Source organism: Limanda limanda, chromosome 12, assembly GCF_963576545.1.
Source record: "Limanda limanda chromosome 12, fLimLim1.1, whole genome shotgun sequence".
In the NCBI taxonomy this organism is placed as follows: domain Eukaryota; kingdom Metazoa; phylum Chordata; class Actinopteri; order Pleuronectiformes; family Pleuronectidae; genus Limanda; species Limanda limanda.
The window spans coordinates 11990946-12102038 of NC_083647.1; the positions used below are offsets into that span (position 1 = coordinate 11990946).

General features: G+C 43.4%; 7 protein-coding genes across 9 annotated transcripts; 5 read left to right on the forward strand and 2 right to left on the reverse strand.

Moving 5' to 3' along the window:
• Positions 1 to 2339: 2339 nt before the first annotated feature.
• Positions 2340 to 31956, reverse strand: fsip1 (fibrous sheath interacting protein 1). The gene is made up of 10 exons (XM_061082997.1): positions 31861 to 31956; positions 31727 to 31784; positions 31057 to 31217; positions 30897 to 30978; positions 30534 to 30629; positions 29838 to 29962; positions 29513 to 29632; positions 26485 to 26646; positions 12026 to 12178; positions 2340 to 2444 (listed from the first exon to the last, which is right to left on the reverse strand). The coding sequence occupies exons 1-10, from the start codon at positions 31954 to 31956 to the stop codon at positions 2340 to 2342; spliced, it is 1158 nt and encodes a 385-aa protein (XP_060938980.1).
• Positions 31957 to 33405: 1449 nt separating this feature from the next.
• Positions 33406 to 41248, forward strand: LOC133015339 (sushi domain-containing protein 4-like). Its single transcript, XM_061082518.1, has 11 exons — positions 33406 to 33586; positions 34203 to 34344; positions 35843 to 36034; positions 36228 to 36419; positions 36775 to 36966; positions 37395 to 37589; positions 37782 to 37973; positions 38259 to 38453; positions 38539 to 38668; positions 38795 to 39198; positions 39962 to 41248. Exons 2-11 carry the CDS (start codon positions 34227 to 34229, stop codon positions 39985 to 39987), a joined length of 1836 nt encoding a protein of 611 aa, XP_060938501.1. The 5' UTR covers positions 33406 to 33586; positions 34203 to 34226; the 3' UTR covers positions 39988 to 41248.
• A 622-nt stretch (positions 41249 to 41870) lies between these two features.
• On the reverse strand, positions 41871 to 43752 carry LOC133015733 (hepatic sodium/bile acid cotransporter-like). The gene is made up of 5 exons (XM_061083001.1): positions 43364 to 43752; positions 42976 to 43180; positions 42545 to 42723; positions 42092 to 42291; positions 41871 to 41923 (listed from the first exon to the last, which is right to left on the reverse strand). The coding sequence occupies exons 1-5, from the start codon at positions 43750 to 43752 to the stop codon at positions 41871 to 41873; spliced, it is 1026 nt and encodes a 341-aa protein (XP_060938984.1).
• A 3116-nt stretch (positions 43753 to 46868) lies between these two features.
• Positions 46869 to 52211, forward strand: LOC133015858 (protein max-like). 2 transcript variants are annotated; one of them, XM_061083142.1, is made up of 4 exons: positions 46869 to 46924; positions 49613 to 49720; positions 50261 to 50399; positions 50952 to 52211. In XM_061083142.1, the coding sequence occupies exons 1-4, from the start codon at positions 46889 to 46891 to the stop codon at positions 51134 to 51136; spliced, it is 468 nt and encodes a 155-aa protein (XP_060939125.1). In that variant the 5' UTR covers positions 46869 to 46888; the 3' UTR covers positions 51137 to 52211. The 2 variants fall into 2 exon arrangements, with proteins under 2 accessions (XP_060939125.1, XP_060939126.1); XM_061083143.1 differs by having other exon boundaries at positions 50276 to 50399.
• A 1436-nt stretch (positions 52212 to 53647) lies between these two features.
• On the forward strand, positions 53648 to 58132 carry LOC133015857 (ras-related protein Rab-15-like). The gene is made up of 7 exons (XM_061083141.1): positions 53648 to 53771; positions 56387 to 56447; positions 56937 to 56997; positions 57086 to 57163; positions 57331 to 57420; positions 57748 to 57813; positions 57921 to 58132. The coding sequence occupies exons 1-7, from the start codon at positions 53648 to 53650 to the stop codon at positions 58074 to 58076; spliced, it is 636 nt and encodes a 211-aa protein (XP_060939124.1). The 3' UTR covers positions 58077 to 58132.
• Positions 58133 to 59448: 1316 nt separating this feature from the next.
• On the forward strand, positions 59449 to 60625 carry gpx2 (glutathione peroxidase 2). The gene is made up of 2 exons (XM_061082862.1): positions 59449 to 59679; positions 60272 to 60625. The coding sequence occupies exons 1-2, from the start codon at positions 59458 to 59460 to the stop codon at positions 60623 to 60625; spliced, it is 576 nt and encodes a 191-aa protein (XP_060938845.1). The 5' UTR covers positions 59449 to 59457.
• Positions 60626 to 62878: 2253 nt separating this feature from the next.
• On the forward strand, positions 62879 to 103195 carry LOC133015732 (signal-induced proliferation-associated 1-like protein 1). 2 transcript variants are annotated; one of them, XM_061082999.1, is made up of 21 exons: positions 62879 to 62984; positions 85074 to 86775; positions 86886 to 87016; positions 88036 to 88224; positions 88405 to 88579; positions 89323 to 89426; positions 89711 to 89868; positions 93961 to 94540; positions 95657 to 95931; positions 96539 to 96799; positions 96906 to 97049; positions 97144 to 97298; positions 97387 to 97469; positions 97727 to 98145; positions 98990 to 99205; positions 99806 to 99968; positions 100590 to 100791; positions 101059 to 101208; positions 101368 to 101485; positions 101724 to 101802; positions 102773 to 103195. In XM_061082999.1, exons 2-21 carry the CDS (start codon positions 85293 to 85295, stop codon positions 102914 to 102916), a joined length of 5229 nt encoding a protein of 1742 aa, XP_060938982.1. In that variant the 5' UTR covers positions 62879 to 62984; positions 85074 to 85292; the 3' UTR covers positions 102917 to 103195. The 2 variants fall into 2 exon arrangements, with proteins under 2 accessions (XP_060938982.1, XP_060938983.1); XM_061083000.1 differs by lacking the exons at positions 101724 to 101802; positions 102773 to 103195 and having other exon boundaries at positions 101373 to 101479.
• Positions 103196 to 111093: the final 7898 nt, after the last annotated feature.

A 111093-nucleotide genomic window follows, 5' to 3' on the forward strand; every position in this document is an offset into this window, starting at 1 on the left:
GCAATAAGAATTTCCGACTGCTAATTTAGATCTTCCCCAGGGCCAGAAAAGGCTGTAATCTAAGGCACCAGTGAGGCTCGTGACAGAAAACCCAAACAGTCTCAGTATGCCGCCAGTCTCTTTACATTATAAGTGACCTCATTCTTACCATTCTGAGCTCACTGTGTTTCCATTACCCATAATGAGCAGAATATCTGTCCTCCTGAAAATATATCACATCAATGACATTGATGGTGTTTGTAAAATGGGGACTAACGTGTGAATGAAGGCGTTACAAACATACGGAATTTGTATAAAACTCAAGTCTGACCGGGTGTGGTCATTCTGAAAAGTGACTGCTCCGTCAGACGTGTGCAGGGGCGTCTGTTTAGATTCCTGGACAGATGGCGATAGCAGGCCTCTCATCTGGGTTTGACCTTGGAGGGCTCACCTGGCTGACGTGTTTTCAATCCGGAGGAATGTGAACTAATTCCTGTCTGTTAGATGGGGTCAGAATGTGTGGCTGAGGTGAAGAGTGAGACGAATGGGCCCGTAGGTGTCCGGAGTGCCAGGAGAGAGGAGAGGCGTGACATCTGGACTGAGGTCAGCCAGGTGCAGACCGGCGCCTCGCGCCGCGCAAACAGGAACAAATAGGGACTGTCTGAGTAGCTTCAGCTTCAGCAAATCTCCAAAACAAACCAAAGGGGAGGATTTAGATATAGATATAGATATAGATATAGATATAGAAATCGTTTGTCAGCGGAAGATCCTACTAATGTGACCCACTGTGAAGCAGATCACCTATAGAGGTAGGAATGGCAGGAATGGCAGGAACTGAAGTGGATGTGAGTATCACTCATGTGGAGCTATATTTCATGCCTAGACTTTACCCCACAGACACTGTTTTAGGCAAATGTTTATGTTTGCAGAAGAACTTTGTGTGGCGAGCGTACACAGTTGTTAGGTTTAATGACAGTAATTTGCTGTTCTCATCTATGATACTTTTACAAAGTATACACCCCAATCAGGTGAAACTATTTAATGTATTGTAATAATAGCATTTCATCATGATGTCATGCTGATTTCATTACAACCATATGATGATGAATGTTTTAATAACTAAGTTTCTCTCTCATATCTTATTCGTTGCAAAGGTTAAATCCTTACTACGCTATATGATGTAATTTTCTGACTTCATAGGGATGTCATGGTGATATCATTCCTACAATGTTATCCAAAATTATTTTATATCTATATTTATCTTTGGGTCGTGTCAATAGCTCAATAGGATGCAGATATTTGATAAAATGTACTTTTGAACTACATGGGACTTCTTTGTGATTTGTTCATTACGTCATTTATCACATGACACATGATGGGGAATACATTTGTGAGCAACATAAGCTTCGGTGCATATATGCAGAGATACCTCCAAATATGCTTTTTTGAACAAATGCCATTTGTCTTCTTCTTGGGTTTCCCTAATAATCGTTTTTGAGATCATATTTTTGTTGACCTTGAACTTTGACCATTTCAATATTTCACCCACCCAGGTACTGTAGCCACCAACCTGTTGACAATCTATCCATATGTTGTTGAGTTACTTTGTCCACACACACATAGGCCAATATGTCAACATGCATGGTAACACCAGAAGGCAATGCAGCTGTATATGTTAGGATCTGGCCGCATGACTCTCCATCCTTGTGTTTTTCTTTACTCACTCCCTTCATCTCCTGAGTTTGTTTTTCAGGGCGTGGCTAGGTCACCCTCCTCCTACCTGAGTTTCCCCTCCTCATCATCAAGTACAGCTGATATCAATCTGGCTCACTAACCCACCCAATTCCTGTTACATAAACCCCCCCCCCGTGTGTCAGATCCTGTTTTCCCACAAGGTAATCAAGCTCTTGACTCTGGGTTTTCTATCCTTGCTGTTAATATTTTGGGGATTTTTTCATTTAGATTTCTGCTCACTTCATCTCTCCTGTGCTCCCACTACCAGTCCTTCTGTTCGTCTGCTGTGTATTTTTTGAAGACTCAACAGAACCTCCTGCTCTTTTGTTCACCTGATATCTTGGTTCCTGTAAGGTATTAATTGTAACGTTGAAAATGCCAATCACCTAAATTGTCAATTAACCAAAAGTTGGAACCACATTGTAAATCATGTTTGTTCTTTGTCATTTTATATAAATGGCTACAAGACATGTTAGTTATATCTCCATAAATCTTAAAGCTGTTACATGTGTCACTTGACGTCCCAGCCAGAATGTCATATTTTAGACGGACTCTCTGATAACAAGGCTTCAGATCATACAGTCTCTGCTTCAGATTGAAGCGGTCAGTGTGTCTTCTGAAGGGTCTCATGTCGTGTCAGTCGTCTCCAGCTGTGGGCTCCAACGCTCAGTCAGCTCACATTCCTCCAGCAGTCTGAGTAACTCCTCCTCCGTGAGGTTTGCAGACTCGTTCTGCAAAAATACACAGACAATACGTAAGTTTTTAGAAGTACAAGTCAAGAATGTGTTTGCGTGAAAACACAGAAACCCACCATTTTATTACAACCCCTCCACACAGATCTCTGGTAGGAGTATCATTGTCACATTATTACAGAAGTCAAGATGCCATGGTTAGACTCTGGGCTGCCTCACTTTGTGTGTTTGCCTCTGTTCTCCGATGCTTGTGTGGCTGATTGTCCCCAGTTTGCACTTCTCGCTGTCTGCCTGTGTGCTCCACCAGATCCTTCAGTTCCCGTGTGGTACAAACATCATGGCCAAGTTCTAGTCTGTTATTCCTCAAGGGATTTTTGCATACATTTTATATTCGCCACCTCAAGCTCCATCATTGTCATCTGTCTCTTGATGCATCTTTGCCTCACCACCTATCCTGGTCTCCTGCTCGCAGTTAGATCATCACCTCATTGGCTTCCCTGCTCAGCCTCCAGACCCCATTACCCCACCTGCTACCACAATCTAGAGATTCCTATCCTGCTCCTCAAACTACGACACAAACCTCAAACCAAAGATGACCTAACCAAAAGAAACAGTTTTTTAAAAACTGCTTGTACTTTGCGTTTTGGATCATAATCAAGTCACGATATATATATTTGCGTTCATCTTAACTGCTCATATCTTCTTCCATAACATCCTCCAAACAAGCTCCCATTACAAAAGATTCTTTACTGGGCTTAAAACTCTGTTTTCACAAATCCACATGTCACTTTAATGCATGACCTGCGATAACAGTGGCAGGACATAATAATAAGGTGCACTGCTGAGATTGTCCCCTTTGCCTAGTTGGAAGCTGTCTGGGAAAAAAACACTTCCAATTGGATATTACCACTGTTTTTTTATTCTAGCATTCTGGGACTGCATGTGAGTTCAAGGCGGAGAGACAGCCTTGCTAAAGTAGGTTACGAGGAGAGGGGTGGGTTTTCAGAATTTAACTAAACGTCAACATGTTTTCATGGAAGTGCTTTTTCTATTTAGCAACAGCAAGTAGTCTTCGATTTCAAATAATTTGACAAAACTTTTGATTCCTAATAAGAGACGTGACTAATTTACCGATGCATGAAAGCTCATAGACAGTTGCCATCTCTTGGTGTGAGGATCCTGAACTGTGTTTAGACAGCTGCAACTAAACAGTCAAGTTGTTCCAATGATATCAACTTATTACCTTTCATGACATAAGCAATAACCCAGAAATGTATCAAGCAAAGCAGGGCTTTAAAACCTCTGGAGTAGAAAGGTAATCCTTGTCTTTCTCTCAGCATGTGCGCTGGTGTTTCTAGCTGTCCCAGTCGAACAGAATGTCCCTGGCCTTCAAATAAGGAACTCCTGTCATCCAATCATTCTGACCGTGATCCAGATAAAAGCAGGATTCATTGGTTGTTTTTCCACAAATTGCAGCAACAAAACAATCTTTAAACACATCATTATCACCTTATGAAAAATTATGTCGCCAAAGTGTTATTAAGCTGTTTTCTTTTGTACATTCACAATTCACACGGCAACATAAGGATTCATTTGGAATCATGCTGGTTGACACCTAATTCATCAACGCTAACTCTTGAGGGAAATATTTGGCTATTTAGCAGCTAAATGTTTACGAGATTTTAGCTACTATCTCTGCCAGATGTTTGGTTCTGGGGTTTTTTAAGAACATTTTGTACAGAAATTCGTTTAGCAGGCAGTGGTTTACGGAAAAAAAAAAACAGTTCACAGCTTAGCTTTTATCTTTTTTTTTGCTTTAATGCTATTGCAAAAATCCGAACAAGAAATAACGTCGCTTTCAGACATGACTTCCAGGTAAAAACTGGAGAATTGGCTACGGAGTTTACCCCGCCTTTCAAACATGCACAATGCAGTGGGAGGTTTTCTGCACAGATGTTTTTGTATTTTTTCAATCCCACAAATTATTAAATTAGATTGTTTTCCTTGTTTCCATATTAAAGCGGCCACATGACAATAATCAATAACTTCAACGTATTGATACTAGCACAGTGTGACTTATATCAGACCCGTGGCCGTGCTGTTGTTTTCACCTTTTTCTTACATCCCGCTGAGTTGCTCAAAACAACATGACATTCCTGTGTCTCATCCACCCCGCTAGTTGAAGCTAATACTCTTCATCGATCATCTGTATTCCTCCTCTGATCCGACCACCCTCTGAAAACTCTCCAGCCTCTCGCCAGGTCCCAGTTGCTGATAGACATCCCTACCAGTCAATTCTGTCCATGATCAAAGTCCTCCAAAGTGTAATGACACCCTTTCGGCCATGGCGGGTTGGCCCGTGTAACCCTTTATGATCCCTGCAATTACCTAGACGCTGCATGTCATCTTATACCACAGGCCACAGGCACCATGGACACATTCCAGCAGCAATGCCCCCTGCAACACTCTGTATTTTTGTACCTTGACATTCATGTATAGAGAAATGGCCTTTTGCCTGTGCACTTGACCTTTAACTGTAAATTGCGGAAGGGGGGGGGGGGCGACAGATCCTTGGTAGGTTTCTTTGTGTATGTACATAACTCTATGCCTAATGACATCTTGACAGGCATACACTTAGCTTCCCTTCCATGGTTACCCCTCACAGACAAAAATGAGCCATTACTGCAACGTGAGACGTATGGCACAACAAATAAAATCACTGGTGGTCAATTACCGGCATGTCACTGTTTGAGAGCTCATGAATGGGGCAATATAAAAAGTGCCACACCGGCTGAAGTATTAATAGCCAGAGCTGCCTTTAACCAGTACCAGCCGTCTCGGAGATGGCAACTAAAGGTTAAGACTTTCCTTAAGACAGGAGAGAAAAACGAGATGAAGGAAAGAAAGAGTGCTATTTACTGTGCTGACAAAATGCAGTAACCTGTGGCAGTTGTGGTTGACCTCAGGTACCCTTAATAGGAGGGTGCCTTGCGGATGACTGATATGTTTTTCTGTCTGAATGTCTGTCTAGAGTTAATCTAAAGCATTAAAGCTACATCAGTTCATCTCAGTCCATCCAATGAAGCAGCAGCAGTAGACCTACGTTCAGTAAACATCAGAGGAAATTGCAGCTGCCCAGGGAAAAAAACATGAGGAATTTGATTGAGTTTCCCTCATGAGAGAAAAACAACAATGTAGAGCCTGGTTAGAAGTAGGGTTGGGTACCGAGAACCGGTTCCAATATGGAACCGGTTCCAATACAACCGGTACCTACCCGGACCGAAATGCAACGGAGATTTCGGTGCCTCATTTCGGTGCCTGAGCCAATGGAAGACTGAGGTCTCCGCTCGTCCCGCCTCCTCATACTTCCGCTCCTTCCTTCACGGAAAGCGGCGGCTCCCGCCGGGCCCCCGCATGTCGGCCGCGGCTGCCGGTGGACAGACTCTTGTCCCCGCACTGCCCGCGCCCCGCGTGCGTCAGGGCTTCCGTGCAGGTGGTGGGGGGGAGGATCTCCTCGCGAGCCCTCTCCCCGGTGCTGGCCCCCCCCGCCGGGGGCATTTCCTCCGTGGCGGTGGGCCGCGACCGGCTCCGGGTCGGCTTGGAAAGGCTCGGGGCGGGAGGAGCGAAGACCACGCTGAGAAATGTTTCATAAAAGCGACCGCATTTTGGGGGGACGAAGGCGGGCCGAAGCCCCCCTGCGACAGCCCCAGCCGCGGAGACACGGGGGTCTCCGAGTGAAAAGCGACCCTCAGTCTTCATTTGGCTCAGGCACCGAAGTCAGAGTCACGAGTCAGAGTGTGTGTGTTTTGTATTTATTTTTATTTATTTAAGTAAAGTGTAAACTTTTGTTAACAGTTCGTATGTTATTCATAGTTTTAAGTTAAAAGGGTTTTGTATTTATTTATATTTATAATCTACTTTAAACAGTTAATATATTTGGCAATAAAAAAAGCATTTCTTAGTCAAGCATCGTTTTGTGCACTTTTTTGAAAAAAGTATCGGTTCAGGCACCGTTTAGGCAGATTTTAGAGTCATTCCCAGCTTCACGGAAAAACAATAGTCATCTATAAAATATCACCCCGTGCATTTTATACTGAACATTGGCTAAATCACAGCAAAGAAATAATAGAGGAAAAAGGACATCGTGATAGGATGGCATGGTGGTGAATACTGTCGCCTCACAACAAGAAGGTTCTTGGTTCGGTTGCATATTCTTGCAGTGTCTGCATGTGGTTTCTCCGGGGACTTCTGAAACAGTCCTAAGACATGCAGATTGGGGCTTAGGTTAATTGGGAGACTCTAAATTGAACGTAGGTTTTTATGAGTGTGAATGGTTGTTTATCTCTGTATACCAGCCATGTAATACATCATTACTAAAATCATTTATCATGGCCTTTACAAGTCTTCCTTGTGCATTTGAATAGCATGAAAATGACAATGAGTTTAATGTGTTGTTTGCCCCCAAGACACAGGCGTCCAGTTCCTCTCCTAACAATCAGTGGAAGGGTGGAGGAACCCACTGACCTTCAGTGAAACATAAAAGTTCTCAGTTCCTGTGTTGTATCAGTTTCTAGCAGATAGTTGAATCTGACAAAGCCAGAGCTGTTCAGCCCCAGAGCTATCTGCCCTGCAGTGGACCACCGCCTCTGTACAGCTCACTGTTGGCTCCTGTAAGCGCACAGTGCAGGGCTGCTCGAGTTTCAAGGTCACTGACTTCAGTCACATACCTTTGCTTTATCGGCCACAGACCCGGGGGCCTTTACTCCACTAATATAGGGAGGAATTCTCTTCATTACACCATATACGCTTTAGATGCTGATACAAATTTGTGATGTGAGCCAGCAGTTGTGACATCATTGTAAATGTATCTTGGTTAGAGGAAATACAAGTTTGTCACATGTGAGATAGTGTGGATACTATACAGTATAATGTAGTTAAGGTTTATTCTGCAGAACTTCATCGACGGCAGTATGTTGAAGCAATCGTTGGCTGAATCCGTACATACATGTGACCTACACTGTATTTTACTCACGTTGTTGTGACTGAGCCTTTAAATGAGAAAATAACCTCTTCCATGCTCAGGTGATTTACAGATTAAGCTCCGGCTGCTTCAGTGATGTCATGAACACACAGTGGACATTTAATGTTGATTTCTCTAAAAAGTTGTTCATGTGAGATTTCAGCTGTTTTCAAACTAGATTTTCACATTTTGACTTCCGCCAACAGGGTCATGTTTTCGCAGACATACTGTTATAATAATAACTGCAGCTGTTTAATGCATATTTCCTTCACAAAAGACTTCCGCAAGTGCGAAGAGAGTGGTATTAAATTGATAGCTCACAGAAAAATGAAAATTCATCTTGATTCAATCAAACATAAAATGCCTCCATACTGCACGTGTGGTGTCATCCAAGTGTCCTGAAGCCCCAACATTCTTACTCTACTCAAACCGGCATCATTTACACCAGATTTTAGGCCTAAAATGCCAGTACCAGAAATAGTGATGCTAGCGGACGTAGCAATGCTAACGTGGACCGCGCCCTTGTCCTTAGGAGAGAGTGTGTGTGGGTTTCAGGTTTGTCTGTGAGAATATGGAAGGGCCTCTGAGAAGATTATCAGAGGACTTTAAGGCTAAAAACACGGTGTAAATTAGGCTTTTTTGAGTCAATTATGAATGTCCGGGCTTGTGTACACTGGGATGACTACACACAAGCAGTATGGAGGCATGTTGTGTTTTTTTTTTTATTGGATTTGGCTGCAACACTTGTTACCCCTGAGAGAAATCAGATGATGGAGTGTGAATTTTCATTTTTAGGTGAACTATCCCTTTAGCTTAAGAATTCCTTTCTCTTCATGAATCCTCTTTTCTGGTGAAACCTGATTTTATTCTGAGAGAAACTTTTGATCTGCCAGAACAACTGGGGGCTCAACACGTTGTCCTGAAAAGTTTATCTGATCGGTCACGGAAGTGTGGGCCCTTTGCATTACAAGGGCTGTAGGTGTGTGTTTCGACTTTATACACAATCTGTGTCATTTCTATACACTATGTGTAGACATTATTACATGAGGTTATAACAATCTTTAACACAAGTTCTGAAAAACTAATTCACATTTCAGTCTCAATGGAAATAAAGAGTTAAATATTGAGTGTATAAAGATGTGAACTCCTGAGATCTGAGACCAGAGCATCACGCAAAATAACATATTTGTACTAAGTTACACAATAGGTGAGTTGTGAGCAAAACACAGAGTGCTGTTGGTCTTCCTGTATCATAAAAAAACACAAGTGCCAAAAGTGTCTTTATTAGAGGGAGATATGAGAGAGAAAGTATGATTGATGATGTTGGCCATATTAAACAGATTTATGGAACCATCCTGCTTTACGGTAAATGTTGCGATTGTCCTTCCTTTCACAGTTGATGTAGGAAAGTAGCCCATTAAATTTGAAGCTAAAGTCTAGATCAGCTATTGAGTAACTCAGATTTAACTTTGTTATTTTTTTAAATGAATAACAAAGCAGCAAGAGTCAAACAAAAAACACCTTTTTTGATAGAGGAAAGGACGTAGACTTTAGTGCACAGACAAACAGCTGAAGAAGAAATCTAAAGGTGAAAGGGGAGATTCTTTGGAAAAGCAGTGAACTGCATTGGAAGGGGTCTTGCTTGGAGGGAGAAGCAGAGATGACGCACACAATCACTGGTCTCAGATCTGAATCCAGCTCCACACGGCGTTTGTTTGAATAAATCACCAGGTAACTCTCCGGACAAACACTTGATTTCTTAACATCACACCCTGGAATCAATCAGGCTGAAGTAGTGAAGGAATCTGTAGCCACAGCTACAACACATGAGACATTTTCCACCTCTGCAGTAAGTGGTGCGCTGCAGCAGCTGGCCAGACTAAACACAGAGCAGCACGGTTCCCACTCGCAGGGAAAACATTTAATATCCAATCCATCTTGGGGGTTTGCAGATATATGGTACAGTAAAACATTTTTATTGCAAACATATTGCTAAAGCAAATTCACAGACCGTCAACCTCTTACATTGGCTTCCCTCTCTGGAATTCAAGATTCAAACTTCTTGTTCCTGTCATCACCGACTGTAAGGGGACAAAGATAAAACTACTCCTTGAAAAGTTTTGACGGACAGAGAAACAAACTGCGTCATCTGGGCTAATGCATCCCAGCTTTTATACGTTTAATTTTGGACTGAATATTCACAATAATCACCTCCTATGAGGCAGTATTAGTGGTTTACTGTTCGGGAACTGGAGCCTTGCTCGTGAAAAGAGAAAAATCTGGTTCTAAATTGAGAGAATAATTAAAAATGTTACCAATACTCGTACATAAGGGAAATGTTTGGCACTTTGGGGAATATGCTTATTTATATTCATGTGGAGTTAGTTGAGACCATTGTATAAGTATCTCTCGTTTCCCACTTTATAATGTTATTGCTCTCCTCGTTATACTCTTTTAAGAAGTGATGAACAAATGTTTTAAAGGAGACATATACATGCTTGTGTTCATAATTTTAATTTGGGTTATTACCCCTTTTTTTTACATGCTCTTATGTTCAAAAAATGCAACCCTTTCCTCAGACTGTCCATTGCTGCAGTTCTTCTTTTCAGCCTCTGCCTGTAACACTTGGTTTTTGCTCCTGTCTCTTTAAAGCCCCCCCCCCCCCTCCCCCCGTCCAGATGAAGGCCAATGTGCTCTGACTTGCCCAGTTGGTAGACTTTATGATTGGTCAACTGCTTGCCGCGCATGTAGGACATTGTCAGCGTCCTCTCTTGCTTTACCTGGCTTTGTTAGGGGGCGTGCCAGACTAGACGCTACTTTGCAAATGTGCACCATGACATGATAAGTATGTATGTTTTAATCATACCAGTATTAGCAGCTTTGAGGAATAAGTGCTTGATCCCAAAGGACATTCTTTCCCTATGACTTTGACTTTATTGCTCAAAGCAATGCAACAAAAAAACAAACTGCCCTCCTCTTAGTTATTTTGCTGTTAAATCCACCAGAGAACTATGCACAACCCCTGTGTGGTTGGTACACACTTCAGGTGCAAAAGGACTGTGAGGAGAAGCTTGAGTTACGGATGTTGTACAAATCAACTTTATGAGCAACTGTAGCTGTGTGAAAGTGTTTAAGAATGCCCTCCCACACAAATTCCGCACAAATAAATCTCCTCCAACCACAAAAAAAGCTTGGTAGAACTATGAACGTACACATCGAGGATGCTGTTTACATTGCAGGCACACACTGTGTGACACAGAGCTAAATGCAAAGTGTGTTCAGCACCAGTTGTTAAGAGACTGGCAGTTTTGATGTTATGTAATTATAATGAAAGAACAGTTTCCTATAAGCTTGACTTAATAAGCAAAGAAATTCCCTTTGTTTCTGCTCATTAAGACCGAGAATAGGTTTGAGGTTTCTTGGCATGGTGCCTTGTTTGATGTAAGGGTGTGGCGCGCACTACACACGGTAGTGGAGTTTATTACCTCACTGTGCATCTTTTATGTTAAAATTAGGCATATACCTCACACTGTGGTTCATCAGTGTTAGGAAAGATGTGTTGGATTATACATTTAAATGTGTCCTCCATCCACAACAGAACTTAGACGAACCAAACAGGTACTTTGTTGCGAATGAGCGAAAGAAGCTCACCCAACTGAACAATGACTAAGTCAAACCAATGAATTTATCACGTGTTTTCCCTTCCTCGGAAACAAAATTCAAAGGAATAAATGTCAGAGACAGCAGAAATCAGGCCTATTCACCTTTGTTTGGTGGAACATTCTTGTGTTGCGCCTTTAGCTACTGGGTTTTGGGAGAGAGAGCTACCGTTCTGTGGTTGTAACTCTACAGCGGCTCTTAAAACCAGACACAGCTCAATGGTTTCCAGGAAACGCTATGGAGCGCGGACATCGGATCTCTGAGAAGAATGCTTGAAAGCAATGAAAACACCATGGAGGACACAAAGCCATCAGTGTAGTACACGTCCATCCTCGCCCTCAGAACAAGGCTGCAATCAAATAACGGCAGAGCGATAAAGTTTAAGAACTTTATCGCTCTGTTCAAAAAAAGCCTATGACAACTCATTTTAAACTGTATATAGAGTGTGTTAGTGATACAAAGAGAAAGTAGGAAAATGAAGAAGAGGAAAAATTACGGGCCTGCAGAGACACGATTATTTCATGTGATTTCATCGTCCCCCTGTGAGAGTGACGTATGAACTGTGAGCTTGGAATAATCACAGAACCTTCGAGGAGTGTTGTAATACAGACTGTGTGAGGACTCGAGTGAATTTAACCATGTGTCTTGTTGTGTGTGTGTTTGTGTGTGTGTGTGTGTGGGGGGGGGGTCCAGGTATTACTCTATTTACATTGTCACATTCTCGAAACTTGTCTTCAACAGGGACAAAAAGCGAATCCCCAAAACGGAAATCATTCAGCTTTAATTTAATTTAAGTTATGATTAAGATGATTTATAGCAAGTCCCCAGGAAATGAGTGCAAGTCAATGTAATGTGCTCTGAAGACCGGGAGAAATTTCTGTGTATGTGTGTGTATGTGTGTGTGCGTGTGTGTGAATGAACGTAGCTGTTTTGAACTTACAGTCATCTCTGGGCTCTGGCCCAGGATCTCCAGCTGCTGTTGGATCTCTTGGAGCTGCCTCTCCAGCCCTCTCCTCTCCTTTCTATCCTGCAGGACCTTCTCTCCTGGCTGCGGGTCCCAATCGCACTTCCAGCCAACCTCTGAACCGCGGCCCTGATACACAACAGACAAGACTGTTTCTCAAAGGGAGCAAACAACACATTTCGCGTGTAGGTGCTCTATTACAGCTTATGACAGTCACTCTGAAACATTTAGAAAACAGATTAAAACCATATCTTTTAACAGCTCCAAGTTTCCTGAGTTATAGTTCGCTGATCTCTGTTAAAACTTTCATCATCGAGTTTTGGCCTAAAGACGTAGCGGTACACATACAATACGCAACCGTTCTATCCTGCTTTTTACAGACCACACAGTAAAATCAGGTACTTATTTAGGACTTGTGCAAGTTTAACACAAGGCTGAGCCAGAGCTGCAGTCTACATGGGTCCGTCATAAATCACACAATTATGGCATCCACATGCAGTGGGTTGACACAGTAAACCACAAGCTGCATCCAAAGCAAACTCTGAAATTGGGTCAGGAGGAAATAGGAGCGTCATGTCTGGACAACCATCAACGGGCAGCTGATAAGTGAGAGGATTGTCATTCTGACCAAACGTTGGATCTTTCCCTCCGACTAGGTCACACAGATGGAACGATCCAAAGTTACAAATGACATAAATATGTCAGCTACATTTATATTAAAACATGTCACACAGCTGTCACATGGTTTGCCAACACTGAGATGCAACATCACAATGAAGGAATAGCATTGGCGAATGCAGCCTGATGATCAGTAGCTATATTTGCTAAAGTATAATTGTGGTAAATCTCTAAGTTAAACTTGTATAATCCATTCACACACCACACACTGTATGTATATTTAGTATGGATGGAAACATCGTGGTAAAATGAACAATATCTTAGCAACAGACAAGTAAAGGACCTGTGTAAAAATACACTGCCACTCTGTAAAACCGGCGGCTATGTCCAAAAAAATTGTTGGGACTGAAAGGATGTTGCCAACCACAGGACTGTTTTGGAGTATCAATCCAGTGCCATGTGGTTGAAATCTCCATCTCTGTTGGTTAGTCTGGATGCCAGGCAGGCGTATGTATGATCCAATAATGTCCAAATTGATGGATATTTCATGAAATGTCGACAACTCAATGGAGACTCAAATACAGCGTAATGGTTGGTTGCAGGAGACAGAAAGAACCATTAGAAATTATGAACTTAACTTAAACACCAAGAAGCTGAATCTGCTTTGACACATTTCGGTTAAGGAAGTATTAAGTAGGAGGAGAGCTCATTTAAGTCGAGCCAGCATGTAGAGAAGATGAGTGAATGCTTCTCTTAATGAGCAAAACAGACATAGGTGATGTCACGTAACGCATGTCCACAGTTTTTTGGCCACTGGATGATACCTGTGTGAAGCTAATATTGAAAGCTTTGCAAAACAGAACCCCCTGAGGCATGTGTGTGGTCTCACCTTCCACTGGCCTCTGTTTCTCTATAGGGAAATAATGACAGCTTCTATTTGAAGCCTTCTTTTAAGTGGTCGTTACTAGAGCCCTTCTGTTAAAACTCACTCATCCAGACTACAAAACACAAGGGGATCAGACTCCTGTCATGCACCAGAGTGAGAAACGCAGAATACCAACCAGGAAAAATAAAAATTAAAGTCTAGCTTTACCACCATCCTCACACCACTAAATGCATGTTTCCAAAAAAGCCAAAATCTTTGGGAGAAACAGTTTATTTAATTTGGAAACAAACGGCTGCCCTACTTTCAAAGAACTATAGGCTCTCAAACTTTGAAGCTGTCTGCAAAGTTTAGCAGCGATAAAGCGATCAAGGATAACAGTTTGAATGAAGTTGGCATGTGTGTCACGTGTTTCTTTATGAGACTAAATCCCTCGGGTATTGGCACACTACAAATCCTGAGAAGTGTAAGTTCACAATCGCTCACAATTACTGCTTAGCCATTACTAATCTCTAATGGCAAGATTAAAGACTTGTCTTTTGTCTTTGCTTTGTCCTCGCTATCTCTACATTGGTCCTGGATCACCTTAGCACCAGTGACCAAATCTAGCTAATCTGAGAAGTTTATGTAGTTAGCTGCAAAAAGCTACAACAGAGCAGGTCACACGTCAGTCTCACACAAAATCCCACTTTTGCTCCTCTCACTGAAACTAATAACAAAAAGCTTAATAATACTAATGCATATATACTAACAATTGCCAATCACCACTAAACACAAAGGACAGTTGAGGTTGATGGGAGTATCGTTAGCTTTGCAGGAATTTGGAAACAAACACAAATATTGAATCCAATGCTCCTGTATGACAGGTCTCATCATAAATGAAAAATTGGGAACATTCTTTTTTTGTGTGTGTGTGTGTGTGTTTTCTTGTGGACATTTAACACTTTTATAATTTAAACATGTACAAACTATCCACAATTTGTTTTTGGTTTTCTGTCACAAAAGTGACCCCACACTTGCTATTCAACCTGCAGTTCTTCACATTGCTAGTAGCATATATTTTGATGTTTAATCCTATTTAGAGTGATACTTAACCCAAATTTGGTCATCTTAAAAAGTCGACGAATGTACCACAAAAGCACCACGAATGTCTACCCTACACAAAAATTCATGCCAACCCATTTCAGACTTGTTGAGATATTTCGGTCTAGAGTTAAGTTGTGGATCGCACAACCCAGAGAAAATGTTCTCACCCACTAGAGAACTTCCATATTTGTAGAGACAAAGCTGAAAAAAACAATTCCTAATGTGTAACACATCAGTGTGACAAGATGTTCATAGAGTAGTTCAAACTGGTTTAATGCTGCTAGAAGGAGTAGGCTATGTAATAGCGTTGTTGACGATTCAAAACCACTGTGTGAGATCATACGTTTTTTTAAACTGGCAGGGTTAATTTTCAATTTCATAGGAGACTCACAAGCCAATAACTTCTCATATGCAGTGTTTTGTTCTTTGTTTCTTAATAATCGATGCAGCAGTTATAAGAACTCAGTGCAACAAGTTCAGATTAATTTCCGAGACATTGGCATGGCTATCCAGAGGATCAGTCTGTGCTCTTGTGCTCATCATATTGTAGTAATGATTCACATCTTGGAGACGACTGAGGGAATAAAGTTTTTTGACTTCAGTAGAATCCAGCGATTGTTCTAGTACATTATGGTATTTGTGGTTCTCCTGGAATGTGTGATAGCTTTAACTCATTAAAGCTGAGAGAGAGAGCAGAGGAGAGAGACCAATGTTCTGCTTATCTGAACCTCAGCAAAACACTTGTTATCGGCTCTCCACGTTAAAGCCACTTGACATACTGCTGAGGGTGTCCAATAATCACGTCACCTGTTTGGGTCACGGGACTCCTGGGAGGCCACAAAGATCTGGACTCTGTTTTCTTCGAATATGAAAAACACGTAAAACATAATTAACTTTTAAGAGAGAATCCTCTCAGCCAGTACATTAGTGCCTCGGGATTTGACGATACTCTCCCGTCACATGCAGATATGAGTAAAAGCATTGAAAATAGTAAACACAGGATTCCACTGACTCCCAAGTGCAGATTGAAATCAACACGAGTGTTATTAAAACAGAGAAGAGTTCTCTGTGTGACATGATGGCCCCAGACAAGCTGTCCTTGGTTTACCGCATGTTTCAGATTTTACTTTCCCACAGTACAGAAAAAGAATGACTTGCCAATTGCCACAAGCGATACGATCGTTGGTATATTATTTGTACGACCTATAAATAATTTTAATCAAACATGCCATTGACATTCATTAAGTGCATATTGATATCCTTTGATCTTTTTCATGATTTCAAATAGAGGCGAAACATTCCATTGGGAGGTTGTCACAGCGTTTGAGTGTGAAACAGCTGCAGCAGTTGATGGATGATCCGTTGTTGTCCAGAGTGACAAAATAGGGAAAAATAGTTGAGATTATAGTACGCCAAACATTTCACTTCAACTTAATTAAAAACAAATGTTGGATGCTTAACACTCAACACTGACTTTGCTGTAGCTTACGTTCCCGTTAAAAGAACATATAATATATCCCATCAGTCACATTAAAGTTGTTAGACAGAGGAGGGAGCCACTGAGATTGGAAGGCTGGAGTGTCTTCCCTGCTCGAATGTGGGTTGCATCTGTGGTGCACTTCGCCGAGTACAACAGCTGGAACATCTCATGCAGACACATTCTCAGATATATCTCATAAACAGAAAAAAAACGAATATTTAGGTCACCATCGTGTATCGGTGTCTTGTGTGTCCTATTACAAACATGTGTGAACCAGTCCAAGGCTTAGTTCATGTTCCTTCTCACATCAGGTGTTGAGCAGGGCTGCTCAAAATCAGACCAAGTATCACTGACGTGGCTTTATGACCTTATTTGCACAGTCAAGACAAGAAAAACTGTTTTCTGAGGCAGCAAATTCAAAGTGTCAAACATTATGAAAAGAGTTAATAAGTTAAACAAAGAGGAAAAAGTAATGGCTCGATGAGTTTTCTCTAAAAGCACTTCTGTGATGTGAACGCCAGACAACGTTTCAAACAGCAATATGCTTTTGTATGCAGTAGCCACAAAATGGCTCACTGGCCTTGACTCTGGAGGGCTCTGATGTATTCAAAATATCATAAGAGACGGGCTATGCAAATAATGAACCATTGTGTTTTTGTCATACAATGAGTTACTAGTTTATTAGGTAGTATAATGCCTGATTCAACTCTACAATATACTGCTGTAAAGGGTTGTGAATTGTTGTCATAAACTGCACTTTTAACGTATATTGTAATACAGTTGAAATTGGGTCTAATTTCAGCCTAAAACAAAGTTGACACAAATCAATGAAAATCTGTTGGAGCCTTCTGGGTAAGGAGCTCTGTAGCCTCAGACTGGTCAGACTGCCCATGATGACCAAAGTCCACCATCAAAAGCACCTACAATGGTCACATGACCCTCTGAACTGGTCTATGGAGTGATGGGTCATGTATACTTTTACATAATGTGGACAGCCGGGTCTGAGTGTGTCGTTTAGTTTGGGATCAGGATCAGGACTATGGGAAGCAAAGTCATCAGAGGCAGGGTGATGCTTTGGACGACGTTCTGCAGGAAACCTTCAGTCCTTAGTGTAGCTTCTTCAACTCTGCGTAGTGGATAACAATGAAGACAGACTCCCAAGGAGATGTCTTTCCGAATGATTTATGATGATGTATGCACAGCAACAGTTGTACAGATAACTGGTACCTTCACCAAATTTTCGTTTTCACACTGACTCCCAGTGTATATCTTCCCGAGAGAGTCCAGAGCAAAGAGGAAGTACCACCACAGAATCGCAAGTAATAGCGCTTTCAGAATAAAACGCTTGCTCTAACTCAAGCACTACTCCTCTCCATCCCACCTTCCGAGAAGACACACACACTCAACCCAATAACCAACCTCCCTTTATGCGCAATTATAAAAGAACAGGGTGATGGGAACTCAACGAAAAGAAACAAACAAAAACCTGAAGTGGCGATCCGCCTCTGTCACAATAAATGTGTCAATATAGCGCAACAACAATATACCCCTACCACATTAGCATTCATATAGTTGATATGGGTATCAGTAGCATTTCCAATTTCATAGATCATGGAAGTAAAGATTTCAGAAAAACTCTTTTGCAGCTTGGATTTCTAACCCACCAGATTCTGTAACGACAAAACTACGAAGTAAGTCGAAACATGCTGAACCTTCAGTCTGGATTTAGAGGGAAGAGATTTAGTGGACAGGCAGGCAGTTAATGTTGGGACTGATTGGTGTGTATTCCCCTGTGTTTACAGGCATGTATTGTCAAATGGCTACACATTGCAAAGGGGACAGTGTTGTTTTTGATCAAAGACAGCCACCCATACTGACTCACCCAGACATGGCTGACATCGTGTTGCTCAGAACAGCACACTCCTCTCCTTACTTTTTTCCCTCCCTCTGTTTCTCTGCGAATCTGAGCTATAGTAGAAACTCTGGCTGTGCCACGTGGACCCAGGCTACCTGCCAAGGCCTGTCCGCATGCCTTGCCACGAGCACTCCCTGTGAGATCTCGAGAGTAAACTGCTCGGAAGCTATGGCTGAGCGTTTCTATGCAACCCCCTTCTCCTCCTCCTCCTCTTATTTCTCTGTATCTCAGATTGACATTCTGCCCGGCTGTGACCCAAGTTATCTGCCAAGTTATGAGGCAAGCGTGCTGCGTTGTGCACCGACCTGCTTGTTGATACTTGGGTAAACAAGGTATATTCAAATAAATGTTTTTAATTCTGCACCACTTGCCTGGCAAAACATTGAAGTTTTATAACTCAATTTTCCCCTCCCATTTTTTTAAGTATACACCTCAGAGCTATCTGTGACTACTGCTGCATGAGAGATGATTTGTGGATCACTGTGTAGTGATGTCAGTCCTAGATACAATATTTGTTTGTGTCCACTGTGTCCTTTTCCCCTTCAGAAGTGAAGGTTTTACATCTGTATTTTGGATCCCGTGTTGATGACATACTGAATGTGATTGCTTAACATTCTTGAAGTATTACAATATTCACTTGTGGGTCATCTGGATCATCTTCTACTTACTTTTGTTTCACATGTGAGGGTGGTCTGGAGCGATCACAGTTGAACAAATGAAAAAATCTTGGTGCATCCCACAAATGAAAAAAACCTGGTGAATGTGATACTGGGTTTGAATATCTGCAGCATATTTGAGAATAATCAGAAGAGCGTTTCAAGGTCAAAGTCTGTTTGATCGGTTTTAAGTTTTCACTGCTCCTGTTGTTAGTGACAGACTCGTATAGGATCATTGTTTAGTTTCATTCCCTTTGCTAGTAAATGCTCATTTAAGGTTTGCCAAATAATGACACAGACAAAAGAAATTTGAACAAAGAGCTTAAGAAGCAGACCATGTTAAATGTTCATCGAAAGCATCTGGAGGGGGAAATGGTCCAAGCATCTTTTTGCACTTTTTGTCTCCCAGTGACGAAAGCTGTGTATTGTCAAGTCTTATATCTACATTTCAGCTGTTAACGGCCTTGAAGAGTTTCATGGCACTTTTTCAATGTCAGAGAAAATGTAGGAAGGTGTGAACTGTCTGTGTAATGTTTAAAATAATAGTTAGCACCTAACAGCTGTGTCTGAAATCAAAATGTGTATTTATACACAGTAGGATGAGTTCTGCCCTATGTTATAATATAAAGAATAAAAGCCTGTGATGATATTCTAAAATGTTTTAATGCTATTTAAAGGGCCATGGAGACGGGAGATTAGCGAATATTTTAAGGTTGGTTTACTGTTAACAGATGACTAAATTATCCACTGTGGAGTGTAATAATGAGTGGAACACTTAGATCTTAACCAAGACAAAGAAAAAACCTTGAAACTCTTTACACAACTGCTGCTGTGGATAACGCCAGTGGGTGAGGCATTTATAAGAAGACAATAAACTGGGTCTCATGGGAATTACAGGGTGGAGAAGGGTGTGGGTGTGGTGTCTCTTCGCTCCAGCCAAGTTAATCTTGTGAAAAAGCCCAAGCGTGCCACATGGCAACCCTGACATCTCACTTCTCACCATTCAGCTGTCCGGCCATCAGAAGAACATAAAAACCACTGAGGCTGCAAAGATGATATTAACAATTCCCATAGCACTTTAAAGTAAAATCAGAACATTTTAATTTAATTAGCTTACCCATGCTAATACAGTTCAAAAAGCCACCCAGTCAATTGCAAGCTGCACCAGTGTTATAGCCATTAGATAGTAGAACCCTACCGATATGAATCTTGAGAGGCAGATGCCGTTATTATAAAAATTCCAATACCTTTATATCTGCTGATATTTGATATTTTTTTTAATGTGGCGATCATTCCTAAGACGTCTTTATCAAACCCTTGGGGTAAAGAAATGTAATTGAAAGTGGTCTGTATTCATTTATTTATACTTTACACTTTTCTAGTCTTGATGACCTCTCAATGCACTTTGCATTCCCACACACATTCATACAGTAAAGCTATTTCCAGCACCTTTTATATCAAACATCCCTCCCACACTGAAAAGACAGCCGTCAATTTGGGTTTCATTGTTTTGCCCAAGGACACCTCGGCACGCAAAATGGATGGAGGAGCTGATGATCAAACTGCCGAACTTTTTGTTACTGGACAACCCTCTATATTCCTCCTGAGCCTAAGCTGCCCAACTCTGGCTTGATATTTTACAGTTTAGTCAGAAACATTATTGTGAATAGCCATAAATAGAAAACACAAATATGTCCAAATATATATTTTTGCATGATTATATAAAATTACAATTTTAAAATAAAATTACGTGATATAACACTGATATGCTTATGTCAGGAAAAAGGTCATCCCAGCCAATTTATATCGGACAGCCAAGATATCCATTGGGTTCAACTGAATATGCTAGACTTTAGCCACTGTTATATATAAAATATAGCCGCATTCCCTTATGTTGGGAATGAGCATATTGTCAATATTTCAGTAGGGATATGGAAATCCAATAACAAAGAGGACACTTTTTGTCTTAGCAGAGAGGACATAGTTTCTTTTATTTTCCTGATGTCATCTTTACAGAAAAGAGACACATTGTTCTACCAAAAAATACACTACGTTCGTCTTCTTTGTTTACTTTCTAGTTTAGTTTTTGTTTTGAGGACAGGGCGCATAGAGTAAACATGTAATAAACAGTATACCACGTCTATATATGTATACTACACGTATATCTGAATCACATGTCTGCACAGTATGAATATGTCATGTATTCTAATAGAGGCAGTGATTAAAATAAAGAACAAACCTACATTTAAGATGAATATAACATGACCAAAGCGTTTCCACACATGTTTAATTACATGACCGGACTAAATAAGATAAATTTGCTAACTGCCGGCTGACCGCTTCGTGGTGGTCAAAAGGGCGTTCTCTGCCCAAAGCTCTGCTCGCTGACTTAATGTTTGCTCTTGTTAAAATCATGGGTGCTCATCAGCAACCGCACAGTGTGACTAAGTGACCTCATCGTCTTACATCAAAATATAGCCGATCCAATGCACAACACAAACACAGCTGGAGTTACTATGCAAACGCACAAACACAAAGAGCTGACACGCTCGTCGTTAACGGAGGCAACTGATGCAATCAAACGCAGCAGGACAATTTCTTAAAACCATAATATCATCCATTAATGTTCATTGTAACCACTCTTTCAAAAAGAAGCCACATTTGAATGAATGGCATATGTAATCCTGATCTGTGACACACACACACACACCCATGTCACCAAACGCCAACACTAGCTAATTCTCATGACAGAGTCCCCTCCTCTGGCTCCGAACTGTGGGTGGTGCAGGCATTACCACACAGTGTTACAGTAGGAGGGGTGCACTGTACATTGATGCCGTATGTGCCAACAGATGTTTTTAATGACAGGCAGCCTGTTTCAGCTGAAGACTGAGAGAAGAGGAGATGAGTAAAGAATACTCGGGCAGCGCTGCTGTATCATAAGCACAATATTAAAGTCGTCCAAGTGCAGCAGTGTTCAAAGTTGTGTTTTGATCCCATTCAGTCCAGATGATTAAAGTAGGGTTTATCTGATCTTTTTCCTATCATCACTTCAAAGCCAGCGAGGCATATTTTCATCATGAATTCTACTGTGACTCCCAGTTTGGCCATGTGATGAGTTATACTGTGCATCCACAACCTAGAAATTCGATAGTTCGATAATATGATGATAGTTCATTATCAGACTCTGTAACTCTGTGACTTTGTAACTGTGTAACATGTAAATGGGAATTTGAATATACAATTATATTAGCAATAGGGTAATCATCATAATCTTAATAGTGTGTTAAGGTCAAATTAATGTGCACATGTATTAACAGTCATGGCAGTAAAGCATGCACATGTCACTGCATCACCTTGAAGAAAGAGAACAACCTCAATGACGAATCACCTCTTTTAAAGACACTTTCCATCGCACAAAAACACCAAGCACACTTTTGTACGAAAACGTCTTCCTATAAGTTGCCGATTTGCTTCGTATACAGTAGCTAAAGCATTCTCCATGTATTAATGTCTCCAAATGAAAGGGGAGGCCTCGTTCTTTTTCTGGAGCTGGCACTCCTTTACCTCCACCAACTCTGTAATTAGCTCCTGATGCAGGCTGACTCTCCTCTGTGGCAGTGTACCAGCTGACTGCATCCACCCTCGCAGGCTCAAATGATGAACTCTAATACCACTAAGGTGACTGCACAGGAATGCACAGGCTGCTTCTCGGCACGGAATATCAATCACAACTTATTGAGGATGCTGGATGCCGCCAAGTTCTGAAGTCACAGATTCAAGCCCCGACTGATCCTTTATGAGCGAGTGCTCACTGGGGAGAGGTGAATAACTCCCTCTTCTGTGTAAAACGTGACAGATGATCGATCCGACACAGCCAGGAGCAAAAGACAATGGTACACGTGGAAATCAGCAGGCCATGATTTAATATCGCAGGAAAAAACAGATTCAGTGGTGTTGAAACAGAAACAAGATGAGCTCTTTTATGATATTAGACATTAGAGACTGTGCTGGAATGAGGCAGGCAAACTAGCAGGATCCTGAACTGCTGCCCAAATGGTTTGAGTTAGGATCTACGACAAGTGTGAGCTACTACCGAGATGAAACGTAACCGCAAGACAAAAGCATATTTACTTTTACGACCACCTTTAGGATTTATGGTCACTTATGTGGATTGAGTGACTGGCCGTGAAAGAGATTTATTGTGTGCCTCATAAATGCATACCACAACAGTGCAGCAGGATTTAAGTAGGTCAATCAACTGCTTTTCAATACCTAGAAGTGCGATGTTGCAAAACATTTCCATTTATTGTGCAACATACGACATTACATCATTAGCAGCAGTATAGTATATTAGCAGCAGTACAGCTCCGAATGTGAATAATCTGCAACCAGTTACTTGCGAGATAAAGTTTTGTGTCATTGTTAAATTCATATTTTACATCATTTGAACAGGCATGCCAGCGTTTGCGATTCGAGCGCTAATGAGAAGCAGATGACTGATGGGGGATTTTACTTTCTCTAAAAGTGTTTTTTTAAACCAGACAAGATGATTAAAGGGTGGGAAGGGAGGGAAAGTTGGTTGCACATGTCCAGCTGTCCGGCAATATCGTAATCTGTACGACTGGCCACAGTAGAGAGTCCTGCAACAAGGGAGTGTTGTCTTATTTAAACAATGACAGTGTGTGTACTCGTTCAACTTCAGCACCACCTCAGCCATTACAACAAGTTTGAACATTTTAGATGTGGGAATTTAAAGAATTACAGAGTCATGTCTTCATCTAAACGCTCCCCAGAGTTCCCCAATTGATCATGTGCACATCTGGCTGGGCTCAGTCAAGTCTCAGTGGAAACGATTGTAGAGAAAACTGGGCTTTTGAGATGTAGTTTGTCTTTGTCAGGCCAAGAGGTCGAGCATATTCACTCAGGTCAACACACTGATTTCTGCTAAGGCTGCAACTAGGGTTGCAAAATTCTGGGAATATTCAAAGTTGGAAACTTTCCATGGGAATTAACGGGAATATACGGGAATTAACGGGAATATACAGGAATTAATGGGAATAAACAGGAATTAACGGGAATAAACTGGAAATGTTGTGGGTAATTTATACTAACTGTATTTACATTGTCATATACAGACATAAATATAAACACTTTGTTTTGTCATAGGCTGATTTGAGCCCTGAGGAAACTTTGGGCACTTGACTATATGCTTCTGCATCGTTGTGTCATTCTTAACATAGGTCTTTGCACAGTATTTGCAAATGTACACAGTCTCTCCTTCTACATTAGATGGGGTGAAATGCCTCCACACATGAGATAGTGCACGTGGCATTGTTCTGTAGAATAAGATGAGAAAAAAGTTTGTAAAAAAATACTAATACAATGCCAGAGATATAAATAGTTAGCCAAACAATTGGAATCGTCTGTAAACATATTTTGCAATTGATGGATAAATGAATGGAAATAGGCTAGATGAACAGATGAACAATCCTCAATCAGCATGCTAATATATTTTCCCCAGTAATAACATGGAAACTTACCTGACTAGTCCTTAACTCTACAGCAGGCTTCAATAGCCCTGCTGTAGTGTGAAGGATGCTGGGAGTTATCTGTGCATGTGATGGAAGAATGCACAGTGGAGGGTTGAAACTCAACATGCATCGTGTGCTGCATTCGATACATCTTTAAAATAGAGTTTTGAATGATGTTTTTATTGCTCAGCGTTTAATTTGCGTAGTTTTTTTTTTTTTTTCCAAAATTCCCGAGCTAAACTTCCCATGGAAACTTTCCGCCCCTTTGCAACCCTAGCTGAAACTAATGATTATTTACTGTATCAGTTACTCTGCCAATAATCTACATGAGTAAATAGTCAATCAGTTAAATAGTGAAGGATGCATTACAGTTTCCCAGAACCTAACTCGGGGTTAATCAGGCCGCTTCTTTTATCCAACCATGTGCCCAAAACCCAAAGATATTCAGAGTATTATCACAAGAGAAGAAGACAGCAAATGTGTTTGAGGAGATCAATTATTTTGTTTCATTATTGTTTTTTAATGATGATTTGTTGATGTCTTAAATTATCAATTTTTAAAAGAGTTACCAATTGTGTGCTGCAAAACATTGTGCACATATCTTCAGGCAAATACTGTTATCTGATACATATGAGTTAAATGGAAAGCTGATTACTGATAATCGGGTAATTGATTTCTGCAAATTAGTCGTGGGCAGACATTAAGCGAGGGGTGAGGTACATCCTGGACAGGTCATCAGTGTATCACAGGGCTGACAAATAACCATTCACTCTCACATTCACATCTACAGGCAATTTAAAGTCTCAATTTAAAGTCTCAAATAGTTGTGGGAGGAAGTGAAAGTTCCCAGAGAAAAGCCACACAGACATGAGGAGACCATGCAAATCCCACAGTGGTTTGGGACCTTCTTGCTGTAAGGTGACAGTGCTCATCATTGCACCACCTTCCGCCATCCACTGACAATTCTAATCATCTAAACAGACACCAAAGGGGCACAGCATACATGACTTCCATAGCTCAAGTTCAAATGTTAAGCTTTTATGTTTCAATGTGGTCTCTATATACCAGCCGATGACTGACTTGGTAAGTTTATAGTGGGAAATATTTATGCCAGTAACATAATTATTCTGGACATTGTGCCATAGGTCCTTTTGCTTCTCCTGCACCGGCATTAATGTACTGCAGTTTTTCCTGATAGTATTGATAGTAGAAAATGTCACCCTGGGTTCACAACACAGAGTTTTCAAGTTTTTATTACTACAGGAACATTATTTTCCGCTGACAGACTACGTAAATGATGAGCATGCCATCTGGCATTAAAGCACAGTCAGATAAGGTCCTGAGCTCACGTCTAGGATCAGAAAGCCCAAGACCAAGGCCTGGAAAATTCTTGAGTTATAAATATCTGTGAAGTTGGTTCTCCACTGTCTGATGTGGCAGATACGTACAGATCACTCATACAATGTGCACTCAGGTTAGCATTATAGATGCTGGTTGTATGCTTCCACCAACCAGGGCAGTTTCAGTCTACATTCATCCTTTACAGACTCATATGAGGTCAGCTCGGCCTTTGACCACTGAAATGTAACAAGTTCATCTTTGAGTCCAAGTTACTGGTCAAAATTGAAGAAATCCCCTGAAGGCCGACCTGCGATATCATGTTGAAGTGGCCAAACAATTTTCTGTAAAGCCACCATGAACTTCACCTTTGACCAGCTACATTTAAATAGTTAATCCATGAGATAAGTGAACATTTGTGCCAAATTTGAAAGGATTCTATCAAGGTCCAAATGCTGACAGTAGCATAAAAAAGGTGCATACATGAACCAACCCAGAACTAACCCAACATACAATAAAATATTATGAAGAAATAAATGCATCAAAAGTTACCACTTCTCATATGGAAATAACATAATCTGTTTAATAATGAAACAACAGTCTAGGAAATATTTTACACTAAGTTTAATAGTGGGAAATAATGCACAAGAGGCTTTATAATATGACCTTCCTATGGAGACGTGGTTAAGTGGATGGAAAAATGAGGCAACCCTCGGTTCCAAATTACAGCGGCGAACGCAAGACTATTTTTTCACCACTTACGAATCAGGGTGTAACTCTCCCAGGGTCAGTAACAATAGATTTTACAAGATGTTGCCATCGATGCCCTGCTGAGCTGACATTGTATAAGACTTATAACCTCGTCTCAGAGCAGCCACGGATGGTGTCTGATGGCACTCTAAGGAAACACTGGAATCACACATACCTGGGCCACGCTGATGTTTGTGTAGGAACTTTGCACCGAGACAAATTCTTCAACGGGGAGGAAAAGGCGGATTTTCGAGTCAATGTCACTCAGCTGCTCCAGGTCAGAGGGCACTGGGGTGTAACCTTGTCCTGTCGGGACTGACATCGCCCACACGTCCGCCTGGAAGAGAAGCATCACTGAATTAAATCATAGCCCACTGAGAATGAGCCTGCTTTATTTCGTGGTAACCTAAATATGGGAATGATGAACATTATAATTTTTTGCTTAAGCAGTAATCTTATAACATGACCTTCGAATTCCCTTCTGTTAGGCGAACAGGGTGCCACACAACAACAACTACATAGTCCAATGCCAGCACTTTGTCCATTGCCCCTTCCTCACTGTAACTCTGTCCCAGTGAGTTTCATTCATATCCTATGTGAACCACTGGGTGGGTGGTGAGCTTATCCAGGCTCAGTGGTGAGATACGATCTCGTAGCAATGCTATGGTGAAAAGCAAAAGCGCAACTCCACAAAGAACGCAGCTGTAACCTTTGATCGCTGTCAGGGGGGAGTAGAAGAAACTTGGCGTAAGACAACAGCAAACATTCGGCTCTATTAATTAGGTGGAGCAGCAAACAAAGCCAAAAGGTAAAAAACGTCTCCCACAAATACTTATGAGAAAGATTTGTTCCTTGGACTTTGCTGAATACCTCATTCTGTCACTTTAGAAAGTCTACTCCACTACTCAGACTCTATCCCATTGATATGATACAAAATCAACTATTCTTATTCAAGAGAGTATCCTGACTTATAGTATTATCTGCTGATCTCTACCACCTGACCAGGGGGACTGACCAAGCAGGTAAGGTCCGCGGGGATACTTCCCATCCGTGGAGTTCCAGCTGATCGGAGGGAGATCGGAGGTACGGACAACGCGAGATTAGAACCAACCGAACCAAATGCACATTTTTTCCCTTGGCAATAACACAATTAAACAAGATGAGAGCCATGTTGAGTTATGTTGAGTTATGTCATTAATTGTCTACTTAAACTGTGATGGCAGCTGCTACAGATAATCTGGATTCTTTGTTTATCTGATTTGTTTTCAATGTTGTTGGAGAACATTAAAGTAAAAATTTGAATGTATAAACAAAACACTAACAACGTGACAACAAAAACATTGTTTGTTTTCTCAGTGAATGAGTCTATATAAACAAGGAACACAACCGTGTTAAAGGTTTTATTTTAGTCGTAAAAGAAAGAAATCGATTCCATCTGTAAAAGATGGAAATTTATTTGCTCTGTTGCCGAAAGTAAGAAGCAAACTGTCTGTAGCTTTACAATACACAGAGTGGTATCACTCTTTACAGCACCTCTGGACAACAGGGCAAATACACATATTTATTACCCGTGTAATAAATATCACTACTGTTTTCTTTTCCTTAAACCCTTTTGTCTTTCAGCTTATTGGACAGCCCATAGTGAAGAGATGGGGAAGGTAGCAAGAGGAGAGAGAGAGATGATGTATGTCATGCACACAGGACCCAGATGGACTCAAAGTCAGGACGTTGCAACATAATTTTGCTAAATCTGGATTCGCTTAATGATCAGTCAGTTCATTTTCAAAAGAACGATCCTGTGGTTGTTCCAGAATCCCCCGTAATGAGAACAAATGTTCTTCCTTATATATAATTTCAACATAGGTAAGAGACAAATGCTGGAGTTCCACCACTGCAGCCCCAAAATGTTCCACTGACTGCTGCTGATTTACTGCGTCAAGTTACCAGAACCACACAAACCTGCAGAGCTTGTGCGGAGGAAAAGTCGGTAAGATAAAAAAAACACATGTGTGAGGTAAACAGTGAGTTGTGGCTGATGTGTCCTGAGGGATTCTGCCGCGAAATGGGCGACGTCCTCAGAACTGAAGACGCATGATGGCCAAAGTCCCGGTGACATAAATAATGTGCTTGCTCCATTCATAATAGCACGCCTCGCAATAACAGGAAGTCTTCCTCCAGCCAATAAAACGAACGAAAAACCCAAGCATCTGCGCTCCGCTCCGTTTGGTATCGGCCACCACATTTACTCCAGTGTTGTTCGAAAATGTCAAGGCAAACATCATAAAAAGAGCAGCGACACATAAAAGAAAATCCCTGGCGAGCCGTCGCACGGATGCAGAGCTGTCAGGGTCAAGCTAAATGGAACCGTATGTGAAAGGTTAGTATGTTTCCTCTCACTTCCCAACTGGCCTCTCGGCTGCCAAAGGTCTATTAAAGCTAATTAAAAGTGAGAATAAAAACATTTGAAGTTAGCGTGGCGTGGGTGGGTTAACAGAGAAGCGGTCTGCTGCTCCAGGTGGCACAGGGTCTCGGATGAAGACCCATCAAGGGGGGAAAAAGAGGCCTCGTTCTCCTCTCCTCAGCACACGCTCACCACGAGAGCAGCTGCAGCTTAAAGTAGAGCTGTACGAGAGATCCCGGCTTCTGAATTTCACAGAAACACCGCAAAGAATTTGTTGGAAAAACATGATTGTAAAGACGAATCCTTAAAATGGGGCATTCCTTATGAGCTGCATATTGCTCCTTCACATCTGGTTCATAATCTGAAATGCACTGAGGAGTCGTGATCGTCTGCCCAGAGGCTGTCTCGGCTGCCAAGCAGTCATCAAAACATTGATCTCTGACCATTGTTACTCTACGTGTGCTGCTCTCTGGGCCAATGCGTGGCTGAGCTATTTGAAAATCTTCAATAACATCGATCAAAGGGGCCAAATGTTAGATAATGTCACACATGCCGACAAACAAGGTCAGAAAATAAACCATTTTTGAAGGCAGAGGCTGTGATTAAACAACAATATTTCAATTAAATACTTCTTTCAAATGTAGTAAATAAAAGTTCAAAATGTCTGTAGCAGGAGCAGGGGATGGGGTCATCACTGCTGCTCCCCGTAAGACCTCCAGACACGAGGGGAAGTATTAAGGAACTTGAAAAACAGACTCATCCGACAGCACATGTTGTCTGTTAGGGCTCCATGTCAGCCTACCTCGCTGCCTGCGCCTCTGGCAACGTCCTCTTCCTCTTCGTCTATTTGTTGGAGGAGCTCGGCCAGACGCTGTTTCTCAGCCTGGGTCAAAGGCATTTGGTCCCCATCACCAACTGCAAGCTATTGCATTGCATACATTTGAGAAGAAGAACAAAAAGACAATGAGAATAATTGTTTGAATTATTTGAGTTTCTATTCTTTTCAGTGGTGCTCTGAGAGGCGTCAAATGTGTCTTTTCTCTTGAACTACACAGGCAAATCGACTCACTCTAAGTCATGTGATATGCCCCAGCACTGCATTTGGCCAAGCATGAACTTTGACATACCTCAATGTTTCTCTTGACAAAGTCTGTCTGTTTTTTCTTGCCTCTGGAAGCTCCACAGGGGCTGTCTTCACATTGCTCTTCCCCAGTCTCTGATGAGTCCGTGAAGTTCTCTGGCTTCTTATAACCTGTCAGATAAAGGACACGACACCAGGTAAATATTGAGCTTTAGTAATAAACATCAGCTTAATCTGAGGATACAAAGAAAATCACAGACTTTCTGCAGGAGTCACTTTTCCGCCGTGAACTCTTAGTCTGTCATTAAATCTAAGAGATTAAGGAGTTAGCAGCTGCCCAAATAATCTTGAAACGGGTTGAAATATAAGTTATATATAGAACTAAGATGTCCCAATGATAAAACAAAAAGCCGCCTGAACAGAGAAACACGATTAATGCCTCTCAGGTTTCAAACCAAACCACTAGAGTTTGATGAGGAAACAGTTCAAAGTGTCATATTAGGGGTAAATTGTCACGCATTCACTTCAGGAAATTTTCTTTGTAATATATAAGTTGTAGCACCGCTGTCTGCAGCAGCCTGTAAAGGGGAAATAAACAACAGCCTAAGTTCTCTGAGCTCATGGCGCCATCAAGTGCAAAATCTAAGCAGTGCAACAGAGAAACATATTGGTATTGCCTGAAGGAGACATAGAAAAATATGTGTGCTGCATTTTTTATCATGTTTAACTTTCAATAACTCACTTGGCTCCAAACGTTGTCTGTCACGGTCACTGTCAAGAACCTGGGTTTCAAAGACAGGCACATAGTTGTCCTCCTTTTGTTCTTCTTCCTCTTTCCCTTTAACACAAAAAAACATATTTTAGATGTGTCACAGTGACTGCATCAGGGCCGGGTCTAGGCAGGGGCAAGAGGGGGCCTGGCCCCCTCAAATAAATGTTGTGCCCCCTCAAACTAAATCCCAATTTATAATAATAATAATATAATAAAGCACAATGCCCCCTCAAGATTTGTGGCTGCCCCCTCATACATGCCTGTCTAGACCCGGCCCTGGACTGCATGCACACCACATTTGAACAGTGTTGCTGGTGTGTGGTTTACGCTTACCAATGTCTTCTTCCAGGGCTAAAAACAGCTTTGTGTTCAAAGCTTCATGAGCACATTCAGAGTGACTTTTGGGTTTATTCTGCTGTAGAAAAATACACAAGTGAGAGTGATGACACTGAACTTTTTTGTCCAAACAGCACTGCACACAGATTGTATCTACCTGGAGATCTTGCCAGAGTTTGGCTTGATGCTCTTTTCTCTGACGCTTGACTTCTTTTTCTTTGCAGATCTTTAAAGACAGCATGTCATCAAGATGTCTCATTTCCTCCATGGCTCTCAGTACTTCTGGATCTCCATCTGTGATATCAGAGTGACACTGACCTAAAAGAAACACAAAAGCTCTATGACAATGTGGGGACACTTCACTATTACCTCTGGGGATGTTGTTTTTGTCTATCTGTTTGTTAGCAGGATTATGCAAAACTATTGGAACAATAACCACGCAACTTGGTGACAAGATGCAAGTTACATGGTAATCGTAACTTCCACCCCCTCATGAAGTGGATTTCTTTTTCACTGTCTTTAAAAGGTGTTTTTTTTTATCAGTGCTGTTAATTTCTTACAGAATAATTCATAGATCTTGATTAAAACAAAAAATCTGACGTTTCAGGAGCTGATTTTAATCAGTATGTGCAATTTGGTGCAGATCCAAATAAGAATCTAGTGAATTAAATGTGATTTCAGAAGGGGACTGTTGGGCCTTGGGGGAGGTAGAGTACCTTTCCAGTTTGAAAACTAGACCATCCTTAAACTGATAACCACTCTACTACACATTCATTATACATGGTAAATGGTAAATGGTCTGCATTAATATAACGCATTACACCTACCTGGGTCTGGACCACAGGCTGAGGAGCTGGTTGCAGTCTCCTCAGAGCTCATCTGCATCTACAGGAAATCGTTTTCTAAAGTTAGTGGAGGTTATTCGATTTGGTTTTGTTCTGTACCGTGTGAACTTATATACCTGAACATCAGGACCTCTTCTGGACGCACGGCTGCTCGTTGGTTCACTCGAAGCAGGTGGGGAAATGTCCTCTGAACTTCCTCTGATCGTGTCCATCGTGACAACTTGGTAATTGTAATTGTGAAGTAGCTGTTTGCTAAATATGATCAATTTGACATCACAAACTTTCAGCTGTTTTCCGGCTTTATTAACTATGAACGTAAACCGGATGTTGTAGCTATATCTGTTGCTATAGTTACCGAGGGAAACCGAGGCATGCTCAGCTGTAGGCTCGTTGATGCACTTCCGCTGTCAGCAGAACCTGCCACTGATATGTGAAGGCAGCAGCCTTTGAGGCCACACTGTCTAAAGGCAGCTTCCTTTGATGCCACACTGGTTGGGGGCAGTTGACACCATATCTATGGTTGTCACTGCCACCACACTGTCTGAGAGCAACTAGCTGTCTGGGATTTATTCAATGAGATATACTGGTTTATGAAAGTTAATTAGATAGTTTGTTAGCAAAGACTATACTTTGCTTGAGTAAACTGTGATAAACCAAAGGAAAAATGTACTTTGTTATCCTCAACTTCAATATAGCAATGATGCACAGAGATGCCACTGCTCCTGGAGCAGTTTCTTGTACCAAAGTAGATGGAAATAGCTAAATAAATGTATTCTGTGTTTTTGTGTTACAACACAGTAAAGAGAGACTCAAAAATGTTTACTTTCCAATTGCAAACAAACCATATTCAGTTTAATATACTATAATAAGTACACTTTTGCCCAAATGTTTTCCTTATGATGGGATCCCATAGGCATTCTCCAAGGACTCTTAGTTAAATACACTAACATCCATAAGAATATAAAAAATAGTCTGATTGTTACACAACTACTGACCTACTAGCTATAATTTAGCGATATTGATACGTGCTGGCTTATCCTGTTAAAATAAAGTGAAATGTACTAATATTGAAGCAAGCTGTTATTTATACTTTCCTGGCTAACCAGTAATTTCAATTAAATCTCCACCGAGGTTACCAAGTACAACTTGAAAAAAAACGTGTTTCACATGTGTCAAAGATAGCAAAGGTTTTGTAGTAAGAACTGGGTTAAAGTGACTTTGATATGAAAGAATCTTAGTTCACGAGGCACACACATGAATTGGCTAATGATACATTGATAACAGCCTCTTGCCCTCATCATTTCAGACAGAGGAGTAAAGTCAGGGCAAATTTGAATCTTTTTATGTATCTCATTGAAAAGAAAGCAGGGTTCCAGTTTCAGTCATTGAGCCTCATGTTCCTTCGACATCACTGCCAAGTCCTACGAGATTCGTGTGTAGATTGTTGTACAACAGCTCAACTCTCCATCAACATCTAAAAATGATGCCTGGATAAAGGTCATTACACAGGAAGACACACCATCCCCTTTCCCTCAAACAGGGTGGCAGCAGTGGCACCTGACCGCTGCCTTTACATGCCAGTGGCAGCAGAAGGAGTGCCTGCCTCTACGAGCTGCCGCTGCCACGCTCTGGGCTTGCCGTCTCTCCGTTGCTGCAGCTAGCGGGTACCAAGTTAGCCAGCTACCTAGCGGTTAGCTGTAGTGGTGCCGCCCTGCTCGATACATCCTGTTGTTCGTTGTTCCCACGGTGATTTAAATGTCTCCGGTGAAGTTAACACGCTGTTAGTTTGAGGCTGCGGCGTCAGACAGCGAGGGTGGAGGTTCTAGAGGCCCTGTTTTTGTGGTAAGTTACGTTAACTGGCAATTTGAATGCCTAGCTAGCGCTGGCGAGCTAAGAGGGCTAATATTGATTGTCAGGTTGCTACGCCTAACGCTGAGTATGATCTGTGTTTTGCTTTGTTCAGTATTAATAATATATAGATGGTATCGCAGGTTGGTAGCTAGTTGTCGTCCATCGTCCTTGTACCGTGTCTGTAAATGTTTTACTGTGTGTCTTGGCCTTTAGCAAACCTAGCCATCGTAGCTAATGATGAAGAAGTGAGAATGGGCGTGTAGCCGCAAAGACGAAACCACTCAGAACCAATGTTTGCTATGTGTTAAAGGTCTGATGTCTCATCAGTTCAAGTGAATGCTTAGCTGACATTGATACAGATTATTAACGAGAGGAGCTTCTGATCAGCGCTAGCTTGACAGATGCTCATAGCATCCTTCCTTCTGTTTTCCTCTGGGTTCCGTCTTTGTACCTCTGTCCTACACTCACGCCCATTTCGCTGGCAGCTGCCCAGGCTCTGCAGAGAACCTGCACCAGGCAGGTGTCCACACATGCTGCAGGCTGGGGGGGGACTGTCCTCTTCCTGTGTATTACCGTGTGTATTGACCTGCCTTTCTGACCCTACCAGGTTGAGTTGACTCTGCAGTGGAAGATGTGCAATGGAATGATAGAGTCAATATCAAAAGCCTCTCGGGCCCACACCTCAGCCACTAAACAGTCCTTTGTGTTGCTGCTGGGACTGACTGTAGTGTCCACTGCACACGGGACAGGTAAGACGCATGATTTATGGCTTCACTCGCACACAGTTCAACACTTTGTGGGTTATGTTTGTAATATATTAATCCATACCTTCATTACCAGGATAATATCGAGTCTCCTTTGTCATGACACAGCCTAAGTGGGTCGGTGAGTCTTGACTGTGAAAGTGTTGAGCATGTTCTACAGGATGGCAGGGACTTATTTTAGTGTCTGACACTGGTTTCAATGCCAGTAAGAGACAGTTTATCCCAGCATATTTATTCTCAGAAATAGGTCAGCCCAGAAACTATGGGACATGATCGTGTTGTCTAAATACTAGATGTTTAGTGTAGTCCACTAAAGATCTATATGAGTTACCTGATGTATATATACACAAGCAAGAACTTATCTGTTGTGTTTAGCCTGTTCGACGATGACATATGTGTGCCTGTGTTTGTGTGTGTATGTGTGTGTGTGCATTTATGTGTGTGTGCATGTGTGCATTTATGACCTTGTGATGACCATTTGTACATAGGCCTTATGTCGTGAGGAGATTTTGCCCATTTTTATGTTAAAGGATTAAGAGGTTAGGTTTAGAATTAATTAAGGGTTAGGCATTCCGTTGTGATGCTTAAGGAAATCCATAATGTCATTGAATGTGCCCTGCTCTCTAAGATAGACATACGATAGTGTGTGTTTGTGTGCTGGCAAGGAGCGGCTGAGTGTTTTAGTGTTCTGCACACAGCTCCTCATATAGACGTGAAACAGCAAATACATTGGAAATCAATATTTGGCAGCCAACATTGTGATTGTGATTGGCCACCACAAACAAATAAATGTGTTGGCAGATTGTTTTGACAAGTGAAAAAAAATTAAGTTCATAATGAGATTGTAGCTGGCTGGAAGACATTAATTGAGTTGTCAGACCCTCATTGTGTTCTCAATATGTCTTGAGTGCATTCACACATAGGTGAGCTGTCCATTTGTAATTAAGTCAACCAAGAGGCACGTTATGTTTCTGTCAGGTATTAAATAGATTTGTATCAACCTGAACCAATAGCCCCACAAACAACAAGTCTACGCTTGCAGTACACAGTACTAGAAAAAGACCATCTGATCCACCGTATTGGTATCGAGACTGAAATATACATAATAGGTGTTAATGTATGTTTACAGAGTGCTCTCTAAAAGATTAAACTAATTGTTGTAATCCATTCACTTTTTCTCTTTCACAACCTGTACAAAGATTTCCTACTTACACACAATATTGTGATATCAATATATAGGATTGCTTTGACATGTTCATCCTGTCCAGATGAAAAACTGCGGAGAAGTTACGTTGTTCCCATCACCCAACCTTTGTGTTGTATATGCATAAAATCTCAAACCTGTTTTCGTGGTTACCAAAGGTCATTCAGTATCCGTGTTACTGGTGGCTTCTGAGTAACATGTCTCAAACCAGGCTCAAAATATTTGTCGCTAAAAAGTGAGTTTCACAGAATTCCGTCTTCTCTGCTTTTCTCTTCCCAGGATGCGTGAGGCCGTACATGGTCCAGAACAGCTGGGTCAACCTCACAGAGAGCAACAGGGGCTTGTTCCCTGTGGGCACAGTTCTGCAGTACAGCTGTGACCCTAGTTACCTGCCAGATGGTCCCAGCATCCTCACCTGCACCACGCTGGGACACTGGTCCTCAGAACCTCCTCGCTGTATACGCAGTGGTGGTAAGAAATTCTCCCCACCTCTGTCTTTTCTGACCTGTAAACTAAGAGGGAGTCAGTCTCATTTAACATCTTGCCCTTACTAGTAGAAATCTATACTCTCAGTCATTTTCAAGATTAATTTTTTAACACAAAAGCGTCAAACGTTGGCCAGGTTCTTCAACCTGTACGTTGTATTTTTTTCTCTCGTCATCAGCATGTCTACCCCTCACTAAACCTGAGAATGGGGGCTACACCTGCCACCCAAGCCTCTGTCGAATGTTTTCCCATGGCTCTGTGATCGAGTTCTTCTGTGATGAGGGATTTGTTCTCACTGGAGACTATAACTACCTGACTTGTCAAGATGGGCAGTGGGACGGCCCCATGCAGATCAGCTGTGTAAGCCAAGGTGGGTTAGTTCAAACTCCAATCTATCCGTAGGTTAATGCATTGGCCTTAAAATCCCTGATAGGTGGATTTTAAGGCCAATGCATGAAAAAGATTTGTTTAACATATGCAGATTTTGTAAAATCACTATGTAACACTATTTTGAAATGTGCTGCATAACCAAAACACCATATTTATTAAAGGTACTACGTGTAATTTTAATAATTACTACATAGCTCATCATAGGAATAATAGCTGCTTTGTTATCAATTAATGATTTTCTTTCCAGAAAATGTACATATAGCACTTTTAGGATTACGTAACTTAAAAGACTTTGGTAGGTAATTCCACTGTTTGAATGTCGTCCCTTCTGTAAGGTTGTGTAAGACCCTCCATGGTCCAGCACGGCTCAACTAATCTGACAGACAGCAACAGGAGCTTGTTCCCTGTGGGCACAGTTCTAGAGTACGACTGTGACCCTGGTTACCTGCCAGCTGGACCCAGCATCCTCACCTGCACCACGCTGGGACACTGGTCCTCTGAACCTCCTCGCTGTATTCGCAGTGACGGTAAAGACAAATCTCCCTCACATCCCTCTGTATTACATAATATACATACAGAACATATGTAAGTACAAGACATTTTTGATTTGGTGTTAGTGTGAGTTTCATTTTCAATTTGGCTGTGTTTCTTTTCTGTTTGTATTTCAATTCACTTCCGTGGTTTTAACCTAGAGTTTGTTTGCATTCATAACATTGACATCTGTTGAACAAAAACACAGTAAGAGACACATTTCATGTCTTTAATCGACATCCATCATCTGTGATGATAACACATTACTTGCTTCCCAGATCGTAGCACACTCTCCATAGACTCATTTATTGCTGGAGACAAAATTTCGTACAAGGATTCAACAATATGATAAGTGGACACCTTAGTGAAACAGGGGCACTGGAGTTAATATGTGTTTCTTGTATTTATTTCGGTCCATGGCCAGTATGCCAGCCTCCATATCGGCCAGAGAACGGAGGCTACACCTGCCACCCCTCCCCATGTGGAAGACTTACTCATGGTGCCATGATTCAATACTTCTGTGATGAAGGTTATGTTCTGAAGGCAGATTATAAATTCCTTACATGTCAATATGGGAAATGGGACAACCTAATGCCAGTCAGCTGCGTCATGGAGCAAGGTAAAGGCAGATTAAATCTGTCCCACAATATTTGTATTTAGTTTCATCATCATCATTTTTTTTTTCATCTGTTCTACCTCGTAATATGAAGCTCTTGGAGAAAAAAAGTGATAGTTGAACAAATTATATATTTGTTATGAAAGATTAATTATGTATGTTAACGTTATTTTTTAATGTTTTCCCCTTTTTAAGGTTGCATTAGACCCTCCATGGTGCAGCACGGCTCAACTAATCTGACAGAAACTAACAGGAGCTTCTTTACTGTGGGCACAGTACTAGAATATAACTGTGACCCAAGTTACCTGCTAGACGGACCCAGCCTCCTCACCTGCAGTGCAGAGGGACATTGGTCCTCTGAACCTCCTAGATGTTTACGCAGTTACGGTAAAGACAAAACCTAACAAAGTACTGTCAATCATAATTACCAATCAGCACAAAGCTTCAGACCAATTAAATCACAACTATTATTACACTATTACTATAGTGTCAAATCTCTTTAGAACTTTTGTCTCTTGGTCTCAGAGATACAAGCTTTGATAATCTTAAATTGCCAGATATCAACCAATTTAATCAGCCAGCTGATGAATCTGTTTGTCACTTTGGGTTAAAAGCTTAATGAAGCAACGTACAACACTGTATTCATTGCTTTTTCTTTTTTCCCGTGGACAGTATGTCAGACTCCGTATGAGCCAGAGAACGGGGGTTACAACTGCCACCCCTCCCCATGCCAAAGACTTTCTCATGGCACTGTGATTGAGTATTTCTGTGAGGAAGGTTATATTCTGAAGGGGGACTATAAATACCTGACCTGCCAATATGGAGAGTGGGACAGTCAAATGAAGCTCAGCTGCCTCATGGATCAAGGTAAAGATATGATGACACATTTTAACTATTGTATAGATAATTACAATATATCCGTTCAGATTATCAGCTGTTTCCTGTCTCACAGACCGAGTTCCTTTACCACTGGGGATGCCCGCCTTGTCCATAGTGGCATCCACAGCCAGCTCAGTGGCCCTCATCCTGCTCCTCGTGGTGCTGTTTGTACTTTTACAGCCAAAACTGAAATCCCTCAATCGGTGAGCTTGTTCACTCCATGTATTTCATAATTGACACCAAACACTATGCTTTTACATTCAAGGAACTGTTCTTAAAAGTAGCAGAGGTTGGCAGATTTAAACTCTAACCTGGCCCTTCACATTTAGACGTGATCCGGGTGTGTCTGGCCAGCCTGTGTCCATCATGGTGGAAGGTGTCCAGGTGACTCTACCCTCGTATGAGGAGGCCGTGAACCGCAGTGGAGCCTCAGCTTCAGCCCTCATCTCTGAGTCTCGAGTCCAAATCGTGCTATCTGAGGGTCAGCATGCCACAGCGCCAGAGGCTGGCCCTTCTAGGCCTTCATCCCTCAAACAGCAAAACTCAGAGATGGCTGTGGTCCACCCTGTACCGCCATCCTCATCTTCCCCATCCCCCTCACCCTTGCCATCACCCTCCACCTGGGTTCTGGAGAACGCAGGTGCTACGGCTCCTTCATCCTCACAAAGAAGGACGCCTTCGTGCAGTGATCAACACAGCCTGTCTCTAGACTCAGAAATGGACTACTCTGATGGTAAAACCCTCTTCATAAACAGTTATTTCTCATTTATAGATCTCACTTTGTATCATGTTTAGTGTAAAGTACAGATATGCACAAATTGCACAACACTTTAAATTAAAATTCTCCTTTTATGTTTTCTACATTTTTATCTTGCATCGATAATTTGTCTTATGTTTTTGGACGTGACCTGCATCCTGATCTGTAGACAGTGGTGGAAGAAAATAATAGTACCATTTTGACTTTTCTACTTGAGTAAAACCTGGTATTTGCTTTTAAATATACTTAACGTTGCAATAGTAAAAGAACTATCACATTGTAGCCTATTCCCTAATGTACCAATCTACTACATCAGTCTCTGCCTCTTTTGAATCTATTCCAGCTGTTTCTTCACCAGTGAGTGTGGCTGTTGCAGGAAGCTGGGTCTATGTTACATGCTTGCTCTGATTTTACCAATTTAGCATTTCCCCTCTCATGATAGATAACTTTAAAGAATATTAAAAAAGTAACTGTGTAACGCAATGTATTGTAAAAATGCATTGGAGTAGAAAGTATAGATATTGGCTGATAAATTTAGTAAAGTAAACATGAAAAGTAGCTGAAAATGAATCTTCTGTAGTAAAGTACAAACTCTTGAAAAATGTACGTAAGTACAGTAACTATGTAAATGTACTTTGTTACAAACCACCTCTGTCTGTAGAGTATGGCATTTTGCTCCTATGTATGCAGTAACCTGTATTATGGAAATGACGAGGATCTTTTTATCTGTTTTCCCCAGATATGCCATTGCTGAAAGAGGCCTAAAAACATACACCGGACTTATTTGCGGCAACCAGAGTTGCTACTGGTGAGTGGGATGCCTCTTCAGAGTTTGTCAACACAGCTGTCAACACAGACCAGCCTACCAGCCTGGCCGAGGAGCCTCGGAGTGAAGCCGTGGCTCACTCAGAAAACACTTTCTCTGGCCACCCCAAAGGAGAACAGAGGAGGGATTCTCATGTAGATACATGCTTACATTTTTTTATAGGAATTCCTACACTACTCATGTAACGTCTAATGTCTGAAGCTCGGTTTGAAAATGTAGATTAAAATCAGAAACAGGAACAGTCAGCTCTGAAAGAATGCGTCGGTTTGAAAACTAAAAACACTGGCATACTTCTGATGGATGGGTGAAGCTGCAAAATTATTTTGGGAGCTTTTAATCTCATCATTGTCCTGTTTACTGTTCCTTTTCTTTAAGCACATATCATATCACACCATGTAAGACACACGTTAGAAAAGCTGCATGAAAGCCAGGTAATCTATATTGCTGTCCAAGTCATGTCCACTCGCAGCATTATCTTTTTTGTAATTATATTTATCATTATTTAAGGGTTATTAATCATGACTCACACCATTTCAAACGTCACTGTACAGTATAAGGCTGCTTGTCCAACTGAGGAGATCACCGCTAAGTTTTTCTTTGGATTGAGGACAAACATTTAAAGTGACTTATGTTTGTTTTTGTGGGGCCTGCATTCAACACATTTCATCACTACTTCTCTTCTGCTTACCCTTTCCCCCAATGGCCTTAGCTTTCCACTTCTATGCACAGTTTATCTATGATATGTACAATAAGGAATTTCAAAAATGAATGTCAGTTAAACGCCTCTACTGCTTTAGTGATATCATGTGTGGTTCTGTCAGACACATCACTTGTACACTGGAAAATATTATCTTCTTAATTTATTCAGAAACTCCTGTTTTAAGGAAACTAAAAATGCATATTTTATTTATGTGTCCAGACTGCTGTTGATCAGCCATGGCTTCTTTTGATGCTTCCACAGGTCTTGAAGAAAAAGGTCTTCACTTTGCTGCTTCATTTTGAATTCTAATGACGGCACGTTCAATGTGACGCTGTAAAAAGTGGCAAGACACAAAAAATGATTAAGTGTATAGTTTAGTGTAATGTCAGTGTTCACTTTGTTTGACTGTCATTTGAGTTTACTTTTGGACTGAGAAATGTATTTGTCTTTTTTTGCAAAGATGGTATTTTAATATATGTGAAGTTTTAAATTATGTTATGTTATACTCTGTATTATAACACATGATCATTTAGATTAAATATGATTTGAGATGTTCAAATTGTTTCTATTGCTTTCATTGGAGTGCTCTTTACCACCGTCAAGAAGCAGCAATAAAACGACCAAACCAATTTTTAGGAATACATTTTCATGCAATAGGATGGTGGAAAATCTGACTTTTTGGGGACTGATATTTATGACTTGATAAAAAAAATTATCTAATCTAATGAATTTAAATTAGGTTTCTTAAGGGGACTGCTGGGCCTTTGTTGAAGTGTGTGCTCTCAGAGCGCCCTCTAGTCATATCATTGACCTTTCACTCAACACATTTTAATTCAAGTATTTAATAGCAAATAAAACATCAACATTTCATTCTCAAAATAAAATCTAAATATGCTCAAATCTACTCAAATATATATATATAGCTATTTTCAATTCATAACATTTTAGATTGTATGTTAAACAATTAAAGTATTGATTTGTGCACATGCTTAAACAATCTATCCATATCACAGGCCTGAGTGAAGATAATACAGTTAATTCACTGAAGAGCTCTTCTCTGTGTGCACGATTCAGCTCCTCTTCTTGTCCTTCTCCAGCGCAGAGTCCTTTTTGGTAAGGCCATCATGCTGGGTTCGCTGCCTCATGTTTAATGGCAACACTTATATACCTTTTATCTGCAAGAGACAGATGGTATTAGATGTCTGCATTGTTTGATCTGCATTCAAAAGCACCAATGGTGACAAACATGCTCATATAACCTTTTCCACCACTCTCTCTCAGCCTCGCTCTACAAAAACACACACACACAGAAACACAAACAGGCCGGCAGCTGCGATATTTACCCTCAGCTGGTGCCGTGAATGTTTGGTAACATTTGAGACAAAGGATCAGGAGAAAGGCCTCAATACATTGGAACACCATATATATCAGGGGAAAGAAAAACATGGGTCCGAGGACCTCCAGTGGAAAAGCCACTTTTAGGATGGCAAAGCACAGTTGGATGTTTTGACAACCCGTCTCCATGGAGATTGTTCTCCTGCATCTGCAAAAAGATGGAGAAATGTCATTAGATATGCTTGAACATCAATTTAATACTAAACAAGGGGAACACTGTTGAAATAACCCTTTTCCAGATTTCACATTATCTGAGGCTTTTCAACACAGCTGTATGACAGACTACTGCACATGTCATTTGTATGCACTATGGTGGCTCACTTTATTCTGTAGTAGCTGGGACACGGGTCTAGAGTAGCTTTTGGATGAAAGATTTGTATATCTAGTGTGTGTTTACTTACTGTGCACTGAGTCCGAAAATAAGAGACAAGACATATCCCAGCACGTAGCCAATTAGTGGCATCAGAGCAGCCACTGTCACATTTTCTGCTGTGAGGGAGAGCCACAGCACGTCCTTGATGGCAGCGCCAGACATGATAACAACGAGGATGCTGCAAATAAAGAGGATGCTGAGACCAACCTGTTCAGAGACAGAGCAGAAGTATGTTAGGAGAATCCACTTGGCTCCTTCACATTTTAGAGGAATCTGTGATGAATAATGTTGGTAAAAACACAACTTGTTTCCAATACTCTTTTTTTCCTCTGACAACATTTTTGATGTTGAAGAAAAAAGGTGAGTGATGGCTGAATTCCCACTGGGTCCTGGTCTACAACAAATGATCTGCTCTTGTGATGGCTGTGTTTATGTGAGAGAGAAATACACAAGTCTTACTTTTTTCACCATTACTGCCCACTTTGGTTTGTAGTGATTGATGGCGATGCCGATGGTACAAGGCACCACAGTGAGCACGAGGGTCGTGATGATGCCGGCGTAAGGGATGGCATTTTCCAGACCGGGAAAGCCTCGGCAGAAAATAAAGAGCAGCAAAGGCATCATACCCAGGGCCGCGAAGGTGGAGCAAGTGGTCAACACAATGCTGGAAGCGGACAAGATGCAACATGTCTGAAATTGTTCATGCAAAACAAGAGCCTTGATTTTCTGTTTATCAGGAGACATTTTAATGACAGCAGATTATGCTGACACAGCTTAGGTAGTAAATTATTGTAGCTATTTGCATTCCTACAACAAGACAGGAGTCAATACATCAATAAATGTTTACCTGAGGTTCATGTCCCCCTGGAAGGCCAGGGAAAAAATGTTTGATAAGCTTCCCCCTGGACAGCTTCCACATATGAGCAAAGTTACAGCCTTCATGTTATCCATCTGAAAGAGTTTGGCCAGGGAGAAAGCAGTGAGAGGCATGATGCCAAACTGGGACACCAATGCAATGCCTACTCCTTTTGGCTTGATGAAATGGCCTTTAATTTTGGAAATCTCCATCGTACAACCAAGGGATATCATGGTGATGTTGACGATCAAGATGGTGAAAATGTTAATGATTGTGTCATGGGGGGACAAGAGGTCCAGAGAAGGTAGGCTTCCATTGCCAGAAGCATTTCCTGGACTGTAGATGTTTGATTGATCCTGGTGGACTTCTGTCACATTCATTGTGGCACTCGTCCAAATCCTACTGCCCCGAGGTTTTCACCTGTCACACAAAGCAAACAAAATAAAGACATTTGGAGATGTATTACTTTAGATTTCCATTTAAATTGAATAGAATTAAATGAAAGTGACCCCTCCCTCTTTTATCACAGATTCATTACCAATTTTTCAGCCAGAGCAGCTCCACTCACGGATATGACTGGACCAAGGTGTCCCAACCAGGTCCAGTGGACAGAGGAGGCAGTAGCCGTATTCTGGGACATTCAGCGGTCTCTGGGTAAGGGACTTTCCTCAGCTGCAAGCTGTTCCTGAGGGAGGTATGTTACTCTACAGTGGAGAAAGAAGCCCTGGCGAAGGAGCAATTATGTTAAAAAAAAAGTCATAGCAGTAACATGCTATCAGTCTATAGTGCAGTCTATAGTGAAGAAGGACGCTTATCTTACAAGACCATTGCTTTACAAACAAAAGGCAAGTTGGTGTTGTGCTGAGCTGCCTCACAGGAATGCTCATTCTCAAGCAGCTTTAATGTAACAAAAAAACACAACTTATTCACCAGCTCAACTTTCACTTACAAGCCAGCTAGCTAAATCACTTGTTTCTCCTAACATACCTGTCTCTCTTAAACTGTTAGCCAAGACCCACAGTTGCTTAAACTATCTGCGCATTGGTAGAAAGAAACAGTAAAGCTGGCCAACAAACTGTTTTTGCTTATTCATATTTGTTTTAAATAAGGAAAAAGACCGGAGGCCATCTAAACTAACGTGAGTAGGCACACATTAGTTGACTTAAGTCAACTTTTTTTCTTTTTTGTAGTGCAGTCCAATTTTACAGCACAGAAGAAGGATAAGGTTTAATCTCATTATGGGTCTTCTGACAATATAAATAGCAAATAATAATAACCCAACAAAGTAGCAACAGTCTTAGACTTGAATAGAAAGATATTATAATGATAATTATTTAAGTAATATGTTTCTTACCTTCACCTCAGGTCAGCTTCTGCAGTTTCAGACAGTGCTACCTCCCTACAAGCCCATCTGCATCTCCCCTCACATGTTTGTGACTACCTCCTTTTGTCTCTGTGTGGAATGCCTGCCCTCCCCTCTCTCACACACGGACTCCTCACAACACATTCGACATCACTGCAACTGACTCCAGGAGTAAACATTTTTTTTTTAATCCTGTTTGGAACTCCCTCCCCATCTGTTTTCATGAACATGTGTTGCACAGACTTCCAGTGAATCCAGCTTCCATGTGTTACTGGAAGCTGCCCTTCTCCATAAGGAGTTGTTCCCGTAGTTCCCCTCTTTCTGGGAACCATGGGAAAGATTGGCATCAGTGGGCTTCAGAACCTCTAATGGGGCACTGTATTCACTTGACCGCATTTGCATGTGTGGACTCACAATTAATATTATGCAACCAGGCAGAGGAATGAGTTTCCCTGGCAAAGTTAACAGCCTTTTCAAAAGGGGCACCCTGTTTTTGTGAGACTGGGGCGCTTTGCACACCAAGGGCTTTTGTTTAGACCTCACATATATTAGACAAGACTGAAATGTTGTTGCCTAATCTCCAAGGTAAGTTAATAGTTTAAGAAGCCAGATCCTAAAATCTTTACGCTGCTAACATTCAGTGGAATCTTTTAAGACTGAATTAAGCAGCTTTCTCTACATACAAAGAAGACTTGGTTAAAATGACTTGTGCAAATAAACATAAAATTGCAGATGTGCTGCCTAACAAATTAACTAGATTTTTTTTTTTAAACAGATGTTGTTGAGGTTTTGGGAGACAAGAGGACGATCAATTCTACACAATGCATGTACCCTGATCTCTGCAAAACACTAAACAATATTTATTTTTGTGAAGAAGGTCTTCGTTGTCTTTTGGCATTCGTATTACACTCAAACAGTCATACTGCAAAAGTGGCTAGGTTTTCTAAAAGCCCAATTTTGTATTGCTGTCTATGCTTTATAACTAGCTGTAAAAGCTATGGAAGGAAGTGGGAAAAAAGTGGGAAAAAATAGGGGTGGGGGAATCTGACACAGACACACAGGACATGGGGAGACTCTGAAGAGACCACAGAGCTGTAAACCTAGTCACTTTAGGTTTTAGTTTATTGATGTTTGTTCTCGTGTGTTTGTGATCAAATAAAGATGCTCAGACGGAATGGTTTGTCTCTGGCTGCTGTGGTGAGAGTCCCGTGGCATGGTCGACTGCCAAAACTGTAAACCAAACTTAGTGTCAAAATGAACACTTGAACATACATCAGTGTGTTTAGAACTAAAATGACAAGTTTGTATTTGATGTCTACTCATACTTTTTAGTTTGGTCCATGTCCCATCTGCTAACATGGAGGAGCCGGAATTTGGGACCTTTACTGCAGCCAGCCACACTTTGGCTTCATTTTCTGGGTTGCGTCTTCATCTTCGTATACATTCCATGGTTGGCTGCTTGTGTGCTCATGTATTTTCCAATATGATGCTGGATGCAGTCCATCATTGAGAGGTAATTCAATTGCTGTATTATATTTATAAATATATATACTTTAATATTAGTGTTTCATTGTGTTATGTAACAACACTCCTGGAATGCCAGGAATAATGAGTTATACACTCATATACTTTATACCTTATGAACCTTATAATAATGAGTTATACACTCATATACTTTATACTCATACTCATATACACTCATATATTTTATGAGTTCAGTAAATCAGTTTTGGGATGAGTTTAGGCTCTGAAGGATTCTTTTAATGGACTTATTCCAGTGGCTCGGGAACCTGAAAACAACACATTTGCACGTCCCCTAAAGACGGTACACCGTGGTAGGCGTGTGACACACGCGCGGGCTTGTGGGAAATGTAGGCCATCCTCCGTAGCTCACCAGGGCAAAGCGGTCTGCGTGTCAGCGAAAGACTATTTGACCCACAAGGCTTTGCTGTGTTCGCGCCTGCGCCGTGTGTGTTTTCCCTCCATGTGTAGGCGAATCCCGTGCAGGCAGAGCGCGTCATGTCGCTGCCGTAGCGGAGCTCCGTGCTACATGTTGTCATCTGCCTCCGGTGGTCGCTGCATTTTGTTTTGACAGCTGCGTGTTTATTTTTTTTCTTTTCTCGCAACCCCCGTCCCCCCCCCCCCCCCGAAGAATGAGCGAAAACGACGACATCGACGTGGACAGCGATGTATGTGCTTTAGCTTCCTCTAGAAGTAGCTAGCCAGCTTGTTAGCCAACTTTGAACATTCCCGACAACCGACCTGCACTGGTGCAGCTAACGAGCTAGCTGAGGCTATCGGCTAGCTAGCACCACATTGTAAACTGGTGGCGGGGTGAGAATGCGTGTCGCGGAGAGTTAGCTAGCTAGTTAGCGCGTAGGTGAGAGTCAAGACTGTTGCGTTAACGTAGCTCGACGTCGTGTGTCCGGACGACAACAACAACAAGTCGCTCGGTGCAGTGACAGCACTGCTGCTGGTCGTCCATGTTAGGGCAGGTGCCTGGGGTCAGGCTCGGGTGTTAAAAGGCTGTGTCCCCGGGGCAGAGGCGGTGACTCCGTGCTTTCATCACCTCTGTACACAACGTTGTTTATTTAGTTGAACTATGTTGTCCTTATGTCTCAGATGGTAATTGTCTGACAGGAAGCAGCTCTTGACATGCGGGGTAATCCCTTCACTTCAGCCGAGCTATATATAGCGGACTGGTTTGTAGCTAGCAGGTTCAGATCATCCATATTCCCCTAATCTTTAATTGCTCGGATGCCATTTTAATCAGTGTGTGTGTGTGTATGGTCATTTCACCAACGTGGCTAATGTAACGACCCTAAACATGAGCACAGTGTTCCTCCTGAAACCTGTCCTGTTGTTTCTAATCGTTCCTCCACATTGACCCTGCAGTGTTGTGCTTTAACGCCCACAGGATCCAGTGTGTGTGTGTTCATGTTAGCCCTGCACGATATATCGAAAGATATCGTCGATGCGATATCAACACACGTATCGCAAAAACCAAGCATGTCAATACAGTTGGCCGATCAGATGGAGCCCTGCTGCCCGAGGTGACAAACGAAAGACATTCAGATCATTGGCGGGGTTTTCTGTCAGTGAATCATTGTCTGAAAAGAGAAAACAGAGAATTGGGAAACAGAGTCAAATCAAATCTCGCTCCTTCTCCGACTAAATTCTACTGTGGAAACTGCAAGTGATCACTGTTTCCCCGAGTCAGATTCATCAATATGACCGTTTGATTATATCAAAGAAATGTGAAGCTTATTTATGATCACAGAACCTGAGGGAAGCAACACACAAACTGCGCTGCTCTGTGTGTGTATGTGTGTCTCTCTCCCTCCCTCCCCTCTCTCTCACCTGACGCCTCTGGCTCGCTACAGTATATAAGTTTATTTGTTTGTCGCTACAATAATAACAACGATCATCACATAATGATCGATTCTTTTATTCATGAATGAATTCCTCATTCAGAGCAGCGCTAGTAGCCAGGGACTGTTTATGTTTATTTATCGCAAACCATATCGTCATCGCGATATTAAACCACTTTATCGCATATCGCATGTTTTCCTAATATCATGCAGCCCTAGTTCATATTGTTGCTTTGTTGGTTAATGGACATGTCAGGTTTGTGTGTTATTTCCCTGCAGACGTGAGGACTTTATTCAAATGCCTGAGCATGTATTTGATGTCATTCAAAACTGGATGCTCCGGTTTTGGATGGTCAGAGAACCGCAGTATGCACACATTGCTTAGCCTGCATTGCTCAGTGTGACTCATGTTGCAGGATCATTCATTTTGGTGGTTCCTCTCAGCGTGCTCTGTCAATAGATATCAATAATTATCAATATAAGTCTCTCATTATTGTGTAATTTAAGTTTAAAGACTTGTTTCCCACAGAATAAAGTATGTGGGTAATGCTGCAAAGATAAGGATAAAAAGAGCATTTGTGAGTCTGTCCTTTGATCCAGATTAAACCAAATTAAATGGGTTCTTCTCTGACCCATAATCCCTGCCTCTATCAAGTTTCACTGTAATCTGTCCAGTAGTTTTTGCATTATCATTCTAAATAATAAAGTAGAAAACAGAACCTTTTTGGCATAGGTAATTAAAAATATATCGTTTTCATATCAAGTTTGTGATAACAATAATGACCTAGAAATGCATTTAAGGTCATCAATTGTTCTGCTTCATCAAGAAATATAAGGCTGATAGTCTATTGTGACTGAAAGTTTCAATCATTACAGAAATATGTCTGCAGCCTCTAACCTCAACCACAAGATTTAGAGAGACAGAATCTTTGGTCCTGTTAATATTTACCAATGCAATTTGTATAATTTCACCTTCAGGCAGGACAGGTGTTGATCTCGCATCCCTCACTTTAGACTGACTTGACTGTTAAGCAACAGTAAAGCTGACATCAGGTGCTGAAGAAGTAGACTGTAGATGAACACAGTTGTTTTCAGTCATGGTGACAGGTGTTATTGAACCCTCGTATCCGATAGGCACGAATTTCTGTTGTTAGTTATTGAACATAAATTAAGATTTTCTGGTTATACATGGTTTGGTTCAGCCAGAGCAGAGAGTGAGCTGAAATCGAGTTTGTGTGTAGGAAAGTAAACATAATTAGTTCAGTTTCTGTAAACAGAGACCACATCTTGAGACTCTTCATTTTTGCCATGTGAAGCACTTTGTAGGACGTCAAGAAAATGAGATTTGCACATACGGAAATGCGCTCATGTGTTAGAAGAATAACATGGAAATCAAGTAACAAACCTTCTTGTGACTTCAGTGGTTTTAACTTGTGTGTTTCTGTAATTGCTTGTGAGTTTTTTTTATAACAATTACAAGTTCAAACTTTGTCTTTCCCTCTGTAGGCAGACAAGCGAGCACATCACAACGCGCTGGAGCGCAAACGCAGGGACCACATTAAAGACAGCTTCACCAGTTTACGAGAGTCTGTGCCTGAATTGCAAGGGGAGAAGGTGAGTGGAAATAAATATTCCATACTCTCATAACTCTACTAGAAGACTAATGAAATCATTTTGAAAGATGTCATCAAGTTAAGATACAAGTGGATAATGTGGGAATCCTGCATGCTCAGCAGCCTTTCTGACATAAGGTGCCTGAATTAAATGCGCCAAGTCAACATGTTCTACATTGAAATAAGAAAATAACATGGGTTAACCACTCTAAATGTAATCAAATCATCCATTAATCCCTGCATTTGCCAGCTAACTATTCCTTTCGGCCAGAAACCCTTAATGAGACACTCCCTAGTTAGCCTAACCTGTTTGTTCAGGAAAGCAAACAGATTCTACACAGTCCGTATAAACACTCTGCCAGCTTTGTCTTTTAGAGTTTGTATGTAGTTGTGCATGTAAAATGAACTGTATGTTGACCCAAAGACAGTCAAAAAAAATATAAACCAGAATTCATTCATTAGTTACATGAATAACATGTTAATGCTGAATAAACCGACACTTCAACATTGCCCCATCTTTTTCTGAAATTTCTGCTGATAGAGCTCTGTTAAACAGGCCTCCCGAGCACAGATTCTAGACAAAGCTACCGAGTACATCCAATACATGAGGCGGAAAAACCATACCCACCAGCAAGACATCGATGACTTGAAGAAGCAGAACGTTATGCTGGAGCAGCAGGGTAAGTGTTCTTGTAGTTGTTGATGTGCAATGCAGTCATGAGTATGGTATTCACCCCCTACTGCAGTGGTTCTCAAACTTTTTCTGTCACGGCCCACTTTGGGTCTGGAATATTTTTCATGCCCCACCCATTCCCCCACCTCAACAAAATGAGCCAAGTTTAACAGGTGTATTTACATAACATACACATGAACATTAAATCCACATTACTTTTAGGAATTTCTGACAAAAAGTTGTTTGAAAAATCCTTTTTCAAACAACTTTTGTGACATTTGTCGCTTATTTAAAAAAATAGTGCCATAACTTTGCTTAAATTCAACATAATTGAAGTACTTTTGGTGACATTTATCACTACATTCCTCCATCAGTCTGTAATTTTTCAATAATAGAGAAAAAATTAATTAAATTAAAATCACTTTGTTACAAAGATGATAAAGCTCAACCAAAAAGAACACATGCATGTGACTTGGGTGTAATGTTTCTCAGTGTCTTCTTAATTTGTTTGGTCTCATAGATTCTATACTATATTTCTGTGTTTGTGGACTGCTTACAGTAAGAGCCCTGGAGAAGGCCAAGGGGAACACTCAGCTCCAGACCAGCTACTCCTCCGACAGCAGCATGTATACAAACCGCAAAGGGAGCGCAGTGTCCGCCTTCGACGGCGGCTCTGACTCCAGCTCTGAATCGGAGCCAGACGAGCCGCCCAACCGAAAGAAGCTGCGCGCTGAGCCCAGCTAGGTTCTCCGCACTGACCGTCTTTACCCTCCAGACCTGACTCCTCTTACCTTTCCGCACTTAGTCCTGCCTTCTTACGCTACTCCAGCAGACAAGTGGAGACTTAGTGAGAGAGGTGCTATCATGTATGAAACGCTTCTACCTTTCTTTTTCCTCCTGGCAAGTATCCCGTCACTCCTCTTGTGAGATCCCCAGAGTGAGGCAGCTGTGCAGTTGTGAAGGTATCGACGCTTTTCGACCCTCGTGATCACTGTTTATAATCTACTGTGGAGAAGACAAGCTTCAGCAGAGCTCCAAAAAACAACAACTTTCCTTTTGTTTGGTTGTTTTTAACATCCACTGCAACCTTGTGGAGGAATCGTCAAACTTTAAGCCCTCAAGAAAATGTTTATTCGGGATAGTTTACCTTTTTAATATTCATACTTTTCCAGAAAAAGAATGTGAAAAAAGTGTACGGTTTGCAAGATGCAAACCCACCTTCATATTCAGTGTAGGTGACTGAAGTTTTTGTCTTTAAAAATGTTTTGTGTCATCAAATGAATCCCTCTATAGATAGTGATGCACCAAAATTGATTTCTCACCCTCATATATATTTATATGTCTGACCTCCTTTATGTTTGAAAACACAACAGACAACACAATAGGACGAACAAGTTGACCTGTTTCAGGTTCAAAAATGTATTTCCCTCTATTTGTATTGTTGAATGAAGTGTGGGTATTAAAAAAAATCCCCTAATGGATACTGAATGTTACACTGCAGTTAAAGCGCAGGGATCCTTATTTTTGTTAATAGACGTCCATGTCGGTGTGTAGTATAATACACGGTATACTCTTAAATGGTGTCAGTTCTGCAAAAGAAAAGCCTTCCCTCAAATTTTGGCCTCTGCTGGGAACGTTTATCCTTCCTCTCTCTCTTTTCCTATTTTGCAAATTAGTGTGTATGTATGTAATCAATATTTGTTTGGACCATTCCATGCAAATAACAGGTATGTTGTACATACTGCCAATGATTGTCTTGCAAGATAAGGCAAACCTTTATGAGACTATAAATAAAACTATTTTATCCTTTTGGGATGTACTGGTGATTCAGTGTGTTTTTATTTTTTTTAAATAAGATCTTAAAATTGCTTTTAACTGGTGACTAAGTTGATTATGTGTGTGTTGAGTTGGAATGACGTGATTGACTAAGCTAACATATAAGTTAAGGAAATAATTAGAGTTGTTTAATGAAGTTGCTATTGGGGTTAAAGGGGGGTAATTTACTGGAATATTGAAGGATATTTGCTCCTGGAAAAGCTATAAATCCCTCAGAACGACAACCAAACTAAATTGTTAAACGTTAAAATTATTATTTAAATGTTTTTCATTATCTGGTAAAGACAAGGTTTGTTGGTGCTAGGTGTAACTGCTCCCAGGTGGATGGAGTTCTATGTGTGTTTATGCATTTTTTTTCTTTTTAATTCCTGCCACCGCCCTGTCTGTGCTGTTTGTTTAAATGATGAGTTCTGGCTCTGCCTGTATACAGTGTATCAGTGAATATATAGACTCAGCTCACAGTGATGAGTCCTGACTGACACTCCCACTGTTGGAGGCATCCTCCTCAAGGATGCAGGGCATGTGCTGCCTTCAATAAATGTAGGAAAGTGTAAATGTATGAGCTGGATAAACTTGACGGAATCGGAATAATATGACGGAATAATACAGTTGACGACGTGGAAAGATTGTTATTTTAAAAAGTATCTAAGCCACAATAAAATGAGGACATTGTTTGGGCTGTATATAAGGCTGGTGTCTAATCCTAGATATTAATGCTTTTATTTGATTTCAACTTTGCATTTATGTGATACACAATTCAGAAGCTGTTGTCCTTGAAGATATTTGTGTAAACAAATTAATCCCTCTATTTATAGTGAGGCACCAAAATTCACATGCCCCATATTATATTGTTATTTTTCTTCCACAAAACACAACAGGATGAAGAAATGGATCTGTTGTTTTATTGAATTTAACTGTTAGTTTTCCTCTATTTTCATCGTTATTATATAAAATGTTGGTATTAAATATCCCCTAATGCATACTGAATGTTATACATGCTGTTAAAGGACAGCGATCTTTATTCTCTTTTGTTAACGGAAATATTATTAAGTAGAAAATATTGAATCCACAACAAAAGCAGAGGTAAGCCTGACACTGACATTGTGTGGGTTTAATTCCAGAAGGCTAATCCTGGACCTTAATATTTTTTGGAATCAGAATTAGTAGGTTTTTCCAAGTAAGTTTACACACATACACTGAGCATAATGACAATAAAGAACTTTGAATTTTAATCTTTGAGTTTAATTGTATCCACTGTACTTTACAAACTCAGCGTGTGACCTCTGAGCATAGAGATTTCCGAGGTGTCCCTGAAGGCAGCACAGGTCTGCACACAGAATGGGAGTCATCAGTGTGTAGTTTGAGGCTGAGGAAGAAGTCATGTCGTCCGCAGTGTTGTGTATGTTGTAGTGTGTGGCCATGGCCAAACAGTACGACGTGTTGTTCCGGCTGCTCATGCTCGGAGACTCTGGGGTGGGGAAGACGTGCATGTTGCGCAGGTTCACCGAGAGTGAGTTTGACCCGTCACACATCTCCACCATCGGTAAGAAAGAAGCTCTCCAACAGGTTCTGTGGTCTGAAGTCATCATGTGTGTCTGAGTGTGTCAGGTTGAACCGGATCAACTTTGATGCTGACATTTTACAGAATGAATGTTATTGTCACTTTGTATCTTTCACTTGTAACGGCCTATTGGATATTCAGAGGAATAACTTGTCTGAAGCAGACCTACTTAGCCTGTAGGATTAGTGCAAACAGCCTCAGCTCATAACTGCAACTGAGTGAAAAACACGTCAGCACCAGCTCTGAGAAAGCTGCACTTGTTCATGTCCATCCTAGAACTACACAACATATAGTACTGCTTGGTTATTTTTGCACATTTACTTTGTACAGTGAGCTGTAAGTATTGCACGTGTTTATATTTTTATAACTTTCATTTTTAGAGTATAACTTTCACTTGTACTTACAGTACAGTTTCTATTTACGGTGCTCAGGGTGCACCAAGAAACCAAAGGGTCATTCCATGTCAAATCAAACGCACCTCCTCAAGAAACAGTGTCGTTATGAAACCATCTGGATCAGTCCCCCCAAAATGTCTAAATTCTTTCATCAAGAGCCATGAATTATATTCTGATAAATCAAGGAAAATGTTGAAAAACTCCCAATCTTGCATAGAAAATGAAAATAAATCTCCAGGATTTGCTCCCCTGATCTGGATCCACCAATCCGTCCAGTAGATTTCGCATAATCCTGCGAACAATCAGACAAAAGAAAAACAAACAAATGCAGATGAAAATATAACCTCTGCATGCTGATTTGTTAACATGCAAAATCTATAAAACCCAATCAAGGGAGATGTGGTCAGTCCCAATCGCAGAGCTTCCCCAAAAAGTTCAAACAGAAAAGTTTGACATGGAATGACGCTGAGGCAAATTCCTTGTATTTGAAGAACTACATGCCAATAAACTTTAGTCTGGTAAAGGGATGATCTTAAGGGTGGGGATGGATCCAGGGATTGTGTTTGTCTCTTCCTTTTACATTGCGAGATAGGTCGTTTTTCAACGTTTTCAATTAATGAAAGAAAATCCGGCATGTTTGGGGAACTGATATTTATGAGTGTATGCAATTTGGTGCAGCTTGATTGAATTTAAGGGGACTCTGCTGAGTGCCATTCCAGTTCATCCTGTATTTGTATTCACAGACTGTAACTTGCAGACTTATGAGCTCATTAGTGTTTCATATCACAGCGGCCTGTTTCCTGGCTGGGCCACAGCTAATGACTTGGATGACAGGGGTTGGGAAAACAGTCAGCACATGCTTCCTTGGCAGGATGTACCACACAGCTTACTCTGCTGGGTTGTGACTTTAATATAGAAAGTGCTGTCGTGTGGAGTGGAGTCTACTTCTGGGTAAAAGGTCCGTCAACTGGCAGGGTGGAAAGGCTTTGCATGGGATTAAACCCAGTTGTTTGAGAAAGTGCACGGTCTGTAAAATCTGCTCGCTTTCAGATCCCAGATATTGTGATTATTGGTAAACCTCAGTGGACCCTCAAGTTCTCCCACTTATAAGCACTGTGTCTGTGCAGAAAGCTACAGACGTGCAGGTTGAACAGCCGGGTCTGTTGACTGCACGGCTTTGCATACATTATACGGCACATAGCTACAAGGTGTCTTGAAAAAGGTTTGTGCCTTGTAAGAATATCTGCGACTGAGCTGTGCTTAGAGCTGAGACCACTATCTGAAATACTGCTTTTGTTTAAAGGGAAAATATTAAGTAATGATATCCACATATGAGGTTATCTGTTGACAAATCAAAATAGAGATAAAAAAAGTAGTACAAAGATACTAAAAGTAAAATAAATGAAAGTAAAATAAATAAAAAAGATAAATAAGTATGAACATTTAGAAATAAGTGGAAAGAGATAAATAATACAAATACAAAAATGAAATAAAAATAGAATAAAATGCCCTCATAACATGGCTTAGTTAAAGGCACTTGAGAATAAAAAATGTTATCAACCTGGTTTTAAAAACTGCTATGGATGTTTTATCAGGCAGTTGGATCTGTGCCTAAAGTGACCTCTCCATGTTTAGACCTTGCTCTGAGTACCACTAGCAGACCAGCTCCCTGTGATCTCAGGGTTCTCGTGCATTGAAATGGGACTAACATGTCTCTTAAGTATTTTCTAAGGTGCTATGTGGTCCACTGAGAGCAGAACTATAGTTGAACAGCAGCCGTAGGAAGGTAGCAATCTAAACATTGAAAGCTGCAGCATACTGCACATTTCTGAATATGAAATATATGTTATACAGCATGTAGCATGATGAGTAGAAATACTTTAGGTTGCTTTTGCTGTATATTAACCAAAAGAGTGACTCACAGTTACAGACAGTCATTTCTGAGCTCCCTCGTCCTGTAACCTGGCAACGGCAGGAGACCACTGTTGTTCACAGCCGTCCTCCCCCCCACCCCCCCCCCCACCCCCCACCCCCATGTTGAAATGCAGGGATTTGAAAGTTGACATTATGTCATTACAAAGCAAGAGGGTCTCTGAGCAACGCTCATTAACTGCTCACAAACGCACATCAACCCAGGTATGGTAGTAAGAGGCAGGATTTTTCAGTAAAGGTTGAAGTTAACCTCTTGTTTTCTGTTTGCAGGCGTGGATTTTAAGATGAAAACACTAGAAATAGATGGACTCAAGGTGCGAGTACAGATATGGTGAGTTACCTGACTTTTTTATTTCGATACAAAATGCATATTGTGTGGTCCTCTTTTAGTTTATGGGTATTTTTCTTCATCCAAGAGCAAGGTTGATTTCACATTCAGATTAGACATTGCTCTCACTGAAAACTACCCCAACTGCCCATGCTTGTGCTCAAACGGTTTGCACTCAGATATTTTGTCGCATGGACAGATTTTCCAGTTTCAGCTCTTCTCCTCGTGCTCACGCTGCCTCTGTCCAAATGTGAAATGTCTGCTCTCGGACTTCTCCTCTGTTTTCAGATTTTTTTGTGTTTGAGTGCGAGTTCACAGTTTGAGCCCAAGCAGCTGCTTTTTGAGTGCAAGCGCAGCGTTTGGAGTGAAAGCATTACAAAAGCGGAACGTGAAACCAATTCGTCCTGCTCTCAAACTGAAAGGCCGTGCTCTTGAATGAAGAGAGGATAAAAACCCTCCATATTGGTTCATGTGTGCTTGTCTGGTGCGCAGGGACACGGCTGGTCAGGAGCGTTATCAGACCATTACCAAACAGTACTACAGACGAGCACAGGTGATCCCTCCATCCATATACATTAAACAGTCACTGGAGTCAGGTGACCTTCGTTCTTTAATCCTTCCTTTTATGGATTCTGGGGCAGGGTATCATCTTTGTGTACGACATCACCAACCAGGCAGCCTTTCAGCACATAGCCAAGTGGGCCAGCGATGTGGACGAAGTAAGACAATAAACATTTTCATTTGACTTTACCATGACCTGGTATTTGTATTACGGCTCACTGAAGTGTCCATGCTTGCTGCACAGCCAGTGGATTAGTGTGAATGACAGGTCCTGTATCCCCATTCTCTGGGTTGTGTTGTCATTCTTATTGTTGTGGCTTTGCAGTATGCACCCAACCAGGTGCAGAGGATCCTGGTGGGAAACAAGTGTGATGAGGAGCTGAGGAGGCAGGTGACAACGGAACAAGGAAGCAAGGTCTGATGGATTGTTTGTTGTCTGGTTTGTATATTTGTTTGTTTGTTGTAAGCAAGATTACACAAAATCTACTGGACGGATTACCATGAAACTTGGTGGAAGGATGCAGTTTGTTTGAGGATCTGGATCAGGATGTGGATCCAGGAGTTTTCTGTTTCACTTTCTTTAACATTGTCAGAAAGGGAATATTTCAAGATTTTCCTTAATTTCTCAGAGAATAATGAATGGATCTTAATTTTAAATGTGTTTAGGAGAAATATATTTATGAGTGCATTAAAGCTGTGAGACATGTTTGCATTTTTAACAATATCCAACTGAATCTTGCAGCTTGCAGAAACCTATGAGATGGAATTCTTTGAAACCAGTGCTTCCACCAGCAATAACATCACAGAGGTAGGACAGCAGAAGCATCAGACATATGTTCAAATATTGTTGGGAACTCGCTGCGACTTCCTTTTTGTCTGTATATTAATTATTGTTACTCCTCCCCCTTCCTTCAGTCCTTCACTCGTCTGACGGAGCTGGTGTTGCAGGCTCACAAGAGAGACACGGACCACTTGTTGTCCTCCCTGGACGATTATCTAGAGAAGGTCGCTATGGAGGACGAGGGGAGTAAAGATACTGACGAAAAAGTTCAGAGGAGTTGTGCCTGTTAGCAAAAACCGCCATAGCTGATCCCTTAAGACACCTGTCCCCTATTGTGACTTGACTTCAAGCCTCCTTCACATCCTCCTTCGTGGGTGCTGTTGCGTCTTGGACAAGGGGGTGCGTGACTGGTTGCACTTTTTGCAAGGTGGTAAATGCAGTTAGCAGCAGCTGCCAGCAGAGGGCCCAGTTTTGCGGCACGACCACTGAAGTGAGTGCGGTAGCGAATTCTGTCCAGCAAATCCATCAGTGCACATGCTGTGTTCTTTTTCCTTCATGAAATGTAACTTTGGACTAAACATCCACTTCATCTGTTCTCCATTGCTTTTGTTGTCTTGCTGCTTTTTATTTGATTTGCCGTCGTTATATCAACAAACTGATCAATAACATGATTTCATATTGAAGAAATCAGTCTGTTAAGGGGATTCTAGATGCTGTTACAAGGCAGACAGAGGACAGGGTTGAATTATTTACACCTGAGACCATGCAGAGAGGGATCCCTTTACACACTGGACTAATTTCCTCAAGGGAGCCACTGCCGTGCCATGTTCGGTGACCTTTGTGAATGCGCCACATGTTTATGTACCATCCTGAATGTGCATGTTAAGTTTGTTTTATGAATGTGACTTGTGTTGCCGACTGCAAGTTGTGCACGGACGCGTCATTGCTGCTGCTTAATTTAATGTTTTTTCGGGGTCTGCTGAGGGGCCACAGCCATTGTAATTTTAATGTGTAATTTTAATGGGAAAAGTGGGGTAAATAAATTGAAATGTCGTATTTAAATGTAATTAATGTGGGTATCTGAGCTTTGCTGAGTCACTAAGTTTTGGACTGATGGTGAAGTTGGGTCGAGAGAGCAGCAACAGTACATTCATTCATTTTTCATCACTTGCTCTGAAAGATAGGTGATCATCGCTTAAATGTTTGATGACCGAGAAAACTGATACATGTCTTAAAAAATACATAAAGCCAAATAATCGCTAGAATACAAATAGTTTTCCCTGCTCAACACTTTGATTTGACTCAGATTTGAGTATATATATTTAAATACATGCTTATGATGATCATAAAAGTCTAAAATAATTCTAGTTATTAAAAAATATGTTGTGTTTAGGGTAAAAAATATGAATATTGACACTGTTCTGAAAAGGATACCACACTTCAGTGAATCAAGAAACTGCTTCAGGTATTTGTGTGTTTTCAGATTCTACAATTTATCAGAAATTTATGAGGAGTATTGTGTGTCAGGTGGAGATCAGTTTCCTGCAGAGCTATTTGACACCCATGAAAGAGCAGCTTTCTGTCCCGACCGAGTCAGGTGACCAAGCTGGCGGGACACTGTCAAGCACCAAGACCCCATCCAACCTCCAGTGTGGAAGCACAGGAGCCAAGATGACTTTCATCGCCAAGACCTTCTACGACCTGAAGGCCACCAAGCTGGAGGGCGACTCGGTGGACTTCAACGTGTTCCGGGGACGGGTGGTGCTCATCGAGAACGTGGCCTCGCTCTGAGGCACCACCACCCGGGACTTCAGCGAGCTCAACCAACTTCAGAGCAAGTACCCCCATCGGCTGGTGGTCCTGGGTTTCCCCTGTAACCAATTTGGTTATCAGGTGAGTTGATACCCTCCAATAGCTGGTCTTAATGTAGGTTAGAAATCTCATTAAAGTGCCATATGCGCTTGCAATACAAACATTTTGGGATAAAAAATATTTTTTTCTAAATCTAAAGCTCTGTCTGGCTAATTTGCATGAGCTTGTCCTGTCTGCCTTTGTGTGTATTTAGGCAGATTCATTCTACCTGACTCCAAACAGATATTCAAAGCCAATTCAAATCCATTATTTGAACAGGATCTTAAGCGTTGGAACACTCCCCATATCCTGGCAATGCTGAGTTTCACTCCTTAAAAAATGGGCATCCTCCCATGTTTGCTTTACACTGTGAGAATATTTCCTATAATATGGAATATGGTTGGTTGTGTGTTTAAGTGGGCAAACTGTAGCTAATGCTGATTCTTCAGCTCTGCTCCTGCCTTTAGATTTGAAGCATCTGTCTGACACTCTCATGGAGATTGGACTTGATTGCAACTGTATAATCACCTTAGTTTCTGTTAGCATCAAAAATTGGAAGCAAACTTCGTCTCTAGAGCCTTTACAGTGTTGCTGTGTGGAATATATGATTAAAACAAACACTTGTGTTTCGCAGGAGAACTGCTCCAACGGCGAGATCCTGAGCTCCCTGCAGCATGTGCGTCCAGGCGGCGGCTTTCAGGCCGGCTTCACCATGTTTGAGAAGTGTGACGTCAACGGAACAAACACGCATCCCGTGTTTGCCTATCTGAAGAACAAGCTCCCCTACCCCGACGACGACCCCAACTCCTTCATGCAGGACCCCAAGTTTCTGGTTTGGAGTCCTGTCTGCAGGACGGACGTGTCTTGGAACTTTGAGAAATTCCTCATCGGGCCCGAAGGAGAGCCCTTTAAGAGATACAGCAAAATGTTCCCCACCATTGACATCGAGCCTGACATTCACAGATTGTTAAGATTAACCAAGAACTAAGAATAGCCCCCACCTCATAATGACTTCTCATTTATCAAAGTCTATGCTGATGTGCTGTCCTCCACACTTTTAAGTCTTATTAAATGACGGTGATATTCTGAAACACTGAGAGAATATTATCTGAGGCCTTGTAAGTGCTTAACAGTAATGGATGGATATTTTCAGTATATTCTTTAAAGCACTTGTGAGCATGTTTTGTCATGTAAAGAAAATTATGCTGTAGAGTTGCAGGTTTAAAGTATGGGGATAACAACATGAATCACTGGAAGAACATTATGTATTTCCTTCTGCATGTGTTTCTCTTTCTTGTCCTATGTTAGCCGGGCCAGCAGATGGTGCTACAGATTCGATCAAACAAACAGACAACCTCTGTAATGCATTAACATTCACAACACACGCTCACAAAATGTTTGCACTGGAATAAAACGTTAAAACTCTCACTGGTGCAGCATCCTTCTTTTAAATCAGACTCTAGGCGTTCATGGTGTGCGCCTCTGCTGCAGGTTGACAGAAATAGCTGTTGTCATGTCTCTAACAGCTCTGAATGGACATAGTAATGAGGCTTGAAACACAGTAGGAAGGATGTGCATTTGTGATGCATGTTGTCACTGCACATTAAAATGCTCACTGAGATAACTCACAGGCCGTTCCTCTGCATTATGCATCCTCCGACCTGCTGATTCACTCTTTATATGCCGAGATCTCCACAAATGCACTGGATCTACATCTTCCTGTGAGGTCTGCTGATACCAGTTGCCTGGACAGCTGCAGGAATGCTTTAGTGCCACAGTGACACCTGAAGACCAGCCCTGAGTCACAAATTCATGAATCTGTTGCCCTCACTGCCGTGTAAAGAGCTATTTTCCTGCTTGAGTTTTGATTGCAAGATCTGCAGACTAGCAGTGACTCGGATCTGCTGATGATGTCAGAGCCACAGGCTGCACACGTTGCTCCAGGGCATTTGTGACAGCAGTGAAAGTTAGTCACCCGACACAGTTTTGGTTTTCATTTGTGCTGACTGTATTAGTTGTAGCTTGACTCACTACCGTTGCTCATTGTGGTGACATGACACATGAAGGCATTTCAATAATGAGGTAATCCTGCTGGTCAGCGTTTGACTGCCAGGTAGTTAGTGTAACCTATATAAGGAGCAGTTACTGGATGAGGAATACATGGGCGCTCTCCATTCTGCTCTCCCACACATTCACATGCAGCTTGCAGAAAAATATCCCGACAGATAATTTATGTATGAGATGAACCACTCCAATCAATTCTATAGAATAGGGTATTGATAGACTAAAAAACCCGATGGAGTAAGACAAACAATTGTCTCATTACTCTTGAACATGTGTAATTGTGACCAAAACTCTAACTTCAGCTCCGGACAATACTTATGATAATGACTTATTTTTCCAGCATACATACTGACATTGGGGATAAAGGCCTGGTCCTAATGAGGCAAAACTTCATTAAATTCTCAGCTCCTGGTTAAGGTTAGGGTTAAGATATGATTTGTGGCTAGGTTAAGATATAATTTGTGGTTAGATTAAGGTTAGGGTTCAGTTATAAATTGGTCATCGTCAAGGTTTAGATGTGAATTGTGGTTAGGTTTAGGTTAAGGAGGAGGTTTAGGAAAGATCTGAAAAGTATAGCTGCAGAAACCCGTGTGTATTTTGTGTGTGTGTGGATGTGAGCGCAAACTCGTACTTCTACTAACATCTAACTTACAGTTAGTTTTACGTGGCAAAATGTCTGTGTTGTCAGTTGAAAGATTACATTTAAACAAAACAAAGCAAACACACAATAAAGTCTGTTAAAAAAGTACCTGGAACACAGTGAGACATAAACGTGTGAATAACAGGAGCCACAGAGACACGAACACACAGAGTTCATAACACTGGAGCTTTCATGCTACCTATAGCTTCCAGTGAGACCTCAGGTGAGCGCTGTTGCCACGGTAACGTTTGCTTCCCTTCCTCCATTTTTTTTAGCTTTTTTTTTTACCCCCGACCACAGCTTCTCGCGAGACTGCGGGTAGGTGGCAGAGGGGTGGGGGGCAGCCTGGATGATCTCATCCCTCCAGCAGCTGCATAGCGCAGCGAGGCCGACCCCGAACTTTCTATCAAACTTCCGAGTTGCCTTCCCCGGAGCAGGGACACACACCGGAGCCGGGACACACACACACACACACCCACTGGAGCAGGGACACACACACACACACACACACTGGAGCAGGGACTTACACACCGGAGCCGGGGGACACACACACACCGGAGCCGGGGGACACACACACCGGGGGCCGGCTGCGGTTCCAGCGGGAGCTCGTCAAAGTTTCCCCCCCTCAACCAGCCCCGCGGAGGTAAGTGAGGAGGAGCCGTGCGCAGTGTGTCTGTGTGTGTAGCCTGTGTGTGTGTGTGTGCGTGTGCGGGGGGGGCATGGACCTGGCTACGAGTTGAAACAGAAAGAGGAAAAAGAACCAGGAGCTCGCTGGATTGTTGTTGTGTGACATGCCGGAGGGAAGGTGAGTCCGAGGCAGCGGGGCTACGGGCATGTGCGGGGTGTTGCTTGCCGTTCAAGGTGCCTACACACACACACACACACACACACACACACACACACACACACACAGACACACACACACACACACAGCATCTATCGGCGGCGTGGGGACAAAGCCCTTCTCTGTGATGTGTGGAGCCAGTGCGCAGTCACTCCGTTTCTATTAATTCAACTAATGAGGCTGAGAAGCGTTCGGACCCGACTATCACTTGGGCTGCTGCGTCGCATGTATGTGCAGTGTGTACATGTCAAGGGCATATCGCTTTCCCAGGCGATTCACAGGTGGCACCCATCGTGTGCCCCCCGGTGGAACTCGTGTGTTTTTCTCCGGCGTGGTGTTTCCTCGCGTTGTTGCCACACCAGCCCTCGCTCCACACACCGGGTGGCAATCCATGTGCAACATCTGTGCGATTTGATTTGGTTCACAGCCTGTCCACGTTCAACATCTGGCTGAACGCATGGTGACATGAGAATTCTGTACATCAGGGTATATGCAGGGTAGTCATGGACCCATCGTGATCAGGTGACACCCATTCAGAAACCTCCTTTTGCTCATTTAGTTATGCCTAATGTTGCAGAATATACACAAAACCATCCTTATTGTCCAGCACAGGCAGGAGAGAGGAATACAGAGCATCACAGTGGAGGCACCAGGAGAGAACAGGAAATATCTGGTAATGCAGGGACCCCAGGTTTGTTTTCGTAGCACCGGTGCCAACCCTGCAAAGTTCAGACACATGTAGACCTGTCTCCGGTATTTACAAAATATCAGCTGCAACAACTATGCAGGTAGGAAATTAAAAATCACTGGGCTCCCCTCTCACTGAATCACAGCTCCCTCTCCAGTAGCAAGGCTTGGCATGAGTCAGGTGGAAAGAATAGGACGCTTTGGAGTTGAGCTTTGGGCAAGGATCAAGGATTTTTGGCATTCTTGGTGGGCTTAGCCGACCGCGGCGGGCATGACTGATCGCACAGGTCCCACTGCCATTTTTAATAGTGAGTCTAATCTCAGCTTTGTGCCACTGCTTGTTTTCACACCGGATGACTTCTTGCTTTTTCTCTGATGGGATTTCTTCCAGGGAATTAATCTAATGCAAATGTCAGCAGCTCTTTTTTCTGACACGACTGGGGGTAATATACTCGCTCCTTTTAAAAAGGGAATCTGGCCTACAATTCAACTATTCACGTTGAAGATAAGACAGACATGTGTGAGCCTGAAAACAGCTCATTCAGACAGTGCACTTTGCAGCCATATCACAATAAGCAGATCAACAAGATCAGTCAAAAGACTTTTGCTTCTTATCAAAATGCAACTACAGGCAAACTCTAACACCACACACAGGTCTGTGTCTCTTTTGGGAAAAGCCTCTGCTTCTCACATTTCTCACCGGCGTAAATAGTCCTCCCGCTGTTGTGTTGCTGAAGGACAGCGTTTCTATTTTCACTGTTTGCATCATACTTCTCACGTAACAATAACAATTGCTAGCGTGCTTGGTTTGTCGTAGTGTCTTTTCCAACGTACCCACACATTCACACAGGGATGCTTCCTGTTGCTAAGTTGGGCTTAAGTTTCTTTTGTCTCTTGTGCATTGGCTCGGAGGGAATAGCTCGAGCAAAGATAAAAGACAACAACAAGCGGAGCATTGTACTGTTTTATAATTTGCCCCTCTGGAATGTGTGGGCTGCAATTATGCTAAGTGGCCATCAGGAAATGCTTAAATTAACTGTTTACAGTATATAATTAATAATGGGATTATTGTTATGATTGATGCTCAGGTTCAAAGTGGATCATTCTTTAATGATTTATGAGATTGAAAAAGATGTATCTAATGAAGGGGTGTTCCGTTACCATTTTCTCTTCCCGATAATGATTCCGACATCCTGGTCTTTACGTATCGGCCGATACCGAATTCCAATCCATAACCAGTGCATAGAAAAAACGAATGAAAACCCAACTTCTATAATGTAATTCAACAGCTCTATGCTACTAACTCTGTATGGAAGTGATGATTGATGTCATTGTTGTACGGCCTGATGTTGAACCCTTTGAAAAATAAAATACATACAGAGAATTAATAATATTAATTAGACTCTCGGTAACGTTACCCCACTAGAAATCACTTTTTCTTCACCACTTTAAAAACAGCACTTGCAAGTGGCAGTACAACACAACTGCTGTTTTGGAGCAATGAAGAAGTTATTTTTCCGGGAAACAAGAATTGCAGTTTTCGCTGGGTGAAACTAATATGCTTAAAAGACGTGGTAGAAGATTGGTTCGATTCAGCAGTATCAGAGTTATTTCAGATTTTGGTACTGGCACATCTGGAATAGAATGTATTCTCCTTCCCTAACAGAAGTTAAATAATATCTCAAAATTCTTGACTTCACCCTTTGGGAATGTGCAGCGCCACCTGGCTGACGATCTGCTCTGACGTGGGTTCCCCCGTCACCTCCCATGTGTCTGTTACTGACAACAGACGAGACGACAGACTACACAGACCTTGAGATACAGACTCTGCATCATCTGCTGCACTGACACGGTCAATGTCAGCTACAAGGCTGATTTCTTCAGGCCTGTTTTTTCGATTACAAAGACCAAAATGAGTCATGTACTCCTGAGTTCTGACACAACCTCCAGTAACAGCATGATATATATCACTTAAAAAAAAAAAAAAAAAAGGAAGCTCCGTCAGTTTTAGCATGTGTGATGTGTCTGGCCAGGATTTATCACCCAATAGTCAGAAGTCAAATGATTTGATGACTATATGGCCCCGGGTGGGTTTTTTTTTTCTCAGTGCGAGCATCTTTTTGCTGGTGGCTGGGGGGGGGGGGGGGGTGGGGTGGGTTGGGGGGTGGACGAGTTTGACTGTAATGAGGTGCGACTGTGGTTCTGCGCTTCCTGCTTGCTAAAATGTTGGAATGCTCCGTCTTTGTCTGGATTGGACGGTCCGCGGTGTTTCAACAAATGGGGGGGCAGAGGGCTCAGGGGCTACAATGGCGATGATGTAATCTCTTTTCAGCACACTGTCACCGAGCAAATGCAAACAGACAAAGGAAAATTCCCCCCCTCCTCACCCCACCTGCCATAAAGTTTAGGCAAATTTTGACCCTGACTGGGCTGACACCGTGAGGACAGGTGCACGAGTGTCGCTGCCTGCTCCGATCTGTGCCGAGTGCCGGGTCTCAGTTTGGTGGTTTGTTTGCTTAAATGTCCCTGGACTTAGGCAACCTCTGTATCACCCTGCTTCCAATTCCTAACCCGAAACCAAAACCCACAGCTATGCAGAGATCAGAGTCTGTGTAATTCCCCTTTTCTGCTCCCATCAAACCTCATGCACACTGAAAATAGTACGACATGGTACAGAGATTGGAAGATGGAGAAAGGGGAAAAAATAGTCTGACACACAACCACTTTGTAGGAAAAAAAAATTTGGGTTATAAAAGTAGGAGAAACTTTCCATAATGAAATCTGGAATTCTGATGATGATGATGGTGTGTTACTGCAGGCCATCTCTGCTGCCACACTGTGACGACGTGCCCGGTGTTGTCGGGACATGTCTGCCGGTTGCAACACTGTCTCTTGTCTTTGGCTCTGCACACTCTCTCTGGAAAGGATTTACAGAGCTCTGCTCGGAGAAGAATCAAAACATCAAGCGGGGGTTGCAGGCCTGTGCCCCATGCAGAGGCAACGTGGGCAGCGGTGGAAAAATAATTCCGCATACAAAAACCAACAGAGGTTTTGCTGTTGTCCCTCCTGTGGACGGAAATCTGAGTAGCAGGAATGCGTGAGGGCTTGGTCATGGCTGATCTCGAAACAGATCTCGTAGACAGGTCTGTTCAGCTTGTCCTCATTCCTGTTCATGCATATAACTGTTTTTGTTACTTTGAAGAGCTGCTTTTGCCACGTGAAGTGTTCTAAAGCAGGAATACCTGGCACCACAACACACTGCATACAGTTTTCTTCTCAAAAAACTCGCGAAACAAGACTTTCGGAACAATATCCGAGCAACACCAGCTTAAACAGTGAAAGCATTGTTGCTTGAGTTTGTGTTGTGCTTTTAAGAAACCCAAAACAAACTCCAACCTTGTACTGCTCTGAAATTCCACATCCTTTGCTTTGGAACCAGGGAATCCATTTCCACCCTGTGAGTTCCTGCTTTGCTCTTAACGCTGAGTGGGAAGAATGAGAGCACTGTGAGCTGAAGGCCTCTGCTTGATTCCAATGACTTTTTTTTACACACACTGAAGCTTCAGGTGGACTGAGTGAAGTGTGCCTGTTCCCTTTTCATGAAGCCTATCCACGTCCATCAGTATTATTACCTCAGCCTTGTTAATGTAGCATAGAAACAACATTATTCTTAATGTTTAGGTCATCCAGTGTATTAACAGTACAGTGCCTGATGAATTAGGCCATAGTCTCTTTTTTCAATGTTGCTCCAGGTGCAAAGGGCAGATAGGGCTGGCCATTAACAAAGAAGACTGCCTTCCCAGCCTTTCCTCTCTCACTGCCTGTTTCCTGTGTATTTCATTGATGTATTCCTGGATACCCTGCCTACAATTTTTTCTGCTACAGATGAAACTGAAAGCTGTTATAAATATGCATTTAGGTATTTTCCTGTATAAAACATGAGACACAACATTCTGACCATATTCTAAGTGCTTCTGTTAGTGGTAAATTGATGTAAATGAGGGGAGCGTGTTGTAATGTCTCTGCGCCGCGTCTCTACAGAACTAATGACTAGTTCAGCGCGGTTATCGTTGCCATTAGTGCAAAGGAAAAATGCACTGCAAGTTTGTGTGGCCTTGAATATAGATTAAGAGCAAGACAGAATTGGATTTTAAACATTGTGGTAAAGTGTAATACCCTGAAACTTCACCTTTTACCTAAAGAAAACAGAAAAATTCAATCCCAGGAGAATAAATCAAGTGTTATACTTCCCCACACAAGTTCAGAAGACACTCTGGACGATGCAGAGTGGCTCTACTTTCCTACTCTGTGTGTTTTGGGAATGCAATGTACTAATTATTGCCAGCCGGGAGAAATTTTGGGGAGTCGAGGGAGAGGGGGTTGTAAATTGCATTTTGATTAATTCTGCAGCCAAAACTAAAACAGAGGAATTGCTGAGACAATTGTCTGATTAATTAAGCACATGTTACTGTTGTGTATTTTAACTTTCGTTTTGGTTTTTAATGGAAAGCAAAGTATTGAAAGTGCACTCCGGGCTGCTGTTCAAAATGAGATGTGGTTGCATGGAGCTGGCTCGTGGTGCATGATAAACCACAGTTGCAGGGGCGGCCGGAGCATGCCAGTGGCAGTGCAGTGCAGTGCAGGCCATCAGTTGCAGCAGCAGCACACTGTGCAGGTTTGCACTGTGATTTCCTGGCACAGATTGTGATTTGTGCAGGGCACCACTGTTATGCAACACTAACTGACTTATCACAGTCCAAATGACTCTGTATGGATTGATTAACTCTGTGGCCTGACTGTTTATAATTGGACTGGAAGTGCACTGGGCTATGCCCTGGACGCGTGCCAAAATCAATGACTGGGAAACGGTTTCCTTGTTTAAATATGCTACACCGTTGTTGTAGATTTTTTTGCACTCTCATCAAACCTTTCCACGTGCACAACAGTGCATTGGGTAACCACTTTCCATTTCCTACTAATGCTGAAGCACACCTGAGCTTTTCCACAGAGTCCTCAGTTAGGGAATTAAACTGCCCTCCATGCTGTAGGGCACAGTCAGGCCTCTCGGGAGACGCGACAAAGAATCCCCCTGAGGTTTTGTGAGAGCATAATAAGCCCTTCCGTTGTTGTTGTCCCCCCCCCCCCACACACACACACACACACTTCTTCACTTCAATGGTCCTCTTCTCGGCTCATATTGAAGCTTCCCCCCTGTCCCCACTACTGCAGCCCATCCTGCTCTCTTGTTAAAATGCTCACCTGGCAAGGGCCTGTACTTATTTTTTATGCTGCCATTCTTGCAAACTTTAAACGGTTAATTACAGAATGAAGTGAAGAGTACATCTTACAAACCAGACACACAGAAAATGTCTAGCGGCTGCACAGCATCTATTTGGCCAATGTGAGCTATTAATCAAGAATTCACCTTGACTCCGGTCTACCAGTGTTTTCTTTATCACTGCTGCGCTCTCAAGGATCCTATTGTGATCCTAGCAGCACTCCCATGCTGCTCTGCGTCTGTGGGGAATCCTTGTACATTTAAAATGCATCCCACTGAGGCTTGCCCCGATTCATCTGTGTAATCAGATTGGTTTATGTGCTCTACTCTGATTGCTGCAGAGGTGGATTTCTTACCCCCAAGCAGCTGTTGATTTATTGGAACTCTAAAGGATGTGTTGAGCATCTTGTGATAGATTTGGTTACATTCTCTGGGGGGGGGGGGGGGGGGGGCTTTTACATAGCCTGTGGTCAATGCTACTGCTGCCGTGGAGCTCGTGTTTCTCATGTTTGCTCAGCAGGGTCCTGACCCCTTCCACAACTCGTCAAACCTTTTCTGTTCCTAAACATCACCTTGTCACAACTTGTCGAGACAAATACAGAACAAACCTACTTGTCAGTTTTTAAGTGTCCCATTCTTAAAATGTTGTGAAAAAATAAAGTTATTTCCCATAGTGGGTTTCAAGTCCCTTTTAGAGCTCTCCATTGTATTTCTGTGTCGTTGAAAAATATTGTTGTTCTTTTTTCCTGTCAGACTGTTATCTGATCAGAGAATTCAGTTAATGTGTCTGTGCTTTAGCAACAGACTATATGTTGTTGTAACTACAAGGAAACAGAGGCGACGCTTTTCTCTCCCAACATATGATTGTTTCTAGGTTTTTAATTAATAAAAGCATATTATAGTTTGCTGTGGTAAAGGCGGCCTAATCAGGACTCATTCTGCCTCTGTGCCCTGTGATATGTCGTGTTTGCTCCCTGTGTAATCAGGCAGAGGATGTGAGAGGACAAGGCAGTGGATGACTTCCAAACATCGCAGGCATCTGTCGTTTTGACACGTCTGCTGTGAGAATCTGTCAGGCTGCTGTGTGCTGACCTTGCTGCTCATACACAGTTGCACACGCAGAGCTAATTGCTCTCACCCCGAACCTGTCTTCGTACCACACTTACACACGCTCGCTCATAAATACAATACATATTTTACGTACATTTTGCAGTTCGAATTACAATAATAAAGATGGACCTTTAAAGCAACTATCGAAGTACAAGCATCCTGAGACCCGGAGACTCAAGACATTTGAAATAACAATAAAATTCAAATCACAATATCACTTGAAGATTATCTTGCTCCTTCGACTTGATAGATAGATAGCTAGATAGATAGATTACTTTATTCATACCCGAAGGGAAATTAAGTCGTCATAGCAGCCGGTATATTTGAATACAATAAAATACAATACAATACAATAAAATAAAAAATATTGAGGTAGAAAGAATAAAAACAGAAACACAAGATAAATAGGTAGATAAGGTGCAGTGGCAAGATGATGGTAATAGAACTGATGATATGATGGTAATGTTATTGTTAGACAGTATATAAAAATAGTACAATATATATAGTATATAATATAACATAATATATATTTATATAAGATAGTAATTATACCAATATAATAGCAGTATAGTAATAATAGTAGTAATAATGGCAGCAACAGTATATATAATAATAAAAGTAGTTATTAATAGTTTGTTCCTATCAAGTGACCAATAATATTACTTCCGCCAGGGAGGATAGGGTTGTTTGTTTGTTTGATTGTCAGCAGGATTAAACAAAAACTACTCGATGTGTTTCCACCAAGCTTTGTGGAAGGATGGGACATAGGCCAGGAAATAACCCATTACATTTGGCACATATCCAGACAAGGGGACGGATCCAGGGCAGTGTTTTTCACCAATTTCTCAGGGAATAATTCATGGACCTTGGTGAAAAAAATCTGGCAAATTTACTACTACTTACTACTTTGGGGCTCTTATTGCATTGTTATGCCTTTATTTGCTAGGGACAGTAAAGACAGACAGTAAAGATTGTATATTGTGGGGGCAATGACCTGCAGCAAATGGCCATCCAGATATTCGCTGCTCAGGGCATTCACACACATGTGTTATGCACCCCCAACCACTTGGCGAATGTGTTGCTGCAGGACTAATGATCTAACATTGATAAGTTTATTTCCAGACACTATTTGGGCCATGTGATCAGTATTCCAATAATGATCTGTATGTGCCATGCATGCTTGATGTCTTTAAGCATAATGATTTTTCAGTTTTATTGATTTAAATATTATTGACTGGATTTTATTTCCACTGCTAGCAGCCAAGCCACAGGAGTAAATGGCTGTATTGGCTTGAGCCCAGCTTAGATTAACACTGGGCAAGTGAACAGTGTTCTCCCTGATGGGCACACACATGCATGCATGACGCTGTGGAAGGAAGCATGGATTCCCCCAGCCTGGAGCAGCCTGTGGTGCATGGTAGACCCATCAAACCTCTCATCTCGGGCACCGGGCTCCACGCTTTCAAAACACCATGATCTCATTTGCATTTTGACTCACGTGTGGTTACCCACTGTTTATCCCCTGTGTGAACGTGTGACTTCGATCTAGTGGTATAGTCTAAACTGTCACGGGTATGGTGAGGACCCAAATGCAGCACAGGCAGACGAGATCTTAATTGGTAATGAACTTTATTTTTCACTGCAGTCTAAAACAGTTCTTAACAGTGGCAGGGTGAAAAGTCTTTGTTCCCAGTGATCTTCAGCGAGATCCGGCAAGGAGTGAGTCTGGTGTTGCTGAGTGGAGGCAAGGTCCACAGCAGGAGGATTACCTAGATGCAGACAGGTTCAGTGGTGAGCTGTGTAGCAGGCCGGAGCAGGTAGCAAGCAGGTAGCAAGCAGGTGGCAGGCAGGTAGCAGGCAGATAGCAGGCAGATAGCAGGCAGATAGCAGGTAGCAGGCCGGAGCAGGTAGCAGGCAGGTAGCAGGCAGATAGCAGGTAGCAGGCCGGAGCAGGTAGCAGGCAGGTAGCAGGCAGGTAGCAGGTAGCAGGCCGGAGCAGGTAGCAGGCAGGTAGCAGGCAGGTAGCAGGTAGCAGGCCGGAGCAGGTAGCAGGCAGATAACAGGTAGCAGGCCGGAGAGAGAAATGCTGGAGGTCAGGCATTTACGCAAGACAATCTGGCACTGAAGCAGAGACAGGAGCAGGCTTATATGCAGCCAGGGCTGTCACAGGTGTGGAGAGTTGGCCTGATGAGGGGGCGTGGCTAACAGGTAGAGTGGAGCAGAGACAGAGGAGTGGAAAAATACCAGCAGACAGGAGATGAGCAGACTGTGACAGAACCCCCCCCTCAAGGGACGGCTCTCGACGTCCCAAGACGAATGGACCAAACCGGGTGGGAGGCGGGGCCTGGAGGAGGGCTAATACTCGTCCGAGAGCCCAGTGTCCATCTCCAAGACCCTGGTCCCGGGGAGACTGTCGTCGCTGTCGTTTGGGGACTCCGGAGGATGTGGTCTGGGAGGTGGCCTGGTTCTGGACGTCTGGGTGGGGTTGCGTCGATGGAAATCCCTGATGATGGTGCGGTCCAAGATGTTCCTCCCAGGAACCCAGAACCTTTCTTCAGGGCCGTAACCCTCCCAGTCCACCAAGTACTGGAATCCCCTCCCACGCCGGCGAGACTGCAGGATACGACGGACAGTGTAGGCGGGACCTCCATCAATGAGGCGAGGAGGCGGTGGAGGTGGTGTGGCAGGAACCAGGGCGCTCTCTTGGACCGGTTTAACCTTGGAGACATGAAACGTGGGATGAACCCGCATGGATCTAGGGAGTTTGAGCCTCACTGCCACTGGGTTGACGATCTCCTGGATCTCGAACGGGCCGATGAAGCGAGGAGCCAGTTTCTTGGATTCCACCCGGAGGGGAAGATCACGGGTGGAAAGCCAAACTTTCTGACCCGGCTGGTAGTCTGGGGCCTTGGAGCGGTGGCGATTGGCGGCCGCGGTGTAGCGGTCAGCGGCCCGGAGTAGAGCCGCCCTGGCTCGGGTCCAAGTCCTGCGACAACGGCGGATGAAGTCCTGGACAGAGGGGCAGGATGTTTCTTTCTCAAGTGCCGGAAAAAGCGGTGGTTGGAACCCATAGGTGCACTCAAAGGGGGAGAGACCGGTGGCGGAGCTGGTCAAGGTGTTGTGGGCGTATTCTACCCATAGAAGCTGTTCGGACCAAGAAGTAGGGTCTTGAGACGTCATGCAGCGTAGTGCCGTTTCCATCTCCTGATTCTTGCGTTCGGTCTGGCCGTTGGACTGGGGGTGGTACCCCGAGGACAGGCTGACGGTGGCTCCCAGGAGCGAGCAGAACTCCCTCCAGAATACTGAGGCGAACTGGGGACCCCGATCAGAGACCACGTCCACTGGGATGCCATGGAGACGGATGACGTGGAGGAGGAGTAGTTTAGCCGTCTCTTTGGCAGATGGGAGTTTGGGCAGGGGCACGAAATGTGCCATCTTGCTGAACCTATCTACCACCGTCAGGATAGTAGTGTTGCCGCTGGATGGTGGTAGACCGGTGACAAAGTCCAAAGAAATGTGCGACCAGGGACGATGAGGCACAGGCAGAGGATGTAGAAGACCGGCAGGGGCATGATGAGCCGGCTTGTGCTGGTTGCAGGTGGGACAGGCATTGACGAACCCCCGAATGTCCTCATCCAGTGACGTCCACCAGAACCGGCGCCGCACCACGTCCTTGGTCCGTTGGATCCCTGGATGACAGGTAAGTTGAGAGCTGTGGGCCCATTGTAGAACCTCGGACCGGAGGTCAGGCGGGACGAACAGACAGTTGGGAGGGCAAGCACTTGGTCCGGGCTGGTCTTGGGCGGCGACCCTGACCTTCTCCTCTATCTCCCAGGTGAGTGTGGCCACCAGACGGGAAGAAGGCAGGATAGTGTCTGGGTCGGTCCTGTCCCCCTCCTTTTCCGAGAACTGACGGGACAGGGCATCGGGCTTGACGTTGCGGGACCCCGGTCGATAGGAGAGGGAAAAGTTGAAGCGGGTCAGGAAGAGTGCCCATCGAGCCTGGCGGGAGTTCAGTCTTTTGGCGGACTGGAGGTACTCAAGGTTTTTATGGTCAGTCCATACCAGAAACGGCAGTTTAGTCCCCTCGAGCCAGTGTCGCCACTCTTCTAAAGCCAACTTGACGGCGAGGAGCTCTCGGTTTCCAATGTCATAATTCCTCTCTGCCGGGGTCAAACGTCGGGAATAGAATGCGCAGGGGTGCAACCTCTGGTCGGAGGCTGCTCTCTGGGACAAGACAGCCCCCACTCCCGAGTCGGAAGCGTCCACCTCGACCACGAACTGCCGTTCAGGGTCCGGTATTTGGAGGATGGGGGCCGAGGTGAATTGTGTCTTCAGGGCCAGAAAAGAGTCATTGGCGGCCGTGGACCAGAGAAACGGAACCTTGGAGGAGGTAAGAGCTGTGAGGGGGGCCGCCACCGAACTGTAGCCCCTGATGAACTTCCGGTAGAAGTTGGCGAAGCCCAGGAAACGTTGCAGCTGCTTGCGGGAATCAGGGGCGGGCCAAGTGGTGACGGCAGAAACCTTGGCTGAGTCCATCTCCACGGTCCCTCTCCCTACAACGTACCCCAGGAAGGAGACAGACGAGACGTGAAACTCACACTTCTCGGCCTTGATGAACAGGGAGTTTTCCAGCAGACGTTGGAGGACCTTCTGGACGTGATGTACATGTTCCTCTCTGGAGCGGGAGAAGATCAGAATGTCATCAAGGTACACGAAGACGACCTTGTTGAGCATGTCCCTGAGCACGTCGTTGACCAGAGCCTGGAAGACAGCAGGAGCGTTGGTGAGGCCGAAGGGCATCACCAGGTACTCGTAGTGACCAGTGGGGGTATTGAACGCCGTCTTCCACTCGTCCCCCTCGCGGATCCGGACCAGGTGGTAGGCGTTGCGCAGGTCAAGCTTGGTGAATATGGTGGCCCCCTCTAGGAGCTCGAAAGCTGAGGAGATGAGAGGCAGGGGGTACCGGTTCTTGATGGTAATGTCATTCAATCCACGATAATCAATGCAGGGGCGGAGTGTCTTGTCTTTCTTCTCCACGAAGAAGAAACCTGCTCCAGCCGGAGACGAGGAAGGGCGGATGATGCCTGCCGCTAGACCGTCATTGATATATGTCTCCATCGCCCCCCTCTCAGGAACGGACAGGGAATACAGGCGTCCTCTGGGCGGCGTGGCACCGGGCTGGAGGTTGATGGCACAGTCATAGGGCCGATGTGGGGGCAGGGAGGTTGCCTTGGCCTTACTGAAGACCTCCCTGAAGTCCAGATACTCAGCCGGGACCCCCAGCACATCGGTAGAAGAACTGGTCGTGGCAGAAGGTCGTGGTGTGGCGGCTTGCTTGAGGCAGACCTGGTGACACGATGAACTCCACCCCAGGATCGCCCCTGTGGTCCAATCAAGGTGTGGATTGTGACGTCGGAGCCATGGGAACCCCAGAAGGAGAGGATGACGAGGAGAGTGCAGGATGTGAAACTGGAGTGTTTCATGGTGGTTCCCGGAAATTAACATCCGTATAGGCACTGTCAGGTGGGTCACAGTTCCCAGAAGTCGGCCATCCAGAGCGTTGGTGGAAACTGGAGCTGGCAGGGGAATCTGACCGACACCCAGCTGCAGAGCTAGGTTAGAGTCCATAATGTTGGCATCAGAGCCAGAGTCAATGAGGGTGGCGAGGGTCTGGGATCCCTCAGGCAGTAGCAGGAGGACCTGGCACAGGGATCGTGGGCTGGAGGAGGAGCTAGATGTATGACTCACCAGGAACTCCTTCCTTCCTGATGAGCCCGACCTTTTAGCGGGCACCTGGAAATAAAGTGTCCCGCTTGGCCACAATACAGGCAGAGGCTCCCCTCGCGGCGTCTCCTCCTCTCTTCTGGAGTTAGACTGGCCCGACCCACCTGCATGGGTTCAGGCTCCCCTGAATACCGGCAGCCAGAAAGCATCGATACGTCGGAAGCCGCTGGTGAAGGGGCGGGCTGGCGTCGTCCTGCGAGCCCCTGATGTTTCTCCCGCTGTCTCGCTTGAATGCGACGGTCGATGCGGGACGCCAGCTCAATGATGCCGTCGACAGTGGTGGGAAGGTCGTATGAAATCAGTTCGTCTTTAATGTAGTCAGCGAGCCCCATCAGGAATGCGTCGCACTGGGCAGCCTGGTTCCACTCACTGGAGCTAGCCTGGGTGCGGAAGTGGATGGAGTAATCGGCCACTGAACGAGACCCTTGCTTCAGACCCAGAAGCCCTCCAGAAGCGTCCGGACCTCGGGAAGCTTCTCCGAACACTTTGCGGAGCTCAGCGGCGAAGGCTTGGAAAGTGGAGCACGCTGGAGTGCGACGCTCCCACTCGGCTGTTCCCCACAGCCTAGCGCGCCCCGTCAGATGATTCACGGTGAACGCCACCCTGGCGTCTTCCGAAGCGAAGGTGTGGGGCTGGAGGGCAAACAGGATGGAACAGTTCGTGAGGAACGGGCGGCAGCCCTCCGCGTCTCCGGCGTAGCGTTCAGGAACCCCCACACGAGGCTCCGAGGCGGAAGCAGAGGCAGCCGGGACTGGTAGAGGCTGGACTGGTTCTGGAGGCAGAGGGACAGCTTGAGCAAAAGCTGCGGCGAGTTGTTGGACCTGCGAGGCTAGCAAGGTAAACGCCTGCTCCTGCTTAGTCACCGCCAGTCGAACATCTGCTGAGTTCGAAAGCAGCAGCGCCTCGTGGTGCTGGAGCATCGCCTCTACCTTCTCCAGGCGATCCATCGGCGTGTGCGCTGGGTCCATGTCTGGCCAGATTGTACTGTCACGGGTATGGTGAGGACCCAAATGCAGCACAGGCAGACGAGATCTTAATTGGTAATGAACTTTATTTTTCACTGCAGTCTAAAACAGTTCTTAACAGTGGCAGGGTGAAAAGTCTTTGTTCCCAGTGATCTTCAGCGAGATCCGGCAAGGAGTGAGTCTGGTGTTGCTGAGTGGAGGCAAGGTCCACAGCAGGAGGATTACCTAGATGCAGACAGGTTCAGTGGTGAGCTGTGTAGCAGGCCGGAGCAGGTAGCAAGCAGGTAGCAAGCAGGTGGCAGGCAGGTAGCAGGCAGATAGCAGGCAGATAGCAGGCAGATAGCAGGTAGCAGGCCGGAGCAGGTAGCAGGCAGGTAGCAGGCAGATAGCAGGTAGCAGGCCGGAGCAGGTAGCAGGCAGGTAGCAGGCAGGTAGCAGGTAGCAGGCCGGAGCAGGTAGCAGGCAGGTAGCAGGCAGGTAGCAGGTAGCAGGCCGGAGCAGGTAGCAGGCAGATAACAGGTAGCAGGCCGGAGAGAGAAATGCTGGAGGTCAGGCATTTACGCAAGACAATCTGGCACTGAAGCAGAGACAGGAGCAGGCTTATATGCAGCCAGGGCTGTCACAGGTGTGGAGAGTTGGCCTGATGAGGGGGCGTGGCTAACAGGTAGAGTGGAGCAGAGACAGAGGAGTGGAAAAATACCAGCAGACAGGAGATGAGCAGACTGTGACATAAACAAGTCTTTGCATATGAGATGCATACGACATGTGAGTAGCACTGCGAGCTCATTCAGATTGGTTTTGCTCGTGAGTGCCTGTGATCTGCGAATGAAGTAATAGCAGGCTTGGAAGTGTTTAGCGCCCCCCTGGCTGAGCCCCATCTCTGTCTTCTGGCACGTGGTGATGCTGAATTAAAGACGACGAACACAAACTATTCACTCAGCCCTCCTCCCCGCATCAACACTGTTAATTATGCTCTCTCGCATCCCTTCTATTTAAATCCTCTACTGATGGGAACTGCTTCATCTCAGCACACACACACACACACACACACACACACACACACACACACACACACACACACACACACACACACACACATTTCAGTACATGCAGAGGCGTGTGCCAGCCCCATGCTGAGCTGTAAGAATTTGTTTTGTATCAAGTAGGTACACTGCTTTTCAGATATTAAAGGGGGGGTATTTACCTTTTGTTGGGAGAGCAGAGGAAATGGAGTGTCCATATAAACACATCTTTGAACAAGTCCACACAGTCCTGTTAAACAAGGCACACTGCTGGGTAATACTCGCATTTCACTGGTCGCCTGGCTGCTCTGGTCAAGTTTGTCAAACACAAGTAATGCCTGAAATGTTTACTATGGAGTAACAAGTGGACATTTATAAATGTAATGGCAATGAACCCACAGTATTTAAATACAAATGTGTGACTGCCAAGGCTGGATTATTTTACAAGCGACAGGTAGAAAAAGTACCTGAGAGAGTGTCCAAAAGTAAGGGGTTCATGTTTTCTCTCCCACTAAATGTCACAGGAAGAAAATCCCATATAAAAAGTAGGTATTTTTCACCTAGAGGAAATGGTGCGGGAAAAATAAACTGTTTGGCAGTGTGCCCGTGCGAAGATGGTTGTCATTTTGTTTTGTGCGTGGAGCAGGATTAAGGAGTGTCATATTACATTTCTCAAGTGTCAGTTTTAAGTTGTGCCATCTGATAGCAAATTATGTTTGCCTTTTTAGTGAACCTTAGCACTTTGACTTTCCTCATGTGTTGACACCCTGCATGTCCAAGGACACTGATTATTCTGCATTCAATAACAAAGTGACAAAACCTAAAATGAACCCACATAAGATTACTTTACAACCAGAGACAGACATGAATAAATATATCTAATATACATTTTTCTCGGCTCAAGTTGTCCAGAACTTTTTAATTAATGATTTTTTTGATGAAATAACTAATTAATAAGTTCAAATATGATCTCAGCTTATCATAGTATCAGTAGCCTAGATGTCAATTATTACATTGTGGTCGTGCTTATCTAACACTGCAGGTGAGTGTTTGTTGAAGTAGCAGTTGACACCAGTTGAACTTTGGGCTTCATAGCGGTTCTTGGCCAAATTGTGCCACGGTTTGCTGCAATAATCTTTATGGTGCTTCATTTGTCTAGTGCCACTTACACACACCAACCATATCGGTCGATGACCGGGGATCCTGCTTATAAGTAACCTTTGTTTCTCCTATTTACTGCTGTGAAAGTTATCCTTGATTACAGATGATCACACAAGAGCCGTATCTGTCGGGACTTCGGGGCGGCAAAGTTTATAGTCGAGATGAGATATGGCTCTCAAGGATTTATTTCTTTGTCACCTTATAAAAATAATGAAAAGAAAAGTCTTTGTGGATACAATTCACAGCCATTATCTATTGTTGGGTAACAAGATTGTGATCCCTGAATTTCTCCCACCTGCAAATGCTGGCACCTGATTTTGCTGGAGGCATGACTGCAGCAGCTAAGCTGTCTACGCAGTGGCGGTGACTGACAATTATTTTAGAAAATTTTACTCAAATGTGCTTGTTTGGTTATACCAAGAAGAGATGTTGCAGAGACAATCCTGCATTTTGTTGTTGGCAGCCCAGATTGGACTTTAAAAGGAGACCTCGATTTACATCTCAAAGGCGATTTCCTAGAAAAATTATTCTTGGTTTCACACAGGTACTCCAGAAAGAACATCTCTACAAGCTGCCGGGGGACTGAAGGGCTGTCTCTGATGTCTGCAGATATAAAAATCAGTTTGGTTTGTTGCACTCAAAAATAGCTACTGTCCCAAGAGTTGCTAGTTTTTATTCTTATGAGCCAAATCAATGAATGTGCTGTTTTCTTGTAGTTTCTATAGAAGTTGGTGTCCTACTTTCATTTGCTATGTGTGTTCAAGTCCTTGTCTCTGCGTGTACCTGTCCGTGTGCATCAGGACTTCCCTGCCTGTCTAATGGAGTCCTAGCATTGGAAGGGGATAGGGCAGGGAGAGGGAAAGTGCAGCCCAGAGCAGCCTTCCACTCTTAAACCTCAGCCCCTGTCTGCTGCAGTTCAGAAGCCAGGCAGCCATCTCATTAGAATTTTTCACATTCCTCTCCAGGCAGCAGCACACTGCTTCCTCCCCATTGCTTTTTACAACACACAACTTTTAAAAGCTGACAATCTTAAATCTCAGCCTCAATAAAGACAAGTCATCTATAACCCCATCATCCAATATGAGGCTCTAAACCAACTCAAGCTCAGCCTCTGTAAATTAATGTGTATATGGACCATAAAGCTGTGAAATAACTGTGTAGGATGTTGGTGATGGTTTCACAAACCCAAAATCAATCAAGGCTGTAAAAAAAATAAGTTTTCTTTTTGTTTTGACGGGGCAGCTGTTAGATTAAAGTATAAGATGTAGTAATTCGTTTTTTTGCTCTGGACAAGAAGACCACCTTAGCTGTTGTCAGTGTAATTACCTTTTTTTAAGAAGTAAATGACTCTGGTAGTTGGACAAAGGCCTTCCTTGTCAAGTTGCTAGCCCACCCAGATGATGACATCGGAAATGGGAATGTCATTACCTAAGCTATGTCAAGTGATTTAAGTGTCTATTTATCCTGCTGTCTCTCCAATGTAAAGAAAAAAAAGCAAAAACCCTTGTCGAGTACTTTGTGGATAAGCGGAGAGGAAGGATCGAGGACACCCTGCTAGAGATAATGGCAATGAATATATTCTAGTGCTCCTCCTGAACTGTCTTCTTGTGCAAGGCAGTGAGTGAAATTCACTTTGCCAGTGGTTAGCTCTGCCCATTACTCACTGAACTGTGCTGCAGTGATAGCTAGAGGCCCAGAGTTGGGGCAGAGCAGCAGCACATCACAAACAATGGTAATGATGAATGTCGATACACTGCCACCGCTTTTTGAAGCGCCTCAACTACACGTGGTGTTCGGATTGCACGTGTGGTCAGTTGAGCAATTAGTTGGGTCTGCTCTCACTTTATTGTGGCGTGCGACTTCATCCAGAGCTGATATCATGGGTTAAGTCGATTGCAAGACAAGCTTGTTGTTGTTAAGGCATGGTAGACTTACAGAGGCATTTTTAAAAAGCCTATGACTTGGACAGTCGGTGTTGCACTTCTCTCAAAGAATCTGCCTGAACATGCCCTAACCCCCAAACACAAATGCTCATCACTTCCTCCGCTGAGGTTGGTGGAATTCCAGGAACTCGGCTCACGCTTGGATGATGCTACTATGGTTTGGCTGCCAGCAGGCCTGTCTGTTTTCTGTGAAGGTGTCAGGTTCTCAGGTTTGTTCGATCAGACGGGCAGGTTTGGGTTTGGATCTCAGCCACACGTCAGTATCCAGGTGGAGGAAACGTACAGTAAATTGATAAATAACAGTAGGGGAGAGGGAAAGACGGGAGTGGAGTGGAGGAGAGCTCTTTTAACTCCACTGCATCTGTTGTACTTATGGCAGCCATGTTTGGGCTCAATCTCAGTAAAGATACCGCAGTTCACCCCTCTGTCCTCAACACTGGCTCCCTGACAGAAAATGATATCGTGTAGGAGTCTGTGGATTAACTACAAATGCTTGTTTTCTTCTCTGAAGCTGTAATTCTCTATCTGACCTGTGTACAACCCTCTACGCAAGCTTTCTCATCGTGGAAGGGTTGGACGTTTAACAGTTTGGCTCCAGTTTTTGGCCATTTATTAAGTAGTCTTACTATTTTTCTGTGGGCCGAGTGGTCAATTATTCTGCTTTGCTGTGGTCATCGTCAGTTTTTTCTGTGTCCTTTGCTTCTCAGTTCTGGTTCAGTGTAAATCAGGCAAGTACATAGTGAGGTCTCTTTACCAGGGAATTTTCAAAGACTACAGCGTGTTGGAGTGGGGCCCCAGTCTTGCCCAAACCAGCACAGAGGGACCTTTGTGCCTGCTGCCCAACATCCTAGTCAGCCCTTAGAGCAGGGGAAGATTAGGAGACGGGGAGAGCCAATGGGCTAAATGGTAGGGTGCCTGTTTGAAAGCCAACAGTGTCAGCCAAACAGACCCTTAGTCCCTTTCAAGCACGCAGTAATTACAAGCTTGTAGGGCAATCCATTGGCTCCTTTGTCTCAGCTCTGGAAACACTTGCCCAGTCTACTGGGAAACTTCATTCCCTTTCTGTTTGGAGACCCAGGACGAAGAGTCTTTCAACTCCAGCATGCTGTCCTTTCTCTTTGGGATACCAGTGAGCCAAGCAACTGGGAGTGTTCTTAAGGAAACCCCTTTTCTTGAGAATGTCTAGCATTCTCAAGCTGTGTCTTACATTGATGATTCAGATCTTGTTCTTTTGGGTTTTCTTTACTTGCTCTGATATTTGTGAGTCAGATTTAAATAGTCAGACTCTTGGTTCATTCGGTGATTCATCATCTTTCCTGTTGCTGTCTGCCGTCCACCTTTCATTTTATGTGGTGTGTGTGTGTAAGTTTTGAAACAAGATCCTAGAGAGCCTGCGGACTGAGTCACCTGTAACACACATATGAACACGAGCTTTCAAAGGGATGTGTTACTCTTATCAATCCTTTTTGTCTAGTCTCGTTCTTACAACCATAACAACAAATTGCAGCTCTACGGAGGTGTGTGTCACCTCCCTTTATCGGCATCACCGGTTTGCTCATCTCTCGACAGGCCTTATGGACAAACTGAGAGGTCAGAGCCTCCATTACACGGTGTTAACCTAATTTAACCACCAGGCTCAAGCTGTTTTTAAATTCCCCACTGATCTGCAAAGAAAAAAAAAGATCAGTTTAATTCTGAAAGGGATAGATGGAATAAGGCAGAATGGGTGAAAAAGAGACTGGAGTCTTTCTCCTAGATTCTCCATGACTGTCTTGGTCACTTTTTCAGCCTGTTTTTCCTCATCACACAGACGTGCACAAGAAGTGCTCTCTCAGTTTCAGTGCCACACTCTTCCTTTTAATCTGACAAAACACTGAAGCCTGCTCTGCATGTCCATCGGCGAGGAGATTAGAGACCTGTTGTCTGGGACATGTGCATTGCCCTTATTCATGTGTTCATCCCTGTGGACACCTGGCAGCGGGAGGGAATAAGGCCCAGCACTCTGGGACTGGACGTGCAGTTTATCTTACATTCCCTGACTATTTTCACTCTTATTCATGTCAGAGAAATAGGGTGTTAGTAGGGCATGAATTTTTTTTTTTGATTAAGAAGTTTTTATTAATTTGCTCCTTATATCTAATCCGTTGCCATGTCCCATAGTGGGAGCCTGCCTCATGTGACGGAAGATATTGTCTTTAATTTTATTTAAATTTATTTTCCCCCAATATGTCATAAGATGAACGAATATTACATAGAACGAAGCGGTTGTATCTTGGTGGGCTTGTGGTTGTACATGCTCATCAGTTTACCATGAAGCTGTGACTTCTTGTGTTTGCATTTCATTTTAGGCTCTTTTGTGAGGAATTATGCTCTGCTTGGCTGATTGTCTGACTCTAAAGATGTGAGGCTCCACATGCAATATTTTAGAATATATTTCTTGTTTTAGAATCCTTATTACTACAACTGCTTGTGTTTTTAAGAGATAAGAGCAACATTTTAATTGCAAAGCAAGCAGATGATAGTTTTGGAACAGTGTTGGGCTTTTCCAGGAATTTTTTCTGCATGTTTTACCGCAGGATTTTCACTGCTTGTTTTTGCAAAATATTGGACTAACAGAAGGGGGTTTCTGCTCCATAGGAAGCACAGTGTTAGAGGTGTGCTGTCAGAAAACTGTCTTCCATGTTTTGAAGTAAGGCTTACTAGGGATGCTTTGCCTCAGGCACTCTGAAAACTGAATCGTCTCCAAAGCCTTGAGAGTTTGCACTTGAATTCCTCATCTGACTTATAAATAGACTGATATTATCAAACAAATTGTCTCAGGAACATTTGACCCATCTCTCAGTGGACTGCCACTACACTCGCTTCCTTTTGTTTGATTGACTAATATCCACTTTGATCGCTGTTATTGTCTGAGGCAAAGGTGAATGTCCTATTTTCTATTAAGCAGTGTATGTGTCTTTGTCAGTATAACCCTGATTGTGGGATGCAGTGTAAAGGTGGTTGTGCTGTAGGGCCGTCACAGTGCAATGATTGCTTGTGGCTAATGTGATCAGAGCCAAAACCAGGCAGGCCCGACCGAGAGTGGAGCCTTAATCTCCCCCAGTGTCTCACTGCCAAATTGGCCCGATTTGTCAGGCAGAGGATCATCATCCACTTCTCAGATGACTTTCAAAGGGCCCCGTTGCTTTTTGATGTGCAGCTTGGGATATGTGATTCCAAAAACTGCAACTCTGCATTACAATTCACTAATGTTGGCTCCTAAAGAGGCACATGAGAGACTTCATACAAATCAGAAGCCAACACTTGGTGACAGAGAGAGGTTAGAGCTGTACCACCAAAAGAGACTGATTACTTATCAATAGATCCATATGATTTTGTTCTACCTCGTATGTAATCTGGGTAATGACAAGTCTTATATAGAGTTTTTCTTTAATGTACCCTTAAGATAAATTAACCGATTTGCTCACACGTTCAGAAGAAAAAAATGACACCACTAATTTCTTGAATTTGGCTGTGCTTTCATGTGTCCCCTTGATGCATATGTTGAAATTGGTTTGAAAAGTAGGCCTCCTTATCTAAAATTGAACATGTCACTGACTTTTCACTGGCTTGTAAAAAGCCATCAAAGGAGGAAAAAAAATCAACACTCATTTCTACTTGCTGGTTCATATATAACATATGCTTGTGTGTGTGTGCTTGTATGACATGTTTATATTTATATGTATAATCCTAATCCTACATTGTACCTGTTTATAAAAATGCGGGCTATGAACACAGCTAATAATGTTTCATTTTGTGGATCTTATTTCAGTTGATTTATTATCAAAGATCTGCTAACAAGCTTTCCCTTAAGTTCACTTTTATTTTTATAAGAAAGTTGTGTGAGTCAGGATATGGATAAGGTATGTACTGACTGATTTTTCTCTTTTTTTCAGGGATGTGGAACAAAAATGCAATGTGGCAGTGCTGACACATTTGGGAAAGTAATATGCAAGGTTGAGTACTGAAGAGGTTGGGTTTACCCTGTGACATTTTCTGCCCCGTCGCTTGTTTATCCTGACAATCAATCTGCCCATGAAGACAGGGAGCAGCTTCCCATCCCAGAGGCAGCCATGTCTACCTGCTAAGTGCCTTTAGCCTTTAGCACTGGTGTCATGACCAGCCTGAAGCACCCACCCATGGAGCGCACTGTTGGGGGTTCCATCCCAGCCACTGATGAGTTTTACACACGCCACCTCCGTATGGTCAATGGAGGGAATGTGCCGACACGCACAGACAATGTCCATGCCACTGTGACTACAGGAGTGCCTAAGATGGGTGTACGGGCTCGGGTGGCTGACTGGCCCCCAAGAAAAGACATTACAGGGGCTCAGTGGCTCTTAACTGCAGAGCCAGAGAACTCTGTTGTGCCCTCTGGTGGAAAAGTTCACATTAAGTTAGGCTCCGTGATGAGCCCTCAGGACTCATCGATGCTGCGGAACATCCACAATACTTTGAAAAATCGCGCCCAGGCTAACAATTACAGTCCTGAAACTCGTTACCTGGCCGCAGGAGACTACAGAGGTCCTGCATATAGAAACCCAAGGCAGAGACGCATTCGTCAGCGCAGCAACAGTGACATGACTATCAGTGAGATGGAAGGCAGTGGGGACAGTGGAGAAGACTGGGGTCCAGCCATGGGAGCTAAATGGTCCCCTCTTCATCGTGAGTACGGTAGCACCTCCTCAATAGATCAGCATGGAGTATCTGGGGAGAGCTTCTTTGAAATGCTGAAGGGATATCAAGGGGATAAAGTAGACCAGCGTAGCCCTGCTCCAGCGAAACTGGAGGACATGTTGAATGTTGGGTCGAGGCAGACTATCATGGATCTTCCGGAGGAGGTGGACAGCCAGCCGCCTAAAGCCAAGGACAGAGATAAGACCCCGAAAAGACGCACTAAATCAGAGACAGGGGGGGAATCTATATTTCGCAAACTACGAAATGTGCGGGGTGAGTCGGACTCCCCCAGAGCGGGGTCTGATGTAGAGGACAGCCGGACGGAGGACATGGGCCCCCCTCTAAAGCCCTGGGTGTGTCAGAAAGGATTTTCCCATTACGATGTTCAGAGCACGTTATTTGACCTCAACGAAATTATTCAGCTGCGGCAGACTGCAGGCAAGAGGAAAAACACCACCACTGGGGCCTCTGCTGCTGCTGTGGCCTCAGCTACCTCCACCCTCTCATCCACCCACAGCCTGCCTTACAGCTCCCCGAGTGGCAGCCAGGAAGAGCTCAGTTCTAGGGACAGTCCAAGTCTTGAAGCAGGAGATGAACAGAGCAACGAAATGCTGCTGAGCTGCCCTTGCTTCCGCAACGAGATAGGCGCAGATGGCAATGGAAGACGCAGATTGGGAGCAGGTGGAATGGGTTATCATGGGCTTGTGGGCGGTGGAACAGGCAACAGTGGCTCAGGGACCTTGTGTGGGGAAGGAAACTCGTATGAAACATCTGTAAGCACACACTGCACAAATGCTGGAGTCGCAGTGCTCGAGGGACCAAAGGAGGGCCCCAGCACCCTCAGCGAAAAGGGCAAGCAATATATTGTGGAGCATGTGGACCTAGGAGCCTACTACTATAGGAAGTTCTTCTACCTTAGAGGTGAGATGCATTTCAGTGCTTTCATTACATAGAGTCATTGACATATGAATGTTTGTTGTGAAAAAGAACTGTTGAACTTCCCCCATAACTGATTCCCTGCCCTATTTCAGAGCACTGGAACTACTTTGGGATAGACGAGACGCTCGGTCCAATGGCAGTGAGCTTGCGAAGGGAGAAACTGGATGAGGACAAAGAGCATGGCCAGCAGTACAACTACCGCCTCATCTACAGAACGAGCGAGGTCAGCCATAATGTCCTATCCTCTTAAATGTAGGATTTTTTTGGGTTCTATATGGGACTAGTGATATTTACATTGCTGGAATAGATCTTAATCCTGTTTACTCGTATAGGTGTTTATAGTGCAATTAATACTTTGCCTAGTACATACTGGCTAGACCAGCTCAAGGTAAAACCACACTCAGTCCTGGTTTCTCATTCATCAAACAGCCCCAGGGCTATTCAGCTGTCTCCCAACATCAGCAATGTGTGAAGAAACTTCAGGAAATACACTCATCTTCCAGCCTGCAAGGCCTGTCAGTGCCCAGCAATCTCAAACCACTGTGTGGAGAGCTTTACCTCTCTCTGTTTCAGTAGAAATATACTGTCATATCCAGTTGCAATGTGGGCTTTAAGACCTCTGTGGCTGGCATGATATTGTTGAGTTTTAATTGTTGGATTAGGGCTAAAATAGACATGCACTCCCAAACCGAGGTTAAAGCCACCTGCCTGAGGCTGTATGCTGGGAACTGACAAGTGTATGTGATTAAACCCCCACTCTTAAGATGAAGTACCTCAGGACTCCTGCCCCCGAGCCTACCTTCCAAATGCAGGGAACACAGGTTCATTGTAAACACAGGCCCAAACACAGCCTCCAGCTTGCAGGGGAGAAAGTCTCCATCCGTTCCAGCTGCTTATGATAGCAGAGTGATTGAGTTCACTCCCATAGCCCTGCACAATGCAGACTCTGTGTAAACAGAATGCTTGGAGAAGTCCTCCCACCTCTTCTTCTTCCGTGCTTCAGTTTACTCTAGGCCTTGTGTCATAATTGTCCCTTTGTTTTATGTTGGCTTGTTTAAGCGTAAAATAAGTGATATTATTTTAAAAACCGCTGTAGCTTGTGTGCTTTTTGCTGGTGTCTGGGCATGCAGGTTTTGCTATCAGCATGTTCCATCTCCAAGACAAAGTTCAAAGCACAGCAAAGATTCCTGACGTGCATTCTTTGTCTTCTCACTCTCATCCTCCCTCTCTTCGTGCATTCAGCTGTCAACTCTGCGAGGATCTATCCTTGAGGATGCAGTGCCCTCCACCTCCAAGCACGGCACCAGCCGAGGACTGCCCATCAAAGAGGTGCTGGAGTACCTTCTCCCTGAGCTGGACCTCTCCTGCCTCAGACTGGCCCTCAACACACCCAAGGTCACAGAGCAGTTGATGAAACTGGATGAACAAGGGGTAGGAAGAATAGCACAATTTTCCAAAATATGAAAAACCAATGTGTTCATTTTACAGAATAACAGCTGGCATCTTAGTTTATCTATACATCAAGAAGATTGAAGTTATGTGATTTTCAGTCCTGAAGAAGTAAGTTAAAGAAGTATCGTTGTGTGTCTGTGTGTGTTCGCTGCTCCCCAGCTGAGTTTTCAGGTTAAGGTTGGGGTGATGTACTGCAGAGCAGGTCAGAGCACTGAGGAGGAGATGTACAACAATGAGAACGCCGGTCCCGCCCTGGAAGAGTTTCTCATACTTCTTGGAGAGAAAGTTCGACTTAAAGGCTTCACCAAGTACAGAGCCCAGCTGGACACCAAAAGTAAATCGCATACTCTTCTAGATGACACATGCACACACATATTTTACTATTAAGTGAGACATATGATGCTCACATTCATGTCATTTTAATTTGGGTAATTACTTACATGCTCTAGTGCTCTGAAAACGCATAGTTTTCCTCATTCTGCCTATTGTTGCGGCTCCTCTTTTCAGGTTCCTGTCTCTTTAAGGCCCACTGGTGTTAAAGCCCAGTCTGCTGCGATTGGCCAGCTGGCCCACTCTGTTGTGATTGGTGTAGGCACATGTAGGAAGTGTCAGCCCCACTATAGCTGGCTTTGTTAGGGGGCTTGCAAGACAAGTCACTTGGCTGCCATTATGCAGTTATCTGGAACTGTGTTGTCACATGACCTGTGGGGATTGGACCTTTACTGTGAACTTAGCCAAAATCTTTCTAACACAAAATATCTATATGACACTAGAAGAAAGAAAAACTGAAAAAGCACGAAATGTCTACTCTCAGACCCAGGTTGATTTTTCCATTGTGTCCATTGTTCTGGGGAAAGTAGTGTGACACAAAATCCTCAATTTACAGATGACACTTGATTAAAACGTTTCAGTGTCATCTCATCCATGCTGACATCTACCCAGACACAGTTCACAATTGTCTGGTTGTTTGGGCTGTTATGAAATTGCATCCTGCCCTTCAGAGAAAACATAATACAAATGTGAGAGATGGATGTCATTATTTGTACCATGGGTCTCACACTGACTTTTTTCCTGCAGCGGATTCCACGGGACTTCACTCCCTGTACACTTCATACAAGGACTACGAGATCATGTTCCATGTGTCGACTCTGCTGCCGCACACACCCAACAACAAACAACAGGTAAAAGTTGGAGCGCCAAGTCTTTTGTGGTATACAATTAGCTTTGTGTCCGGAAATGGAAAACTCCTTTCTTTGACAACAAATAAAACCTTTTTGTAATGTTGTATTGTATAAAGGGCATGCATGATGACGTATGGCCCAGGTGTCAAGTTTGATTCTCATGCAACCTTCTTTCTAAAGAATTCTTAATTGTCTTCCAAGTACTCTGCATTTGCCCGTCTGTTAATAGAAGCACAGGGTGTCATTCTTCTCTTATTAAGACTTTACTTTTTTTCATTGTCTAGTTGCTGAGGAAGCGACACATTGGGAACGACATTGTGACTATTGTGTTCCAGGAGCCCGGTGCTCACCCGTTCACCCCCAAGGCCATTCGCTCTCACTTTCAGCATGTCTTCATCATTGTTCGGGTGCACAACCCCTGCTCTGACACCACGTGCTACAGGTGGGTTTTTTGCAACACATTACGATAGATAACAAAGCAGAATAATAGCTGAACTGAATGTATTGAGCAGTGAGCTTGCAGCTGTGTGATTAATGTGTAAGGCCCACATGGGACACATTTTATTTTGCTACACATGTATACAAGCTATTTTATGTGTGGTTGTTGAGACTGGCCAATCACACCAGCAGTATTGATCTAGTTTTAACTTCCTGACTTATCCATTCATCCAATGTATGAGTTTGGGTTGCAGAGGCTGCCGGTTTAGTACAATATTCCAGACGTCCCTCTTCCCAGCCACACTTTGCAGGACTTCTTAGGGGATCCTGATGTGTATATAGACCAGATGGTATATTTGTAGTGCCTGCAGCAGGTTCTAGGTCTACTCCTGGGTCTCCTCCCAGTAAATCTCCTATGGAAGATCGCAGTAGGGATCCTGACAAGATGTCCGAACCACCTCGACTGCTGTTTGAAGTGATCTCTAAGGCTTAGCCCAGCTTCTTGTTGGAGGAAACTCAATTCAGTTGCTTGCAACCGAGATTTTGTCCTTTTGGTCACTATCCAGAGCTCATGATCACGAGGGTCGACCGGTAAATTGAAAGTTTTGTTTTGCATCTCATTTCCACCTTCATCACAATGGTTCGGTACAACAACCGCAATACTTCAGACTTTCCACTAATCTTACTGTCCTCACTTGTGAACAAGACCTTGAAATACACAAACTCTTTCAATTCCTGTCTCAGTTCTCCTGTAAAAGCTCCTCACCACTCTGAGTTTTACCAGCGGGGTTACTTTCATGCAGGTGGCAAGCATAAAGACAAAAGCATTGACTGGAAGGCATGGGTAAAACATAAAAGCCTGCTGCGTGACCTCCGACCAAGGTTTCTGGGCTGTGTATGGTCATGTCAACTGTGTGTCGTCATGAGAATGTGATCAAATAGAAGCGATTGCCCCAACAGTGGCTGTCAAACTGATGTGAATTCTCCTCCTCCCCTTCTCCTCCGCTGGATCTTTCTTGGCCTTGTGATGATCAGACTGCAACTCTGTGTGGCATTCACACTTCTGCATCACTACCCCACCGCACACACACTTCCTGTGCTCTGCATACACAGATATTATTTACACATTGATGCTCCCTCTCACTCTTCTAGTCCTGTTTCTACTTTTACCTCTTTCTCATGCTCACTTGCACAAAAGTTACACACACACACTTTCTCCTTCGCACACTAATTCACTGAAATGCTCGCTCCTTCACACACTCTCATAATACAAGCAACCCACCCCCACCCCCTTTCCTCCTCCTCCTCGTCCTCTCCCTGCTTGCCACTTTGCCTTTGGGCAGCGTGAGCCGGAGTGGTCTGAAGGAGTTAGCGCCATGCAAACAAAGTGCTCTCTTCAGTCGGACAAGCATGTGAGCGGGGGAAATTGTTGAGAGCTGAGTCCCTCAGAGCTCAGAGAGTCCAGCTCGGGAGCAGACGGGTGAGTTTCTCAGCACACGCCCGCATCACATTTGGGCTAATTTACTTCAAACCCTTCTTATTTTTTTTCTCTGGCAAGTTACTTATATTTTTCACGACCAGCTACTCCACACCATCAAGAAGGTACCTCTGTCTAATAGCTCCTCTTTTTTTTGCCTGATGGAAGCATCTTCTGGTTCGCACTCTGGGAAAAGCAAAAGAAGAAACATGCCTGTTCTCCTGATTTGTCTTATTGATGAAATGGAGAGGCGCAAGACGCAAAGTCCTTGAGGACAATCGAATGGTAGCCACCCCACCCGGAGTCAACTCACACACGTTCTGCCTTTGGCTTCATCTCATGTTCTGTGGATTGAGGTGCCATATGTCAACACTTCCCTCCAGACTGTTGCGAGTGTTTCCCTGGATGCTTTCCCCTGGTGGCTTGGAAACAATCCTGTGACAGGACAAGAGAAGGGGAACAGCTACAAGGATTGCCACTCTGCTGTGTGATGTGTCTTGAGTGTCACATTGTAGCTGCAGAACAGAATCGAGTTAATGTTGACGTAGCAATTACTTTGGTCGCCTTGAATTGATTACAGCAAACATTTTGGATATTTTGCCTCAGTACTCTGAAGAGTGTACTTCATTTTTGGTGAAACTCTGAGGTAAGTTATCATTGTATTTTGTGTCGGCTTCATGAAAACATGCTGAGCAGCTGATGCAGTGAATCGTTTTTGGAGTTTTTGTAAACATAAAAACATACATCACACTTACAGATTCTTACAAACATATACACACACCAGCTTGAAGAGGCATTTGTTTTTCATGGCTTTATATACATATCTTGTGTAACAACATGTCGGTCATGCACTGTCTTCTCTTATCTCTTAATAAAGTATACGTTATGATTTGATGAGTCATCTGGTTATTAATAGCCAGTTGTGGCCTGCTGCTGCTGAGATTTGGATGATGCTCAGGTCATATTGAGCCAGGCCAGAGCATTAGCGGAGTTAGTGGCCCGGGGCCAGCGGGGTGCTAATCTGCTGCTTTCAACCGCTGCCTTAAAGTCACACGGGGCCAACGAGGCTGATTGCATAACTAGATCTTTGTTTGGGAAATGTACGCTGTCTGTGCTCGCCAGCTCTGGCCGTAGCACTGCTTCTCCATACCATGATGTAGCAGAGAGTGGCAGGGTGTCAGCACTTGGAGCTGGCTTGTCAACTGTGATTGGATGTATAGTATTTATACGCCAGGTGTAGTCGGGCATGGTTTGCAACATTTCTGCTACAGGCAATGGCTGTGTTATCTGTTTAATGGACTGGAAGACGACTTGTCAGGACTGTCACATCAGCTTATCCAAGACTAGTCTTGGCTTTCACATTCTCATTGGCTTTTAGTGTATATGCCCCTGACTGTATGTATACATATATAACCCTCTATATAACCATCAAATTAACTTGAGGCATCATGCACCCAGAGTAGGAATAAACATGCAGCTTGAACAATCCAAATGGAAATTGAATCCCAATAAGTTTTAGAACTGCACTTTGTTGAATTAGTTCAACTTTGAGCCCAGTTGCTTATGAACAACTGGTATGAGACAGCACTTCCTTAACCTGTTTACTAATTCATAGTAATGCAACTTGAGGACAGTCATTGTGTGCAAATGGAATAGGAGCAGTAGATGGTAACAGGAGGAGAGCCTTGCCCGTAGGTATTTTAACGCCCTCCTTTATGCTCACAACGAATCGGGTCAAATGCAACAATACCTCAGGGAAACCATGTACAGATGTCTCCACATTGCTTTTTTATGAGCCGACATGTGCTGTTTATACTTGCAACCTATCACACCAGATTATTTCTTCGTTATAGGAATGTGCACATTTGTTTTTGTCTTTGCATAATTCATATATCTCATTTGAGATTTATTAGGGTCCGAGCACTGACAGGAACTGACAGACAGTGAGGCCCTATTGCCCTGGTAGAAGTACCTCAAAGTAAAAATGTGGAATATGGCCAAAATGGCCACTAAATGCCAAATACCAGGCTTCCTGTTGCGTTTGACAAATGATACACCTGTGTATCGATTTTTGTGAAGATCGGTCAGAATAATTTATAATAATAATAAATACTTACAATTTCAATAGGGCCTCACTTTCTGTCAGTGCCTGTCAGTGCTCGGGCCCTAAAAAATAAAATAAAATAAATCCTGCGCAGTAGCCATCTGCGCACCTTCTGCGCAGAAGCGGATTGCGCAGGATTAATTTATTTTAATTCATTTAATTTAATTTAATTCTATTTAATTCTATTTAATTTATTTTTTTTGGGCCCCAGCCCTGGCAGGCACTGACAGACAGTGAGGCCCTATTAAAATTGTAAGGATTATTATTATATATTATAAATGATTCTTACCAACATGTAAGGGAACATGTTCACATTGACCGATCTTCACAAAAATCGATACACGTCTATTTTATTATTTTTACTGTATATTATTTTATGGATTAGGGTTTGTTGTATTATGAAATCATAGAACAACAAAACTGCTTTAATTACCACTTTTAAAGTACTTTTATAGTTGTATAGATTTATTGCAGCAGTGACCTAACAATCTTCCTCTCTTCTTCTCTTTCTGCAGTGTGGCCGTTACCCGTTCCCAGGACGTTCCCATCTTCGGCCCGCCAATCCCCAAAGGTGTGACTTTCCCCAAGTCAACAGTCTTCAGGGATTTCCTGTTGGCCAAAGTCATCAACGCTGAAAACGCTGCCCACAAGTCTGATAAGTTTGGTGCCATGGCAACACGCACACGGCAGGAGTACCTGCGCGACTTGGCGGAGCGCCACGTGACCACCACGCCGCTGGAGCCCACTGGAAAGTTCCCCTTCATCTCCCTGGCACACAAACGGCGGGAGAAGGTGCGTCCGTACAGTGGGGGGGAGCTGCGGAGTCTTGGGGCGGTGACCTGGCAGGTGCATGCTGAAGATCAGGTGGCTGGTGCTGAACGCGAGTGCCTATTGGCCATCTCCAATGACTTCATCATCCTGTTGGATCAGGAGGCCAAAGCGGTGGTTTTTAACTGTGCCACACGGGATGTGATTGGTTGGTCAACGGGGAGCCCCGCCTCCATGAAGATCTACTATGAGCGTGGTGAGAGTGTGTCACTGCGCTCGATCAACAACAACACAGAAGACTTCGGAGAGGTTGTCAAAAGACTGGAGGTCAGTGGGGCTGCACCACTGTCTGTAATGGCACTTTCAGTAACACACACAGACAGACACACACACACACCATCTGCTCCAGTGATCAGAGGTCACACTGAGCTACACACCCTGTGTCTGACAAACTGCTTGTAAGGAAAACACACACAAATCATCTTATCGTGGACTAATAACTACTTTTATTGTCATGCTAACATTTTGACCAGTCACCTTGAAAGATGAGTAAAATAAATTACAATAACTCACCAGAATGACGATAGAGTGCATATCTCCACCAAGGCCCCAAAGTAATTCATTTAAATGAAGTAGATCTAGATATTTATTTCGATGATACTGAATATTTACATCAGGAGCGGGTCCTCTTTACGGAAGGCACCATGTTTTTTTTTTACAGTAGTCCAACTGAAGGCTACCACAGGTTCTGACCCCCCCAACAGCAGTAGAATAGAAAAACATAAGTATTGTTGGTGTTATTATAGCAACATAAGGGCGACGCCTCAAATTATACAGTCACCAAAAAACCTCAGCCGTTTTGTTGACTCTGTGATCACAAGTCACGCTAAAGCATAATACATAGTCATTTGGAGATGTGATATCATTACTGAGGTTTTTAATGTGATGAAGGTAAGTCCGCGCTCTTTGGTGGGTGATTTAAATCACTCCTCAGACTTCACTCACCTTCTAATTGATGGTAAACAAAGTTAAGACAGCACCATTGCCTGTGACCAGTACTGACACGTGCCTTTTCTTTAGAATGCAGGAATGTGTTAGTGTTGTGTTTTTCATGGCCCTTGTTGTGGGCATCTTGACATGCATCAGAACAGTCCTAGGCTTTGCTAAACACTATTTACCACTATTTAATTTCCCTTAGTGAGAGGTAGGGATAGACAGGATGTCTGAAAATGGTTTAGTATCAGGGGAGTATACAGATTTGAATTTAAAGTTCTTGTATTAATTGAAATTTGTGCTTAAGCCTTTCTGGGAATGGAGCAACTGTAATGAGATACGTCTTGAATGGAAGACAGTATTTTAGTTTACCTGCAAAAGATTCTAACTTGATGGTATTGTGCAATACTTCCACTCCTCCACCACTCCTTCTCTCTTTCTGTTCTGCAGCTGTTGACCAAGGGCTGTCAGACCACAGAGATGACCCTGCGCCGCAACGCTCTGGGCCAGCTGGGCTTTCACGTCAACTTCGAGGGCATTGTAGCGGAAGTGGAGCCCTACGGTTACGCCTGGCAGGCTGGGCTGAGGCAGGGCAGCCGCCTGGTTGAGATCTGCAAGGTGTCAGTGGCCTCGCTGTCTCACGAGCAAATGATCGACCTGCTCCGCACCTCCGTCACCGTGAAGGTGGTCATCATTCCTCCACATGAGGACTCCACACCGCGCAGGTACAGTCAACAAGCTGTTTTCAGACATGAACTCCGGAGAAAGCCCAGACAACGGGGTCTGGACTTTCTCTGGACTTTGCCTTTCGCATAAAAGCAACACAGCTGTAGACTTTCCTTTCTGACGCATTTACAACAACACAGTATTATCTGGAGCATTCAGGTGAGGGGTGGCACAGCATGCAGGAGGCAACTTATACATTTAGCTGCAGAGATGGTGCGCTTTTTATTTACGGCGCATCAACACCAGCATTAGCCCTTATCACCAAAACTCATCTGTCCAAGTTCAACCGCATCCTTTACTTGCATGACATGTTTTTGTAATCTTGAGCTATTTGTATTATTTGGGGGATTTTTCAGTTCTGCATCCGTTGTGAGGAAAGAAACGTCAACAACATGCCCACTCGCTCACTGTGAACCCAGATAATCTCCTATGGGTTTTTTGACAAGCTTTTATGTGGGAGCTTGCCAGAGCTTGTCAGAAAACGTCTGTATAGTTCTATATCTAGCATCTATAGCTAAAAGAGAGACTGCAGTTATTGCAGCTGTATGTAGTTTTTTAAGTTTGACACTGTTGTATTCTGACCCTGAACTTTTTATGTGGCAACAGAGGCTGCTCAGAAATCTACCACATGCCACTAGTGGACTACAAGAACCACAAGGAGGGAATGCCCTATGAGTTGAAGTTCCCCTTCCGCCCAACCAACAACAACAACACTAAGTGGCCACGCACCTCATCCAGCCCTCAAACACGCGCCGCTGGCACAGGGGGAACGCTGATCAAGGCCCCGCCCCCAGACCACAGTGACCGTAACTCTGCTGTTATACCTCGGAGTGTGTCCAGCGACGGTCGGCCACTCAACCCCAAAAGGTTTGCAAAATCTATTTTTATGCTCTAATGAAACCTGTAGATTCTGAACTCAAAGCTGTCTGGCGGCAGTATTCGTCTTGAATGAAATCAATATGTGTCCTCACAGATACTCGCCAGGGAACGACAACTACGCTATGGCCTGCTCCATCGCCATGGGTCGCACAATGCACAACACAAACTCCCCGGCCAACCTCTCCTACCCCGACCCCATGAGCTCCACCAACTGGAGGCAGAAGTCTGCGCCTGATGGGTACGTTTTTCTTTCCGTGGCAAGTGGTTATACACCTCATACAAAATTGGCCTGCTGCACTTCCTGCAAGTGAGCTTCCTCATCCTCCCTCTAGGTTTAATAACAACAACTGCCAGTCCCCTGTGTCATCTGCGCGGCAGGCAGCAGGTGACGGTGCCAATGGGATCAAAAGTTGCTCGAGCACTGGCGTCGGATGGTCCCGAACAGGGGAGGTTGATGCGAGCAGACAGGGAGACAAAGCCAATGCAGGTAGGAGGAACTATTAGCGATAGGATCGAACAAAACATAGCTTCGATAATAATGTCCCTTATCTTTGTTGTGTCTTTGCTTCCTGCAGACGCTGGGGTTTCCAAGGCGGTGATTCCTCGACTGCAGCTGGCAGAGCAGAGCAGCCACATGTCTCCAAACAAAAGCACTAAGGTGAGCTGGAATCAACAAGCACCACATGTAATTTCCTTCCCTTGTAAGAGCTACAGTAAGTGTATATCAACCCCTGCACCAAGGACAGTCATTAAAATGTTACCTAGCACTGCAGTGGTAATCGTAGGTTCTCAGTCATCGAAGAGAGACAGAGGAGACACTCTGGAAAACCAGCTGTGGGAATATTTACAGCAAAACATCAAGAAACCATGTTTTTTAAGTTTGAAAATGACTGTTGACTTCTCATCTGTCAATAGTTGGATGCTCCATATTCATCCAGCCAGTCGAGCAGCAACACGCTCTCAAGCAACGCCTCCAGCTCAGCCCACAGCGATGAGAAATGGTACGAAGTCAGCTCACGTTCCGGAGTGCGGAGCGATCTAGAGCTGAACGGCTACCTCCAGGGCGCCTCCACTGACAGCGGCATCGACGCCACCTCCTTCACCGCCACCCAGAGCAGCACTTCCTCCTCCACAGGTGCCTTCAGGGCTAAGGACAAAATCCCATGGCAGGATGACACAGCAGGCAGCCAGAGGGTAACTGACAGTTCACCTCCAACTCCAGACTCTCTTGTTGCCGTCGGCGGCAGCGACGTCCCAGCGAAGAGCCCAACAGCGTTACCACTCGTTCCTGACGATGGCTCCTACAGCCTGAACGACGCCACCTGCCACTCCAGGTGTGCTGCTGTTCTGTTACCGTCAGCTCTGCAGGAACCTGTAGAATTCGTGTGCTCGCATCAATGTTTAATTAAACGGACAGTGATTCATTGTTGTCCAGATATATCCTGCACCGGAGCAGATGGAAAAGTCAAGGGCTCTGTGGTTTGGCAATAACAAAGGGAGAGGAAGATTGGAATAACTGTGTCGGTGTGTGCACGTGTGGGTGTGTGTGTGTTTTGCATTTGTATGCATCTCCATTTCCTGGTATCAGTGATAGAAATAAGTGCTTGAAGTTGCTAGAAAATGCAGACTGAGCTCAGCTCCGTTCGCCCTCTTTTCTAAATCCCACATCCTTTGAGTCAACCAAAGCTTTCTTTCCCTCTCTCCTTCACTCCGCCAGAAATAACTCTTCTCCACCAAACCTGTATATCGGCTGCTATGTATTGTGCGTACACACAGACATAAAGCATGCTGTTTGAAAATACAAGCTTTTATGTCAAACTTCGGGGAAGCGTTATTTGAAGGCGCTGAGAAGGAAGTGCAAGGACATTGTGCCCTATTTTTTATTTATGAATTCATTAGTTGACTGACTTGCAGAAGTAGCAGATGAAGTGATTGAACATGTGGTAAGAGAATCTGACTGTTCTGACAGTCTTAATGCAACTGTTAATATATTTTTTCTTTTTTTAAAGAAAATAATTTCTAGTCAAATTAATTAATATTTCTTTTAGAATGAAAATTAAAATGAAACAAGAGAACTCCTGACAGACTGTGCTGCCACTTCTGCTTGTGTGTTTTACCATTACATGAAAATCACAGTCTGTGACGCCTTGCTTTTCTCTTGTCTGGTGTCGCCTCCAGTTCTGGCCACTCAGGGAGCCCGATGGGTCACGGCTGCAGCCCAGTGTCACCACAGGAAGAGACGGCTGAGGCAGGCACTTCATCTACATCCCAGAACCCCCAGTCTCCAGGGACCAAGAGTTTCTACCCCCGTCAAGGAGCGACCTCGAAGTACCTGATTGGCTGGAGAAAACCAGGTGGAACCGTCAACTCTGTGGACTTTGGCAACACACGCAAGTAAGTTTTTTTCTCATCCTCTGTGAATGGTTAAAACTGTTTTTTAAAGATTTAAAGATTTTGTCACATTTTGTCCCAATGACTGCTCAGCTTGTGTTGATGCTTTTCCACATTTGGTCAACATTGCCATCATGTGGTGAAGCTGTGTATTGTACTTTCTTTTTTTGCAACAATATGTTTGATTACCCGGAAAGAGTGAAGAAAGAAACATCCTCGGTATATTCAATTGAGGCAACATATGTCTTTTGTGTATGAGTCAAAGAGCAAAAAATAATTTGTGGTGGATGACAGCCACTGTGCTCACACTGTGCAGCTGTTCAACAAACAACAGTTGTTCCTGATGAAGCAATCATGTGTCATGTTAAGGGAAATTGTCATAACACGTCTTCTTAAAATCTCGATCACCTCCTTTAAACTTTAAACTCCAGCATCTCTCTATTGTCATAGTAAAGAGTATAACGAGATAATTTTAATCAGTCCAGATTGTGCATTCACACAAAAACATAACAAAGATTCCAGATTTTTATATATGTATAAACAATGTGTGTTATTTGGATACAAAGGGTCTTTGTCTGAGTAGAGTTTCGCTTCCCTCCCCAGACGGCACCAGAGTGATGGTCTTCTGGGCGGCCAACCACAGCTCAGGGCCAATCTCCGGGGGTCCCAGTCGCCTCAGCGGCACACTGCCAAGTCCAGCCTTGAAGAAGACTTGAAGAAGCTCATCACACTTGACAGCCCTCCACCTACTACAATTGATGAGAAGGTACTGAGAAAAGCTGCAGTCCCATTGTCTTTACCAGTGCTTGTAAGTCCAGCTTCCTTTCCACTAGTTAAAACAGCCACTAACATCTGGCTTTTGTCTGCAATCGGCAACTCTCCCGTGTTAAATGGCTCGGGAGACACTCTTAGAAACATGACACCTGGGTGAATGTGCTTTTTTCTTTATTGTGGAAGTCTAGACACTGATGCTGCACCTTTTCTCGCACAACGTTATGACACACACTAAACTTCAGGGCATTAGCGACGATTAGCAATGAATGTTTGTGTATTTATTGTTTTTTCACATCTTGGGAGCAACGTGCAACAGTGATTTTTTTCTTTGTATTTTGTAAAATGTAACACTAGCAAGACAGCAGTGGTTTTTGATACATTCATAATATTGACCATGGAAAACAAACAAAAAAGCAAACTCTATTGGCAATGATAAAGGAGTCAATCGCCTTTTGTAAGCAGGTTAACTCCTGTTTAAAATGTATAATAGCAACATGGTAGAGTGAATCCTGGGGGTTGCGTAGACAACTCATTGAATTAAAAATGAAAATATTTATCACTCTGTCTCACCTCAGACCTGTCGTTTCTTGTTCGTTTCCGTCCATATTCACAGCCGCTGTTTCCGGGTCCGCCACCCAGTCGTCGCTCCCTGCAGAGAACTCTGTCAGATGAGAGCATCTACAGCGGGCAGAGGGAGCCATCCTCCAGTGGACAACGTGACACGCCCACTGACCTTCTGTTCAGCTGCTCCACCATTCCACGCTCACCCACCACTCGCACAGGACCAGGCCGGCGAGTGTCACACAAATCCCTGGGTGAATATAATGCTCATTCTTATTGTCTTACTTGATAGCTGGTCATTGAGGAGGGAGGGTGATACATATGTTGATTGTGGGTGTAATAAATATTATAAAGCTTGATCTGTGGATTTGTAATACGGTATTTAGTCCTGCAATAATGACAGTTGTACACAAAGCTTCCAAAGGCGGATTGGCTTTTATCCCATTCTCAATTAATAATGTAGCATTAGGATTGGTAGCAAAATGTCTCAGTGTATTTACTTTTCTGTTTCTCCTTCCCAGGAGACTTGTCAGCCACAGAGACCTCAGAGCTGGAGCTGGAGAAGAAGAGGCAGCAGCTGCAGGACCCGGCCCTCATGCCTCTGCCAGACAATGGGGCAGATGGTCCGCTGGACTGGGCCCACCTGGTGGATGCTGCCAAGGCCTTCGAGGGTAGGCTTACATAGTTTTCATTTCCTCTTGGAAATCAATTGGAATAAAGGTTAATTACTACTATCACCCATCTGTTTATTCTGGCCAGAGGAGGGCACTGTTAGTCCATGTTTGTTCTCTCTCCTGGTCTAATGATGTGTTCGACTGTTTCCTATTCAGAGCAGAGGTTGGTCTACCTAGCAGCCCAGGAGGAGAACTCCCTGGCTGAAAGTGCTGCAGCCACCAGCCCCCAGCAGGCTGAACCCCAGGCAGCCCCACTGAGACAACCCTCGCCTGGGTAAAACTATTTCCTCTTAAAGCTTCAGGGTCTCGATTTGCCTTAAATAAGCTCGTACCACTTTGTCATCCTCCTCTCTGGTGGAACATATACAAGTGAAATATCATTAATAAATAGCAGCCTCTTTGATTGAATTGGTACCCTTTACACAGTATAGAAGTCCAGTCTTTGGACCACTGCTTTGCTTTGATGTTTCAGTGCGTTTCTCGGCTCACGTCTTGTTTCTCCCCCTTCACAGAGAGACTCCACCCTGTATGACGGGGCAGGTCGGCCAGCTGGAGTCAATGGTGAAGGCCCTGCAGGAGGACCTCAAGAAGGTGTGTTGAGCTTCAGTTGTATGTTTGTCAAGTATTTGCAAAGTCACGAAACCATTATAGAAGCCATCAATATCCAATCAGTGTATTGGCCCTTTGAGATACAACACGACAATGGTCGAGCTCTAACCACGCCAGCTAAGCATTAACCGTGGGTCCGACTGAAACACAGCTTCCAGCCAGGCACATAGTGCACTACACACGAAAAGCTGATATTGTGTGTCTGACTTTCCTGAATTGCATAACACAAGTTCACATGTATATCAAGACCTCAGGAGGGAATGCTGTATTATCGTGGAATGGAGAGAAGCAGGCATGTCAGCTGTGTTTTAACACTCAGGTATCTTGATGTAGGAAGGGAAACGTGTGTAAACATAGCTTCTGTTTATTATGCGTTCTCCACAGTAGCTCTACAGACCTATTAAAGTAAGGGGAATAGTTTTCAGTGACAAAGATCCTACAATAATAAATAATAATACACTTCATTTATGCAACACTTTTTAAAACAAAGTAACAAAGTGCTTTACATGAATAAACAAGAATTAGAACATTTAATGACTAAGGCAAATAAATTCAGGTAATTCAAAAAATTTAGAAAACGATTGAATATTTCACCCAACATTCCCAAAAATAGATAAGAAACAAAGACAAATAAAAGGAATAAAATCTCAAACAATAAAAATCAATAAATGATAATACAGGTAAGACATGTTAAAAATCAAACACTCTGCCAACATTTTTATAAAAAAACTCTTTTAAAACTATGTGTTTTAAGAAGTTATTTAAAGGATTTATGCTACTTTTGGTGTATTGTTGCCTCTTTACTCTGTAAAAAGATAACGTAGAGAAACAACATTTTTTCCGATCAGATCTTTAACATGTGGTTTTCTTCCTGTGTTTGGTACCTTCTGGGTGCATCAGTCATCGCTCATAACCAATACATTAAAGCTCATAAAAAACTTTGTGTCCTCAGGAGAAAGATGCTAAGGTGTCACTGCAAGCTCAGATCCAGAGTCTGCGAGAGGACAACCAGCGCCTCCTGGAGGAGTCGTACAGCGCTTCAGCCAAGCTCAAGAAGTTCACAGAGTGGGTCTTCAACACCATCGACATGAACTGACACGCGCAGCCGCTGACTGCTTGGTATTAGGAGTTTGACCACTACTCAAGCTGATCTGCATCTTGGTCGTTCAGTACTTTGCACACTTAATGTTTCTTCAAGGACCAAAACTCATAACATTTGCTGTTTCTCTTGGGCTTTTACAAACCAGTGCCAACACGGACTTGAACACACTTGCCATCCTTCTTCAGCCTTGTGCATTTGTGGTATAATCAGCATGAAAGACCAAGAATCATTACAAGAAAAGACACAGGGAAAACAGAAAACGAGCTGTGGTCCAACTGTTTTGATCAGCATGCGTCCCTTTCCTTAAGATTTCACAAAACTTGATATGGTGCTTTGTGTCCGATCTAATGGATTGTTGGTTTCCCTGCATGCAAGAGAGAGAAAGATGTCGAAACTAACCTAAAGGGATTTGAAGTCACTGTCCCCGTTTAGCTGCACAGCTAATTACAAGTGAACAGATTTCCAATTAAAAAGCTCCAACACAGTTTGAAATTTGTTCCACTCATGCACGCGTTGGTGAAAATGGCCCCATATTCCCCTGATAGAGGTTGACACTTTCCAAGAATTACATGACCGTGTGTTGTAAATGAATTGCTGTTTAGACATCCTCTAATTTTCACATTTCATTGGTAACAGCACTGATGAGTATTTTTTTTATTACTAACCAAAAGAAGAGAAGCTATATGAGATGCTTTAACCGTAGCAGTGTGGCTAGGTAGACGCAGACAGAGAGACTTTTTGCATAGCACATAACGTAAACACTGTAAGGTCAAGTGCCTGTCTGTTTTACCTATATAACAAGATTGTACAAGTGTATCACATGTATGATTTCTCGAGGGTTAAAAGCAAGTTGAACTTGTACAGTACTACTGGTCACAAGCTGATGAAAACGTATATTGTAAAACTGAAAAATATGGGTGCCATCCTTAAATGGAGAAATTTACAGTTCAATGTCACTTATTCAGAGTTTTGTAAATATATGATGTTTACGCTCATGTTCTCGCTCCTTCCCTTGATATGAGACTGTATGTAAAGAGTATTTATGATTCAAATGACGGCCAATTAAAGAAAAACACTCATGCAGTCAGAGTTCTGCATGTATTTCTAATAGTTTGAGAGAATATATAACATTTAAACCAAAAGTGTTTCATCATTAAAGAAAACGTGATCCAAAATAAGAATTATATTTATGTCCACACAGCTTCTTTCCAGCCTTGCCTGCTGCAGTGCGATAGAGCTGACAACATGTAAAATGCTACATGGAATAACCCCCCCCTCCTCCATCCATTGCATGCTACAAGGCCTCAATCTGATCCCTAACTCTCTCTCAGTAGATTCAAATCGGTACGGTTCAGTAAATAAATAAGATATTGCTTGAATCCTGAAATTCCAGCTACAGGTTTCTGTAGTGGGTGAATCTGCTTGTAAGCCCAGTCTGGATTTATGACCAGAGAAAGTCCTTATTTAAACCTCATACTGTAACTGTTTCCTTTTGTACTCGGATACTGTGCAACTGTATATAAGGAGGATTTGATATTCATCAGAATTTGCACCAAGAATATTATTTTTGATGTATTTCTGCTTTATTGGCTTGGATTTAGTGGAGCGTGACGGGAGCTATATGAGAACGATAAACAGGGGATATATATCGAGGGAGCCCGACTCGGAGAAGAGTCTCTGGCCTCTAGCACAGCAGATCATCCCTGCACCTTTATTCTTAACATGTGTGACAGCATGTAATTCTGTTTCCATTGAGCTGTGATGTGTACAAATGTTTATATCTATTAAAGATATTTTGTTGAATTACACTTTGCCTTGCCGAGTGGCCTCAGTGTGCTGTGTTGTCAATAACAAAGACAAAATGAGAAAAACAGGAAAGTAATATCAGTATTAAAACTGCTTGGGGCCATCTGAGGTGGCTGGGTGAGTCATTTGATTATGGAGGAGATCCAAGAGAGTGCAGTGTGATTTCTTTCTGTATTTCCAGTATCGTAGTCTTTTTTTGCAACACTAGGTTATTCAACATTTCCTAAGCAGCATTGGGGGAATAGTGTGGACCCCCTGGCACCTGTGCCAATGTTCTGAATATTTGCACGTGCACATTGTGTGGTTGTAACCTCATGTCCATATTGGCCATGTAGCGATCTCTTTGTAATGAACCTCCAGTGGAAGAGACAAATTCATCTATATTCCAGTTCTGAGCAAAAATACATTTGTTAAGTTGAAGCTAATGAGGCTGCAGTCTGAAGAAACGAGTGGATCTCTTGATTGGAATATTTTTATTTAATAACTTTTCCCTCTTCAGTTTTTCCTCTGTTTCCTTGATGAGCTGCAGCGGAGGATGAACAGCGAGTTAAAATGTCTGTGAAGATCTGTGAGACTAGTTTGGCACAGAGTTGCTATGAGCTAACGTCAGTGATATAACATTTAATATTGAGCACATTCACAATCCTAGCTGAGGGTCTTAGCCTGCAACATTTTTCTAGTTCGCACTAAACACAAAGTAATGCTAAGCTAATGGGTCATTAAAGCACTGGACAAATTAAAATCCTGCCGTGATGGTGAAATGTTGCACCAACACCACAGACTCGGCCTAAAGGGACCTGAAGAATCATCTGGAGTTTATCACCTCCGCCTAGAGGGTTATGTTTTTGTCTGCGCTTGTTTGTTTATTTGTTTGTTGGCAGGATTAAGCGGAAACTACTCAATCAATTCCCATGACATATCCTGGAGGGCTGTAACATGACACTTGGAAGAAAGCAATTAAATTTGGTTGGGGATCCAAGATTTTTTTTTGCACTTTCTTTGCCAAACAGGAATTTGGGACGAATTAGACCGTTACTGGAAAATACAGATTTAGTTCAACTGTTTGTATGTTGATCTGCACATTCTGTTATAGACACATATAATAATATAATACACATGTAAAATTGTAAGATAATATAATATGTGATCAGCCAGTCCAACTCTTTTAGAAAGCGATGCGAAGGATCATTGGCGATAAAGAAAAAAAGGTAGAGTTACACAAAACAATAGAATCGTCTCTTTGTTTTCCTTGTAAAATCTCCCTTCATCATTTAACATGAAGTGTACTCACAGCAACCGTTCCTCAGAATGTCTGCGTGTTGTGAATTTAACAGCAACACATTTGCCAAAAAATGTAATATTTTGATAAGGTACCACACAGATTGTGTTTGCATTCAATGCGAATACAACTGTGGAAACTTCAGCCTCAGCTGAACTCCTGAACACATTTTTGACAGATTCAACCCCCCCCCCATCTCCCATATTGGAGTTGCATCAGGACGGCATAAGGACGGCCCATGGGGAGAGAATGAGTAACGTAAGTGCAACCGATACATCTTTCATCACACATGTTGGACTTTTAGACGTCATTCTCAGGCCGACTTCAAAGATCATGAATTTACCCTTTAAATAATCTCCTCTGCACATGCTCAGATGCAACCTCCGCCTCACTGTATGTGTTTGTTCTGCTGATAACGACGCACAAGGCCTTTTCAATCACTTTGCATGCATGCAGCTGTATGTGTACGTGTGTTTGGTGTGTGTGTGTGTGGCCGGTGGTGTTTCTGTCTGGTAGCAATGTGGCTGTTCAACAGGCTGTTCAATAATTTAGCATTAATGCAGATTATAGCATGGCTGGCCCCCTTAAAGCAGATTAGAGAAGTTCCTGTCTGTCTGCCTGTCACCTTGGTAATGACGGCCTTCCCTAATACCAGAGCAGCTCATGGGACAGGACGACGTGCTGATCACAGGTCACTGCCGTCCCTGTGGGTCGACTGGTTGTAACCCGGGGGGGGGGAAGGGGGCAGGTGATATCATATTCCTTTATGGTTGATGAACAGAGGTATAGTTGTGATAGCAGAGCTCTGATAATCGTCGGGATGGGGGCACACAATATAAAGTCCTGCTCTTTTCCAGCTGAAAGAAGAGAGAATGTGTGGAGTAAGCACCGTGGGCCGACCAACGGTTTCACACTCTAATAGGCACGCCACCGCCAACCGTGACCTCGGTTTCCCTTGGTTACCACTTTTACAGAGAACAGCAGTTTTGAGTCGCTCAAATTTTAATCTGCAAACATTTTTTTATTAGTGAGAATTGGGCCTCGCAGCTTGATTTAGAAACTAAATCTGCTTTCAAGGTCTTTTCTGTGTGTCTGCAGAATATTTGAATCGTCTCAGATAATTTTGAAAAGCTGTGAACAGAGCGGGTGGGCAGGGGTTTACAGAGCCTGGACCTCTTCAAAGATAACAACACATGCACTGCTGGAAGAAAGGAACATGCAGTGTAGTTCTTTGATGACTGGTGAACTGGTTCTGTCAACACAAACATCTGTCTGTGTATGTGTGTGGGGCTGTGTGTGTGTGTGTGTGGGGGGGGGGGGGCTGTGCGCAGTGTGTGTTCATGCTGCATGCATGCATTCACAAATTGGCCATGCCATGTATTTCTGGAGAATCTTCCTCGGGGGCTTTTGGGATCTCAAAAAAAAAAGAAAAGCTTCATTCGTCTGTGTTGCCATTTAAGCTTGAGTGAGTTCAGAGTTTCCATGAAGAGAGAGGAAAGAAGGAGGGAGGAGACCACAGACAAGCAGGAGAGGAGGAAACATAAGAGCACGTTTGCCATCCCCGAGCACAGAGATGGATTTAATGGCAACGTTAAAAAGATATAAGCTCCAGAAACGCAAATACAAGTCGTGGGGGGGGCAAATTGTCTAACTTGGGATCAGAGGCTGCTTAAGAAAACAAGCTGCTTGCATGTGCAGCTTGGAATGGGAACTTGAAAAAGTGTTTTCTCTGAGGCAGATTTGGAATATTTATTCATAGTGTGCATGTGTGTGTGCTCAGTAACACTAACTTGTTTTTAAATTAGCATTTCAACATCCGTCTAATGAAATGTTTCTTATTTTCAGCATCAGTGGGCGCTGCTGCAGTGTGCATCTCCCTCTGTCCTCCTTCCCTTTCCTCTGTGCATTCACTGCTCTCTCTATCTCTCTCTCTCTCTCTGTAACACACAGTCACACACACAAACACACACACCCTCTGTGCCTGTATTTTCTCCTCCCTCTGTTTTCATCTTTACATTCTCTCTGGTTCCTTCATCCGTCCTCCTTTCACAACTTGATCTACCCCTCTCTATTGCACATCATCCATCCCTCCCCCCTTCTCTCTCTCTCTCTCTCTCTCTCTCTCTCTCTCTCTCTCTCTCTCTCTCTCTCTCTCTCTCTCTCTCTCTCTCTCTCTCTCTCTCTCCCTGCCTCCCTCCCTCGCTCAACTGTTTCGCTCTAACTCAGGCTGGAGCACATGCAGACAGAGGGAGAGGGGGGATGAACGAGGAGGTGCGCACGTGTGAGGATCTCCTGAACTGCCGGGGCAAGGCAGGACTGGTGAAAAGAGAAGAAGAAGAAGAAGAAGAGGAGGAGGAGGAATAGAGGAATACTGCAGTGACCAGCCAGACTCTCTCTCTCTCTCGCTCTCTCTCTCTCTCTCTCTCTCTCTCTCTCTCTCTCTCTCTCTCTCTCTCTCTCTCTCTCTCTCTTGCTGCTTAACTGCTTTCATCCCCCTGTCTTCTTCTTCTTCTACATCCCCTCCTCACTCTCTCTCTCTCTCTCTCTCTCTCTCTCTCTCTCTCTCTCTCTCTCTCTCTCTCTCTCTCTCTCTCTCTCTCTCTCTCTCTCTCTCTCTCTCTCCCCTCCTGCCAATTACACCATGAACCTGCCTGCTGCTTGTTGCTAAGGGGGAGCCAGCCGGGGGAGCAGAGTGGACCAGGCGTTATTTTGTTTCTAAGGTAATGAAGGCTTCAGTTATGGCAACTGTCAGGTGTCACAGATGTTTGCATTGCACCGGGCTGCATGCCTGCTGAGAGGGAGTACAGGGCTCTGGGATCCACTGTCTCAGTGTGGATCTGGAGCACGGCTTTGCTTTGTGCATGTTTGTGTGTGTTAGTGTGTGTGTGTGTGTGTGTGTGTGTGTGAACTCTTTGCCAGTTTGTTGCAGTTGAATAGACGCTTGTGGGGTTTGTTTATTTAGGCCATTGCAGGGGGTTCTGCCCTGCGAGTATCTCTCTCTCTCTCTCTCTCTCTGTGTGTGTGTGTGTGTGTGTGTGTGTGTGTGTGTGTGTGTGTGTGTGTGTGTGTGTGTGTGTGTGTGTGTGTGTGTGTGTGTGTGTGTGTGTGTGTGTGTGTGTGTGTCACAACCTCCTCATGAATTGAAATGTGCATGTGCAGAGACCCAGGGATGCACTGTACATCAGGGCATGCTGCTGCTCTCCAGCCGCCTCTCAGCAGCTGTCAGTGTCCGTATCCTCACCGGTTCCCTATGACATCACGCTCGGGCCTTGTGTGCACGTTGATTCGCATGCTTCAGCAGCTCAATTTGGGAGGAAGTTGTTGTGTGGAATTACAGCTTCCTGTCCACACGGTGGGACCTATTGGCCCTCTATTGTTTTCTTTAAGCAGGTGCTATGCGATCCATAGTCTCCTGCCTCCGTCTGTATGTTCCTTGAGGCGCGCGCAAAGATTATCCGTCTAATGTGCTCAGGCTCTCAGAAAGGGCACAGACGTGTCAGCCAATGGGGAGTGCTGCACACCGCACTTCTGGTGGCGATAACAAACAGTGAGGCGAGAGCGGATGATTGCTTATTCACTCATGCGCATCACCATGCTCCTCCGCGGTGTCACAGATTGAAGTGATGAAGCCACCTTGCATGTTGTGCTAGGTGGCGTAGCGCATACTTTGAGCTCAATTTTCATTTTCCATCTCTAATCTGCAGTTGTTCAAACTTGTAGCCCGGCTGCAGTGCAACTCCTCCTGATGCAATGCCAGCGTCCGGCCCTTGGCAACATGCTGTGCTACCTATTCCGTCAATGTGTGAAGATTTCACATTGTGCCTGCTCATGAAAGGGGCTGCCTGTATCCTCTCCCTCTCCTCAATAGCTCATCAAGGCTCTTTCTTCTAGAACTCTAAAAGCTGTTGCAGTGAATAGTGAGGCCCCAGCGAGCCGTGTGATTAATATTATTATTATTTTTCCTCGCACTCATGTCGTTCATGAGTACCAAAAAATGATGAATGTGTTGAACTGTGTAATCCCCCCCGTCCCCACCCCCTGTCCCCACCCCTCTCTCCTCTTCACGTATAAAAGGACTAACAAAAGCTATAACCCATTTACTACACATGCAAGGGCCCTCAATGGCTGAGGATAGACGGGGGCCATGGGGGGGGGGCGTGAGCGTCAGTGTACGGAAATCCTTAGTTACACAGAATTAATTCTCCTGAGGGGGGGGAGGCAGGGAGGGAGAAAGTGATGAGGACTGCGTGGAGGTTGTAAATAAATCCTTTAACAGCGGCTCTTACAGTATGAAGCCTGAGCTGGCGGGTGGGGGTTATGTGGGGAGTGCAGGCGGATCGGAGGGAGCCATCGTATGATTGCAGTTAATGGAGTCAAAAAGCGAACGTGGTGGTCGGCATCGAGCACGGTTAGACCATCGGCATCAACTCACCGAGGTTTCTTTCATTATCAATGTCTGTTTCATGTTTCATGTAACATGACTCATCATCTTCACTGCAGTGGTTCACCACTTTTCTTATCAGATCAGAATTCAGTTCTGGCCAATGGTGACACTCTGTAGAGAAAATACTGTATATAGACAATACACCAAACAATAGACAATATAGGGAGACTGGGGACAGTCTGTACACATTTTGCATTCCTCTCATTTATCTCAAAGACTATTTGGACTAGAACACACAAGACTTCTGTATATTCAACTTACATCTGTTCTCTGATCGTCCATTGAGAGATGACAAATCATCAACAATGTTTGTTTGAATGGAAGAAGTCAGATTTTGCAACATGTTGGAAATATAACAATTTTCACAGCTTAACTTTACTTTTGGCTCAAATAGAATAGTAAAATGAAATATGAATTGTTTTACAAAAATATTATAGCATTATTTATTAGTTAACATTGATCAGGTAACATTTAGTTATTTGTTAATGCGTCAAACAGACCTGTACTTTGAGTCATGTGCAGATGTTACAGATGCTATTCAATCTATATATTTCAGAGTGAGAAAGGTAGAATGTAACAAAAGGTTTTATTCTCTTGACATATGAATTGTGTGAGACTGAAACTTTACTGAAACTGTATTTT

Excerpts from the sequence above, each read along its gene's own strand:
- LOC133015858 (XM_061083142.1), top strand. The coding sequence starts at position 46,889 with ATGAGCGAAAACGACGACATCGACGTGGACAGCGAT. Across the intron at positions 49,721-50,260 it reads CTGAATTGCAAGGGGAGAAG|AGCTCTGTTAAACAGGCCTC; the intron begins GTGAGTGGAAAT and ends TTCTGCTGATAG. Across the intron at positions 50,400-50,951 it reads CGTTATGCTGGAGCAGCAGG|TAAGAGCCCTGGAGAAGGCC; the intron begins GTAAGTGTTCTT and ends GACTGCTTACAG.
- fsip1 (XM_061082997.1), bottom strand. The coding sequence starts at position 31,956 with ATGGACACGATCAGAGGAAGTTCAGAGGACATTTCCCCACCTGCTTCG. Across the intron at positions 29,963-30,533 it reads CAGACAACGTTTGGAGCCAA|GTTATAAGAAGCCAGAGAAC; the intron begins GTGAGTTATTGA and ends TTTATCTGACAG. Across the intron at positions 26,647-29,512 it reads CCAGAGGCGCAGGCAGCGAG|GCGGACGTGTGGGCGATGTC; the intron begins GTAGGCTGACAT and ends CTTCTCTTCCAG.
- LOC133015732 (XM_061082999.1), top strand. The coding sequence starts at position 85,293 with ATGACCAGCCTGAAGCACCCACCCATGGAGCGCACTGTTGGGGGTTCC. Across the intron at positions 94,541-95,656 it reads AGGTTGTCAAAAGACTGGAG|CTGTTGACCAAGGGCTGTCA; the intron begins GTCAGTGGGGCT and ends TCTGTTCTGCAG. Across the intron at positions 99,969-100,589 it reads CTACTACAATTGATGAGAAG|CCGCTGTTTCCGGGTCCGCC; the intron begins GTACTGAGAAAA and ends CCATATTCACAG.
- LOC133015339 (XM_061082518.1), top strand. The coding sequence starts at position 34,227 with ATGTGCAATGGAATGATAGAGTCAATATCAAAAGCCTCTCGGGCCCAC. Across the intron at positions 34,345-35,842 it reads GTCCACTGCACACGGGACAG|GATGCGTGAGGCCGTACATG; the intron begins GTAAGACGCATG and ends TTCTCTTCCCAG. Across the intron at positions 36,035-36,227 it reads TCGCTGTATACGCAGTGGTG|CATGTCTACCCCTCACTAAA; the intron begins GTAAGAAATTCT and ends TCTCGTCATCAG.
- LOC133015733 (XM_061083001.1), bottom strand. The coding sequence starts at position 43,752 with ATGAATGTGACAGAAGTCCACCAGGATCAATCAAACATCTACAGTCCA. Across the intron at positions 43,181-43,363 it reads CAGGGGGACATGAACCTCAG|CATTGTGTTGACCACTTGCT; the intron begins GTAAACATTTAT and ends GTCCGCTTCCAG. Across the intron at positions 41,924-42,091 it reads ATTCACGGCACCAGCTGAGG|ATAAAAGGTATATAAGTGTT; the intron begins GTAAATATCGCA and ends TGTCTCTTGCAG.
- LOC133015857 (XM_061083141.1), top strand. The coding sequence starts at position 53,648 with ATGGCCAAACAGTACGACGTGTTGTTCCGGCTGCTCATGCTCGGAGAC. Across the intron at positions 57,421-57,747 it reads CAACGGAACAAGGAAGCAAG|CTTGCAGAAACCTATGAGAT; the intron begins GTCTGATGGATT and ends TGAATCTTGCAG. Across the intron at positions 57,814-57,920 it reads CCAGCAATAACATCACAGAG|TCCTTCACTCGTCTGACGGA; the intron begins GTAGGACAGCAG and ends CCCTTCCTTCAG.